This window comes from Muntiacus reevesi, chromosome 2 (assembly GCF_963930625.1).
Source record: "Muntiacus reevesi chromosome 2, mMunRee1.1, whole genome shotgun sequence".
NCBI classification, from domain to species: Eukaryota; Metazoa; Chordata; class Mammalia; order Artiodactyla; family Cervidae; genus Muntiacus; species Muntiacus reevesi.
Genome location: NC_089250.1, coordinates 177520947 through 177637264, shown reverse-complemented (window position 1 = coordinate 177637264; position 116318 = coordinate 177520947). Strand labels below are relative to the sequence as shown.

The following is a 116318-nucleotide window of genomic DNA, read 5'->3' as shown; positions in this document are numbered from 1 at the left end:
CCACCAGGCTCCTCCATCCATGTGATTTTCCAGGCAAGAATACTGGAATGGGTTGCCATTTCCTTCTCCAGATCTTCCCGATCCAAAAATGGAATCCAGGCCTCCCGCATTGCAGGTGGATTCTTTACCGTCTGAGTCACCAGAAAGATCTTTAACCCCCAAAGTGGGTCCTGAATTTTGGAGGCTTGAAATTCACCTTTTCCTTTCTTGTTTTCTCAGACTTCAGTGTTCAGATCCAAATGCACAGCTGATCACTTGAGTGACTTCTTTTTTAACAGTAAAATTAGAGCTACTTATAGGGGGAGCAGTAAGATTCTGATGGGGGGGGGGGGCGCTAATGGAAGAAGAGGCATGGAGTGGGATGTTTGTAGGCAGTATTGGCTGGGCCCTAAGAGGAAAGGGCACTGGAGGCCTTCCGTGCCAGGAAGAGCAGAGACTTTTCTGTGGGTCAAGAAAGTAGTTAAAGGCTCTTAGGAAGGGAGCGACATCTGACCTGTCTTTTTTTAAAAAGAAGATCATGGCCACAAGTGTGAAGATTGAAAGGGCAGCAGAGTGGAAGGCAGGCGAGCGACCAGGCTAGGAAGGGACGAGAGCCCCCCTGGGTAGGTTCAGGTGGGAGTGACTTGATGTAGTAGGGTCGGGAGAAGGAGAGACAGAGGAAGCACTCAGGTTAGTGCAGGAGAGGGCCGCGTCCGCTCATCAAAGCAGGGGACCACACGGGGAGGAGCAGGCTGGTGGTGGTGGAAGGGAGATGCCACAATCAATTCTGTTCGCTGCTCGGCCTCGCGGTGGAGACATCCAATAAGCGGCTGGATCTGGCCCTCGGGAACAAGAGCCGGTCTACCTGCCCCCAAAGAAGGCGCCCGGCTCGGATCTGAGATGATCCCATGGCGGGATGGGCCGGGCCGGGGTGGTGGTTGGGGGTCTGCCTCATCTGGAGCCCGGGTGGAAAATTCTCCGCTTGCAGGAACACGGCTGGCGAAGTCCGAAGGTCCCCCGCTGGCTCCGGCGTCCTTAAATGCCGGGTCGCTAGGCTGAGGAGAATCTCTCCTGGAGACCTGCCGTTTTAGGGTGGGGGGGAACCCAGGTGTCCCCGCGCGGTCGCGTGCCCCCGGCGCGGGCCAGACCGAGCGCACGCCGGGCAGAGGCGGGGGGCGCTCTCGGGCCTCCACTCGCGCCCCGCGGCCGCTGGGGAAGGACCTCAGCGCGCCCGCGCCGCCGCCAATCAGCGCGTCGCTCCCGCGGCCGCCCCGGCGCTCCAGTGACGCGCGCGCCAGCCCGCGCCCGCGGCGCTTTGGACGACGGCCCCTCCCGCGCCCGCCCGGCCCGTTAGCTGCGCGCCACGCCTCTTGTGCGACGGCCCCTGGGCGGCGGCGGCGGCGGCGGCGGCGCGCGCGGGGCGCGGCCTTGGCGCGCCCCCTGGCGGCCCGGCGGGGCGCTGCGGGCGCGGCGCTGACCCGGAGGCGGCGGCGGCGGTGCCCGGATGGAGGCACGTCATTGTCCCCCGCCGGGCGGCTGGGCTGTGTGCGGCGGCGGCGGCGGCCGAGGGGGATGGAGCGAGCGCCGAGCCGGGTCAGGTAAGCTCCCGCCTCCTCCCCGCCCGCCGCCGGCCGGCGTGGGCCCCGCGGATCGCTCGGCTCGCCCCGGCTGCCGCCGGCCGGGCCGCCCCTCAGCCGGCGCGGCCCGCCGGGGGGCTGGCGTGGCCCCTCGCCCGCCGGCCCCGCTCCGCAGCGGGCCGGGCCGCCAGGGACCCAGCCGCGCGGGTGGCAGCGCCGCCGCCTCCGGCCGGTCCGGGCCAGGCCCGCCGGGGAGGGGGGCGGCGGCCGCGGCGCCGCGGGAGCCGGGCTGCGCGGGGGAGGCCGGGCTGCCCCCGGGTTGCCATGGACACTGCCCTCCCGGCGCCCCCGCCCGGCCCAGTCCGCCCCCTCGGGCTGTGGACCGGGTCCGGGGTGGCCGGGCCGGCACCGGTCTGTCCTGGGTGGGCGTGTGCCGGCCGCCGGCCGCGGGCCCCCCCCACCCCGCGTGGCTGCCGCCCCCCGGAGCCCCGGGCTCGCCTCCCCGCCCCCCCCCCCCAAAGAGACAAACTTTCCCATCGGGTCAGCCCGCCGCGCCAGCGCCGGTCCGCTCCGCCCTCGCGGGGCCGGCCACCTGGCCGGGTCCCCGCCGGGCGTCCCGAGTCGCACATGCCGGCTGCCGGGCGGAGCGAGCACCCACTCGCCGGGAGAGGAGGGGGCCGGCGTGGCGTCGCGGTCCCCACCCCCCGCACTCCCTAGAAGCGCGTGTGCTGGGGTCCTAGTCTTTTATCTTGGGGGCAGGAAGAGCCAGCTTACCTGGAGAGGGGGTGGCGGGAGAAGGCGATCAGATGTTTGAGAAGATTTGGCGGAACCCGAAGTTTTTACGGTCTTAGGACTTTAACCTCGCTTTACGATGAATGCAGTCGGGATCCCTTTTGGTGAATAGCTCTTTTATGTTCCGGGAGGCCTTAAGGAGGGCTGACTTGTTGATGGGAAAAAACACGTTGGTTGTTTAAAGTAAACAACACTCAAATAACAGGAAAACTGGTTGAGAAACTACTTAGTTAGCACCTGTTTTTCAAAGTGAGCCCCACTGTTTTAGGTTCTTCCACGTGTTAGTGGAGTCTCAAATCTTAACTTGTATATTTGAAACATCATCCTCTTTTGACTATATTCATTCAAAATGGATTGGTGATAATGAATCATCTGTCTCACTTGTTTGTATTTAGAACCAGTTTCACTTTCTTTTCTGTGTCATTGAATTAAGTCTACAGAGTTTGGTTTGTAGAAGTTTAAAGGTAGTCGATGTGTTTACCTACAAGTAATTAAAATCCAGGTTGTGTCTTTTTAAAGCGTATGCGTTTGAAAATGGAAATACAGCCAGAAGGTGGATTACATTACGAATATATTAAAAAGCAGAGTGTAACAGTTTCTTTTTGCATGTATTGATATTATTACCACAATGTATGAGGAATGCCATAATGTTTAGAGAGATGTTTATTCTTCTAAAAATTAAAAACATATTCTAGCCTCTTGTCACCACAAGGGAGAAGAAATACCATAAGAGGGACAGCACTTTAAGACTTTCCAGTAAAACATTGTGCTTAGAGCAAGTTACACTTAAAGGAAACACTTGTGAAGTGAAGTCACTTTGTCTCATTCCTCCACACACCATCCAACCTTGATTCTTGTACCCAGTTTTTTTCAAACATGCTTTTGTAATTTTTTGTTTATCTGTCATCAGAAGATGTTGAGAAAAGTTTAAACTGTTCATTGAAGTAGTTGCTTAAAAGTCCTGAGATTTATAACAGTAATGTTTAAAAGCTTTACTGAGAGTAAAGAACATGTAACATCTGAATCCTACACAGCATACTTTGGCTTCCAGAAAGGTTTCTCCGTAGCAGATGGAGTTTAGTTTAATGCCTGATGGTTTCAGGGTAAGAGTTCCTTGGTTGAATACACATAATGAAGGAGAATGGACGGTTTTGGTTTTCCCAAGTTATAATGCTATTTGGTTGTCAGTGACTGAGTTGTATGTTTTACTTAATTTTTTTTTTAAGAGTTGTCCCCCCCCCCCCAAAAGGCAACTGTAGAAAGTAAAATAGTTTTATTAGGTCGTTAGTGAATGATTGTCCTGAAAGGTATGTTCACCCCAGAAAATTAAGCTTTTGGCTATTTAACATTATTGTAAATAAGGCTAGGTTAATTTGCTTCCTTTTCTTCCTCCTCTACTCCTTCCTCTCTTGTTTTCTTAGTCTTGCCTCTTGTTTTGTAGTTTCTTTTGAGTGTCAAATGAGGAAAGTGTAATTTTTATTTGGATAATATGGCTCCGGCTTTCTTCCTAAGTAAGGGTCCTGTACTATATTTTACTTAGATTGTCTTAGCACTTCAATTCAGGTTTTCTTTTTGTTAAGATCCAATTAACATCTTCTTTTCTATTTCTACGAAAAATTCCAAAATTTTTTCTTTAAGGTTGTACTTTTAAGGGAGGTGATAATCTTGCTCTCATGTAAAATCACAACAAAATCAAGGCTTAAAAAATTCCCTTGTTGTGAGTAGACAGTGCATCATAATATTTGTTAAGGTGTCATATACATGGGTATTTATTACACTGTTTTGAGTATTTTTTGAAATAAGTAGTTTTAATCCTACTTCAGAGTCCTTAAGGATTAAATGAGATACTTTATACAAATCAGTCACGCGCAGCCTGGTGCTAAGAGCAGGCACTGGTTCCATCCTCTCTCCACAGCTCATGCATCTGTTCAGCACGTGTGGGGCGTTTTCCCTGTGCTAGGTCAGGGCGTACAGACAGGGGCCTGGCAGGCAGGACAGCTCCCCGGGAAACCAGCTGAAGGGTGCCCTGGGTGCTGGGGAGCTTCCAGGAGGGGTTCTCAGCCCGCCTTGGGGGAGGGGGCTGTCCAGGCAGGGGTCTAAAGGGAGCCGGGGGAGTGTTCACTGGCTGGAGGTGGAAGGGTGGGAGAGACCTGGGGGAAGAAGACGAGCCTGCGCCCAGCCATGAGAGAGCGAGTAGGATGGGGAGACGGCCGAGCGTGCCTGGGGAGGTTTCCGGGGCTGGCAGGGCGGGTCCAGGTGTTGGGGAGCTGTGAGGGGTGGGCTCACCCGGAGGGGCACCTGCCGGACGGGGGCCTGCTTGAGCGTTCCTGGGGTGCTGTGCCCTGGGCCTTGGTGGAGCCCGAAGGAGGCCCGCCGGGAGTGTGGGGCGTGGCGCCTGTTCCCGGCGGAGACTAGTTTGGGTTGGGGTTGCCCCGTTTCGCAGGCCCGGTTGATTCTGTCCAGTCTCTCAGGTCCTTGTGAATATCAGGGTAGTGACTAACATAACGCCTAGGACGTAGAAAGTACTCAATTAGTGGTGGTCCCAAGATTTTAGAAGGGTTCAGAGAGAAAATTACAGTGAAGTACTTTTATAACGTGTTTGTTTTCCAGTTTGATGTCAGAAATGCCTTAACAGGCTTCATTTTAAAAAGTCATGTATACCAAATGAATGAGCCTTTTCAGAAAATGTGTTTCAAAAGTGAGACTTCCTATTTTTTTTCTAAAGTAGTATAGTTCAAACAATGTCATTTTGAACTTGAAGCTTAAAGCTCGGTTTTCTTTTCAGGTAGCTGAGACTTCCCTGGGGAATTACATATGAATTGAAAATTGAGCCAAAGGTATTAGTGCATTTCACATTCCAGGTTTAAGCACGAGAGAAAAAGAGATACTTCATGAATGTAGAGAATTGGAAACTGAGGTACTTGATTATAAATCAAAATATTAGATTTTCAGAGGGCATGAAATAGAATGACACAATCTAATCAAATACTTCACTGAAGATTTTATGATGAAAAATCATTGGCATGTTCAGATTAGCACAATGGTAAATATCCCAAGGAAATTATTACAGGGCTAAAAAAAATACTGTTGCTTTTATATTGGAGTGATTTATTGGAAAATTAGCCTAACTGCTTTTAATTATTTTCAAAGATTTAATGGTAGAATAAGTAGATTACTTTTCTTGACCTTAAGAAGCAAACATATGCTTTTCGTCTTTTACAGAGTTGAACAATGACCATAGTTGACAAAACTTCTGAATCTTCAGACCCATCGACCTATCAGAACCAGCCTGGCAGTTCTGAGGCCGTCTCACCTGGAGACATGGATGCAGGTTCTGCCAGCTGGGGTGCTGTGTCTTCGTTAAATGATGTTTCAAATCACACACTTTCTTTAGGACCAGTACCTGGTGCTGTAGTTTATTCAAGTTCATCTGTACCTGAAAAATCAAAACCATCACCACAAAAGGATCAAGGTATTACTTTTTAAAAGACGGAATCACTACAGGAAACTCCTGTATAAATGCTGTCCATAAGTTGGTAGTTTCAGAGAGGGGCTTATTTTGCAAGATAAATTATTGCCACCTGAGTGGCCAGCAGAGTTACGTTATTTGACGGGCTTCATTTTCCTCTGCTTCTGCTTCATGATTAACATACGAGTCATAACAGGGTTAGAGTATTTTTAGTTACTATGAGTTTCTTTAACTCCTAGTTTTTGAAGGACAAACTTTATTCTGGTGAGAACCGAGATGCACGAGCGTCTCATTAGCGTCATTAACTATCGTGCCCTGAGTAATCGTCTGCCTCCTAAAGATTTAAAAACTGGTGACTTTTGACAAATGAGCTCTGCCCAACTTTGTTTTCAATTGTTTGTTTGTTTTTGCCAAGTTAAAGTCATCTGTAGTCATAAAGCTCTTTGAAAGAGAGCAGATCACGTAAATATTACATTATGTATCCAACCATATAAATGTGGTTACCTGTGTTAAAAGTCATCCAGATAAGTAAGACGTGGACACTTTAACTGGCGCTCCTAAAACTTGGGGATTTGAAAGCTTTGAAATTGTGAGAAAAGATTGATTCCCACTCAGGACATTGTTCACGTAGGATGGCTTGGCCCTCGGATTGTTTGAGTCCTCTCAGCACAGGTGATGCTGTGATGTGGGGTGGGGAGTGCAATTTGCTGAAGGTATTTGGGGGAGTTTGTCTCACAGAACAGTTTTACGGAGAGGTTTGGAGACCTTTACAGGCAGGACTTTGCCCCAGGACGCCTTCCCGCACCGGCCTCTTCTCACCTTGCGGGGCTCCTCTGTGCCCCAAGGTGGAGTGGGTGTCACCCCCGGCCCTTTTTGGGGGCGCTTGTCACACGTTTTAAAGACTCACATCTCTGTTCCTGATTTGGCTCTGCCTTCTTCACAAGCTGAAGCCTGCCTTTTTGCCTACCGAAATGCTCAATATCGTTGTTGCAAGCCGAGAACCATCTAGCGGGCGTCTCAGTCTTTGGTGGCACTGAGGAACTGGCAGACTTCTGAAGAAACACTCTGGCTGCGGATGATTTTGGCCTCTCCTAAATAAGTTGTTTTTGAGCTTCACCTGAGTTTTATTAGCATAGTTGTCAATTAGCCATTTAAGTCTTAAAAATAGATAAATTCTTCGTGAATAGTGTCTTTCTGAGTATGTTACCGTGGCGCCTAAAATCCCATCTCCTTACTGGTAAAGCTGGGATGACGTCACTGCCCCCCTTCAGAACCGAGAGCGCCCGCCGGCCGTGAGGACCCGGCCGGCGGAGGGGGCAGCGGGCCGGGCTGTCCGCACCGGCGGGGCCCGGCCAAGGGTGCTGGTGTTGGCTAAGTAGGCAGGACGGCTATGGCGGAGCCCCAGGTGCCCTCCGGTCAGCCTTGCCTGTCGGCTCCTGGCCACTCGTACCTCCACCCACTAGCTCCTCGCCTCACTTCCCAACCGTTTAAAGCAAATCTCAGACTTTCTATTTCATCTGTAAATAGTTTAATGTGTCTATCTAAATCATTCTTTTCTGAAAATTAAAATGTTTTCCTATTAAAAATCCAGTCAATGTTCAGATGTCCCCGGTCGTCATAGAATGGTTTTTAACAGTTGGTCATTGAAACCAACTTCCAAACAAGGTGTACCCTTTGCGTTTGGTGAATGTCTCTTTTAAGTTTTTTTAAATCTGTTAAATACTGTCCCCCCTCCCACACACACACTTTTGTCCTTGAAATTTATTTATCAAAAAAACCAAATCATTTAGAATTTCCTGCATTCTGGACTCTTTTCTTTTAAAATGTCCTTTTCTCCCCTGTGTTTCTGGTTAACTGGTCATAAGAATCTTGGTCAAGTTCAGGTGTGATGTGTTGTTATTTATTTAGCTTCAGAAGTGTACAAAGCTTTCGTTTTAACTGTTTATTTTTCTAGCCCTAGGTGATGGCATTGCTCCTCCACAAAAAGTTCTCTTCCCATCTGAGAAGATTTGCCTTAAATGGCAACAAACTCATAGAGTAGGAGCCGGGCTCCAGAATTTGGGCAATACCTGTTTTGCAAACGCAGCACTGCAGTGTTTAACTTACACGCCACCTCTCGCCAACTACATGCTATCACATGAGCACTCCAAGACATGTAAGTGTCCTGACGCGTGTAGTGTTGTGGTATGCTAACCTACTTTCATTTTTTTCTCTGAAATGAAAGTGAAGAATTAAGTCAAGAATTTGGTCATCACTAAGTTGGTTTCTTTTAGAAACCACAGAGGAAGACTCAAAGGTTTGCATTCAGGTTGCATAAAAAACATTTTGCATGTAATTTAATCTGTGAAATTATTTAAAAAGAAATGTGTTTTTTCAGCATTTGGTGTTTCTGAATACACTGCTGACTTTCTATACTTGCTAAAAATCGTGCCATAAATATCTACTGCCAACAGCTTGGGACAAGCAGGGTCGAGTCCTGCCTCTCCTGTCGTCCATCCTGTGTCGAAGGCTTGATTCATTTACAGACTTTAAGCGTGAGAGGAGCCTCTGGTCACAGCTCCTAACCCCTGGAAATTTGTGTAGGACTTTCCCTTTGGTGTATGAGAGCTCAGTTTCCAACCTAGAGGGCAGGAAATTAGTTAAAACATGTTATGTCTTTAAAAACATGTTATGTCTTTCAAAGAGCATGTTTTACTTTAACTAGGGGAGAGCCCACTCAGTGGTCAACTAGTGAAATTCAGAATTTAGAATCTATCCATTTTTTTGTTGAAGTTTTGAACGTCTACATATGGTATTATAAATGCCCTTCACCTTTTATAAATGAAAACTCCCTGTTCTTTGATCTACATGAATGTGTATGTGGTTGTTCAGGTGCTAGTCCTTCATTATTAGGGTGGGGGGAAAAAAAAGCCCTTGATTTCTTTCTAAACAGTTCTTTACTTTTTTTTTTGGTGGCTTGTGGGGTCTTAGTCCTCCCACGAGGGATTGAACCCGGGCTCTCGGGAGTGAGAGTGCTGAGTCCTAACCACTGGACCATCAGGAAATTCCTGAATAGTCCTTTACTTGATGGAGAATTTAGACACATTCTTTTAAAACTTTTCCCCTCAAAGAGCAAAATTATGGCTGTGTAAAGAATTTGGAAAGTACAGAAAAATTTAAAGTAACCAAAGGAAAATCACTGAGACTGTCAACCACCAAGAGGTGTTTGCTATGCCAAGGGGTTCAGATCACAGAAAGAAGATTCTCTTTGCCCTCATTTCTTCCTTTTTCAAGTCCATAGTTGGTAATTATGTTAGTTTGTAATAATTGACATATTAACATGGACAGTTTGCTAATCATTTTTACACTTAATAAAACTGGGGTGTGAGAGTCCAGCCCTGGCACTTGGGCATCGAGAGAGAGGGGTGGAGACAAAGGTGCAGCTGCCTAGGGTTCCAGAGTCAGGTGCCCATCTTCTGCAGGCCGTTGCTAGTTTTCCCTCGTTATCAATAAACAGTAAACTGCGCATACTTAAAACACACAGTTTGATGCATCTTGACATTTGTGCGCACCCATGAAACCATCACAATGAACTCTTTCATCGCCCCGGAAAGTCTCAGTGTGGCTTTGAAATCAGCCCTTCCAGCCCTTCCTGCCCCACATCCCTTCCAGACCATGCAGCCACTGATGGGCTTTCTGTTTTACTGCAGATGAGTTTGTGTTTCCTAGAATGCCAACTATGGGGGATTACACAGTATTTATACTGCCTGTCTTTTTCACTCAGCACAGTTATTTCAGTATCACTCATTCCATGTTGCTGCCTGGATCAGCGGTTACTTTTTATTGCTGACTAGTACTCCATTGTATGGATGGATGTACCACAGTCTGTTTCTCCATTCACCTGTTGACGGACCTATGGGTTGTTTCCCTTTCGAGGCGGTCACAAGGGAAGCTGCTGTGAGGTTTTTGTAAGGACGTGTGTTCATTTCTTGTGGGTAAGCATCTAGGAGAGGAATGGTTTGGTCCTATAATATGGGTACACTTGACTTTAAGATACTTCCAAACTGGGAAGAGGAGTGTGAGATTTTACATTCCCACCAGCAATGAATGAAAGTTTCATTCGCCCCACATCTTCCCTTATCCTTGGTGTGGTCAGTCTTTCTAATTTTCGCAACTCTTAACAGTTGTGTAGTGTGACAGTATCTTACCGTGGTTTTAATTTGCATTTCTGTAGTGAATAACGGTGCTGAACATCCCTCCATATCGTTCTTCAGCAGCTGTATTTGCTTTGTCCAAGTGCTTGCTCCTATCTTTGGCCTGATTTAAAATTGGGTAATTCCCTTCTTGTTGAGTTTTGAGACTTTTTTTATGTATTCTGGATAGAAGTCCTTTATCTAGTACATGATTTGCAAACCTTATTTCTCAACCTGGAGAATGTAATCTCTTCACGCAGTCTTTCAAAGAGCATGTTTTATTTACATCAGTATTTTTCTTTCTTTGTCCGTTGTGCTCTCAGTATTTAAGAAATCTTTGCCTAACCAGAGGTCGCAAAGATTTCCTCTATTTTTTTTTTTTAAGCAGTCTTATAGTTTTAGTTTTTATGTTTAGGTCGGTGATCCATTTTGAGTTAATTTTTGTGTGTGGTGTAGAGTTCATGTTTTTCAGTATGAATATCCAATTGTTCCAGCACTGTTTATTCAAAAAATAGCCCTTTCTCCACTGAATTGTTTTTGTACCGTTGCAAAAATCAATCGATCCTATCCATATGGATCTGTTTCTGACCTGTTTTGTTACACTGATCCACTATCTGTCTTGACTCCATAACACAATGTCTTTTTAAAACATTATTTCTTTTATTTATTATTTGCCTCTTTGCACTGGGTCTTCATTGCTGCACCGGCTTTATTTGCAACAGGCGGGAACTGCTCTCTTGTTGGGGTGCTGGGGCTTCTTACGAGGTGGCTTCTTGTTGCAGAACACAGCTCTAGGGCACTGGCTTGGTTGCACCACAGCCTGATAACAGCAGTGTCTGGTTACTATGTATTTAAAAGTTTTGAAACTAGGTAGCATTTCCAACTTTGCTCTCCTTTTTCAAAGCTGTTTCCGCTGTTCTTGGTCTTCTGCATTTCCAAATTAACTTTGAAATCAGTTCGTCAATTTCTACAAAAAAAGCCTCCTGAGAGTTTGCCTAGGATTGTGTTGAATCTGTAAATCAGTTTGAGATGTATGACATCTAAACAGTATTGTCTTCTGACCCACAGGCAAGATGTATGTCTCCATTTATTTAGGTTCTCTTTAGTTTTTCTTAGTACTGTTGCATAGTTTTCAGTATACAAGTATAATGTGCACATTTTAAAATCCGATTTATTGCTAAGTATTTCATATTTTTGAAAGCTATTTTGACCTTCAAGTTTTGATTGTTTATTGCTAGACTGTAGAAATGCAGTTGACTCTTGTTTATTGATTTCATATCCTACAATTTTGCTAGCTCCTTAATTCTAGTATTTTTTTTTTTTTAATAGTTACCTGATTGGTTACCCATGTGATTGCTTAGAGGCATGTTATTCAGTTGCCAGATGTTTGGGGATTTTTCAGAAATTGTCCTGCTACTGATTACTAATTTAATTCCATTGTGGTCAGAGAAGATACTTTTATTGTTTGAATCCTTTGAAACTTGAGACTTGTTTTATGCACTAGAATGTGGTTTAGTTTGTTAAATATTCCATGTGTACTTAATAAGGATGTATATTCTGCATTGGTTGGAGTTTCTATAAATGCTGATTATGTTTAGTTAGTTGATAATGTTAAGATAGTCTTTTATGTTCTTACTGCTTTTCTGTCTACTTGTTCTATCAAATTTTGGGAGAGATACATTGAAATAAAATACACTGAATAAAATTCTTTTTTTTTTAAATAAAATTCTTATAAATAGCCTATAGTTCTTATTTTTTAATCCAGTCTTACAGTCTCTACCTTTTATTTTAGAGTGTAAATCATTTATATTTAATGAGAGTATTGATGTGATTGGGTTTTTTATTTACCATCTTGCTATTTGTCTTCTGTTTGTCCTGTATTCTTTTTCCCCTTTTTCATCTGTTTCTGCCTTCTTTTGGAATGAGTGATTATATATTTCCTCTACTTTATTGGCATATCTTCTGAACTTTGTTTTCTCTTTTTAGTGGTTGCTTTAGGGTTTAACATACATCTTTAACTTACTGTAGCTTCCTTTAAAATACTGTTCCGGGGGGTGGGGGAAAAAAATAAAATACTATTCCATTTCTTATGTGTTGTAAGGACTTTATGACAATATACTTTCATGACCTCTCCCTAGGCATTTGTGCTATTGTTGTCATACATTTTATTTTTACTTATTTTGTAACCACATAATACGTTGTGTAATTTTGCTTTAAATAAAATTGAAAATTTTAAGTGGTTTGTTAAGGTTTCTTTACAAATCTTTTCTATTTCTTACTCTTATCATTTCTACTGCTTTTAATTCCTCTGTGTAGATCCAGGTACCATCTGGTATTTTTCTTATGCCTGGAGGAATTCTCTTAACTATTTTTGCTGATTTTTGTTGTTTTTTTTCCTTGGTCTGAAATGTCTTTATTTTGCCTTTTTCGAAGTTAAACTTTTTATTTTGAGGTAAGTTTAGATTTCCGTGCAGTTGTAAGAAATCACACAGAGACATCCCGTGTACCCTTACCCAGTTTCCCCAAGTGGTGACTCCGCAGTTCCGTCTTGCAACCAGGATATTGATCCCGATACAGTCAAGGTATGGAACGTTTCCGTTCCTAAGGAAGTTTCCCTTTAAAGCCAAGCCCACTTCCCTCGTGCCCCTACATCCTCCTCAATCCCTGGCGAACCACCCTGGTTTTCAGTTATGTTATTTTGTTATTTCAAGAATGTTACATCTAGTGAATTATATAATAGGGAATTGGCTTCTTCACTTAAGCCTAAGTCTTTGGATATTTCTTCACTTTGTTGTACATATTAATAATTTGTTCCTTTTTGTTGCTGAGTCGTAGTCTGTGGTGTGGATGAACCACAACGTCTGGGTGGTTTCTAGTTTTGGATATTATGAATAGAGCCGCTGTAAACATTACTGTGTAGCTCCAGTACTCTGGCCACCTGATGCAGAGAGCTGACTCACTGGAAAAGACCCTGATGCTGGGAAAGATTGAGGGCAGGAGAAGGGGACGACAGAGGATGAGATGGTTGGATGGCATCACCGACTCAATGGACACGGGTTTGGGTGGACTCCGGGAGTTGATGATGGACAGGGAGGCCTGGCGTGCTGCGCTTCATGGGGCCACATAGAGTCGGACACGACTGAGCGACTGAACTGAACTGAACTGAACTGAGAACATATGTGTGATCACAAGTCTTTATTTCTCTGGAATAAGTGCCCAGGCTGCCGTTGCTGGGTCATGAGGTAGTTGCATATTTGGTTTTATAAGAAATTTCCTTAGTTTCTTGGCTGACCATTTTGCATTTCCACCATCAATGTATGAAGAGTTCCAATTGCTCTTCATTGTTGCCAACATTTGATGTTGTCACTGTTTTTCGTTTTAGCCATACTTTAATTATGCATATAATGATATCTCAGGTTTTAATTTGGATTTCCCTAATGCCTAAAGGTCTTGAACTTCTCTCCATGTGTTTGTTTATTATCTGTTTACCCTCTTTGGTAAAATGTCTCTTTATGTCTTCTGTTCATTTTCTATTGTGTTCTTTTGTTTTTATATTGTTTTGTTCTTTATGTATTAGATATTAGGTCTTTTGGATATATATTTCCAACATTTTATGCCGGTTTGAAGCTTGTCTTTTTATCCCCTTACCCTTAGCAGGATCTTTCACAGAACAAGAGTTTTCAATTTTGGTGAAGTTGAGGTTTTCCTTTTATGGATTATGTTTTTGCTGTTGAGTATTAGACCTCTTTGCATAGCCCTTGACCCTAAAGATTTTGTCCTGTTTTTTTTTTTCTGAAAAGTTTTATAGTTTTATATTTTACATTTAGATACATGATCCTTTTTATGTCAATTTTTATATAGCGTAAAGTTTGTTTTGTTTTTTTGTTTGTATGTTTGTGGTTGTTCAGTTGCTCTAGCACCATTTGTTGAAAAGGCTAGCTTTCCTTCACCGAATAGTTTTCATACTTTTGTAAAAAATCACTTGGGTATATTTGCGTGGGTCTGTCTCTGGGTCCCCTGTTCTGTTCTGTTAAGATATGTATCTGACCCTCAGCACAGTCTTTTGTTACTGGGGCTGTGCAGTAAATCTTGATATCAGATAGAGTGATTCCATCCACTTACTCTTTTTCAAAATTGTTTTTCTCTATTCTGGTTCCCTTGTTTTTCTATATAAATTGTAGAATAATCTTGTCTGTATTTACAAAGAAATCTTACTGGGATTTTGATAGGAGTTTTGTTAAACCTGTATCTCAGTTTGGGGAGAAGGGGCATCTTTACTGGGCTGACATTTCCAATCTGTGGATGTGGGGTGTCTCTGCATTTCCTTAGATCTCTGTGTTGTTTCACCAGTGTTGCATAGTTATCAGCATGTTTTGTTTTGTTAGTTAAACATCTAATTCTTTTATTTTTTGAGGAATCACAGGCATCATTATATTTTTAATTTTGGTGTTCATGAGTTTATTGCTGGTATATAAAATTACATTTCATTTTTGTGAATTTTTGTATATTGACCTTGCTGACTTCACTTAACAGTTCTGGGCTTTTTTTTTTTTTGGGTGGAGTCCTTGTATTTTTCTATCTAGAGAGTCATGCCATATGTAAATAGGGGCATTTTTGCTTACTTTTTACTTATCTGTATCCTTTTTTCCCTTTTCTTGCCTTATTTCACTGGCTAGAACTTCTAGCACTATGTTGAATCAGTGATCCTTGCCTCATTTCTGATCTTAGGGGAAAAGCATTCAGTTTGATATTAGCTGTAGGTTTTTGGTGTATCCTGTTTATCAAGTCAGGGAAGTTCTGCTCTGTTTCTTTTTTTCCCCCTGTTTACCAGTTCCTGCTTTTTATCATGAAATAGTGTTGATTTTTGTCAATAGCTTTTTCTATATCAAATTGATATGATCATGTTAATTTCTTCTTTAGCTTATTATGGTGGAATATTCTGGTAGATTTTCCAGTATTGAGTCAGCTTTGTATCTCAGGAATAAACTACATTTGGTCATGATGTTTAATTATTTTTGTATTTTGCTGAATTTTTATTAAGGGTTTTTACATCTGTTCATGAGATGTATCGGTCTGTAATCTTTTGTTTTTGTACCACCTTTGTTTGGTTTTGGTATTAGGATAATACTAGCTTTATAAAATGTGTTTGGGATATGTTAACTCCTATTTTTTGGAAGAGATTGTATAGAACATTGATGTAAATTCTTATATAAACATTCAGTGTAGAATCCATCAGTGAAAATATTTTGGCCCGGAGATTTCTCTTTTGGGGGGAGTTTTAAACTCACAAATTTAATTTCCTTAGTAGGTATAGGGCTATTCAGATTATTTTCGATGGGTTATGGCAGTCCACTTTTTTGAGGAGTTGGTCCGTTTCTAAGTGGTCAAATTTACATGTGTCAAGTTAATCACAGGATATATTTATGTATATTCTCTTGTTTTTCCTTTGATGTCTGCAGGGTCTGTGTTGATTTCCTTGTTTTTGTTTCTGATATTGTTATAACTGTGAACCCCCCTTTGGACGCCGCTTTAACTGTGTCTCCAAACTTCTGATATGTTGTCTTCTCAATGTTTATTTTAACCCTTTGAACCACGGGTTGTTCAGAAGTGTTACTCAGTTTCCAGGTATTTATAGACTTTCCTGTGTTCTCTCTCTCTCACTGATTTTTAGGAGTTTCCATTCTGTACTTTTAATGATTTCTGTTGTTTTATTTTTTGAGGTTTGTTTGTGGCCCAGGACATAGTCTATCTTGGTGTATGTTCTGTGAGCCCTTGAAACACATGTGTATTCTGTTGTTGGTGGGGTATTCTATAAATGTTGATGGAATCTCATTAGCTCTTGGTGATGTTGAGTTCTTCTATATCCTTGCTGGTTTTCTGATTAATTGTTCAGTTGTTGACAGAAGGATGTTGAAGTTTCCAGTTCTTTTTTTTTTTTTTTTTTTTTGAAGTTTCCAGTTCTAATTGTGGATTTCTATATATCCATTTTCAGTCCTGTCAGAGTTTGATTCATGTGTTTAACAGCTCTGTTGTTTGGTACAAACACATTTAGGATTGCTTTGTCTTTCTGATGGATTGATCCTTTATATAACGTCCTTTTCTCTGATAGCTTTCTTTGCTCTGAAGTCTGCTCAGTCTGCTATTAATATAGCCATTCCTGCTTTCTTTGGGTTAGTGTTTGCATGACATATTTTTCCATCTTTCTTCTTTGAGCCTGTTTGTATCATTACATTTGAAGTGAGTTTCTTACAGCATAGTAGTTGAATCATGTTTTTAAATCTGCTTTGTTAACTTAGATCTTTTCATTAGTGTATTTATTAATATTTAAGGTAGTCGTTTATACATTAGGACTCAAGTTTACCATTTTGTATTTTGTTTTCTGTTGAGTTATTCATTTGTCTTATCTCTGCCTACTTGTGGGTTACTTGAGTATTTTAAACTTTTGTTTAAAATTTATTTTTGTGCTTATGTTTTTGAGTATCTCTTTATATGGTCTTTTTAGAGGTTCCTCTAAGTTTACATTATTTATTGTAGCTTTTCATGGTTTACTAATGTCATTTTACCAATTCAAGGGAAATGTAGAAACTTTACCTTTTGTCTCCTTTATTCTTCCATAGTAACCATGTAATTAAATATTTCCTTTACGTACACTTAGTACCACATTTATAGACAGTGTGATAATTCTTATTTCAACTGTCACATAATTTAGAAAACCCAAGAGAAGGAAAATGTATTTGTCTATATTTTTGATTACCATGTTTTTATTCTTCCTTCTTGATGTTCCAGGGTTGCTTTAAAAAACAAAACAAAACAACCAAAAACCCAAATCACTTCCTTTTTGTTTAGAGAGCTTCTGACTTAAAGAAGTCACTCTTTAAGTCATTCCTTAAGTCATTCTTTTAGGGTAAGTCTACTGGTAACAGATTCTCCTAGTTTTGCTTCACTTGAAAGTGTCTTAATTTCATCTTATTCCTGAAGAACATTTCCACTGGGCATAGGATTCTGGGTTTATAGTCCCTTTTTTCCAGCACTTGATAATTTTTGTGCTACTTCCTCTGTCCTCCATGGTTTTTGGTGTGAAATCCATTTCTGTTCAAGTGTTCTCTCATAGGTAAGGTGGTGTTTTCCCATCACTACTTCCAAGGTGGTTTTCTGTGGCTTTAGATTTCACAGGTTTGACGTGATGTGTCTTGGTGTCTGTTTCTCTGTTCTTTTTCCTGTCTGGTGTTTGCAGTGAGTTACATCTTTTGCCAAATTTGGGGAAATTTCCGCCTCCGTTTCTTATACGTTGAACCCAGTCTTCTCTCCCCTCTCCTTCTGGGACTCTGATAACGTCTGTTAGACCTCCCGCTAGAGTCCCACGGGTCCCTCGGCTCTGCTCACCTTTCGTGCCCAGCCTGCTCGCTCTCTGTTGTTCAGAGGATGTAAGTTCTGTTCTTCTGTGTGCATGTTTACGGATTCTTTCCTCGGTCAGTTCCATTCTTCTACTTAGCTCATCCACAGAGCTGCTTGCTTCGGTTATTGTGTTTCTCATTTCTAAAATTTCCATTTGGTTCTTTATATCTTTTATTTCTTTGTTGAGTCTTTCTATATTGTTTTACTTGTTTCTAGTATATTCATAACTTCCTTATTCACTTCTCCAGCACTCAGAAATTCTTGGTTCTTAGTCTGATGAGTGATTTTCAGTTAAAACCTGAACATTTTTGTGTCACGCTATAAAATATTGGACCTTATCCGATCTGTGTTTTGACCGACTTTCTCTTGACACCATTCTGGCAAAGGAAGAAATAGGTGGAGATAGAAGTCCAGATTCCACACTCAGCCTCTGTTGACATCCAAGGTGGGGGTTGGGCTCCACGTTCTTGCTGGGTGAAAGTGGGGGTTTCCGCCCGCCCGCCCCCCCCCCCCCCCGCCCCCCAGTCTCCAGGGAGACTGCAGTGGCTTTTTACCACCGGGTGATGGCGAGAGTCCTGATTCTGACACTACTCAGTGGGGAGCTGGACAGACGCTTCTTTCTTTCTCTCTTTATTTCTTGAGGTATAATTCATTACAATATTATATGTTGTTGTTCTCTTTGCAGCCCCATGGACTGCAGCACATCAGACTTCTCTGTCCTTCCTATCTCCCGGAGCTTGCTCAAATTCATGTCCTCTGATTTGGTGATGCCACCCAGCCATCTCGTCCTCTGTCGTCCCCTTCTCCCACTGTCCTCATCTTTCCTAGCCTCAGGGTCTTTTCTAATGAGTCAGCTCTTAGGCCAAAGTAGTAGAGCTGCAGCTTCAGTTCAGTCGTTCCACTGAAGGTTCAGGGTTGATTTCCTTTAGGACTGGCTGGTTTGATGCTGTCCAAGGGACTCTCCAGAGTCTTCTGCAGCACCACTGTTGGAAAGCGTCAGTGCTTCAGTGCTCAGCCTTCTTTACCAGGCTCTTCTTTACAGTATAGTGATTCCCAGTTTTTAAAGGTTATGCTCCCTTTATAAGCACATTTATCATAAGACACTGGCTCTCTTTCCTGTGTTGTACACTGTCCTTGTAGCTTATTTTCTATACAATAGTCTGTACTTCTTACTCTCTTCCTGCTGTCACCTCCTCCCCTTCTTTCTCCCCGCAGGTAAACACTAACTTGTTCTCTGTATCTGAGCATGCTACTTTTTTGTTGTGTTCACTAGTGTGTTGTACTGTTTTGACTCGACACGTCAGTGTTACCATGACAGCATTTGTCTTTCTGTGTCTGACTTATTTAAATTAGCATAATATGGAGGGATGCTTCTTTACTGCTGGGTTTGGGGGTAGAAATCCAGGCTCCTCCTCTGATCTTCGCTGACGTTGTGACGTTGTGAGGTGGGGGTGTGGCTTGTTATCACTTAGCATGAATGGAAGTTCCCATTCCTTACCTCCCTTATTTTAACACCATGCCGGAAGCTTTCGCTGTGGCTCTGTTCCCTGGTTTTATTGGTATTTCCAGGTTGGTGGCGGCTGCTGCTCCAAGTCTGAAACACATGGAGCAGAAGGCAAACCAGAACACTCCCTGCTGCATCCTTCCTTGGGCTCTGAAACTGTTACTTTGTGTCTTTCTCCCTACCCTTCACAGCTTGCTTAGGTCTGTTTCATACCAGTGTCCAGAGGGCTTGTTGTTGTCGTTGTACTTAGTGGGAGGAATAGGGAAAAGAATCACTAGTCCATCTGAGAAGTGGACCGGCTCATCTTTGTTTCTGAAAGATGTTTTCACGGGGTATGGAAATCCTGGGCTGACATTTTTCTCTTCACACTTGAGAGTTGTGGCTCTACTGTCTTCTCTTGCCATTGTTTAAACAAGTCTTGTCAGTTTTACCTTTGTTCTTATATACATAATTTATTCCCACCTGCTTTAAATTTTTTATTCTTATCACTGTTATAAGTAGCCTTCTCTTTGGGTTTTGTTGAAGTTGTTAGATCTGTAAATTTACTCTTTACGTTTGTATGCTTTTTAGTCATTTAAAAAAAAATGTTTGTTATAGTTGTGCTAAGTCACTTCAGTTGTGACCAACTCTTTGCGACCCTGTGGCCTGTAGCCCACCAGGCTCCTCTGCCCATGGGATTCTTCAGGCAGGAATCCTGGAGTGGGCGGCCATGCCCTCCTCCAGGGGATTTCCCCAACCCAAGGATCGAGCCTGTGTGTCTTACATTTCCTGCATCGGCAGACAGGTTCTTTACCACTCGCATCACTCGGGAAGCCCCCAATGTTTATAAACGTTAATAAATTAATGTTTATAACAATTATTATAATTTTTATATGGTTAACTTTTTTTTAATTTTTTTTTTTTTGGTTAACTTCTTTACTGTACAGTTCTGTTAATTTGAGGGGGGTCAGTTTTGTGAATTTTAATACAGGTATAGGTTCATGTAGACCACCATCTCAGTCAGAATGCACAGCTATTCTGCCATTCTTAAAAAAAAACTTCCTCGTGCTGTCCCTTTGAAAACAGTCATTTAAAATATTTGTCCCCTCTCCTCCTTCGGACTCCAGTCACATGTACACTGGGGACACCTGGGCGTGCTCCCATAGCTCACTGGTAGACTTTTTTCTTGTTGTTTTTTGAGAGTTTTTTTTTAGGTTTGTGTTTCATAATAGATAACTTCTGTTGCTAAGTCTTGAAGTTTGCTAAACTTTCCTTCTTTTGTTTCTAATCTGTTATTAACTCTACTTGTTGTGTTTTTCATCTCAGAAATCCTACCTTTCATCTGTAAAGTAGATTTGGTTTTATTTCCTTGTCTCTCCTTAACATGCCTTTGCTTTTTTCTACATCCTTGAGCATAGAAATATATATACACACACATAAAATGTCTTTTTTTATCATCCTTGTTTTTGAGGACATTTCCAGGTCTATTTCAGTGTCATTTCCAGGTCTATTTCAGTGTCATTTCTGGATCTATTTCTGCTTATCTGCTCCCTATTATTGGTCTTTTGTGCATCTTTGCATGCCTTGTACTCTTCAGTTACAATTTTATGTTGCTGGGTGCCAGATTTTCTTTTTATTCCTGTAAATATTTTTTAGCTTTACTCTGGGACACAGTAATGTTAACTGGAAATAGTTTGGACCTTTTGAGACTTTAAAAGCTTTGTTAGGCAGGACTGAGCCACCTTTAGTTTTAGGTGTTTCTTGAATTCACTGTAATTGACTTTTGGGGCCACATAATTCTTTATTGTAGAGGCTGCTTACTGTAGGATGTTGACCAGCATTTGTGGTCTCTACCCACTGGATGCCATTAGCACCACTTAGTATGAGCTAAGGTGGTTTTCCTATTTTGTAAAAGCTGTTAAAAAAATACAACAGAGACCTTTGTATGTGAAAAAGCTAGAACACTTGAGATTTTGAACCCTTGCACGGGAGACATTCCTTTACTGTTTGAGACAAATGGTAGCATAAGAAAAAAAATTCTTATTTCTCCAGTATAGACAATAGTTAAGAGCACGGGCTTCGAAATTAGAAGGGTATGATTTGAGCCCAATTATGTGCCTGCCCTTTAATGACTATTTGGCATTGAGCAAATTTTTAACTCTCTGAGCCTCAGTTTCCTTTCTTGTAAAACAGAGCCAGTATATATTTATCTCTTAGGTTTGTTGGAGAATTAAGTGGAAATGAGTAAAAGTATATAGCTCAATAACAGGGCACATAGTTACTGTTATCCTTGTTTCAGGAGTGTGCTTGTGTTACTTATGATACCCCTTGATGTACATATAGTGTCATATTTTGCTAACTTGGAGGATTATCATCTGTTATCTTTCAGGTCATGCAGAAGGATTTTGCATGATGTGTACAATGCAAGCACATATCACCCAGGCACTCAGTAATCCTGGGGATGTTATTAAACCGATGTTTGTCATCAATGAGATGCGGCGTAAGTATCCTCTCTAGTAGTTTATATGAATATTTGTTAGCCATTTGGTCTTAATGATCTGACTGGTAAATGATGAGCTCCTTGGGTATTGCAGCAAATAGTTTATTGTATATAAATATGTCTTTAACGAATAACAGTTTTTTAGCAAACCAGTTACTATGTAAACACATTTTGAAACCTAAAGCAAAATATAACAATATAGTAAAGAAGATGGTATTCAGTTTGATATATAAGCAAATTAAAAATGATAAAACCCTCAAATTTGTTAATAAAATTGATAACTTTTGCAGCATTTTTCCTAGATATTTGGATTTTTATGCTGAGTAATACTAACTCTAAATATGGTCCCACCGGTTTCTTTAAATAGTTTCATTAGCTTTAATTCAATGAATGAGTATTACACTATACATAGTGACAAGAATTATAAAAGTAAAGTTAACTATATTCTTAAAGAACATTTTATACTCAGAACTTAGCAGATTTGTGGATAAATTTCACAAGTTTCTATATAATTTTTAATGACTTTAAGGAGATTTCTCTTGCATTATAATGATTCTGATAGGTTCCATGAAATTTTTTATGCCCTTTCTGCATGTTTTTTGCAGTAAGCTTTTGTATTATCTTAATTAACTGAGTTGGAATAAAAAATGCTTACAAATAAAACAAAAACCTGACTCTTAATCTGGTATCTAGCTGGGTAATTATAGGGGTGGATAATTACACAGTGACAATTTATAATCCTTTTGCCTAAAAAGCTGCTGAAGATAAAGAAGTGTTACCTTGGCCCTTGGTACTATTAATGGGCTGGAGGAGACCATGAAAATTTTTTTTTCAACATTGCTGAATCTTAACAAAATTTTAGCCAGGGGTGATTTTGTTTGTTGAATTACATGTGTATATTATATATACTGATATGCACATATATACATACGCACACATATATGGCAGACATAATTTTTTTAAACCTAGTTCTTTAAGAGAATGCTATTGGTGTGAATATGTACATACATCTACGGATGTACATGTATATATATGGTTAAATATATGGTTATATGGTTAAATAATGAAATTGTTAACATATATGGTTAAATGGTTATAGACATATATGGTTAAATAATGAAATTGTCATTTTTGTAGGTCAGAACTTGTGGAATGTGCTCAATTTCATATGATTCAAGTTAATATATATCTATATATTCATTTACATAAAATTATATGTGTATTTATACTTCTGTATTGTTTTTCATTGTCATTTTGGCTTGTGGCTACTTAGTCAATTAGAAATAGGACTGAGATGTTACTGTGCAGTGGAGAATATATGTTCTCTAGGCTATTGGGATAGAATTAGATAGGTTCACACTTGTCTTTTATATAGATTCTCTTAGAGAATTCTGGCGCCCAAGTTAAGAGGTGTGCACTAACATAACATTTGAGACAAAATTTTGGAACAATAACAGCTAAAGTTGAGTTTATTCAAGAATCATTTTATTGCTGAAGACAGAGTCTCTGGGCTCTCGGAAACTCCAGCCAATGTGGGCTTTTAGTGATCTGAAGGGCTCATCCTAGGTGTTCTCAGGGGAAACTTATTTTTTTTTTTTTAGGGGAAACTTATTAATGCTATTTCCTCATAAAATAGTTATCTAACCAGTATACTGTCATAAGATACAACCTCGGGGGGAGTACAGCCTGGGCCTATGATAGGGGATGGTAAGGCTTTGTCTTTCCTCAAACTCTACAGGTATAGCCAGGCACTTCCGCTTTGGAAACCAAGAAGACGCCCACGAATTCCTTCAGTACACCGTTGATGCTATGCAAAAAGCGTGCTTGAACGGCAGCAATAAGTGAGTCCACATGGCATCGGTCACCCCCGCCCCCAGCCCGGCTGCCCGCGGGCACTCTGCGCGGAGCTCCCTGTCCGCTGCACCTTTTGACTTTGTGCTGCCTCTTCCTCGAGTGGTTTGCATTATTTTTAAAGTGGTTGAAATTTTAAAAGGTGTGCTTCCTATCTCTAGTCTTTGAAATCTGTGTTTGTTCCCTTTGTCACTGGGGTCAGTTACCAATCCCTGCAGTCTCTTCTTTAAAATCTAAACATGGGCTCAGGGGAAGGTTGGAGAAAGACAAGTCGTCGCCTACTTGATGTTGCCTCGACACCCCCCGCAGGCCTGCATTCCCTTCCGCCGCCCCCGGCCCTGTGTCGGCCAGGCGCTCAGCATCTGGATGGTGCTGGGCTGCAGGGCAGAGTGCTCACACTGGTGTCCCAATCCTGCTGAGGGCGACTGCCTCTTGCTGCCTGCTTCGGGGCCAGAGTGCTGCCCCGATTTCCGGATCGCTTCTTAATGCTGTCCGACTGCTTCTCCTCCTTACCCCAGACGTGTCTTTGATTGGGCAAGGCTGCTCTCTGGCTGTCACCATACTGTGCGGCTCTCTTGCGTGAATTCTCATTCTTTTATGGATGTACATGGTTTTAGCATCAGTTACAGCACCTCTTATTTTTGCAGAATGCTTCTTTCATCTCACTCTTTGATTTTTTTTTTTCAGATTGGACAGACACACCCAGGCCACCACACTCGTCTGTCAGATATTTGGAGGCTACCTAAGATCTAGAGGTAAACTCGGTTTTAAAGGTTGATAATTGTGATCTGGCATGTGGTGTAAAAGGATGCAAGGGCTCGGAAGGGGTGAAGAAGGGCCCGTGTGTCTCCCTGCGCCCAGACTCCCATCCCCGTCAGCCCCTGGCCCAGCTTGTGGTTGTCCTCCCGGTAGCTTCCTGTGCCTGAACAGCTTGGGTTCTTTTCACACTGGAAACTTTCTAACATTTTCAGCACATATAGGTCTCACACAGCCTTTCACAGTTGCAGTAGTATTCCAATTATTTTAGTTCCCCACCAGTGAATTTTTAGGTTGTTTCTAATTTTTGTTGTTGTTATTACCACTAGCGCTTTATTGAGCATCCTTGTATACACTTACCTTTATGTCCATGTAAAAGTGTATATACATATGATAATTAGTTAGAATTTCTGTATCAAAGGATATGTGTTTTCAAATTCTGATTTTGCCATATTGTTCTTCCAAGAGGTTATACCAGTTTGCACTCCAGCCAGCAGTGTACATGGACCAAATTAGTGACTCCCACTGTGTCGTAACATGTTTTGCCTAGTCTTATAGACGAAAAAAGTACCTTATGGTTTTTGTTTTGTAAATGTATGTGTGTGTTCTGTCATTTCAGTAGTTGGTATTGCCATACTGATTATACTTTGCTTATCCTTTATGTTTTATTTTTATTTCAGTCAAATGTTTAAATTGCAAAGGTGTTTCAGATACTTTTGATCCATATCTCGATATAACTTTGGAGATAAAGGTAAGTTTGGTAGTTGTGGTAGTAGTCAAGTTAAACAAAAATTAGTCATACTTTATATAACTTTATAGTTTTCTTACAATTTAGACTACAATGAATTGAAAACTTTAATATGCTAAGACTTCATTAGAGGAGCTTATTGAAACTTTGTATTAGGCATCATAAAAAACTTAAAACATTTAATAATTTTATTACCCGTTGACCTTTAATCTTAATAAAACCAGATTATGATGCCTATATCAGCCGAATTTACGTGGTGGTTATTCTTTAGAAACTGTTTTTTGCTTCTTGGATTCTCTGAACTCTCCCATTTTTTGTTGTCTGTAGCTTTTGTTTTTCTCATCTCAAGTGTGATACATGATAACGATAAAAATGAGAAACACTGCAGAGACTGGGAGCCTGTCCCCAGAATGAATGAACACTTGCTAACAGTTTGATGTAGACTATTCCAGGGTGTCTGTGTACTGTTCACACTGACGGGTTTACACCTCAGTCTTTTGGGCCACTTGCTGTTTTCGTTCCATTTTGCTTGGGCCTGCTGTGGTTCATGCCTCAGCCGATCTACATGCCTGTTTCCTTCCTGGTAGATACTTTGATTTTGTTCCTGTTTTATGCTACTGTAAATAATGCTGCAGTGGGCAACCTCTATTTTTTTGCTTTGGCCACACTGTGCGGCTTGCGGGATCTTAGTTCCCCGACCGGGGATTGAACCCGGGCCCTTGGCAGCGAAAGCACAGAGTCCTAGTCACTGGACCACCAGGGAATCCCCTGCTTTTTTTTTTTCTTTTAACTGGGGGTGGGGAGGGCAATAGCTTGGTGTGTACATGTGTAAAACTGAACACCATAATGAAAAAGTTCCTTTTTACATAAAATTTGCACTTGGCTTTACACTTTGGGGCCAGCTTTCTTCTTTTTGCTGACAAGCGGCAGTGAGTGGTCACGTGCTATTGGTGCTCTTCTGTCCCCAGGCCGCTCAGAGTGTCAACAAGGCATTGGAGCAGTTTGTAAAGCCGGAACAGCTCGACGGGGAAAACTCATACAAGTGCAGCAAGTACGCTGGCGGTGCCGGTGGGCGGGGAGCGGGGAGGCTTGGGCTGAAAGGGTTTGGCGGTCTGCGTGACCAGCAAGGTTCCTGGTAGCTTCCGGGACCGCCTGGGAAGACCCTGGCTCTCTGTTCGCCGAGGGCCAGGGCATCCGAGTCTCGGTGTTAACACTCCTTAGACCCAGGGGAGGCGGGTCCTCACTCGGGGAGCTGGGTGGGGGCGAGGGGCGAGACCAGCCACACCTTAGCGCCCCTGCGTGTGGACGTGCTGGCTGGGCTGGGGCGTGTGTGTCCGGCAGCGTCTCCAGTGACCCCGGGGTGAAGGGTTGGGGCGGGTGGAGCATCGCCTTCTCCCAGAGCAGTCAGGGATCTCTCTTGTTCATGGTCGTTTCCCAGGATTTGGGGCAGTGCCTGCCAGAATCCTCAAGTTTGAATCATTCTGTAATGTTTCCCCATGAAGTCAAGAGGGCCTATTTTAAGAAAGCCCTGTTTCTTATGGTTTAAGGAGATGTTTGTTTTAAGTCAGGTAACATGGGTAAGAGTTGTTACTGAGTAGAGCTAGACCTTGGGGATAACCGTGGGTTTGGTTCCAGACCAGCACAATAAAGTGAATCTTGCAATAAAGCAAGTTGCATGAATTTTTTTGTTTCCCAGTTTATAGAAAAGTTACGTCTACATTATACCATAGTTTTTAAGTGCAATAGCATTATGTCTAAGAAACAGTGTACAAACCTTAATTTAAAAATACTTGTTTAAAAATGCCAAAATAACTACAAGAGTAACATCAAAGGTTACTGATCATCACAACAGATACAATAATACTGAAAAAGCTTGAAATATTGCAGGAATTACCAAAATGTGGCAGAGAGACCTGAAGTGAGCAAATGCTTTTAGAAGGATGGCCCAGTAAACTTGCTCCATTCAAGGTTGCCGCAAACCTTCAACTTGTGAAAAATACAGTATCTTCAAAGGGCAGTAAAATGCGGTGCCTGGGTTCAGTTTTTTGGGGAGAAGTCCCCTTTTCCTCCTAAGACCAGAGGGATGTTCCCTTTGTTTTAAACCTCATGGACATTTCTAGTCTTTACTTCCTTGCTTTTGTATCTGGGCTTTGTTTTCACAGGGTTCTTCTACCAGCCAATTTTTCAGTTTGTTTTGAACTGAGACTAACTTATATAAATCTAGTTTCTAAAGTATCAGTGATCTATATAGGACCTGACATTTCAGAGCTGTCCTGTGTTTTTCATTCATGTTAATTTAGCCATCTCCCTTACTTCAGATTTTCATATTTTCACTGTTGGATGAAAAGGGTGGTATTTCTCATCCAGTACCCTTCTTTTGGAAACTTAGACTGTTTCAGAGAAATAACAAGGGTAAGATGAAAAAACAAAAACCAACCCATATTAATCTTCTTAAACATCTGTTTTTGTTTTTTTTCCCAAGGTGTAAAAAGATGGTTCCAGCTTCAAAGAGATTCACTATACATAGATCTTCTAATGTTCTTACACTTTCTTTGAAACGTTTTGCAAATTTTACTGGTGGAAAAATTGCTAAGGTGGGTAGATAATATTATTAACAACTGTTTATGCTGAGCCTTTCAAGGCTTTGTCAGCAGCTACTTGGAAGTTTTATTACCTGATTTTCTAAGTTCTTCCAGCACTTGTTAGTGGAATAAAATGTCAAAGAACTGAGCTCCAAGTTTGATGTGTGTATTTACAGGGTGCGTGTTTTTGTCTGTATCCTGTAGCTGGCTAGACTTTCTGAAGGTCACGACCTGTGCTTGTTACCTGCGTTTGGGCATCCAAGTCAGTGAAGGTGCTGAGTGGGTTCAGGGAATGCTTATGGCATTTCAAGTCCAAAGATTTCCCAGCCACACCTTGCCATTCTTTCACCAGAACTTGTTTTCTTGTTTATTCATTTGTTTTCTGATTGATAGTATACTGACTTTTCCCATTTTCTTCTCACTTTCTGAAATTGAAAGTGGTCAGAAATCTAGTATCACACGGAAGAAATAACCTGCTCCCGAATTGTTAAAAATAAGCGATGACTTCAGGTCCAGACCTGTGATTGTTAACTGTCTGCTTTGATGGGTTTGCGTAAAGGAGGTGAAGAATACAGTGGGATTGCACTAAACGCACTTAGAGTCAGGCGTGCTCTGGGTTAGTTCTGTCTTCTGAAACAAGGCTCGTAAGGCTCCACACTCTGTGAGTCTCCTGCTCTGCCTCCTTCAGAAATGATGTTCCTTTTTTCTCTCTTCATTCTTGTGTAGGATGTGAAATATCCTGAGTATCTTGATATTCGACCGTACATGTCTCAACCAAACGGAGAGCCGATCATTTATGTTTTGTATGCAGTCCTGGTACACACCGGTTTTAATTGCCATGCTGGCCATTACTTCTGCTACATAAAAGTAAGTTGTGTGGATTTTGTTAATAACTCTTTCTACAGTACACTGTAAGATAACACTGGCATTCTTGGGAGGGAAGGGGGGCTTTTCCAGTTGACGTGTGGTAACCCCTTTTTCTGAATTGGGGTTCCCCGCATACCTGATCAAATCTGATATCGCTTTTGTTGGTTGTCTCACAGGCTAGCAACGGCCTCTGGTACCAAATGAACGACTCCATCGTGTCTACCAGTGATATCAGATCGGTACTCAGCCAGCAAGCTTATGTCCTCTTTTATATCAGGTATTGTCAGGAAAGCGCGTTTCCACCTTTTCTGTTAAGTTAGAAAGAGCGCTTCACTTCATCAGCATGCTTAAATTCCATTGTTTGTTTAAACAGCATCTCGACCGTGGGGGGAGTAAGGAAGGTGTACTTGAGGGTGGGCCATGTGTTTACTGTAGCTCCCAGCTCTTTGGCAGGTTAAAGAAACACACAGAAGAAGGGAAAGGAGTAGCCAGAGGGCTTCTGCTGCTGGCAGCAAACCAGGTGGACTGGTGGGCCAGGGAGGCAGTGAGTGGAGGCTCCATAAGGGGACTCCTGAGTACCCGGTGTGGTCACCTCTCAGCCCCTGGGCACCGGCAGCCAGCCACGTCCCCGGCCAGGCCCGGGCCAGCACCTGCCTGCTGCTGCATGCTACTGATTCGATAATTCCTTCTGGAGATGTAGGGCCTTGGAACAATCCAATGAGTGCTCCAAGGTATATCCATTGGTAGTAGCTGGAAATTCAGAACATCCTGAAACTGCCAACAATAGCAGATCACATAAATGGTAGCATGTGCATGTGACAAAATACAATGCAACTATTAAAAGTGGTTTTTATGTTTTTTAAAACGCTATGAGAAAGTGCTCTATATATGGAGGAAAAGCAGTTTGAAATTTTACACGCTGATGTTGAAGAGATCAGTCCAGGCTAAAACTACAAAATCTGGATGGCAGGTGCCTTGAAGGGGTGAGGGGGGGCACAGTGTCTTTGTTTCTTTCTAACTTTTCAGGACAGCACAGATCTTTCTACAGTGATATGTGTTTAGAATTAGAAAAATGGAAAACAAAAGAAAAATAGCTTTAAAAATTAAAAAAAAAAAAACCTTTCAGCTAGAATACACAGATATCAGATCAGAATACACAGTGACCCTCTTTGTCTGCTGACCTGAGCTCCCAGTGCCATCCTGGGCCGGACTGGGACTCTGTGCACTTCCCCAGGTCGCGTCTCCTGTTGCCTGAGGGTGGAGTGTACGTGAGCTCTTTGGGGAGGTGTCCCATGTTATCCTGAGCACTGTCACTCTCTGTCCTCAGGTCCCACGATGTGAAAAACGGAGGTGAACTTCCTCATTCCGCCCACAGCCCCGGCCAGTCCTCACCCCGACCGGTCATCAGTCAGCGGGTGGTCAGCAGCAAACAGGCAGCCTCGGGATTCATTGGCCCACAGCTCCCCTCACATATGATGAAGGTAACCCTCCCGAGCAGGGCGTCCAGCCCTCTGCTTACTGCTGCAGTGGTGGCCCAGACCTCATCCACACCTGAGTTTCGTGTCCACAAAAATGGATTCAGGACGTTTATTATACTTTAAGCACAGGGGAAATCTCTGAGGATGAACAGTGTGATCCAGAAGGAAGTCGGGGTGTGAGTCTGTCTAAACACTGGGAACTTGATCTCCCCCCGGACTCTGTTCACTTCACGGAGTAAATATGAGGGGTTCTCGATTCATGCTGGCCCCCAGGAGAGAGATGCTTGTACCGGAAGAACACTTCTGTTGCCTCCGTTTAGCCCTTTCTGGGGTGTGACGTTTTCTGCCTGCCGTCTGGGCCCGATCACACCCCTGAGGGCTGCTCAGAGCGAGCAGAGGGCATGCTCTCTGGTTCCTGTGACACCGGCGTCCTCGGTGGAGGCCTGGCTTTTGCTTGATGTAAATGTTGAGACTGCGGACGTGTTGGAATAGCCTGTACACACCGTGGAATAATCCTGTCACCTGTGCCATAGTGTCGTAACAGCCTTTCAGTCTGACAGGGAGTCACAGCCTCAGTGCTGCAGGGAGCTGGGCAGGCAGCAGGTCCTGTGCTGGGCTTGGCCTGAGGGACGTGGGACACACCAACTGTCCTGTGTGGAGGGGCCGCTGCTGTTGATTTGTCAGGAGGTGTTTTTAACTATGAAGCCTTCCCTTGTAGCTTAGTCGGTAAAGAATCTGCCTGCAGTGCAGGAGACCTGGGTTCAATCCTTGGGTCGGGAAGATCCCCCGGAGAAAGAAATGGCAACCCACTCTGGTATCCTTGCCTGGAAGATCTCATGGACAGAGGAGCGTGGTGGGCTGCAGTCCATGGGGTCGCAAAGAGTCGGGCACAACTGAGCGACTAAGACTTCCGGTGTGAAAGTGAAAGTCACTCAGTTGTGTCTGACACTTTGAGACCCCCATGGACTATACAGTCCATGGAATTCTCCAGGCCCAGAATACTGGAGTGGGTAGGCTTTCCCTTCTCCATGGGATCTTCCCAACCCAGGGATCGAACCCAGGTCTCCCACACTGTAAGCAGACGCTTTATCAGCTGAGCCATTATCCAGTGGTAAGTTAGCAACTAGTTCAGATACTTAAGAAAACATTTTGAAGGCCAGAGTTCCTCTATGAGGCAGAATTCACTCGTGACCACCAGGGTGCTGCTTCTGGGTTTTAGCAGCAAAAGCTGGGATGTGGAGCGAAATAACTACTCAAGTAAGAGCGGAGGTCACAGAGGCAGGGATGGCTAAGCGAGTGTGTCCGTCCATGTGACTGTCACCGCATTCCTGGGGCCCTGGGAAGTCCCTGTGGCTGGCCTCCTCCTGCCTGAACTGCCAGGGGCTCCCAGGAAACCACGAAGCAGAACCTGTGTGACTCCATGCCCAAGAGGACCTGCTGCTTTCTGCCAGACCGGAGCAGGAAGAGTTTGGCCTGGGGGTTGTTCTCTGACAAAAGCAGTTGTCCCTGTTTGTCAGAAATTAATTCCCAGAAAACTGGGACCTGTGAAAGGTCTGTGGGCGGGCAGACCCATGTGAGAGGGGGAGGTGTTTCTCATTCCTCATAGAAAGAGAAAAGATGGCCAAAGTGGAAAAGGCCCACCACCTCAGGTCTCTGAGTATGTGGCGGTTTCTGGAGCTCTCACCTGGCCGTGGTCTGCTTGTCTCCAGAACCCCCCTCACCTGAACGGGACGGGACCGCTGAAGGAAACGCCGAGCAGCCCCCTGTCAGGTCCCAGCGGGAATTCCAGTGTCAGCAGGACTGGTCCTGTGAACGCCTCCCCATCTGTTCAGAACTGGTCAGTTAACAGGCCCTCAGTTATTCCAGAACACCCCAAGAAACAGAAAATCACGATCAGTATTCACAACAAGTTACCTGTGCGCCAAGGTCAGTCTCAGTCTAACCTTCACAGCAATTCTTTGGAGCACCCCAACAAGCCCGCCCCCTCTTCTACCATTACCACTTCTTCTGCAATACAGTCTACCTCGAGTGCCCCCACGCCGCCCGCCTCTAGTAAGGTCCCAAAGCAGATGGCCCCGAGGGAGGCCTGCTCCAGGCCCATGATGAACGGCAGGTCCAGGCTGAGCGCTGGCGTGCTGGTCCCCTACGGCGCCGAGTCCTCCGAGGAGTCTGATGAGGAGGCCAAGGGCCTCAGCCAGGAGAATGGCCTCGGGCTGACCGAGAGCGTGTGCTCCCCTGCTCCAGACGCCGAAGACAGGGAGGCCTCCCCGCACGAGCTCCGAGAGCCCGTGGCTCTAAATGGTGCTACTGGTCCGGACAGCGACCCGATGGAAAACGGCCTGCCCTCGGACGGGGCCCCTTGCCCAGGCCAGCCTGCGCTGCACTCAGAACACCCCTTTCCCAAGGCAAACGGCCTCCCTGGGAAGGTGAGCGGCTGTGGGGTGGCGGGCAGGCGGGCTTCCCTTCTTCCCTCATGTCCAGTAGGTCGCGTGGCTGAGTTTCAGGAGGGATGGGCATGGCACTCGCAGCTGAAAATCATCCTTGTTTTTTTATCCTAGTTGATGCCTGCTCCTTTGCCACCTCTTCCAGAAGACAAAATCTTAGAGACCTTCAAACTCGGCAGCAAAGCCAAAGGCTTGGCAGAGGAGACGAGGTGAGACGGCTGTCCCAGGCAACAGGATGCGGGACCGGGCTGCGTCCGCTCGCGGAAGGCCTACAATGAGCCTTCTGGATCTTGAAATGACGTGAATAATCATCTGTAGAACTCGTTGATTTTCCTGGTGGGAAAGTCAAGTACACGGTTCGCAGGGCCTGTTGGCCTGGTGCCCTCCACCTCTCCGCAGCGCCTCCCCCTGTGCTGGGGCGTTGTCAGTACATGTCTGACCAGCCAGCACGCCCCTCAGCGCCCCAACAGGCACCCGAGGGTGTGCAGGGGGGCTGGGCAGGGAGTCCTCCCCTGTCCAGGAGCAAAGGCTTTGCTATGCTCTCTCTAGAGCGCTGAGATTAAATTAATGGTCAGTGTGGTGTCTCCATGCTTAAAAAACACACCTCAGTGTCCTGACCTCAGTGCACATGCCGCGATGGGAGTAAAGGCAGGGCCGGGAGGCGGCGGCCGCGGTCACCAGGTGAGCAGCCCGGGAGCCGACACCTCGCACAGGTCAGGTCGCGTCACCGCACGTCAGCACCGTGACGTCCTCCTGGAGGGCAGCTCTCGGCCAAGGTGTGACCGTGTTTAGATGGACACCTGGGGGTCTCCGTGAACCAGCCAGTAACAGAGCTGAGGTGTTCTCCACGTGGACCTCGGGCCGTGCGCACCTGGCTTGTTCTGCGGAACTGCCTGCCTCAGCCGCTCCCTACTGGTGCTCTGGTCTCCCCCATCACAGGGACAACCTCCAAATGCACCCCATGGCAGAAGGGCCCTTGCGGGGGACGTGCCCTCACCAAGAACCCCAGTCAGGAATGTTCCCAGGCGAGCCTAAAGAGGGGGCAGCTGAGTACTCAGGCCCTGGCGCTGCGGCTGTCCTCGTGTCTCCCCTCATCTGGCTCAGCTTATCTTCAGGTGGAACGTGCGTGAGCATCATGATAGATGGCCTGTGACGGCCACACCCCAGCCACGCGCACCCCAGCTGCACGTGCGACCTTGAGCCTCTGTAATGACCTCGCGTGTCTTCTCTCTCCCAGACCAAAAAGGGGGCCCCTTTTAGAGTTTTTCTTGTTTTCTGGCAGCTTTCCTTAACTTGAGGAGTCCGTCAAAAACATGGCAGAATTTGTTTACTGCAGCAGTGGTTCCTCACAGTTTGTTGGTAATTCAGGGAGCTCTTGGCTCTGTTGGGAGGTAACTACTCTGCCTCTGAGGCTTCAGGAAAATTCGGAGAAAAGGGATCCAGAGAAAAAGTAAGCGCCCTGTCATTATTTGACTTTTTCGATGGTCTGGACTTAGTTACTGAGAAGAATTAGAAAAATATCTTGAAAACCAGAGGCACCTAGAACTGCAGTTATTGCTGAAAAATGAAGTAGGCTTGATAGAAATTTTTACATTTGTGTATAATGAGAAAACTTGAAGTTTCCAAAAATGATAAGCCCAGCTTTAGGTTTCAGCCAGATACAGTAAAGCCATAAGATATTCAGTAAATGAATGAAGTGTTTGTCCATCCCTGTAGTCCATTGACAACCCAGAGAGAAAACAAGTAAATGACCCCTGTCCTTCTCTTTCTGCGGGACTGCAGGACACCTGGCTCAGAGGAGAGGCCTCTGGAGCATCCGGAGGCAGAGCTGGAGGCCAGCCACTCCCCTCCCGACGACGCCCGGGACAACCTGGAGTCTGCCTTGAGTCTCAGCGGCAAATTCAAGAAGGCTTTGCCGCCCTCGGACCCCAGCATCAAACCTACCAAAGAAGAAGTCTCTGAACGTGTTTTGGCAGAACCCGAGGAGGCCGTGCCGAGTGTCGACACCTTTTGTAACCCCGACAAGGATGCCCTCGGGGACGATCAGCTTCCAGCACCCTGTGACCCTGGGAACTTAACAGACGATCAGAGCAAAGCGTCCCCGGACGTGGGAGGGATGTTACCAGAGCGGCCCCAGGACCCGGTGGCCACGGAAGCCATGGGGAGGCTGAGCCCGGGTCCCTCTGTGCCTTCTGAGGGCGACCGTGAGCCCGAGCCCTTGGGTCACAGCGGTCGGGACAGAGGCTCAGATGCGGAGGGTCCCACTAAGAGCACAGGGGTGTCTACAGACGAGGTGCCCTCTCCGCAGCTAGACACGATCACAGAAAACCGTCCCGAGGGGCCCCCTCAGCGCAGCAGCAGTGAGAGAGGGGAAGACAGTAAGGCTGGGCAGAAGGCCCCGGAGCCGTGTCCCGTCCAGGAGAAGGTCAGCAGCCTCAGAAAGGTCGACCGAGGACATTACCGCAGCCGAAGAGACCGCTCGTCCAGCGGTGAGCGCGCTCGGGAGAGCCGGAGCAGGACTGAGGTGCAACATCGGCGGAAGCGGCCCCACCGGGAGCACGAGCGGCCCCGGCCCGAGCGGCCCCGGCTGGAGCCCTGCGCCCCAGCCCCACAGCCCCCCTGCCTCAGCTCCTTGGCCAGGTCGGGCCACCACCACTCCCGGAGCAGGGGCGCCCCTGACCAGGAGTGGGGCCGCTACCACCACGCTGAGGGCGAGCACGCCTGGACCCGGGAGAAGTACTACCCGGACAGGCTGCGCTGGGAGCACTGCCGGTACCACCACGACAGGTCCCCCCTGTACCCCAGCCGGGAGCCCCGGGACTGGCGGCCCTTCCACGCCGAGCGAGAGTACGAGCGGGCCGGGCCCTACGGTGGCCGGCCCTACAAGGACCACTACAGAGGCCGCAAGGGCTACGAGCTCGCAGCCAAAGAGAGGGACCGGCACCGCTTCAGCAGCCCCCGGGCAGGCATGGCCTATGCGCCCCCTCCACACCCCGCTGCCAAGTACGCCCACGACAGGCTCTGCTTCGGGGCTGAAGACGGCAGCTGCGACCTGGCCGGGCGGTTTCATGAACACAACGTTAAGTCACGGAAACGGAGATATGATAGCCTAGAGAATGACAGTCATGTAGAAAAGAAAGCCTGGAGAAGCTTAGAGAAGGACCCTTTAGAGGAGCCCAAAGTAAAGAAGCACAAAAAGTCAAAGAAAAAGAAGAAATCCAAAGACAAACACCGGGACCGAGACTCCAGGTGAGGGGGCGGCTGCATGTGGGGGGCGGCGCTCGCCCTCTGCACCCAGCCTGGGGACAGGTGAGGGCTGTGTCGTGGGTAGTTTTCATCTTGGTGGGTCTGGGACTTCCCTGTTTTTATCGATTCCTAAAACTTAACTATTTTAAGACGTTATCTTATTACGTAGTTTTATAAAACACCTGAAAACCTGGTCTTTCAAGATGTTGCCGTGTTCGGTTGGTGCTTTGTAACTTGAGTACACCTGCGGCATTCGGGAGGTAAAGCTTGGGATTTTCTGACTTCACAGTGGTGGTGGTGGTTAGTTGCTCAGTCATGTCCGACTCTCTGTGACCCCCATTGACTGCAGCCCTCCAGGCTTTCCTGTCCTTCACCAGCTCCCAGAGTTTGCTCAAACTCATGTCCATTGAGTCTGTGATGCCATCCAACCACCTCATCCTCTGTTGTCCCCTTCTCCTGCCCTCAATCTTTCCCAGCATCAGGGTCTTTTTCAATGAGTCTGCTCCTCACATCAGGTGGCCAAAGTATTGGAGCTATAGTTTTAGCCTTTCCAATGATTATTCAGGGTTGATTTTCTTTAGGATTGACTGCTAACGTGTTTATTCACAGATGTAGTTATAGTTCTACGTCTGTTAATAATCTCCAACAGATTGTTCAATGAGGTTTCAAACTGAGTTTCCATTTCTCATTTCTCAGTTTGAAATCTCATTGGGAAGTTTGTTCTTGTATTTTTTAAAAGCTAATTTGGTCAGCAGTTTTCTTGAAAATGACTTCTCCATGACAAGAGGACTGAGCACAGATACAGTTACTATACAGTGGTATCTCTTAAGATCGAAACCAAAAAAAAAAAAAAAAATCGAAACCCTGGGAAGAGGTTACCAGAAGCCACAGGTGAAGAGTGGTTACTTGAAGGAAAAAGAAATCAAATCTCCTTGCTTCTGTGTGCCCGAGACACCCAGCAAAGATATTTTTCCCTTCAGCCACTAGTTTCAGGAAAAGTTGGTGGAGTCCTTCCTTCCTCTGGTGTTTTGGCCAGAGCTCCTCTCCCCAAAGTTGAAGGCCACGGTGGGGACAGGTTGAAACTGGTGAGTTTATGACCCTGGACTTAAATTATTACAGTGAAAACTGCATGTTTAATTAGGAAAGAGTCTCACCTGTGTGTGCGTAGTGAGTGTCCACAGAAGTGGGTGTGAGTCAGAGAGAGGGCCAGCTCTCGGGGTGGTTTGCTTTCCTAGTGGTCCTACTCCTGGCTTTGTCTTCGGCAGGCATCAGCAGGATTCAGACCTTTCCGTAGCGCACTCTGACGCTGACCTCCATAGACACAAGAAGAAGAAGAAGAAAAAGAAGAGACATTCGAGGAAATCAGAGGACTTTGGGCGAGATTCAGAACCGCGCTTGCCCAAGGCAGCCAGCTGTGAGACTGTGGACCATTTCCGGAGAGCCGAGGGCACCTTCCCCCTTGCAGATGGCCTGCCGCTGGAGGGCACGGCACCTTTCTGTGAGAAAACCAAACACTTCAGGATGGAGAGCCGGGAGGTCAGGTGTCGTCCGTCCGAGTGCGGCCAGGGTAAGGGGGCGCGCTGGGTGTGGCGGCCCTAGGAGCCTTTCCCTTGGGTGGAGGCGGTCGCTCGGGGAAGGAGCCTCACTGGGCGGAGCAGCTGTCAGTCTCGCTGAGCCCCGCCCCGCGTCCTCACCCAGCTCCCGCGAGGCCTCCGCGCCGCGCCTCGAGGCTTGTGGGAGCGCTGAGTGAGGTAGAGCCAGGAACCGGTGCGGTGTGTGCCTCTGAGCGTCTGACTGCGGACAGAACTTCTGTTCTTACGCCATGTGTGGTACCTCCTTTCTCTCCCGGGTCCTGAACCTCTGCCCGTTGTGAGGAGACGCTGGAAGTCTGTGGTGACCGGTGCGCAGGCGTCACGCCTTGGGCCCGGGTCTCGGGCGCCGGCTCCTGGAGGGGGTCCCTGGTCACCGCAGGCTGCCGGGCGCAGGGATTCTTGTCTGCCCTGCGGGGCTTGGTCCATTTATAACTTCCTAGCCTCTCCTGCTCTGACGGCTCTGTACGCAGCCCTTCTGGCTTTCTCAGCTGTTCCCCTGACCTTCGATCCTAGGAGGAGTACCGAGTGTTGGAAGGGGCCGGCCGAGGGTGGGGCGCCACCTTCGGGTGGCCTGCCGGTTAGGAAGGATTTGACATTTTTAAATGGTTGGAAGAGTCCAAAGAAGACTCTCATTTCACATGAAAACTTTGTGAAATTGATGTGTCAGTAAAGCTGCGCTGCAGCCCAGTCCCCGTCCATAGCCCCGCGGAGCTGGCAGAGCCTGGCCTGGTCCTTCTATGGACCAGCTTGCTGACCCCCACCCCGACACCCGAGGTGCCGGCATGTGACCCTGCCTGCGTCCCAGAGCCCATAGGTTCTCTACCATGTCCTGGACCCACTGAGGTGTCATGGTGGTTGGGGGAGGACCCCCTCCCGTGGCCCACAGTCACGTGATGGTTAGTGGAGGAGGGACAGATGGCCGCCCAGCGCACTGGCGTTTGGGAGAAGCAGAGAACATGAGAGGTGGGGTGTCTGGGGAGGGGTGGATGCTGGGGGTGCTTGGAGTGAATGAGGACACTGTGGGGCCCTTAGGGAAGCTACGTGTCCTCTGTTCTATTTGTTAAGATGGCAACAATGTGCATTTCCACCTTGGTTTCCACTAACATTTCAGCCCTTCGGGGCAGGGGCTTGGTGAGATGAGTCCCTTCTGACCTCGTGGGGTGAAGTGGGCCAGGCAGGTCCTCGGGAATTCTGCGCGTCTGCCTGAATCTCCCCCTTCAGGCTGCAGGTCTAAGGTGAGGACCACAGCCAGAGGCCACCACCCCGCCACGGGCGCGGCTCACCCACAGAGCTGGCTCGGGGGACACTGGGTGGCAGGCGAAGCCCAGGAGTGGACATGTGGTGGCCCACACGCAGGTCTCCAAGGGCCGCAGGCGGGAGACCCTTTCCTGTCCTCAATCTGATGGCATCTGATGACGCTCGGACGCCCATCCTGTCCTGACCTCCTGGGAAGGGCCACCCCCAAAGGCCCAGCACCGCTGTCAGCTTTCAGAGGATGGACCTCTTTGCCTGCCTGTCTGTCCTGGCGCCTTGACCACTCTTTCCTCCAGACTCCTGTTCTCTGGCGCCATCAGGCTCTGGATTTTTTTGGCCCAATGTTGAAATGCTGTTGGGTTTGCTGGGATCAGATTGGACTGTTCCCACGGGGACATGGCCCTCAGTCACCGTGTAAATGTGTCTTTTCAGTGAAACCCTTGGAAGCACTGCTCGTGTAGGACTGATTTCAGGCAACAAACCTAAGTTTCTGAGAACTGCTTCTAAGTTAATGATGTGATACACACAGAGCACAGGCACTAAAATTTCTGCAAAAAACATCATTAAAATGTTTTCTAACCTTTGCTTTCTAGGTGATTGAAAACTTGGCCTCAAAAAAAAAAATTCACTAGTTACGGTAAGCTCTTTTCCTCTCTGCATGTTTTTCCTGACCATTTGTAGAGGCGCTGAGGGGCCCGAGGAGGGAGCTTGGGACTGCAGGGGAGCAGGTGGGGGAGTCAGCCCTTGATGGGGGTGAGGTAAGGCCCCTTAGACACGCCCTCCCTCACTGTAGAACACGAGGGCAGGTCAGAAGCTTAAGTCACTTGAAAGATGGAGAAGCCATTTCTTCACACAGCCCTACCTGAGGGCCTGAGGGAGGGGGCCCTTCCCAAGATCCCTGTCCTTGAGATTTGCCCACCCTGCACTTGTTTCAGACAAGTGCTTGACCTGAATGAGGTCTGGGTGCTTTTTTACAGCAAATCAAAGCCTCGAGCATCATCTCCAGGCCTGGTGCTCAGTGGCCCCGGTGGGGGTGGGGTGGGGGGAGTGGTCGCTCTCCAGAGGGACTTTTCGCCCAAATGTGTGACTTCTCATCAGCACGGTGAGGTTTGAGTGAACCGTCTACAGAAGACCACCATGCGGTCAGTTAACACTTAGCAGCAGGTCCTCAAGGGGAGTGCTGAGCCACCTTAAGGAATTCAGACTTTCTTCCTAGGGCGGCGGCTCTGAGTGCCCAGCAGAGGGCGCCCTCCCCACTGGCCTCCCACCTACTGCCCTGGGGGAGGCCAGGGGCCTTTCCCAGAGACCTGGGGCACCTGCGAAGGGGTGGGGGGAGTGAATGGAAAAGAGCCAGCCCACCTGGGGCTCACCAGCCCCTGGGCTCCACTTCCTGCCTCCAGACCACTGACGCCAGCTGCCTCTTGTCTTTCAGATTCACGTGTTCAACAGAAGCCATCCCCAACCCAGCTTAAATTATAAATAGAGAAAATAACTTTGTTCAAATCTGCGTGGTGCTTCTTTAGTAAATACTGTACAGATTTTACCATGGAGGACTTTTTTTTTTTAGTTTTTACCTTTTCTTAATTACCCTTATTCCAAACGGATGAACACTTTCTACAACTGCTGAACATTGTAAAATACTGTGTATATAAATCACATTGAGAATAACGCCCTGGACTAGAACATCTCAAATGCTGCTTAATCACAGACTCAGGTTGATCACTCGTATTCCATGCAATGCTCCTCCAAGTTAGATATCCGGTGCAAGACCAACCGGGAAACCATGGAATTAAAGTACAAACTGACAGCGTGTATATTTAATTTAAAGACTTATTTAAAGATTCACAAGCTCTCAACTAGACTTTTGAGAGCAGTCTGTTTTCTGTAATGTCTGATACTAGAAACTAATTTGCTTCATATTTTAGTTGTATTCAAGATTTGAAGATGTATTTTATAGACAAGTTCTGTTTTTGAACTTTGTGGAATTATTCCTATCAATTTACCAGTTATGATGAGTATTTACATTATGAATGTATAATCCAAACATTATTTGTAAGGCCTACAGTATGTTTTTATTACATAACACTTTTTTATACAGTGTCTCGTCTTGACTATGATATTGGAGTCTGAGTTGTCAGCTTGGTCCCTTAAAGTTTCTAGTTACAGACAAAATCATACTGTGATTTTATTTTTAATATGGATATGCTATCAAACTGTGATACACTTATAATTCACTGGTCCTGCATCAGGAGATGGAGTGGGGAAAACTGTATTTAATACAGTTTGTATCTGAATAATCTGTATGGTTTATACAGTTTGTGTTGTTCAGAGATGTCTAAAGTTTGATCTTTGTTTTTTTAAAGATTAAAAAAGCACTTGCCCCACTGTAAATATACAGCATGTAAAATTTATATAGTATATAAATGGCAGCAAATTAAACCTTTTGTGTCTTATTTTTTTTTTTACTGCTGTTTCTGCATTTGCTTGCAGACACTTCTCACAGACTGCTTTCTCTGCATTTACTTTCTTAAAACTTCTAAAGCTCCAGCCACGGGCTCTCGGCCCCACCAGTGAGAGAGTCAGGCATGGGCTACTTCACCCGACAGTCCCCCTATTTTAAAGAACCCAGCTGTAAGCAATCTCATTTTAACAATGTGTTTTTATTTAATGAACACAGTACTTGCCATTTGACAGCCATACACTCTCCAAGTTTACCATTCACTTTACAATAAAATTATCAATAGATAAAGGATATTTCTTCATGCACATTGTAGGAGTATATACATTGAATAACAAACACTCCAGAAGTCAACATATATGTACATTATTTACATATTAACTATTTACTGTAAATAGAAATGTTTTCTAAGAAAAAATAAAACAAGAAATCACAATGTGTGGTTTCTGGTCTACAACAGACCTAACTTCTCAGCAAAGCACATCTATGTAGATAAATGCATTTTAGCTTGAAAAATATGCATTGCTTTATATGCAGCATTAAATGCTGCTTCATCTATAAATAGCTCCTATTTGGACTTCGTTTGGTACCACATTAAACTGCTCAAGGATGTTCTGTGATCCTGAAGACACCTGCCTGTCTGGGCACAGGGCCATCCACTTAAACCCCACGTGTCAATGGCGGCGAGTGGGACTGTGGAAGCCACGCCTCCCACCCAGCGGACCTTCCCTGCCTCCTGCCCTCTTTCTCTGCAGGTAAGCTCTTTGGCCAGAGTTGGGACAAGACGAGTAATTCAAGCACTGAGCACAGATGGGAGGGTAGCAGGGGGGTGAACAGGATCACACTGAGGTCCAGGCAACCAGGCCCGCCAGCCACAGACCTGTCCCCGCACAGCCCTGACCCAGCGGGGCTTCTGGACCAGGCCATCTGAGGGCTTAGTGCGGGGAGGACACCTTAAGCCTGTCAGGTTAATACTGTCACACAAAACCTGGAATTCCATGACTTCATGTAACACTCCTAGAGCAAGGGACAGATCCTGAGCACCATGGCCTTCTGCATCATTCTGGGCAAACAGCCGTCTGGTAAGGCTCCTTCACAAGTGGTCAGAGAAAGATTTTACAGAGGTTTCCTTCTGCTCACTTCTCTCAACCCCACCCTGATGCAAACCCAAAAGACAGAAAGTCTTGTATCCCCAAGGTCCTACCTGGATCAGACAAAGGAGAGAGAGATCGGTTGTCCCACGCAAAATACTGATGGAGCCAGCGGCCCAGGCAACCCGGGAGTGGGGCCGGTCCGAGGGAAGGGCGCTGCCGGTCGTCATCAGCAGGGTTTGGTCGGGTGGTCTGGGCAGCGTCTTTTCACGGAAGACGGGCCAGAGTTGCATATATGCCAGTCAGGCGTTTCAAGAATGCTGACTTGCCTTTCTCAGAACTAGAGGTTTGAATCTGAGGTATTGGTACAGTAGCAAAGCCTAAACACTTGGGAATGAACCAAAAAAGTCAGTTTGATGCCTGGTGGAGAGTCCTGTGCGTGGCCCCCTTTGCAGTCTAGTGTGACTTTAAGCTGCACGAGGCTGAGGGCCCACAGCCATTCCGTCTCAGCCTCAAGACAACTCCTAGGAAACGTTTTCTCTGTTTTACCTCTCCACGCATAGATTGAGGTGGTCTTTCTTGAACCTGGCCTTTGCACAGGAGAGGTGATGACCTCTCAAATGTGCAAAATGAACAAGGTGGGTGCCTTTGCGGTGGGGCAGGGAAAGTAGGTCCCCCAGGGAAGGGACCCTCCACTGAAACAGCCCATATGGGCGAGGGAGTCCGTATAACGTGCGGAGGTCCTGGTGGTGGAAATGGAACTTAAAATAAAAAGCATGTCACTGGCCCCGCCCTGAATGTCCCACCTGTGCACCCTTGGGCCATCTCTGCTGCGTGATGGACCCAGCTCCTCACCGCACGCTTGAGCACCTCTTATTCAGTCAGCAGCACCTGACAACCTCCTGGTCAGGGATCTTCTCCAGGCCGACCACCAGTGCATGTTTGGGGTTTTAAGCTATTTACAGAAAAGCCTACGTGCTATATGCCTTCATCCGCCAGCCTGCTCTTTCCCTTCCTATAATAGATCAAATCTCTCGAAACATGGAGGAAGATTAATTATCTCCACTTCCTTACATGTCTACACATTACATTAATACATCTGATTGAATCATTATAATCATTTGTTTGGCCAACAGGCCTTAAGTAGTGAAGACAGTGGTCACAGCTGGCCTGAACCATGGGTTTGGTTGGACCACGTGACGCTACTATTTGTGGGTGTCAGAAACGGGTCAAATGTGAGCAGTTTCATGTGGTTCAATACATACACTGTCCGTCCTGGGATTCAGCAGTTACAGGATAAACACCCCAAACCAAAATTTAATGATTTGTGTCTTTAGAAAAGTTATCTGTGGGGCCATGAAGACTGAGTTGGATGACTCAGAAGACTGGACCCCTGGAGCCCTGGGGTCCAGGACCCACTGGACCCCTACCCAGTGCGTGTCCTCAAGGACACGGGCGTCTCCCTCCGCCAGGGGGCGCCCTCGGGTTCCCCTTGAGCACGGCCCCCAGCTCCCCATTGCTGCATATGTGTGTACGTAACTTGTTCTCAGTGCACAGTATATGTGTGTCCAGAAGTTAAATTTATAGCTGCCATTCTAAAAATACTACTGTTAGAAAGTATCTTTCATTATAATTTCAGAATATAAAAAGGCGTATAAAAGCTATAATCCTATATATCTGAGAAAAAAACTCAATAAAAAAGTGGTAGCTTTTCCTTTCCTGTTATGATACAAAACAGCGGCTTCCAGAACGGCCAACGCCGCCCCTGCCACCAAGGAGCACATGTGGCATCTCGTCTGCCCCGCGGATATCCAAGGCTGCACCACCAGGCGCAGATGCGGGCCGGGCCTTCGAGAAGGATGTCCTCGGAGCCGGGAGGGTGGCGGCGGAAAGGGGCGACAAGGCCTCTTGAGATCAGCAGGGGCTGCTGTCCCGGAAGAGACAGGGCAGGCCGTTGGGGTGGTCCAGGGTGTCGCGGGGAGCCCCCAGTCACTCTGCGGTGGGGTTTCAGTTTACTGTACCTGCTGTTCAGACCAGGAAAGCGCTATTTCTTATTGGCAATCCTCCTTTTCCTCGTGGCCAACATGTCATAGAAAGGATCCCTGCTGATACTCGCTCTGGGAGAGAGAGGATACAAAAACTGGATTAGGATGGGAGGGGCAGTCCCTACACACAAGAGCGACCCCCCACCCCAGGCCCCGCCCTTTGGGCCCGCCCACAGTCCCAGGCCCCGCCCCTGCCCCTCTGGCAGCCCCAGCTCAGGTCTCACCCGCCCGACCCCGCCCTGGCACGCCCACAAGCTAGAGCCCGCCCCTTGTGGCCTACCTAGCGCGCAGGCCCCGCCCCGACACGCCCACAGTCCAGGCCCCGCCTCGGCGGGCCCGGGCGCACCTGATGGACTTCATCCACTCCTCCTTCTCCTCCGGGCTGGGCGCCGAGATGCGGTACACCACGTGGTTGCCCTCCACTACCCGGCCGTCCGCCTCTGTCTTACAGGCTTTGATGACCTGCCCTTTGTGGCTGGGGTTGTACAGCTCGAAACAGTTCTGGTGGAGACAGACAGGGCTGTCACCAGGCGCTGGGGAAGCGGGAGAGAAAGGAGGGCGGCAGGGAAGCCAGCTTACGGGTTTCCGCGGGTCCTCCACCTCCCTGATGCTCAGGTTCTCCAGCGGGATGATTCCCCGGGGCTCCTTATCCTGCGGGACAAGAGTGCTCAGCCAGTCTCCCCCCAACCCACCGAGGGTCCCGCGACCTGGAGGACCCGCAGCCCCGCGCTTACCGTCGTGTATTCAAAGTAATAGAGGCAGTTGTCGGTGAGGATGAACCAGCGCCGCTTCCAGGTCTTCACGCGCCCCCCTAAGAGCAGAGGGACCCCGTGAGTCTGGGCAATGCAGGCCCTACACGAGCTACTGTGTTTTTCAGAAATGCCACTGGGGCAGAGCTGGGTTTTAGGCTTCCTCCTTAGTGAAAACGTTTCACATTCTGCCCCAGATCCTGGCCACGGTGTGCGGCCTGGCCCGCCCGTGGCTGCCGGAGCCCGCATGCACCCCGCCCGCCTGCAGGGCACCCAAATGACCCGAGCGTTTCCCAAGTCTGCTTCCTGCAAGAGTTAGTTGTGATGAATGGTCTTAATTTCCCCACATGGAAATGACAACAGGATGAAGTCAGCGCCGCTGCCGGTCTGTCCAGGACTTAATCCCGTTACGTCAGGGCTGTCATCGCATTACTGAGGACTTGGGGCAGCCCTGGGATGCATCAAAATCGATTATGGCCTTGGCCCAGGGAATTATTAGATTGAATTAATCTCTTAACAAGATCTGGGACACACATGCACATACACACACAGCTCATCTGCACCTACTCTCCTTATACTAGAGAAAAGAAAATCTTTTACCCTCAAATATTCAGCAGAAACCAACTGGCTTCCATTTCTATTTCTAGTCTCTGCTTCCGACGTGAAGTGTAAAAACAAAAGTTGAAAGAGAGAACATGCCCCTGGTGACAGACGTCTGCGATCCACCGGCAGCAGGCAAGCAGCGGCTGCCCCGCCCCCTGGCTCCCCTGGCGCAGGCAGGTGAGACCCTCATGGCTGAGGGTCACGGACCTGGTCCCTGCTGTGGGGAGCTTGAGGAGCGCAGACGGGGATGGGGGGACATGAAGGCTTCGGGAATCAAGGCACAAGGGCTGCCATTTGGGAGATCTGCGAGGAGGAGACACATGCGGACACCCAGCCGCAGGGAGGGAGCCCCGCCTGCGGTGTCAGTGCCACTGAGGGGTCCTCGGAGACTGGGACCCTCACCCTAGGGTCACTAATGAGACATCTGTCCTCATGATGGCCACAGGCTGGCTGGGCAGGCAGGGCCGGCATGTGGGGCAGCAGCCTCAGTCATGCTGTGAAGAGGGTCCCCAGGTTCCCCTGCTCCCCTAAATCTCACTTTCCATCCCTGTCAGAAGCATCTGTCCCAATTCCGCTGTCCTTGGGGGCCCTCAGACCCTGAGGCCCCTTCATGCCTCCAACCCCCAAGGCCTCCGCCTCCATCCCCTCGAGGTGTTGTTTTGAACCATAGGCAAGTCTCTCTGTTCTCCTGGAAGGCCTCTCAGCTCTTCTGCACCTAGACTCCTGCCCTGCTACACCCAAGTTCAGTGGCACGTCTGGAGGAGCCCAACCCCTGGTCCAGCTCTTGAGACCAGGTGAGCCTCTTGGGCCGGGGGCAGTGGGCATTGAGACAGAGGTGTGTGGTCAGGTGGACCCCTGAGCCTGGCCCAGCCCCAGGCCCCCTTTCAGGGTGGCGGCAGTGACACTCGTGGTCTCTCAACTCCAGCAGGTTTTGCTACAGGAGACGGAGCAGCCCTGCTCATGCATGTATTTGTGGCTGGGCTTCGGAACAAGGGGACACACACACAGAGACACACACACACCCCTGCAGGAAGCAGCCTGGCTGCTCCTGACTAGTATGGAGAGAAGCAGCCCTTTTCTCTTTGTAAACGCCTGCTGCCTGCACGGTTGTTAGCAGACACAGGCTCTCGTGCATACCACGCAAGCCTCTTCTCCATGCCATCTGCGCCAACCACACTCCTATCTGTATTAACACAACTGACTCACTCTCAAAACACAGTGACTACACGGTATTTACAGGACCATCATTAAGCACCATCACCAGGCTCTGCTCTGGTGGGGCACCTCTAAGCACCGTCTCCTCTAAGATTAACTTACGACAACAAACCCCCAAGCAAGGTTACGCTGAGACCGCCAGTTCCTAACCTAGCACATGCGTGGCCACAGTTCTGACTTCTCTGCCTGCATGTGCAGCCGTTCAGGGACCCAGGGATGTATGTCCTCACCAAGTACAGGTGTGCACCCAGGCCCAGCCTAACACTCCCTCAGCACCCACCTCCTGGGTCCCTAGGAGACCGATACCCAGGGACCCTTCGCGGGGTCAGAACCATAGGCAAGAATCTGGCGTGCTGACCAGTCGGCCGTGCGCTGGACACCCAGGGGGATGCTAACAGCTCAGAGCAGAGCAGCCCCGGGGGCTGAGGCTCCGGGCTGCGGGTGAGACCTGTGCCATCAACCAGCTCTGTGGCCCTCAGCCTTGGGCCTGAGGACACAGCAGGGGGCACGGGAATGGGGGGACAGCAGACCCCAGGCCCCTGGGCACCAACTGGCCCTGTGCCTCGTGTTGGGGCTCTCCCCCAATGCTGCAGTCCGGTTATCTGCATGACCAGATGACAGGCTGGAACACAAGCCCTGGTGTCAGACATCTGGTTCAGTCTTCAGAGCCACCCAGCTGGCACTGGGGGCACCGTGGATGCCAGGAGGGCCTGTGCTGTCACCATCCCGGGGGGCACTTGCTGGCAACGGAGAACAAGAAAGACCCAAGTGCAGCTGTTGCTCCTCTGGGCACTTCCCTGTGCTCTCATCCCGGCCCCCAGGCGGGACGGGATCTCAAAACCTGGTGCATCTGGAAGGTCACTCGGGCGTTACTCAGGGCCATTGCTACGGTTCTGGGTTTTTAGGCAAAGATCCAGAAGTCTTCCAAACCCTGGCACAGCCAGAGAAACATCAGAGCTGGATCCCAAATCAGGACAGCCGCTCCGTGCTACACACCCTTACACCGGCCACACTGTCACCAGACCCGTGTTCCCTCTCTCGGTTAAAGACTCAAACCACCAGCATTCCTGTAGGCCCCGGGGTCCAACACGCTGTCTGCAGAGTGCTGCGTCATCTGCCTCATCTCACAGGCTCTAATGTCACCAGGAGGAGGAATCTCAACCCCCACCAGAATGAAAGCTCCCTACCGATCCCTAAGATGGCCCAGAAAATATAAATGCTCTTCTGCTTGTTTGTCAATAGTCAAGAAGTTCTTAACATGCTTCTCCCATCCAAGTACTAACCAGACCTGGCCCTGCTTAGCTTCCGAGGTCAGACGAGAGCACCCGCGTTCTAACACACGCGCCTAGACTCTGCACAGGTGATGCAAACACGCACCGCCTGGTTAGCGGGATGGGCAGCGGGCGATGCGCTCAGGCCCAAGGACGCGGAGGGGCGAGCTGGTCTCTGCTCGGCCTCTCCACGCGCCTCGGTCCCTCACTCCTCGCCCAGCCGCGGAGGGGCGACGCGGCCGCGGCACCTGGCCCTGCGTGGAGGATGAAGTGAGCCCGGCACGCCGGAAGCCACGAGGGCCAGATGGATGGCAGGCAAGTCGGAGCTTCACACGAACCGACAGAGAGAGAGGAGAGGAGAGGGCAGCTGGCAAGGAGCAGCAAGCCGCTGGGTACGTACCTCCTAACGCAGGACAAGCAGGGACAGCCCGTCACAGAACAGAAAGGTGGGAGCCACAGGCAGAAGGAAAACAACAAGAAGGCACATTTAAACCACGCATCAAAAGTCAGCCACACCGAACCAAAGAGGCGGCGGGCGCCCGGGGGGGCGGCGCTGCCGCCGGAGCAGACCCCACGGCGGGCGCGCCTGGCCACTAGGGGGCGGTGTGCGGGGACCTCGGGGAGCCGCCGCCTCTGGCCGCGCGGGGAGGCGCTCCGGGCACCGCGGGGGCTGCGGCGCGGGCGGGCGCAGGCAGAGGGGCCACGGCGGGGTCCCGCCCCCGGCACCGCTGCTCACCCAGCTTCAGGAGCCAGCCCTCGCGGTCGGGGTTGAAGAACGTGTGCGTCAGGTCGTTGCCGTCGTCCTCGGGGATCTTGAACGGCTCGTTCTTGATGCTCTCATACAGGTTCTGCGCAGGGAGGGGGTGGTGAGGGCTCAGGCCGAGCGCGACCAGCCACCCCACGAAGACCCCAGGGGCGCGCCCGGGGACTCTCTAAAGGCCGTCGACTTGGGCGCAAGGGCAGAGCCTGATGCTCCTGAGCACAGAGGTGGGGACGGGACGAGGGGGACACAGGGGGCGGGGGGGGCTACCTGGGGGTACACGGGGAGGGGGCACGGGGAGGAGGGGGACACGGCGGGGCGGCTCACCCGCAGCAGCTCCTCGGGGAGGTCCCCGCCCTCGTTGATGCCACGGTTCATGGTGACAAAGCGCTCGGCGGTGGGCTTGTCGCGCACGTTGTGATTGTGGAGGCTGGTGTTGAGCATGATGATGGCGAAGGACAGCACGTAGCATGTGTCTGGGGGGTCAGCGCCGCGGGCCGTCAGCGCCGGCCCAGCCTGGGCAACCCCACACATCACCCACCCACCATGCTCCCACCGTGCGCACTCACCTGTGGACTGGAAGACGCCGGGGTTGCACAGGCAGTAGCGAGCAGCGAAGGCCTCCATCATGCGGTCGATCTTCTGCGCCTCGCCCGGCAGCCTGAAGCTCCAGAGGAACTGCCTGCAGGGGCGAGAACCCGGGGAGAGGGGTGGTGGGGGTGGTGGTGGGCATCTCCAAGACCAGAGGCCCCGTCCAGGCAGCAGAAGCCGCTGACCCCCTGGACACCGAGGCGCCCCCGCTGTCTGCACTCCCAACCCACCCGCGGGAGCCCCCGCGGCTGATGAAGAGAATAGGGTCCTCGTGGCCGCACCCCAGGCTCGCCAGGCCTGCCCCTCCCCGCGATACGGTTTTCAAAACACGGAATCTAAAACTGGACCCGGCAGAGACCTTCAGCCAAGGCCAGGGGCTGAGCCCACAGCAAGGCAGCGGCCACCGCGGTCCACGGCTGGGGGAGCAGCCACCAGGAGGGGGCGCTGCGGCAGAGGACACGGGAGACCGGCTGAGGGCAGCACCCGGCTGGGAACGCCGGCCAGAGCGGCCTCCCGGGCACACGCTGGGCCTCCACGGGTTAGTGGGTAGAGCCAAATGTGGCGTCGTGGGCCCAGGTCTGGTGGCATTGAGGCTGCACCCAGAAGTGGGAAGAGGGGGCACCCACAACTGCCAGAGACCAGGCAGAGAGCGAAGGTGGAGTGACCGGGAGCGGGGCCAGAACCTGGGCCACGAGGAGGCAGGGGAGGCCCGGCCCCCGTTCCTCCCTCCGGCAGCAGGACTTACCCGGAGGGTCACTGCCAGGCCACTCGCCCGCCCAGCCTCCCTTCACGTGCAGGGGGTTAAACGCTCACCTTAAGGCTTGTACGAGGTTGAGATCAGCAAACTCGTGGAGTTCCACAAAAGCCTGAAGAACTTTAATGTTAAATTCATCCCTAGAAAAGAAAATGGACTTTACAGCCTCACTGCATGTCATTTCAGTCGTTTTATTAGACATTTCCTAAAGCAAGTGTTCAAGAGATTAAATGTCATATGACTAAAGGACAAGTTATTTTTCACGGTGCGTTTGTTTTCAGGCTGAGCACAAAGGAGACCCAGTGGGATGTGGACTTTACGTCACAATCAGTACGAGTCAGGAGAAGACCCCAAATACGAGCCGACAGCCAAGGTTCAGAGTCCCCTGTGCGGAGCACTGAGGCACCCACCCAGGTGCGTGGTGCGTCTCAAGCTCGGGGCCACCACGAAGCAGGCGCTAGTCCCGTTCCCGCCTCCCAGGTGCGATTCTGAGGCTCAGAGCCAGGAAACGGCTCCTCCAGGGTCACGAGCCAGAAGGCGCGGTCCTGGGCTCAGAGAGGAAGACGGTTTGGAAGTGATGCCTGCCATTAATAACTAGCTCTTACAAACTAAACCAAGCAGAGTTTAGTAGAATATCAGTAGAGTTACTCAGTCACATGGTAAGTTCACTATTTGGAAGAACTGCCAATGACTTTCCAAAATGGTTGTACCGTTGTTTTTTTTATAGCCACATATGAGGGTTCCAATTTCTCCACATCCTCACCAACATTTATGATCTTCTGTAATGACAGCCATTCCTAGTGGATGTGAACGGCTACATCATGGTTTTGACTGCACTTCCCTGATGACTCATGATGTTGAGCATCTCCCCATGTGCTTACTGGCCACTGTGCTTGTGGCCCTGTCACACGCCTGTGCGCTCTGGCTGCGCGGGCGCTCTGCTACAGTGCTCGAGGAACAAGCTTAGTTGCCCCATGGCATGCGGGATTTCCATTCCCCAACGAGGGACTGGACCTGCGTCCCCTGCACTGGACCGCCAGAAGTTCCCATCATACACCTATGCATGTATATCCTCTCTGGATGAATGTTTATTCAGACCCTTTGCCCGTTGGACGACTTTTTATGACCGAGTTCTAAGAATTCTTTTTGTAACATACCGATACAAGTCCTGATCAGATTTATTTCTGATCTACAAATACTTCCTCCTATCCTGTGGGTTGTCTTCTCCCTTTCTTGATGATGTCCTACGAAGCAACCGATGTTTTGGAATTTAATGATTCTGTTTTTCTCTTTTGCTGTCATATCTAAGAGACCTTGGCCTAATCGGAGGTCACAGAGATTCATCACTAGGTTTTCTTCTTACAGTTTCAGTGCTTGTGTCTAGGTCTTTGGTGAGCGATCCAGTGCCGTTTTTCTGCATGTGGATATCCAGCAGTCTCAGCACCGTGTGCTTGAGGGACTATCTCCCCCACCCAAACAGACTTGGCACCTCCTTTGATGGTCTATGTGAGGATCTATTTCTGGATTCTCAACTCTGTTCCATGACCTATATGTCTGTTCTTACACCAGCACACCAGACTTTCTTCGTTAGTGGAGCTTTTAGTCTGTTTTCTAATTGGGAAGTGTACGTTTTCCAACTTTGTTCTTTTCCAAGATGGCTATGGCTATTCTGGGTTCCTTGAATTTCTGTATGAATTATGGGATGAGCTTGTCAACTTCTACAAAGAAATTAGCTTGGATTTTTGCTAGGGAGTATGTTAAATTTGTTTATCAAGGTGTAGGCAGTTGCCATTTTTGCAACATTGAGTCTTCCTCATACCCCCAGCTAACGGGGGAAGACGACCGCTGAGAGCGCCAAGGCTTCTGTGCCAAACATCCCAAGAAGGTCACGATGCTTTCTGGGTTGAGCAGCGGCCTCCTGAGTTCTGCCCTGGTCCCCGGGGTGAGCAGAGCGCCCCAGAGGAGCACAGACCCCACCTGGCCCCAGGACTGCCCCCTGCCCACAAGGACACGGGGAGCACGGGCACCCCCGGGGCCCACGTGACAGACCCTGATGCAAGGGTTGGCCTGGGCAGGCGGGTGGCCCTCTGCCCTTGAACTCACCTTTCACCCAGGTAGTCCCCGATGACGGTCTTATTCAGGCCTTCCCCTTTATACAGGAACTGGGCCACGTCCTCCGGGGAGCTCTGCAGCAGGTCGTTCTCTATTAGAAACTGGATTCCCTGGAGAGGAGCGTGAAGGAAGCAGCGCTGAGGAAGGTCCAGAGACCACTGGTTCGGACACAGCCGAACTGACATGAGAGCACAGGGGGGTGCTCCCATCGCCGAAGTCATCTCGGCCGTCACAGCAAAGTGCTTCCAGGCCTCCTGGCGAGCGGCTGGGCTAAGGACAGACAGGCTGCGGAGCAAGCCCTCCTAAGTGTCACCAGACATCATTAAGGCAGAAGGAGCCATGACACAGAACCTCCCCAGCTCAGGCAAAGGGTCTGTGCTGCGTGTGAGAGGAGCTCATTGTACGCGGCTGGCCAACCCAACGCCGGTCCCGAGCACACCTCCCTATCCTCCCCTCCAACTTGAAACAACCTTGTGAACAGATCGGGTCAGAGAGACAGATGAAGTCTGTGAGGAGGACCCGGGAGAGCTGCTCGTTTTCTGACACAAGGGGACGCCTGAGCAGCACGGCTCCTTCCTCCTCCTTCCCGCCGTGAATGCAGACGTGATGGCAGGGGCCCTGGCAGCCGGCACATAGGCAAATGCCAGGAAGAACACAGAACCCTGGGCCCTGCCACCCGGGAGCCACTCGATGCCGTGAGGCCACCTCTGCTGTGAGAAGACAGCCTGCAGTGTAAGCTGTCTTCATGGATGTCCTGCCACCTGTGGCTGAACACACAATCGGTCACCACGCCACTGAGCTCAGGCAGTCAAACCCACGCCCAGGGGGACCTACGGGGACCGGCCAGCAGCCTCTCAGAGCGCCTGCTGGGCCCAAGCTAGCAGTGCCCTGGCTCGCGGGAGGCCCAGTGAGAGCAAAAGGCTGCCTCCGACACAGCCTCTGAGCTGGTTTCAAAACACATATTAGAAAGCTTTTAAAGGAAGAGGGAATTCTGCTATTTGCCCCAGAGGTTGTTTCTACAAATGCAGAGATGGCCTTCCAGCTGAAAGACTAAAGGCCCAAGGCCAGGGCTCCCTGGCACGATCCATCTGAAAAGTCTATTAATTTTTTAAACCCATGAACGTCCCCAACAGCCTCATTTTGAATTTTTAAAAACTGGCAACAACCCAGCAGTCAGTCAGAGAACCATCAAGTTCATTCTAGCACATTCACACGACGGAAGACCACAGAACCCAATGGAGTGAACACGGGCACGGATAAAACCCCAGACGTGACGCGGGGCAAGAAGACTCAGTATACTGTAATTCCACCTATGTAAACTTTTAAAAAGCCAACACTCAGGTGCCCTGCGTCTTGGTCTGGGTTGTAGTTACACATGTATTTGCATTTGTTAAAATTCTTCAAGCTGTATGTTTAAAATCTGTGCACCATGTTATTCTTCAAAAGAAAAAAAAAGTTTACTTCAGAAACCCAGTAAGTCTGACAGTCCTAAATTAACTGCCCTATATTTCTGGTGGGAGCTTAAGTGGGTGCAGCCACCTGGGTATCATTTTCAGAGTGTGAAGACACACGCCGGGACAGAGCGTCCTGATGAGAGGTGAGCCCTGTCCTCACCCAGATTCCTGGAAAACAACGCCAGAGATGAGGGCGGTGCCTGGGTGAGGGACGGAGGGAGGCAGGGGAGGCGGGCTGGGCAGAGGCTGTCTGACCTCAAATCCATGCCACGGGGTCAGAGGCAGGGCCGCCCCCCACGGCCTCACTGGCTCCTCATCGTGAGGACTCGACGGGCTGTGGGTGAGACGGTAGACTCTGTGCTCCCCACACTGCAGGGAGCCGGGGAGAGGGCCCCCCGAGGTCCCGGACACAGCCCGGCGGGAGCTCCCTGGGGCGCAGGTCCCTGTGACCACCATGGCTATGATACCAGCGAGGGTGGTGCCCAGCGGCCACCCGTGCCAGCCCCCCAGGCAGCCCCCACAGCGGCTGCCTCCCTGCTGGGGGTGCTCGTGGCCGGGGGCCCATGGTGAGGCCGTGGATGCGACTTTACTGTGAGCGCTGGTTTCTTTGCTCTTTTTTTTTTTTTTTGGCTCTGCTGCTGGGCATGATCTTAGTTCCCTGACAGAGATTGAACCCTCGCGCCCCGCCACTACCCCCCCCCCAACAGTGAAAGCATGGAGTCTTAACCACTGGACCACCTGGGAAAAGGCCTTTTTAATCCAGCATCTTGCCCATGGGTTCTGGCTTAGACATGTACTATCCCAATGACTCCGTTTCTGAAGACCAGAGAAGGTCTTAGTGGTGAATGTAAATCACTTTTCCAGAGACTGTGGAAAACGTTATTTCATCCTTGATTCAGTGAGGCTGAGGACAAGGTGGCCATGATTTTCATTTCTTCTTAGAGAGGCTGGTCTCTCCCTGGAAATTTCATGAGCTTCTCTTTATACACAAGTTTCCTGATATTTCACTCGATACAGTGACGTGTGCAGGTCTTTTAAAACCGTATATCCCGCTTGGCATTTGGTGAGCCCTTTCGGTCTGAGGAGCTGATCTTCCTCCAGTTCTGAAATGTTCCAGTAGTTCTCTGGAACCAGAAGGGCGCTGGAGGGACTAAGTGCTTCCTCCACACAGCTCCTGACAGTTTCTTCTCAGTAAACCTTAGTCCTCGTTATTGCAGGCATGATGTGGAGTGCATCGGATTCCTAGGCCCTGACAGCAAGCATCTCGGGCCAAGCGGGGACACCACCCTCAGCTGTCTGTTCTAAGAGAAAACCTGACTCTCTCCATGAACTGGACGGCCTCCCCTGAGCTGCACCTAAACTTAAGGCCTGGTTTTTAAAACTTCCACCTGTTAGATCATCTCCCTCCCGTGCTTGTTACATCTACTCTGTAAACTCAACTTCCAAAGAGAAGAAAAAAAAAAAACCTCTTTTTACAAATCCCAAATATCAGATCATCACCAAGTTCACAAAACTGTTCCCCTGACGATCTGGAGTTGACTCACAGCTTGTCAGCAGGGAATCAGGAAGCAGCGGGCAAACTCTCGCGGCGGCCCGAGCACCCCGCTAAACGAGCCGCTCCGCGCCTACGGACGTGCTGTGTCTGAAGAAAACTCCCTATGGGAGCCCCGCGCCGGGACTCACGGCGTGGCTGTCTGTAAATAACCTGCACCCGGGCTCGTGCCTGCCCGCTTACCTTTTTGGGATCCATGTTGAACTTCTTCCTTCCCATGGCGATCTGCTTGTTCCTCTGAGTCGTTTTGCTGTGCGTGTGGAACAATGAAGAAGCTGTTACTGGGCGTCTGTACAGAGCACGGGGAGTCCGTGTCCCCTCCTGACAGGACAGCTCGGGATGGAACGGGCACAGCCCCCCAACGCCCCTGCCTGAGGGTCCCCCAGTCTCCCGGGTGGGCGCAGCTCAGGGCGGCCAAGAGGCTCTTTCCTTTCCCGGTGATGGACTGCCGAGCAGCAGCAGAGCTCCCGGTTAGAGAGCCGGCACGTCGGGGCAGGGTGCTCCTGAGGGGCGTGTGCCGCGTCCTCCGCGCCAAAGCCGGACAGTGAGGCCGGAGAAGGGCCAGCCCCCCACAGGCGACCCCCACCCCACTGCCGTCACCACGGCGGCCCGAGCTCGGCCGGACAGCGGGCTGGAGGGGCAGCCATGGCCGCTCACCTCTCCTCCACCGACGTGAGGTTGTCGATCTCCGTCATCACTTCTGCGATTTCATACTTCAGCCTCTGTCGAGACAGACAGCGAGCGCTGTGGGGCTGACAGAGGGGCCTCCGCCTCCTGGAGAACTTTCAGGACCCCAGGTTCGAGCCGCCCTCGGGTGCGTCCGGACAACACAAGTGTGGAGAAACCAAGACTGCTTCTCGACACAGAGAGCCTCCCAGTAAGCGCCACCCCGACTCAGGAGCAAACAAAATGACCGCCTGCCCACCTCCGTCAGAACGAGAGCAGAGGGGCCCAGCAGGCAGAGTCTAGAGGGTGTGTGTGTAAAACCACAGGGGTGAAAAAAGACACAGCAAAAGGAAGCAACAGGCCCCGCCACACGCCCACCTGCCATGGCTGGCACCCAGGTTCTCAGGATGGCCTGGGCCAGACAAACACAGGTCAGCACCAGGCCCCAACCACCGCCTCTGGATGATTTCTGTCACCCTGGGTGAGACGAGGCACCGTGGACAGAGCCCAGGAGGCGGCGAGGCTCTTCCTGTGGCCTCAGGCAAGCCCAGGCCTCACGGAGGGACGGGTCCTCCCCGCTGAGACAGCTCTGAGTTCCTGGGCCTTGGCGGCCTCAGCGCAGAAGTGAGGTCGTGAGAACCACACGAGGCCCCGTGGGCACTGTGATCACTAACGTCCACATCGGAATGCGAGCCTTAAAACATACTTTCAACCAAAGCACACATTCTGGGTTACCTGACTTTCCCAAGAATGACAGGTAACCACAGAAGAAAAAGTTTTACAAATTCTCTTCTCAACTACAAGGAAATTTTTATTGAGACCCTATGATCTCAGGCGCCAGCAAACTCCAGACTCACACCGTGAGCACCTAACAAAGGAGCCGCTGTCTGGACACGGCTCGGTCCCACGGCCAGTGGCCGGGGAGGTGGAGTGGGCTTGGGCTCGCCAGGGGTTAGGAAGCTGCTCAGAGAGCAGCCCATCTGCAACCTCAGTGGATGTCTACAGATTGTTCTCCAGAGTTGTCTAATTGCTTAATTTGATTTCTTAAAATTTCAGTGCCTGAAGACCTCTCACTAGAAGAAAGAGAAGAACTTTTAGACATCCAATCGGCTTCGAAGCCGATCCTCTGAATCATTCCTACAAATATCACAGGCGCACCAACTCGGAGACTGTGGCTGACCCCCCTACGCCTCCCATGGGAGCCCTCCCGTCCTCTGAGCTCACCAGGGTGGAAGCTGCAACGCCAGTCTATGTTTATCTGTCCTTCTACTCCCACCAGCTGGCAGGTGCTGGGTGCGTGGTCAGAACTCGATATAGGTTTAGCCCTTTATTCAAAAGATCCCTGAGTGCCAATAACCTGCTAGGCAGCATCCTAGGTGCTGAGGACGCTGGTCAACGAGACAGGGGCTCGTCCTACAATTTCCAAGGGCAGTACATGTGACGCCCTCTGTGACACTGGAGTCAGGCGTCACTCGCTCTAGACTCCAGTCCTGCCTTCTCCTCCACCCCGGCGAGCACCAGTTCTGTTCCACCAGCCAAGGTAAGTCCTACTCCCTGCCTCCCCGTGTGGTTCGAATATGCACACACTAAATACCCACTTTTTCATATTTTCATGAAGCTACTCGATTTACAATTTTACCTAAGAGCAAAAACGAAAAGACATTTTTTTTTTACCTCGATGTCATCAATAAGTTCCTTTTTTCTTCGACGGATGTCTAAAAGTTCTTCTCTTTCTTCTAGTGAGAGGTCTTCAGGCACTGAAATTTTAAGAAATCAAATTAAGCAATTAGACAACTCTGGAGAACAATCTGTAGACATCCACTGAGGTTGAAGATGGGCATACGTGCAAGCTAGCAATTCCGTGCCCAGGTATTTATGCAAAGGAACCAATGAACCTTCACTTACAGAACACATGTAGCACACTCGTAGCAGCACTGTTTTGATAGAAAAACAACCTGAGTCGCCACTAATAAGAAAACAAATTGCGGTGCAGTTATGAGACAGAATCCACATAACTGACAGTGGCTGAACTGAGTCAACACAGATGAAACTCACGATGAACGAAAAGAAGATAAAAGCAGCAGACAGACACTGCATGCGACACCCTCCAGAGGGCTGACGTACATGGACAGCAGAGCATCAGTAAATGCACCACACTCAGGATTCCGGTTCCTTCTGAGTAGGCTGGTGTGGGAGAAAGTACATTCCAGAAGGATAGTGTGTGTGTGTGTGTGTGTGTGTGTGTGTGTGTGAAAGTACATTCCAGAAGGATATTGTGTGTGTTGGTAGCTCAGTCATGTCCGACTCTGCGATCTCACTGTAACCTGCTAGGCTTCTCTGTCCATGGGACTCTCCAGGCAAGGATACTGGAGCGGATTGCCATTCCCTTCTCCAGAGGATCTTCCCCACCCAGGGGTTGAACCCAGGTCCCCAGCACTGCAGGCAGATTCTTTACCATCTGAGCTACAGGGAAGAATAATATTAGGAAGCGGCAACACAGTGGGTGAAGGTTGGCTGGTGCACGGATATTTGTTTAATTTTAACTGACAGAGTTCTTCCTAATATCCTGGTATTAATGATTAACCCCTGCAGCATTTTCCATTCTTATGTCTATATTCTAGTTTATGCTATAATTGACTTATTTCATAAAGCTTTTCAGAGAAACAGTCTTTGATTTTAATAATCCTCTACTGTGTGTTTAACTTCTATTTCATTAGTTTTTTTAATTAATTTTTTTAATTTTTTAATTAATTAAATTTGTATTCAATTAATTTGTTTGTTTAAAACAAACAAAATATTAAGAATCTAAGCAAACAGCAAGAGAACACATAGAGCTTCTACAAACAAATTAAGATAATGTGATCATGGCACAGGGGTAGACAGCTGGACCAATGAACTTGAAGACAGAAGCCAGAAAGATACACATGGACTTAGAGCAACTTGGTTTAGCACAGGGCTGACACTGCCGTTCAGAGACAGGGCGGACTCCGGTGTATGACATGTCAGTTATCTCCATGTGAAAGAACGAAACTGAACCCTGATGATCGTCTCACTTTTAATCAGTTCCAAATAGAATAAAGGCTTAAATTCACATAATTTCTTATAAAGAATGAATGTATTTATAAATTCAGAGTAGGAAATTGTTTCACACACCCTACACCCTCCTCCCCGCCACCAAATAACTTTGAGAGCAGCCATTATTATCCTAATTTTATAATTAGGGAAACAGACCAAGAGACATCTAATGATCTTCCCTGATAGAGAAAGAATATTTGAAAAAGTAATGGCTAAAATGTTCTGTATTTGATAAAAGACATGAATATACATATCCCAGGTGCTCAAGCTCCAAGCAGGATAAACCCAAAGATCCACAGGTCCCAGACTATGTTACACATGGGCCCGGCAGCTCAAGACTATCACCATGGACATGGTCTTTCCATCCTGGTGTCCAAAGTGTCAGGGTCATCCTAAAGCTGCTGCTAGCGGCTTCCAACAGTTTCTTATTTATGCATGGCGGGGGAGGAGGGAAGTACCCAGATCAAGAGAAAAAATGAGAACCAGCAGAAAATGCTGCTTCCAAAACCAAGACAGGAAAGATGTGCCAATCCTTGAACTTTCCAAGGAATTACTCTTAGCAGCAAGCATCTTAATGTAATTAAGAAGGAAGTCTGAAAGTAAACAACCAGTTGGTTGACACTATCCTGTTATGAAAAATTAAATATACCTACAGAGAACAGACAGGGCTCCCAAAAGAAACCTCAAAAGGAAAAAAAAAAAACCTGTTGTTCTGCTGAGTTCTGTGTAGATAGATGAGAACAAGAGTCTGAAAGGGTGGCACTCTAGTTCAATCATCAATAGACTTTTTGGTTTAAGAAAACCCACCTCCAGCTTCTCCCCCCCCAGCCCTGATGATGAGTAGGGATGGCTGATTACAGAATGAAGGTACATCCTAAGAGAATCTAAACACAGGGGTGATTCAACTCAAGATCCGGAAGCTCCGAGCCATGATCGTCAATGGATTTCCTTGACCGTCTCTCAGTAATGCCCATCGTGTCCTAGACCATTAAGGCCCTAAAGAGTTAAAGTACTGACCATTTACTTTACAGTTACTCTGACCAGAATTTGCACCTCTAAAAGAAAAGACAGATTCTGTAAGGTGGAATAATGACATTGTGACTGTTAAAAAAAAATGTCCTTATTCACACTGTTGAACGACGAGATGTGATGTTATTACATCCGTACTTCAAATAGTTCAGCCAAAAATTAATTAAGCAAAATAGTAACAACTGGTAAATCTACTGGTTTAATATATGGGTATGCATTATCTATTTTATACTCTAAGGGTTTAGAATTTTTCATAAGTTTTAAAAAAAAAGGTTTCAAGTACAAATGGCACCTTTTCAGGGTGTTTGGCTAAAGTATTAATGAGAAATAATGGGATGTTCCCTGGCACACTTGAAAGAATTAGTAAACAGAATAGAAGCAGGTAATGAAATACTCAGGGCCAGTCTCTTCAAGCCGTCACTGAAACATCTCACTGTCCTATTATTTCTATCACCACCCGAAATGCATGGTGAATACCAACATTCTGCTGGTGGTCAGGGAGAGTCCATCAGTATCTCTCAGTGTTCAAAAGAACTTGGCGATCACAGACTCTGCTCATGCACAGGTGACCTCACACGCAGGCGCAATGGGAAAAAAACGGGGAGATAAGTCACGTTCAGAGAAGGTGTTCTTGATTATCACCACCTCTCCCACAACTCAGCAGCCTTCTCCCAGTAAAGGCAAAAATTGGGTTCGGCTTGCTTATCATCCATATTTTGTCACTTTGACTTTGTTAGGTAAGATGAAAGTCTACAGCTGATCTATTTTTTCTCCTAAGAACCTAGTTTGCTTTTCTCTTTACTGAAAAAGTTATACATGGATACAATTACACACAGCCACATGCCCTCTGAACACATACAACAGGGCATGCAATGAGACATTTCGTTCCAACCTCAATAAAAGCTCTTTTTTTAAAAAAAGCAAGTTAACTGGAACTTGCTGGTAACAATTCTGTGCAATTCACTGCAGCTGAACGCTCCAATCATGATCACAGTCTTCCTGATTTTCCAGCAATAAGGGTCTTGCTCAAGTCTCAACACAGTGACGGGGGAGGCAGAGACACGGGCTTATTCTTCATGTCCCTTCAGGCCAGTTCCATTAGCCATGACCAGCAGGTGTGGTTATTACAAATACAAACGTTTTCACGGGGCAAAAGCAATGTGGAAAGGTGGCAAGAAATTCCCCATTTTAGTACAGAGGTGCTGCCAGTGAGGTTTCAGATTAAGCATCAGGAGCAATTTGGGTAATTCAGATCAGGCCCCCCGCCTTTCTTGAGAAGTCACTGGCTTCCCACAAATGGAGGCCCATGGGTGGGAGGGCTGTGTTTGGGGTTCGGGATGTGTGATTTAATTAAAGGACTAAAGTGAGAACTTCTGCTTTCAGCCCAGACGGAGTAATAGGGATAGACTTACCCTCCTGTCGGAAACAACAGCAACAACCAACACAGCTCTCCACCCTGCCAAGTAGCTTTCAACACAAAGGTGAAACAAAGCCATCTTCAGACATTAAAATCTTGAAGGAATTTATCACGAGTTGACCTGCGCTATGTGGTGGTGGTTCAGTTGCTCAGTCGTGTCCAACTCTTTGCGGTTTCATGGACTGTAGCCCGCCAGGCTCCTCTCCCCATGGGGTCTCCCAGGCAAGGATGCTGGAGTGGGCTGCCACCTCCTCCTCCAGGGGACCCTCCCGACAGGGATCGAACCTGCATCTCTTGCACTGCAGGTGATTCTTTACTGCTGAGCCACTAAGAAATGGTTTAAAGTCCTTCTGATGGGATGGGGATGGGGTGGGAACTGGACAGATACCAGAAGAAAAGCTGCATCTACATGAAGAGTGGAAAATACTGTAAATGATAAATATGGGAGTAAACCTTTTCCCCGAACGATATGAATCTCTTAAGAACATTTATAGCTACCGTTTAAGGCAAAAATAACAAAAAAGTGTGCCAGGCTGATAACACACGAGCACAAACGCTAGAAGGGGAGAAATGCAACTACACTGTTAGGAGCTTCCTACCCTGGATGTGAATGAAGTGGCATGACATTATTTGATAGTTGAGTCTGATAAATTAAAGGTATCTAATATCCAAGAAGATCTACCGATTAAAAACTAAAATAAACCACTAACATAAAGCATGCAAAAATAGCTTATTAATAAGAGTGGCTCAGTCAGTAAAGAATCTGCCTGCAATGCAGGAGACAACACAGGTTCAAGCCCTGGGTGGGGGAGATCCCCTGGAGAAGTGAATGGCAACCACTCCAGTATCCTTGCCTGGGAAATCCCATGGACAGAGGAGCCTGGTGGGCTATAGTCCATGGGGTCGCAAGCAACAGACACAACTTAGTGATTAAACCACCACTTTATGATGTTTAATAAAACCTCAGATCCCATTAAATATAACATCCATTTCAGTGATGTCAAGATTTGGAAAATTTTTGCAAATCAGAATCACTGGAAAAGGGAGATTATCATACATGTTGATCAAAGCATAAGCAGATGGTATCACAAAGTATGTTCTAATTTTCAAATTATATTAATAACCTATTTAGCTAACAGATTCCAATCCACCAAGAAGCTGCAATTTGGTTTATTGCTATAGTTATCTAAAGATGCCTTACAAATCTTAAACACACACACACAACCCTCTATAAGGTTAATCAGCAGCTCTCCTAGGAGATGATAATGCTCCAAAGATGTGAGCTACAGCTAGAAAGCCTCGCTGTTTTAGCCACTCAACATCAAACTGATAACTTAATAAATTTAACAAATTTGATAATAGGTGATAAAACAGAGCTCAAACAAGCGTGTGCAGATGCCTCACAACTGTGTATTTTTGGTACCTAGCCCTAATGGAAACTGGTGTCACCTAAACCTTAATTTTACCTTGACTACTAACTAATACCAACTTTTTTGTTATGATACGGTATTTTTCAGAGTTTTGGTCAATGCTGCAGGCACTAAGAATGCTGACCAAGCAAGGGTTTGGCCTCTGGTCCCGTTAATTCGCTAGAAGAGAACTCTGAGACTGTACGGGAGTGTGGTTTAACCCAAGCAAATCACACCTCCCTGGAACACTACGAAAACTGGCTACACGCAGTTAAAGCAGGAGTGGCCAGCTGCTCTGGCGGTGTGGCTGCCTCGGGGGACACTGTGGCCGGCGGCAGCCGGCCCTCCGGGTCTGGTCACCCTAAGGACTGGCTGCCCCTTGTGAGATGACGGAGCGGAGTCACATCAGGGGCCAGGTCAGCAGAAGCCACCGTTCTGCTTATCCATTCATCTACTGATGGATGCTTGGGCTGTTTCTACATTTTGGCTGTTGTCAACAATGCTGCTATGAACGTGAGAGTAAAATTTTCGAAATTTAAATCCACAAACATGGATTTGCTCCATAATCAAAGGTCATACTGTACATCACCCCTCTTAGGACATTATGGTACATGTTAACATGTTAGAGAAGCCATGAAATCTGTAACCAGAGAAGAAGCATCAGCAAAACCAACTGCATTAAACTAAGAGGGTTCTTTATTTTATACGTTTTTAAAGTGTATTTATTATTATTATTTCTGTCTGCGCTGGGTCTTCGTTGCTGTGTGAGGACTTTCTCCAGTTACAGTGAGCGGCTTCTCATTGCGGTGGCCTCCCTTGTTGGGACTTGCAGGCTCTTGAGTGCAGGCTCAGCAGGTACGGCGCACAGGCTTACTTGGCCTGCAGCATGTGGGATCTTCCCGGACCAGGGATGGAACCTGTGTCTCCTGCATTGGCAGGCGGATTCTTAACCACTGGACCACCAGGGATGTCCCTGAGAAGATTCTTTTGTTTTGTTTTATCCTGAGAAGATTCTTAACTGACTTGATCGTGGACTCATTTTTTTTTTTTTTTTTTTTACAAAATAGAACACCTCCACGCTCCATAGCCTGTTGAGTATAATTAGGTACAAACAGGCCTGGGTTTTTCTTCTTTTTAGATTAATTTCCGTTGGAGTATAGCTGCTTTACAACGCTGTCCTAGTCTCTGCAGTGTGGCAGAGTGAATCGCCTACACGTATACGTGTATCCCCTCTTTTTCAGATCCCCTTCCCATTTCGGTCACCGCAGAGCCCAGAGTCCCCTGTGCCACTCAGCAGGTTCTCATGAGTTGCGTTCTATGTATCGCGGTGCACACACGTCGATCCCAACCTCGAAACTCACCCACCTCCACCTTCCCCACCTTGGTGACCGCAAGTTTGCTTTCTACATCTGTGACTCTGCTTCTTCTTTGCAAATAAGTTCATCTCTACCATTTAGATACAAGAGGCTTATTTAAAACGTAAGAATACCTAACAATTGAAGGCAGAAGGGTAGGGAGTGACAGACCAAGGGAAAGTTGGTCCTGTGGCGTGAACGCAGGCAAAAGGGACCAAAGATCAAGTCACTGGACACTGACATTGTTCCATTAATCCCCAAATTAACAAGTCTGAAACCTACTCATCTAACACGACAGGTTCAAAACACAGACAGTAGAAACTGACAGGTGCACTTGTAAAAATGGACTCTTCCGAAAGGCGAAAGAAAGAGCTATAGATTTGACTAATTAACAAGCTGAACTAATAGGCATCCTCCGCTTCGTCAGCTTTAAGAGGCACATCTTCGCATCTCTGAAATCCAATGTGACACATACAGGTCACTGCCTTCACGTCTGGGAGTGAGCTTCCCACCGCCGGGGGCACTGCTGACGTGCCAGTCCTCAATGGTTCTGTGAAGAACACGATGGAGGAGCCATCTGAGGCAGAAACAGGAGCTGGTTACTGCTTCAGACTGCTCACGGGTACCCTCCAGTGAGATCCACCAAGGCTCAGCATGATAACCTGCAGAACTGGAGAACTCCCGAGACAGAACGGGAGGAGCCACTTTAAAAGGTCGTGTCAGCTGTGCCTTGATCAGCAGAGGACAGCACCTCTGCGTGAGCTGTGGGTGCCCGCAAACACCTGCTCTGCATGGAGTGCGGCTCTCATTCTGAATATGTTTTAGGACCACCTCATTCAACTTATTTTGGTTCTATTTTACTCTATGTATGCATGATAGTAAAGGTTATTAGTAAATAACCTAATCTACTACTAATAAAATAATTATTAGTAAATAATTAGTAAAGGCTATTAAAAAAATCAATGCTTCAAGTTCAAAGAACACTTTCAATTAGTATAAACTTAAAAAATCCTAAGGGAGAAGAAATCATTAAGTCTGGTTTGACAGTTTTCTCCTTAATGGAACATAAAATGATGATGCATCTTACAATGACTGGAGACAGGTTCAATCAGACCCCGGCCCCACTCAGCTGAGCGGTATGCAGCCTTGCCGGGGGATGTTTATGCAAATTGACTGTACGCTGTCCATCAACAAAAGTCTCATGAACTCTCACAGGACCACAGTAGTGGAAACAATGAGTTGGCTCCGCTCCACTGAAAGGTCAAAATTACACCCCTGGACACTCTCACGTTTAGACTTCCAAAGATGAACCAGGCTCTCTGCATGGGATGCACCACCCAGGAGTCCACAGAGCAAAGAGAAGCAGGGGTCCTCCTGCGTTAAAGAAGGCTTCCCGGCCGGCCAGCGAGGACGCGGAAGCAGAACGTCTCCGTCTATAGCCTCCTCGTGCTCCTTCTCCAAGGGCTGCTAGGAATCAAGGTGGGGCTGCAGCAGAGCTTTCGGATCCAGGCTTATGGGCCCACCCCCGGTGGACCTCAATTAGTGACTCAACTCTGGAAACCTGGCCAGAGCCCAGTCCTCTAGCCATTCCAGGGCAGTGAGCAGCACCCGATTCCCTATGACATTTTCTCTTCTTGCTCCAGACACTCGGCCGGCTTCACGCATTTCAGGTAGAACTCACTGCAACAATGCTGGCGTAGCGACCACGTTCCCCAAGCACGGAGCAATTGTATTAGAAATCAGTAAAACACAGGGACTAGAAAAATCCATTAAACAGACAGGAAGTTAAGGAACACAATTCTAAATAATTCCTTGGTCAAAGAAGATACTGTAAGACAGCATTTTCTCAGAATGAGAAAATTCTGAGAAGAGAATGATAATAAAAAAGCTATGTATCAATACTTGTGCGCTCCAGCTAAACCAGTCCTTAGAAACTCACAACCGAAAATGCTTCTTTAAGAATTAAGCTGAAAATGAAAATGAGGAGAAGGAAATGGCAACCCACTCCAGTATTCCTGCCTGGAAAAGTCTATGGACAGAAGGGCCCGGCAGGCTGCAGTCCATGGGGTCACATGACTGAGCACGTGTGCACGAGGGTGGAGGGAGATGGGTTGGTAGCAATAAAATGGTAGAACTAAAAAGAAAAAAAAAAAGAATTAAGCTGAAAATGAAAAGATAAGCATTCACCTTAAAGTAACAGTTTAAAACCCAAAGGAGAAAATAAAACAGAAAAGTTCATTTTAAAAAAAGGCAGCGAAGTGCAGCCACTCTGGCAAACAGTCCGGTAGTTCTTCAAAAGGCTCGACCCCGAGCCTGCGTGGGAGCCAGCAAGTCTCCTCACAGGTGCTCACCCCGGAGAACGGAACACGTGTCCACACAGACACGGCGCAGGGCTGTTCACAGCACCATCGCTCACAAGAGGGAAGAGGAGGAAACAACCTGAGGTCTGCCCAGCGGTGAGTGGATAAACAAAGTGCGACATACCCACAAGATGGAATATTATGCAGCCATTAAAAAGAGCGAAGTACTGATACTCAGACATGTTATGCTCAAGAGGAAAGACGCCAGCCACAGAATAGCACATACTGTAGAGGTCCACTGATAGGAAATGTCCAGAACAGGTTAAGAACAGACAGAATAAATTGGTGGTGACAGAGAGCAGAGGAGGGGTTCGTCTGGGGCGGGGGGAGGTGGTGAATGAAGAGTCAGACAGGAGAGCCTGCTGCGGGACCGCACACCTTCTGCGTTAGGATCTGGGGGGCAGACGCACAGCGCGTGCTGACACATGGGGAGCAGCTGCACTCTGCGGGCCCTGGACGCTGGGCAGCGCGTTCACTGCCCTGCAGGTCTGCTTCTTGGGTAAGTGGCCCCACCTAACCCTCAACAGAGAGAAGGAAGAATTTCCTTGAAAAGACACTGGACGAGCCCTCGCGCCTGCCGTGCCAACAGAAGCGGACACGCGCCCAGCGGGGGTGACGGCCGGGAGGCTGGCCTGAGGGGTAAACCTGAGTCAGTGGCCTGGCTGTGAAGTCTCCAAAGTTAGCCTATTTCAGAAAAATCGAAAATCTATCCTTTATTTTTTAAATTCTTTTTCTAAACTTTTAAAATTGGAATATAACTGCTTTACAGTGCTACATTAGTTTCTGCTATACAACGTGAATCAGCTATTTTATATATATATATATATATGTGTGTGTATATATATATATATATATGCATACATCCCCTCCTCTGGAGCCTCCCTCCCGCCCTTCCATCCCACCCCTCAAAGGTCATCACAGAGTCCACTGATTATTATTTTGTGTCCTGTGAAGAAAGAAAAAGCCCTAAGGCTACCAAGTTTAACTTGAAGATGCCCAACTGTAAGACGCATGCCAGTTTTAGAGAGGCTGAAATGTGTATCCTGGAATCAAGGACAGAAGAGCTATGAAGAATGCTTACTTTATAAAGGAATAGGATTTCTCAATTCTAAGTTGCTTTCAGAGCAGATAAAAACCACTGCTAACTGCTCTAGAAGTTAGAAAATGACGGCTGTGACTCCAAAGGCTCCCTCCCCTCAAGTGTAAGCATCGATCCTGGGGTGGGCCCATTAAGAATCACTGCTCAACAGAGACAACAGATCAAATCAGCAAGAAGCTAGGAACGAGAGCAGGCCCTGCGCGCTTTTTAAATACATGGGGCTGTGCTTCACCAAACAAGCCTCGACACTGATATAGCAACGTCCTCTGGATGAACCTGCCAACCCACAATGGGCGCTTTTCCCGGTGGGTGAAGGGCCAATCACCACCACGGGACGGGAGGACTTCCGCAGCAGTCTGTGTACCACTGAAGGCAGTGGCGAAGGGCAGTGACCCCCTGGCTCCGTTCAGCGAAAGTACATGGACAGCCAAGGACTCAGCCAGCTCTCTGGAAGCCTCATCAATTGCGTCTCATCTGAATCGGCAATCCCAGCCCATTATCTACAGCTGTTCTCACTCAACATGGTCCACAGGCCTTCTCATCAGCAACCCATGAAGGCAGTTGGCTAAAACAGGGTTCCAAGGCCCTAGCCCATGCTTATCAAATCAGAACCTCTAGATAGAAGGCCAGGGACTCTGAATTTTAATGAACTTCCCAAGTAATTCTGTTGAACATTGCTGAAATGTAGCTATGCACTGCTACGTCCTTAACACAAATCACGAATACAGTACATTAAATACAGACATAGTGGTTAGGAGCCTAGGTCCTGCAGCCAGACTGCCTGTCTCAAAGCTTGTCTCTGCCACTTACTAGCTGCGTGACCTTGAGCAACTTACCTAACCTCTCTGTGCCTCAGTTGCCTCACCTGTGATAGGATAGTCTCCACATTACTCATTGAAAAGCTAATCAAAATTTAATGCTCTTCTTGAATGTTGCTTGAAATTTCAAGATAAATATTGCATCTTGAAGCAAGAAGCATTTAAAGATTTTGAAAGAGACATTTTAACCTCAATCATGAATAACTAATAATAAACAATGAGACTTTCTATTTCTACCCTGGACAACTGAAAATGCAAACAACTTTTCACATCAAGCCTGCAACTGATTCTTTTTTTCCCCAGGCAGAAGCTGTGATCGGTGGTGGAGGACAGAGTGGGAATAGCTTCAAAAATACGCATGAATAAAAATCCTGTGAAAACAGTCCGGCAGTTCCTGACAAGGCCAAACACCACCTTACAATATGATCCAGCAATCACACTCCCAGGAATTCACCCAACTGAGCTGAAAAATCCCTGATCACATGAAAGCTTGCACACGAATGCTTGCAGCTCCTTTATTCAAAACTGCCCCAGGGGTTAGTTCCCCTGGAGATCCAGTGGTTAGGACTCTGCATTTCACTGCGGAGGGCGCAGGTTTGATCCCTGGTCAGGGAACTAGGGTCCCGCAAGCCAAGGGGCATGGCCAAAAAAAAACAAAACAACTGCCCCAAACTGGAAGCAACTAAGACATCCTTAAGTAGGTGAACAGATAAACTGTGGGACAACAGACAATGGAATGTTACTCCGTGTTAAGAAGAAATGAGGATCCAGGCATGAAAAGACACGGAAGAATCTGAAATGCAAGTTACTAAGTGACAGAAACCAGTCTGAAAGGGCCACACACTGTGGGATTCCAGCCACGTGACCTCTGGGACCACGGGGACAGCCAGAGCATGAACGGTCGCCAGGAGCGCAGGGGATGGGTGAACAGGTGAGCACTGGATGTCTGGGGCAGCGAATCTGCTCTGGATGATGCCCTGACGGTGGAGACATGTCATTATGCATTTGTCAAAACTCCCAGAACTGGACAGCACCAAGAGTGAACCCTACTGAAAACTACAGACTTCAGGTAACAATAATTTATTGGTTCATCAATTGTAACATGATCACACTAAAGTATTAATAGGATGTTGTGAACAGGGAAACCTGATATGAAGGGGACAGATGGGAACTCTGTACTATCTGCTCAGTTTTTTATTTTTAATGTAAATCTAAAACTCTTCAAAAAAAATCTATTAATAACGTTTCTAAAAAAAGATCATGACATCCAAAGCTTCCAAATAATATTCTTTAAACAATTTTATGTCAGCGCTGGCATTTTAATCAGCCCTGACTTCCAACAAGTTCCTCTAAAGATCAGACAGAAGATGAAAGCGGCGCCTCATCAGATTCCAAACAAGATTTTCAACCGTGATGTCAGAAGAACATCACCTAAAATTTAAGATGCCATTTTATTCTTTTCATTTAAATTATTTTCAAAAACTCTGCCTTTGAAAGCTTCATTAAGTTGGGAAGGTAAGAACATGTTTATAACCAGTTTGCTGAAGACAAAGGTGAGTTCTGGCTGAAAATGCATAAAATTTGCATCAAGTAAGCATGTCCCCAAACTAAATCTGCCTATGTCCATCTTCCTCCCACAATCCATCTGACTACTTATCTGATGAACACTGACACCACCTCAGACATCGCCTTGACCAGGGGCCCCCACACTTAAGGAAAGCCGCTTTTCTCCTTCCAACTTTACGGATCTTTCAGAAAGAAACGGATGAGACCAAGTGCTTTCACTGGTAGACTGCTGACTGGTAGATTCACCACACTTAAATATGCTTAAACAGAAACTTCCCTGGTGGTCCAGGGATTAAGAACCTGCCTGTCAACGCCGGGGACACGGGTTCAATCGCTGGTCTGGGAAGATCCCACATGCCGCAGAGCAACTAAGCCAGTGCTCGGTCAGCAGAGGAGCCATCGCAAAGAGAAGCCTGCCCAGCGCAATCAGAGAGTCCACCACTGGCTGCAACTAGAGAAAGCCCTGCGCAGCAAGGAAGACCCAGCGCAGCCGAAAGTAAATATACATATATTTTAAAGTAAACCACCCAATTGGAAAACAGGCGAAACACATGAAGAAACATTTCACTGAAGAGGATAAATACCAAATAAGCAGAGGTAAAGCCGATTAAAACAGCATTTAAAACAGGATGCAGGACTCTGGGTCTCTCTTACGTGGCTGGTGGGAATATAAATTATTACAGCCCCCTGGAAAAACAGTTTACCGATTTCTTAGAAATGACCCACGCTAAGCATACGACCCAGCAACATCACTCTTGGACATTTATCCCAAAGAAATGAAAACTTATGTTCACACAAAAACCTATACACAAATGTCCACAGCAGTTTTACTTATAACATTTAAAAGTGAGAAACAATCAGTGTCCTACAATAGGTCAGGAGATAAATTTGGTGCCTCTACACCATGCGATACGACTTGGCAATAAATATGAATGAACTAACTGCTAACACATGCAAGTCGGAGGGAACTCAAGAGCATTATGCCGAGTGGCGGAAAAAGGCAATCTCAAAAGGTTACATATTGTATGGTTCCATTTATATGATGCTTTTGACACAACAATATCATAGAGATGGAAAACAGATCAGTCCCTGCCTGGGGGTGACTATAAACAGGCAGCAGGAGAAAGATAAAGATCTCTGTGGTTTTGCATCTTGACTGCACTAGTGGTTACATCAACGGACACAAGGATTACAATGACACAGAGCTATACACGCATCACACCAATGCCCACGTCCTGATTTTAATATTGTATTAGTTACGTGAGACGTAACTAATACAGTGAGCAGGGATGGGTGAAAAGCCAGTAAGATCTGGCTCTGCAACTTTCTGTGAATTTATAATTAGTTCAAAACTAAATGGCAATCCACTCCAATACTCTCGCCTGGAAAATCCCATGGATGGCTACAGTCCACGGGGTCGCGAAGAGTCGGACACGACTGGGTGACTTCACTTTCCTTTTCCTTTCTTTCAAAATTCAAAGTTGTTTTTTATTTTTCCCCCCAAGTTACATCACCTAAGAGGGAAAAACAGGTGTTTCTATACCCGTGTGACAGGACAGAAGGAACTCATTATACCCTTGATCTCCAGTGACCCGGGTACCGCGAGCGACCTCAGGGAAAACTGGCAGGGGGTCCGAGAAGAGCCCTTGGCTCTAGAGCAGAAAACCGCAGGCCCCCCCGTCAGAGCTCATCCCAGTCTCAGAATGGGGTGGGATCGAGTGCTAAGGAAACCCCAGCCAGACTTTCAAGAGCAGAACTGTCAAGGTCATTGAGTAAGCAACAGGGCTTGCTTCTCTTAAACATACTCACTCCATCAGATGGGAACGCGCCACCCGTAACACAGAAGCCCCGACTCTACTAAGGGAGGCGGGAGCCTGGCTTTCCTCCCCGCCCACCTGGAGGATAGGTACCAAATTAACATCCAGGGAAGCAGCAGTCCAGACAGAAGCTACTACAAGTGCTCTTCACCTGAACTGATTCAGTTACTGCAAGTCCTCATAACAAAGAAATGCTGCGCGTTTGGGGGTGATGGTTGATTCTTATCTGACAACACAGCTAATATGACAAAGGAATATTTTATAAAGTAGTTCCACACAACACTTCACTTAGCCGGGTTCAAAATATTGATGAATTGCCAACGAATCAGTAATTAACAGGAACTGAACACCTGCTGGCAGACTTTACTGACAGGCAAGTAATTTTCTCCATTATCTGAAGCAGGTAAAAATGAGTAAGAATATTCACTTCTCCACTTGCATGGAGAGTAGGTACTTATACACAAATTAATTCTCCAAGATTTCAAGGACAATGTGTGTGACTTACAGCAGTCAAATCATCAAAACCTGTGAGTGGGGCAAATACGGTCTTCTGTTACCATGCCCAATTCTCACTGATTTCACAACTCTATCCCCCATTCACCCATCTTTTAAATCTTTTTACCTCCATCAAAGCAAAGACACATGCTCAGGCAGAAAAAGCAAATGAGAAGCAAAAGAAAAAGCAGTTACAACCCCCCATATAGAGATAACCACGGTTAGCATTCTAGAGTCATCCTTCTAGGATACAGATATACAAGTATACATAGACACAGAAAGAGAAATGGAAACCTTTAAGGATGTTTAATGGGCTGATACTAGGACTATAGACTTTGACGGCACAGGCAACCTGGGATCCAGGCTGCGCTGGGACGTCTTGCTCCATTTTCAGTGCCCCTTACTTTCTTATAATAACCTCACTGTATCACTTCTCCTGGCCACACAAACCAGCACTACACCGTTCCACACTTTTTAAGAAACTTTGTAAAGATACGACAAGCAATAAAAACAAAATTAAATCTCCTATCACAGGACCGAGACATGCGTTTTAGGTCAAAACTAAGTTTGGTAAGTCACAATTTATTTCAGTCCTTCTTAGTTTTATTTTAAATCGAAACTCATTCCCCATAGAGAAAGACTGCACTGTACTCATTAAAGGAAAAACTAATAGCAATTCTAACAGAGAAAAGAATGACTAGCTTTCACACATCCACTTAATTTCAAATACTTAAATTTAGCCCAATTTTCAAGCCACAACCCCACTCCCCCATCTAGATTCCAAAAACCGATGTGCGTTACTGTTTCACAATAGGATATCTCTCGCTTTCACAGGGAGTGAACAGCATCTTCCAGTACCTACAAGCCTATGCCTTTGGCTTTCTGCTTTTCTGGCTTCAGTATGGTTTGTGGGACCTTAGTTCCTACCCAGGGACTGAACCCAGGCTCCCGGCAGAGAGAGTCAGGTCCCAACCACTGGACAATCAGTGGAGCCCTTGCCTTTGACTTTAATTCCTTTCTTCCTCCAAAATCTTGCTCCCAAAGCCACACCCTCTTTCTCTTTTACCTTTAACCTTTATCTTTCCGATCCAGCGTCTTTGGATCTAATCTCTCCAACCCCAGCCCTCTGAACAACTATGGTCCTTCAGCGCTGTCACACAATCTCTTTTCTCCTCACATAAATTGTTAGAAAGACAATTTAGCCTGCACTTTCTCTCTGGTTCATAAAGACACAGATAATCTGGATATTATTAATAAGCTTTTATCAGTAGGTATATACTGAAGCCTGTATGCCTTCATTGAAGCTCTAATAACAACAGTGTGGTACTGGTACAAAAACAGACAGATCAATGAAACAGAATACAGAGCCGAACGACAGAATTGTGTATAAAAAGTATTCAAAAAAACAGTCTCTTCAACCAATGATTCTGGAACAAAAAATGATGTGGATGCAAAAGATAGCTGAATCCCTACCCCACACCATATACACAAGTCAGTTCAAAATGGATCATCGAGCCAAATGTAAGAGCTAAAACCAATGAACTCTTAAAAGAAAACAGGAAGGGGTAAATCTTTATGACCCCGGATTTGGCAAGGCATTATTTAAATATGATACCAAAAGCACCAGCAACAAAAGAAAGAAGATAAATTGGACTTTATCAAATAAAAACTTTTGTGCATCCAAGGAAATTATCAAGAAAGTGAAAAGCCAACCAACGGAATAATGGGAGAAAATATCTGGAAATCATGTATTTAATAAGGGTCTAGCATCAGAACACATAAAGAACTCTTATAACTCAAAGACAAACAACTCACGAAATACAAAGGACTTGAACAGACATCTCTCCAGAGAAGACATACAAACACCCAAGAAACACATGGAACGATGCTCAACGTCATTAGTCATTAGGAAATGCAAATGAAAACCACAATGAGGTGGTACTTCACACCAAGGAAGTACCTAACAAGGAACTATTCTAACAAGTGTTGGCAAGGATGTGGAGAAATTGGAACCTTCTTTATACATTGCTGGTGGGAATGTAAAATGGTTCAGTCACTCCGGAAAACATTTTAAAAGGTTTCTCGAAAAGTTGGACACACAATTACTATACGCCCCAGTAACTCCACTAGGAATACACCCAGAAGAACTGAAAACAGGTATTCAAAGAAATACTCGCACGTGAATATCCCTGGAGCGCCGCTTACAAGAGCTGGAAGGCAGCAACAACCCAGATGTCCAGCTACGAATGAACAGAAGAACAGGTTGTGATACAGCCACAAAATGGAGTACATTATTCAGCAAAAAAAAAAAAAAAAAAAAAACCACAAAAATCAACAAGCTAACAAAAAACCCCACTGTTGATTCCTGCTACTAGATACGCTAAGCAAAAGAAGCCAGCTGCAGAAGACCACATACTGTATGGTTCCACTGATGTTAAATGCTATGAGGCTTGCAGAAAAACTAAAGGCAGAGAAAATCTGTGCTGAAAATATCTTTTTAAAAAAGAAAAAGGGTAATTCTGTCTGTGAACAAAGAAAACCCCCTTTGCTTTTCCAAGTCCCTGAGATGAGGTCAAAGGGCAGCCCGAGGTCAAAGGGCAGTCTGGGCACAGGGGTGCGTGCTTCCCTATCCCCTAAACGAGTGAAATGACAGGAGAGGCTCCCGGAAAAGGAAGAATCACCAATAGCCTAGGAATGCAGGAATCACCTCAAAGTGGAAAGCAGACAGGTACAGAATGAAGGAGAAATCAAACTCGAGGAGAAACACATGCAGTAACCCGGCTGCAAAGTCAGTGCTTTAAAGGAGTCCTAAGGCTTGGGTGCAGAGAAGGCACTGGCACCCCACTCCAGTACTTTTGCCTGGAAAATCCCATGGATGGAGGAGCCTGGTAGGCTGCGGTCCATGGGGTCGCTAAGAGTCGGACACGACTGAGCGACTTCCCTTTCACTTTTCACTTTCATGCACTGGAGAAGGAAATGGCAACTCCAGTGTTCTTGCCTGGAGAATCCCAGGGACGGGGGAGTCTGGTGGGCTTCTGTCTATGGGGTCGCACAGAGTCGGACACGACTGGAGCGACTTAGCAGCAGCAGCAGCCTGGGGTGAGTGGATGTACAATGTGCAAATAGCTTTTTTTAGAAAGCTGAACGGTACAGAAAGGCGCCTAATGAAAAACACATGACTGTCTCAAACAGACGGAAAAACAGCATTTGATAAAATTCAACAGCCCTTCCTGATTAAAAAAAAAAAAAAAATGCAGTAAACTAAGAATAGAAGATTTCTTAACCTCGGCAAGGGATCTCTGGCAGAAACCCACAACACTCAGCAGACCTGGAAGCGCTCCCGACAAGGATGGGCCAAGACTCGGGCGCAGCCATCACGGACGCTACCTCCGACCCACACGGCTGCGCCGGGCTTCCAGAGGGAAGGAGCACTGACATCAACTAAGTTTCCAATAATTAGCAAATTTGTAGCTCTCCACCCAAACAGGCTGTCAGATTCTTTGTGCATCTTCCAAGACAACATCATCTCGTAAACTTTACTGCAAATGTTTCTGAGACTGATATTGTGACTCCTCCAGCAGAAAATTCCACCGTGCGTGTGAACAAGTAACCTTACAGGACCCCAGCTGAACCAGGGGATAAAAACTAACTTTCTGGAGAATGAGAGCCGCTGACTTGCTTCGGCTCTGTGTCTTTAATCAGGAGAACGTGGGAGGTGGGGCCAACTTAAAAAACCAGACCATGGCTCAGGCTCATTCTGACTCAGAGTCTCCTATTCTTAAAAAAAAAAAAAAAAAAAATCATTTAACAATGAATGTAAAAATGTGAAACTTTCCCTTATTTTACATCCCCATTTCAGGGCTAAACCAAGGCTCATTGAACAACAGTCTAAGGACCTATGTCCTTGGTTCTCCATCCCCCTTTACTATCTCACACCACCGCTGATCACCTTCTTTTCAGTTTCAGAGATAAACATTATATAGATCACACAGCTTGGCACATTCATAAAACCATGTGCCCCCGGCTTGAAGGGACATCTCCATGTTCATACACATTTGCTTTAAGGAGCTGACTTTTCCATGTCTATGGGACAGAAGAACATATACGTGTCCTCTGGCCGTGCTCTGGTTCAGAAGACTCCGCTCCAAATATGGAGTATTTTGAGGGGAGGAAACGGGTTGGAAAGAAGTCTTTGTGAACAAAGAATGGAGTTCTCAAGTTGTGTGGGAGGCTGGGACTCGGGGGTCAGGCCACACTGAAAGAGCCGGGCTGCGAGTGGAGAGACTGCCCCAAGATGACCTTAAAAATAAAAAATGAGGGTTGTAAAGCAAGTCGAGGAGGCAAAAGAACTTCTTATCTGCATCCAAGCCATGCTCAACTTTAACATTTTAGCTTCTGGAAGCCCGGGCCCCTCTCCCCCTTGGCCACCCCCTCCCGCAGCCCAGATCCACAGAGGATTCCCTCGTGTTGGAGAACACTGTGTTCAAGGATGTAAAATCCGCCCTTTTTTAGTGGGAGATTTCCTTCCACTTTTCTCATCTTTTCCTCTATTCCTGCAATGGGAGTAAGGCCCTTAACTTTGTCAGACATCTTTATGGGCGATGGCAGCGCCCGAGGCTGGGGTGACCAGGGGAACAGAAGACACGGCCCAGCGCCCGTGGAGACCCTTCGGCTCCCGGCGCCGATGCCAGCAGGATCAGAGCCGCTGTACACATCCGCCCGCCGCGTCCTCCGAGTAGAGGGAAACAGATGTCCAGCAGCTGTCCAGTGACAGCGCAGACCAGAGGGACGGACGGTAAAAGCGGCCCGAGCCAGAGAGAGCGAGCGGGGGGAATCTGAGGAGGAGACAAGCGGCAGGGCGCCGGACGGCCCTGCTCTCCCCGCCACCTCTGCAGTCAAACAAACAGAATCGGCCACACCTGGATTTTAAATATGCTTCCCGCAGATGTTAAAACACTTCTGCTTCTCTTTTTACAGACACAGGGTCTTTTTTACAGAGAAACTACCTCTCAGGGCCGCCAGGTGAGCTCATGTTCCTGAGAGGCACCGAGTGGGGTGCGTGGTCGCCAGGGCGGACCCCAGGAACACAGCTGCGGGGGCCACGGCTCTGCACCGCCCTCCCAAGCCGCAGGCAGGTCATCGCACCTGGTCAGGCCTCAGTTTCCTCATCTGTACGATGGGGCCGGTAGCCCCAATCTCAAGGACTGCTGTGAGAAGCCCCCGAGGAGCTCCTACTCAAAACACAAAGTGCCGCGTGCAACACAGGCATGTCGCAGACAATTAATAACCGACCAATAGAACCGTCACTGTGGTTACTGCAGTTCTACAGGTTAACTAGTAACATCCTTCACCTAGAGAGACTCACAAGGCGTTTCTCCTCCTTCAAGCAGAGCCTCAGGCACCTAAAGCTAAAATACCTGTTCCCCTTCTTCTCGGAAGGAGAGGGGAACTTTTGGGGGGATTTCTGGCTCTACAGAGGGCATCAAATGACTCACGCAAAGGAGACAGAACCAGTCAAAAAGAAATGCTTGGAGCCCAGTCTGCATTCTACTCCACCCGCCACCAGACTCAAGGAAGGTTCTGTCTTGGAGGACTGAAATGACAATCTGAAGACTGTTCATCACAGTGCAATTTACATGGCCAAAAAAAAAAAAACCCAAAACCAAACAAACCCAATGTAATCTACGCAATTGCAACAGGAGACAGGCTTGCATTCCAATGACCATACCACACAGCCAATCCAATGTGGATCTCGCTGACACGGAAGGATGTCTATGATGTAATTAAATGAGAAGAGCTGGGTAGGAAACCATAAGTATATGCAATTGTGCTCATGTTCTAAAAAATATATACACTCACTCACAGAGCAGTCAAGCTATACAAACCAAGATGGTGATAGCAGTAGAATTATAGATGGCTTTCCTTCTCCTCTTTGTAATTTTCTGGAATTTTTGGGGGGGACCTTATACTTTTACAATCAGAAAAAAGAGAATCGATAATGTTTTTGGTATCTGAAAACAAGACACGACCCTGTGGCGGAGCAGGTCAGGTGTGGAACTCCATGGTTCAGAGGCAGCTGCCCCCACGACCTTCAGCGGGGTTTTACATCACTCCCCGGGGTCCCCTCGAGGTCTCTGCCCTCCCACCTGCACGCCCCACACCCAGGGCTCCATTCGCTGAACAAATACCACTCAACTCAACGCCTGCCCAGAGCAGGGACCTGCTGCAGTAGGGGCCACGCACATGAACTAGACCACAGGGCCTCCGCCCAGCTCACACTTTCCGTCCAGTAAGGTAGTACTTCTCCCCTACACACACACACATTATTATTATTATCAGAACAGTAACAATAGTTCTACGAGGGAAAAGACAGAACAGCAGAACTTTAGACTAAGGGTTAGAGAGGGCTGGGAGGAGGCCTGTTTGTAACAGAGAACCACTGTGTGCCCTCAAGGCTGAACTGGGAGGGAGGCAGGTTAAGGGCCTCAGGACCTGCCCAAGTCTCTCGGAAGCTGAGCGGGATGGAGCCAGCATGAAGGGCGTTCCGGACGGGGGTCCTATGGAGCAGGGACTCAGGGCTCTTCAGGAAGCGGTAGCCCTGATCAGACTTCACGGGACCCGGTGACAGCGTTTTGCAGAGGGGCACCCTCCCACCAGCGGCCTCACCCAGGGGTGCTCGCCACCAGAGGGCCCCTGCAGCCAGAAGCTGGACCTGTTTATGTGCCAGGAGTGGGCCCACCTCTTGGGTCCTCCAACACAGGAGTCACACTCGAGCAGTTTATATTTCAAATCGGCATGCCCGATTATCCATTTACAGTAAGAAGGACGACTGCGCATTGCTTTCACGCTGACTGGTCAGTTCAGAGGTTAACTATGGACCTATCTCAGAGGACATGCAGATACTAGAATTAATGTGATCACCGCACCAGTTCCCAGGTGGAGAGACCATTTATAATGGAAAACCGCTGTGTGCTCATTGTCGACCCAGGAAGGGGGCAGTTTAAGGGCCAGATGCCCCGTCCCTCCACGGGGACTGCTGACGCCCACTGCCCACACCCTCACATTCAAATGGGGTCTCACCGAGCCGGACCCCAGAGGCCACCAAGCAGCTCCGCCTCTGCGCCCAAAGGACACAGCCCTCCTTGCCTGTTTTACCAGGAGGGGATGGACTGACCTCACAGTCTGTAGCCCCAAGACAGGAGCCAGCCTCCCCGTTCATGAACACCTTGAGGACACATCTCTGCTGTCCTGAGACGCCCCCAACAAGCCCTCTTCCCAATTCTCCCCTCTTTAATCCAACAAGCTGGGGGCTCCGCTCTCCTCTGCCACCTGCCTTTACTAAGCCCCTTGTCTCCTGATCTCTGCACACACTCTGGGTCTCGTGTGCCCCACTTGGCGCAAAGACGCACCTTTCTAATCCCTTCCTTACTTTCTGGCCCTTCCACCAGACCCACTGCCAAGCCCACTCCTGGATAAACTCAACCAGCCTTTAACCCAACCCAGAGACAAGTGCATTCCTGCGCTTGTACAAGTACCACAAACCAGAAGGCGAATCAGTTCTCTGACCTTGGGAAACCCACAGCCAGACGCAGGCAGGCCCCCGAGTCCAGGCTGCAAGGGCAGCCATAAGCCCCCAGGGGTCAAGCGCACTCCGGCCCTGATCGCCGGGCCCCGGGGCACAGGGGTCTCCTGCCTCCCACTGGCCGTTTACCCTCCCAGCTGCTGCTCCTGCCCGTTAAGCCCAGCAAGGGCGCGGAGCCCTCCTGGCCTGTTGTGAGGGGCCCCTGCCATCAGGGAACCCACGGAGCCTCCGCGAGCTGCCCCTGCGCAGGGCTCCGGCTCACAGAGCGTGCTCCAGAGGTGGAGAGACAGCTTGCCAGTGCTGGCAGCAGCCAGGACCCAGCGGGGGCTCTGCGGCAGCCTCCTCCAGCCGCCTTCCTGGAGGCGGCGGCCTTCCCTGTGGGGCTCTCTGGCTCCCTCCTCCAGCCGCCTTCCTGGAGGAGGCTGCCTTCCGCGCGGGGCTCTCTGGCTCCCGCAGGTTCCGTGTCCTCCCTGGCGTCTTCCCAACCGTTGCCTCTGGTCACTCAAACCCGCGGCGCTCGCTGCCTCTGCCCTCACTCCTGCCACCCCGGATTCTCCTCTCCCCAAGCTCTCCACGCAGGGCTGCTCCCCGCAACCTCAGCCTCGGGCACCCCCCGCCCCCGCGCCTCCTGACAGCTCAGCGCTGTCACCACGTCACACATCGTCGGCGGGGCGCGGGCTACTCCGGGATACTTAACTGCCTGCCAGACGTCCCGGCTGGGACGTCACAGAGACACACCACTGTGTCCAAAGCCACCCCGCCATCCCGATTGTCCACGCGTTCAGCTCACTCTGCTTGCCTGATTCAGGTCTTCCCTGGGCAGCACTCTAGTTATCTCCGACCTGCACCCCAGAGGTCAGCAGGTCCTGCCAACCCCACCTCGGTGTCATGGGCTGGTTCTGTTTAAGCTGGTAAGCCTGTCTCTTCATTTCTAGTCCCAGCGGGTACCCTATTTCAAGACCTCCTCACTGTTCTACATATAATACGCACAGTTATCTTCCTACATCACCCAGCTGGTCAGCGTGCCCACCCTCCCCCCCAACCACGTGTCCCGTCTGCAGAGCTGCCAGCGAGGAGAGCTTCGAGAGTCCCCAGGATGCAATTCCCAGACAGGACAGACGCCCACCGCCCTGGGAAAAGGACACAAGTGATTCCTGGGTCCTGACCAAGGTCTGCCTGTCCAGGAACTCAGATGCCACTGGTCCACTCTGCCTCTGGGCCAAGGAACCTCCTGGAGGCAAAGCAGAGAGGCCCTCGTCTCTCCTGTTGGACGTTCTCAGGGAGCCTGACTGCACAGGTCAGCCAGCAGGAGACACCTCAAGCCCCCACGAGGAGGACACCATGAAAGGGTCCCTCAGGCTCAACGCCACGGCTGGATGCTCAAGGAGGGGGCTGGATTCAGCACAACGTGTACTGAGGACCAGAGGCACGGGGACCCAGCGGCCCCGCCACGCAGCTGTGTGCAGGGAGGGGCAGCTGCGTCTTCCGTGCCCACGGACCGCACCCCCTCCGGCTCCCAGCCCGGCTGCGGGACAAGCCCGGGGCCCAGCAGGGCCATCCTGAAGGGGACGCGGGACTTCCTCGTGCTCGGGAGTGGGAGGGCTGGGGCGATCTGTGGGCAGGACAAGGGCGTGCCGTCACCGAAGGTCCGTCCCCACCGGCCTGGCACAGGAACCGGAGCCTCCCGGGAGCCATGCAGCGCCTCGCCTCTGGTCCTGTGATGGTTCCAGCCTCTCCCCAACCCGGCCCCTAGGCTCAGCGCGTTTCCCTGCTGTCGGGGGCACGTGTCCTCCTGGCAGGAGGACCACCCGCTCGTTCTCGCAGGCTCAGTCACTGCTCGTTCCACGAGGTCCACCCTGGTCCCTGTGGCCAGAACCGCTCCCCCCCAAGGCCAGGCACCCCGCGGCGGGGCCACCGGTGCTCGTCCTGGGCTCCGGGTGCCCCCACCGAGCCCCCCACTCTCCTCCTCACACGTGGTGGTCTCCTACCACATATGAAACCCCACGAAATCTGATGCCACACCACAGACGGCAGCGCTCTGTATACACACATCTTCATTTCGTCTACACAGTCTCCCAAGCCAGCCAACCTGCAGGGACGGCAAGAGTGAAAACCCAGAGAGAGCAGAAGACCTAGCCACGCGCATGGGTGTGTCTGTTCCACGTCTCTAGAACGCGGCCCGCACACCCGGCCGGCCGCGACGCTGAGCCACGAGGACGGCATCGGCCGTGGGCAGTCACCACGGCGTTCCCTCACTGTGACGTTCTGACAGGAGAAGATACATCTCAAACACCTCCGACAGCCTCCCGACCCTGCCAAGCCTCTCTGCCGACAGTTATCACTCAGACTACACAGCTTGTACCAACCGGAAGAATGCACTATTAACATTTTAGGAACCAGCTGTATTTTAAGTTGTTTTTAAAAGAATTGCTTTTTAAGTTCAGGTCCATGAAAATCAGGGAAAAAAACACTGTGAATCTTGAGTACCTATTTTATTGCTTCATCTGTCACCAAAAGCAAGCACCCTCGGGCTGCCGTTCAAGTGCAGTCCGCCCGCAGGTAACTGCTGGAACAATTCCCACTGAAGCAACTTCTTTACTTTGCTTTTAAAAAGAATAAAAGGGCTGAGGGGAAAATAGTGAAAGAGTAAAGAAACGACTGCTAATGAACAAGATGGAGTTCAACAAAGACTAGGGAGAGTCATGTGCTTAGTAAAGAAAACGCAAACCACGACGCAATGTCAACAGCCTACAGTGTGGGTAAGCCTACTGAGCAAGCAAGAGGCAATTCTAAAAGCAAGCCTTTGTGAGGCTATTGTGCCGGACGCTAGGGTGGGCACATGGCACTAGACTTCCGCCCAGACCCACAGGGTGTCCACGCCAGAGCGAGCTCCGAGGCGACCTGAGACCCCGCGTGCCACGCCAGCACGCCGTCTCAGGTGGCCACTCGCGGAGGCGCTGTCTGCCGCGGGGCGGGAGAGGCAGCAGGCAACGGGAAACCTCTGAAATTTCTGCTCAGTTTTGCTGTGAACCTAAAGCTGCTCTCAAAATAAAGTCTACTTAAGACGAGGGGAAGAGAAGAGAGCCAGCAGCCCTTCCTGCCTGGGCTCCGCCTGTCATCGCCCACAAGTCGCCACCGTTGTCTCCAGCTCTGTCCCCGTTCCCCACTGCACTTGCTCTCTGAGTCTTCAGCTAATGACTTGCAAATGTGATTCCCAGCTCTATTATCTGTCTCCTCAGCTTCAAACCCACGCCGCCTCCTCCTCCTTATGGAGGCCTCACTAGCATCTCAAAATGCACACTTTCAGAACAGGACTCCGGGCCAATGGAAATGGACAAGACTAAAATCACAGGAATAAAATCTGGAGAGCAGAAAAAATGATCACTTGCCAAAGAAATAACTGTAGAAGGAGAGAATCTAAGAGAACCAATCAAAACTCAGCATGTCTAGAAAACAGTAATTTGGTAAGCTAGTGAGACACAAAGTTAATACACAGAAAATCAACAGCTTACATAAATCCCAACAATAACTAGTTAGAAAATAAAATGGAAACAAATGGGAAAGAACACTTCAATTAGGGGAGCAATAAAACATCGAACATCCAGAAATAAATTTAATAAATGTGTAAAACTTGTAAGTGGAAGGAAAACTTTAACACATTCTTGCGTGACCTAACGGACTTAAGTGAGAAAACATATCATGTTTCTGGATATAAAGATGCAACATCAGAAACACGTCATACTCTCCAAGGTAATCTATAAATGTAAGGCCATCTCAAAGTGGCAGCTGTTTATTTTCTGCTGTAGACAAGCAAATTGTAAAGACCATAAGAAAAAAAAAAACAAGCGAAGAAAAAGGGCCAGGAAAACTCTGAAAAGAAAAACGAAAAGGGGGAAGAAACAACTCTAAACAATATTAAAACACCACAGCCAACGAGGAAGGAAAATTGGGCAGTACTGACATAACAGACAGACCAAGGAAACAGAACAGTTAAGTCTAGAAGGACTCAAATCAGATGGAAACTTAGTTTATGACAAGGCGGCAAGGTAAAGATGAACTTCTTAATAAATGGGGTCACAACAGTCCTCTGGGGGCAGGGGGAAACCTGTATGTACACATCATACACCAAAAGCAATGCCAAGTAGTTCAAAGACTTAAACGTAGAAAGGGAAACTATAGAATAAAACTCAGATACACTCTTTTATAATCTTGGAATGGGGAAGTCATTTCTAAGTATGACTCAATTAGCTGCAAAAGAAAAAAAAATACATTTGGCTACACTAAAAAATAAGATTTTCTTCATGACAGCAAAACAAGCCAACAAAATGTCATAAGCAGAGTCAAAAGAGAATCAGCAAACCGCAAGACATTTGCAGATCATGGGAATAAATGGCCCAAACAAAGACAGACCTTCTAGAAGTTGAAAATGAAAAGACCAATAACCCAGTGGACAAATAGGCACACAATGAGAGGTAAGCAAATAAAAACTAAACTAAGATTCCATTTCTGATCATCGGGTTGTCCAGACCCATAGGCTGGCCAGATAATTCTCTGTTGATGAGGCTTCGGGGGCTCCTGAGGTCTCCCACGTGGTTGGTGGGAGTTAAAAATAGCAAACGGGTGTGGAAGCAAGTCTGGTAGCCTCTACCAACCTCTCAGATCCATTTTCCCTTTGGATCCATAATCCCACTTGTGGAAATTTCTCTCTCAGATCAATCTGCAAAACTTGAGAACCCATAAGAGGAGGCTGAGCTGGGGACCCATGTGGTTCAGGTTCCCTGGGATACTTTAGGTGGCTCTCGGCCATGTCTGCGGATCACGTGACAGGACACGTGATCGGGGGGCTGACCGACAACTGAGCCCCCTTACCTGATGGAACAGTGGACGGTGGGCGCCAGACAGAGTGGTCTTTACCACAGTCAAGCCTCTCGGTGCCTGAGAGGGTGAGGGCGGTGGAGGAGAACGGAGGTGGGAACTGTACCGAGTCAGAAGGCAGTCTGGGAAATGGTTTCCATCACTGGATATGTAACTTTTTTTGGGGGGGAGGCCTTGCCACGCATCTTATGCGATTTTAGTTGCCGGACCAGGGACGGAACAAACCCCAGCCCTCAGCAGTGAGAGTGGGGGAGTCCTAACCACGGGACCGCTGGGGGCATCCCGAGGGCATTGTAGATAAAGCAGACTTGATTCTAACACTGAAGTCTAATCAAAATGGAAATGCTATCCTATTAGGAATACACTTGACGATTACCACAAGTCACAAGTCACATTTTTTTCTTCTTTGGTGTTTACTATGAAAAACTATTTGTGAGAATTCCAATGCGTACAAGGTTTCTACACCTGCGGTCCGGAACGAGCAGGTAAGCCTGTGTTGAACATGCACGTCTGACGCAGCCCAGTGAATCACAGTGAATCTGGTGCATTCTGTCCTGATTAAGTCTGGCGGTGTCAGACTCCACAGATAAAACAGCACACAGGCTGCCACCTCAGTGACAAAACAGCCTGAAGAAATAGTTTCAGGTGACAAAATTCTAAACCCGCTCATCTACATGATTCCACTACATAACTTAACAGAACTTAGCGGTAACGCTTCCATGCATTCCAATTACATGTGTTCCTACACTACCTTTAGAATAATTTGGTATGTTTTTCAGAACATTTCATCAATCAAAAACTCAAATATATGAAGAAGTATCCTGGTAAAATTCAAAACCAGAAACTGAAAGAAAGACTGGAAAAAGCTTCAAAATATTAAAAAAAAAAATTCTTGTATTACAATGAAAACTTAAAACTTTCAGTGGTCAAAATCTTGAATGAAACCTTCCTAAATTATCAGTAATTTAAATTTTTCATTCAATCATCCTAGAGGGAAAGACTGAATGATCTTTCTTTTTCTTTTTTCAGTAATATACCATATTATTATGTGCAGAGGTTATCAATTAGCTAGAGTAGGCAACCAAAAATGTAGGGAAACTTCTAAAGTTGTGGCAAGCACAGAAAAGAACTGGGGGATCTGTCTGAGTTTTGACTTGTTTGTGGTTTTCTAAGCTTTCTAAAATTTCTAAGTTATGACTTCTTTCTCATTGTACACAATTTCGCTTTGATACTCAATTCTGTGATATTTTTCTTGAAGAGGGTGTTCCAAATGACGAATTTCATGTCCCACAAAAGCCAGCTCCTCCCCAGCTGGCCAAGGACGTTAGGACTGGGCAGTTCACTGGGCTATCTCTACTTCGCCTGGTCCTCGCCACCCTCGGAAGGTGCACCTTTGGGAAACTGCGTCTAGAGGGAGCCGCTGCCACACCAGAGCCGCCTCACCACCTCCGATCACACCGCCCCCTTCCCCAATCCTTTCTGCCTCAAAGACCTTCCCAAAGATCTGTCCAAAAACATCTCAAAATAGCATGGGGATGAGTCACGGAGGATCTAAATTTCTAAACAAATACATTCCACAGAATGGATAATCTCCCACTACCCCTTACCCCGCACAAAAGGCATTTACTTCTTAAAGATTCTCCCATATGTGGGCAGAAGAAAAGCAGGTAATTCTCCTCCAAATAAATTTAAAAAGCCAATGACAAAAACAAAACTAGGCTGGGAATTCCTTGGCAGTCCAGTGGTTAAGACTGTACCCTCACTGCAGGGTGCAGAGGTTTGATCCCCCGTCAGGGAACTAAGATCCCACACGACCTGACCCTATCCCATGAATTAAATTTACCTGTAATTTTCTCCCTCTAGTGATGTGGAATGTACATATCCTACTTCAAATATTCTAGAGGTTACTTGAGGTTGTTTTTTATAAATCACACTACTAACTATATTTTTCTATTTTTCAAGATAAAAAATGAAACAGTTAAGAGGAAAAGGCAGGACGTTTACTTTGTCACAACCTTCCTGACTCCCCCATCACCTGCTTCTTGGCTTGTTAGAGCAGCTTCAATCCACCTTTATTATTGCTGCCATTATTACTGAATTACTGTGGGTTGTTTTTTTTTTTCATTACATTATCTTCTCTTGCAAGATTTATGACAATTGAATTTTGATTTGTAACCAAATCTATAATTACATAGACTTAAATTTTGTTTACATGATTTCAATTCCACCTCTATTTTATATCACAACTTTCTCCTTCCTAAGTTATTCTAAGTAATCTTTTAGTGGATTGGAATATATCTTTGAAAAAGTCCCCCCTACCCCCAAGAAAAATTCACAGGTGGTCTATCAGGAAGATATTCGGTCCAGGTAGCAGCAGGAAGAAAAAAAAAAAAAAAAAACTCCTTAAAGAATAAGGAAATGTGCTGGCCCTTATAATTCTTCAGTGCAAAGGCAGGGTCAGCTCCAGCAGAAGGCAGGGTGCTAGGACTGATTTCTGTACCTTCACAGAACATGTTTGTTGCCTTCACAAATGAACAGCAATTAGTGTAATTATTTAACTCTTGGTTACAATCTTTCAGCCACAAAACTCTTACCCTCCCCTCTACTATCTTCTGGCAATGCTACAGTAAAGCCTAAAGTCATCCTGATTCTTCCTTGTTAAGTAATCGCCACCCCCCCCGCCCCCATTCTGACCGGCTGTACTGTATTTTATCTTTGAGATCTAAAATTTTCACAAGCACAGTTGCTCTTTCCACTAATTTCATCTTAGCAGAATGAGCCCTTTCAATTCACAGAAGCAGCTGTTGTTTTTTCAGCTCAAAGATACGTTTTCCATTGTATCTCTGGATTACTGTTTCTGTTCTGCTGGTTTGGGTGCTTCCTCAGGAACAACTTATTTAGATCAGAGCACTGATTAACTTGCTACACTGGAATGATGTTCTTCCTGCAAATCCATTTAGTATCATTAAGGTTTCTTCCTCTCAGCTCATTCATTTCACTTTACCTGCCTTATCTCTCCTTTAATCACGTTATTTCAGAGTCTTCCTTGAATTTTATTAAATTGAATTTTATTTTTTTTAAAAAAGCACAAAGCAGATTCAACCTGAAATTGACTCACAGTTTCTATAATTAATCTTCCTCAAAAATTACACTTTTCCTCTGCGTCAAAAAGTCTATCCCTCTTGCTTACTTTATCCTGGCAACACGTTGCTTCTTTTGCTTTTTATCATGGAACAAGGACATTCAGGTGCGATTTGCCCTCAAAACGACGGCTGGCACTGCTTAGGAAGCTGAGTTTGGTGGGCTTGTTTTTCTTCCCTTCCAGATCTAAGTCTGTGAGCTGAAGGGTCGATGCACATCAAGTTGCATCACCCATTCGCCAGTGGTCCAGCTTCTCCCTGAATCCATCGTGTTGCTTTTGTGACCTAGTTTCTGTACATCACTCTCCATCTGGCACGGCTTCTGCTCCAGAGAGCTGGGGTGCTCCCACTGCACCAGGGGCGGCGGCTGTGGAGCCGGGGGACCCCCGCTAGTCTTGAGCACTGCAGCTGCCTGTGTCCTCTGGCCTCCAGCTGCTCCGAACACCGAGGCTGTGCGGGACCCCCAACCTGTGCCTGCAGCCCCGCAGCCTCTCTCCCCCTGTTGCTGCAATCGGCAGAGCCGAGAGCACGTCTAACCCTGCACCGAGCCCTCGAGCAGCAGTCAGGAGTCAGCCCCTGGGATCTCTTCACCCTGATTTCAACTCTCACCGTTCGGTTCTTCACCTACGTTTTTTTCTCCTCCATCACTTCCATCAGAACCTAGTGACCTGAGTGGGGAGGAGAGGCCGGAAGTCAAACACCAATGTTCAAGTCCCACCTTCCCTCACGTTTCCAGTGATCCTCTTCTCAAGGGTTCTAGCTTCTGAATCCTTCTCCTTAGGGGGGCAGTGACCCTCTCCATAAAGATTTTGTGTTGCATTTTCTCTTTCACGCTGTCAGTCTCCCCATCCGTCTGGACATGTTCACAATAAGACGCAGCGGTGCGGCTTCCTCCTGCACTGGGTCAGGCACCTTCCCTCCTCGACTTGCATCCTGAACAGGAATGTTCACCGTGTTCAGTCCCGCAGGCTTCACGTTGGGGTGAAAAGCCCCCATCACACAGCGGGGGAAACAGCTGCAGCTGAGTGCTGGCATCTACTCCGGGAGCCCCAGTTCTCCCCCAGAGAACTCCATCTCTACGAAGAAATATTCGCCTGATGCAAAGTGCTATCACCTGCCTGCCTCAAAAGAAGAAGGGAGAGGTGGGAATTCCCTGGTGGTCCAGCGGTGAGGCACTCCAACTGCTGTGGGCCCGGCTTTGATCCCTGGTCGAGATAACGGCCTGAGTCCTCAACCACAACCATGTCCACACTCGCTCTGCTCGGGGGCTGCCCGAGGGCCCTTCTGCTCACTCTCAACCTGCATCCGGTTTTCATCTTCTTGTTGAAAGGGTCCAACTTCTTATCTCTTTCAAAGGTCTGTAGAAAACTCTCCTCTGGTAAAAGGTCCCTTTCCCAGTCTCTGCTGCTCTGAGTCTCCTATTGCCTCCTTTTTGACTGTTTGCTGGGATCTCAGGGTGAACTGGTGTTTGCTGGGATCCCAGGTGGTGCTAATGGTAAAGCCTGCCTGCCAATGTGGGAGACTCAAGAGATGTGGGTTCAATCCTTGAGTTGGGGAGATACCGTGGAGGAGAGCACGGCAACCCGCTCCAGTACTCTTGCCTGGATAATCCAGGGATGGAGGGGCCTGGTGGGCCACGGTCCAGAGGGTGGCAAAGAGCCGGACACAACTGAAGTGAGTTAACACGCGTGCAGGGTGATCAGAGGACGAAGTCTGGTCTCAGGTGTCCGCCGCTGGGACTGCACTTGCAAAGTCTCACTGGATCCCCACGGGGAGATTCTCTGTGCTTCCGTTAACACATTTCAGTACAGCTCACTGGGAAAGTCGGCCTCTTGTAGCCGTATGTTGGTTTCCAGCGTAAAGATCTTCTACAGATGATGTGGTTCTGCTCTGAAGCAACCACGCAGAGCATTACAAACACTCTAAACCAAGGCATGACGACAGCAAGGCTTCAGCGTCGTCCTTCTTCAAATAAAAATGTCGAAAGTAAACTTCAGCTTTCTCAATGGGAAGAAAACACATGCCAACTTAAAAACCTTCAAGGCAGCACACAAACCACGCTCCAACCACGTGACAGAGGTGAGTAAAATCTCTCCAGCCAATCCAGGCCCCCTGCACCCAGGCAGAGCGCAGGCGTGCCAGGCTGAATCAATCATTCAGGGTGCGGAGGAGCTCGGAAAATGGAATCATGCTACAACACCAAGGGACTTGCTCAGAGAAGGGAACACAGATGGGCCATGTCCATGAAACGTCCAAAACAGGCAAATCCACGGCGACAGGAGGCAGAAGAGCGGGGATGAGTAGGGAGACTTGTGCTAACAGAGATGGTGCTCTCTTTCAGGTGACGAAAATGATCTAAAATTACGTGATGGCTGCATAACTTTGTGAATACTAAAAACCACAGAATTGTATAACTCTAAAAGGGTGACTCTTCAGACACAGAAAACAAAGTTGTTACCCAAGAGGGGGAGTGGGAGAGAGGGATAAATTAGGAGCTTGGGATTAGCTCATACAAACTAGCATCTATAAAATAAACAACAAAGTCCTACTGTATAGTATGAGAGCTATATTCAACATCCTGTGCTAAACCATACTGGAAAAGGACGAGAAAAAGAATGCATATTAATGTACTTATAACTGAATCGCACTGCTGTATGCCGGAGACACAACACTGGTCATCAACTATCCTTCAATTTTTTAAAAAAGGAAAAAAGTCAGGACACTTGAAAAAAATCAAGTTTGCTCTCATGCATTCCTTGGAAAATCTGAACAACATGAGTGAGAACTCACTACCGTCTCCTCATCGAAACTGAGGTCCAGCACGTTGAGAAAAAAAAGAAAAAAATAAAAGTTTGAAAAACTTTTAAAACCTAAACAGAATGAAAATAAGAAATAAACTTTTTTAAAAGGGTGACAAAATAGTATACAAATGATGGCTCAGTTTCTAAAAAAAGGGAGAAAAGAGGAGGAGGTTTCGCAACACCTTCATCAGACCCGCCGCGTCAGGAGAAGAGGGTCTCTGGTGCTCCACAGAGCAGCAGCCCCGAGACGCCACCAGGCTGTTCTTTCGTTTAGTCGCTGAGTCAGGCCCGACTCTCTGCGACCCCGTGGACTATCGCCCGCCAGGCTCCTCTGTCCATGGGATTCTCCAGGCAAGAATACTGGCGTGGGCTGCCATTTCCTTCTTCAGGGGATCTTCCCGATTCAGGGATCGAACCTGCATCTCTTATGTCTCCTGCATTGGCAGGCGGGTTCTTTACCACTAAGCCACCTGGAAGTTTAAAACAAAAAGCAAAAACTACGACTAAAATTGGGACAGGAGGGAAGTAGAGGAGACTGGGGGAAGTCTCTTGAAGGGTCATAAACTGCCCCCCCAGCTCATCTCAGCGGGAGGCAGAATATAGTAACTTGTGAGGACCCAGGAGACTGAACTGTCCAGCGTAAGGTAGGTGAGGATTCTTCAAACAGCGGTCCTGCGGGCAGACACAGCAGGGTCTCAGGGACAGAGCAGACTGCTCTTCCATTTGTTAAGCTGCACTCATTTCTTCATCCACTCAAGCGTCACGGGTTTATTTTCCTCACAGAGTTTACGCAGCCTTAAGACACTCGATGATATTTCTATGCTAAATAATAAACATATTTACTACTGATGCCCTGAACCTCAGAAACGTAGAGAGATCATCTAAAAATAGAGTGCAGAGTTTCAAGGAAACCTGCCCAGGAAGTCCAGTCCAGAACCCACAGCTTGGACGATCACCATGGAACCCCAGGACTTCTTCACAGGCCCTGCTGGTCTCGAATTGCCCCCAGACAAGAAGTCTGCTACAACTAGAAGAAACCCGAGAACCTCCTAACATTTAAAAAAAAAAAGAAAATGTTCAAGATGCACAAGCATGTGAAAATCACTAGTCTTATGATTACTACATTGATCACAAAAACTATTAGTTGGAAACCCATAATCCATTTTCCACTACCAGGTGAGGTTACGTGCCTCCTGCTTTTAAGGTAGCGGTGGCTCATATCATAAAGAATCCGCCTACGATGCAGGAGACCTGGGTTCGATCCCTGGGTTGGGAAGATCCCCTGGAGAAGGAAATGGCTGCCCACTCCAGTATTCTTGCCTAGAGAATCCCATGGACAGAGGAGCCTGGTGGGCTACAGCTCATGGGGTTGCAAGAGAGTCAGACACGACTGAGCGACTAACACTTGTAAGACACAGCTGATCAGAGACGAGGGCTTTTATGGGAACTACGTGGAAGCAGACAGGCAAATCTGAAATCTAACTTTACTGAACTGCTGATTCTATACTAACTTGCTCTCTGGCAAATGAGTTAAGTATGAGTTCTATGGAACAGATCTAAGGAAAGAGAACACCGCTCTTTCCCCACACTGCTGCCCCCTCCGTGGGAGCATGAACAGCACTTTGAGGGGTCCCTGCCCTGCTGAAAACACGTCAGCCTCGTGCATACACTCTGGTGACACGGTTGTTCACCTAACGTGATTAAAAGGGAGAAACCGAGACGCCTGCTCGACTTCTCGCAAACATAAGGAACACTTCAGGGTAGGTCTGGCAGGGAGACTCCGGGAACCAGTCACTGTTTCTCGAATACTTTTGTAGAGTGTCACTTTTTTTTTTTCCCCACCCTGCCCTTTCATTTATTGAATTTTCATACAATGAGTGTGCTATGATCATCACCGGATATACTAACAACAGAAAAAGCTACAGCTGGATCCTGTATTAGTCTCAGCTGCAGCTCAAGTCTACAAACATTTAAAGCCAAAGGAAGGCGCAGAGGGAAGGAGAGAGGAAGAAAGACTTGTTCCTGAGAGCTGGAAGGTCTGCTCTGCCTCCAAGGTTCTGGCAGCAAAGACATCTCTTCTGTGTTATGTAAATAGTTTGTCTTACTAAGTTTTCCAGTTCTAAAGCTCGTTTCTTTGTGAAACCAGGGCCAAATATTAAAACAAAATCCTCAGTATGTTAAGCCAGATAACTAATCACCTCCATATGGGGGTGGGCTAACCAACCACCGTGTGCGCTGGTTCCAAGTGCGCCCACGCGCACACTCCACTGACATCTGAGCTGGTTAGTAACTCCTTTTGGTCACCAATCTGATCCACATTTACCAAAGAACAAGAAAAATGAAGGTGGCTTTGACCTTGAATCCAGCAGATGACTTTAACATATAGTTCTTTAAATGACATTAAAGAAACCAAAGCATTCCTCTCTTCTGTTTATATATATATGTCATCTAGACTATAGGATACAAATAATGGTATTAGGCAACCAGCCTGAACTGTCTTAAAAAGTCATTGTAGGAAAAAAAAAGGTTTTTTTCTTTTTTAAGACAGAGGAGACAGAACTAAATACAAAGTGTAAACCCTGATGGGAATCTAGATAGGTGAGAAAAATAGTTATAAAAGGCACTGTGGGAACAAACTGGGGAAAGCAGAAATTGAATGACATGTGAAAGTCTAGTATGGGCGTACTGCTGGTTCCCTTAAGGACGGCAATGGCTGTGGTTAAGTAGGAGACTGTCCTCGGGAGATGAATGCTGTTTAATACTCGGGGACAAAGTGTTATGTTATACACAGCTTACTTTCAAATGGGTTAGCCAAAAAAAAAGTAGTATTAACAGTGTTAAGAGATAAGGCAAATGTGGCAAAATGCTAGCAATGAGGTTAACAATACATGGATATTGACAACACTATTTCAACTTTTCTGTAGACGCGAAGATTTTCAAAATACCAACTTGAGAGAGAAAAGAAACAATAATCAATCTGCCAATCACCGGTTATTCCTAAGTCCAAACCCACAGGATCCTCCCCTCTGCTCTGCTGTGAATGTAAATGGAGGCAAGGGGCTGGCCTCTCTGATGACTAATGGCTTTAAATGCCTACTGATTGGGATTTTTGATAAGTTTTTCAGGACATATTTTCACATGGGCTTTTTCATGTCCATTTTACATATCAGAAGACTGAGCATTAAGGAGATTACGTCATCGACACAAAGCCTCAAGGCTGGAGGTACCCACGGCTGCAGATATTTGCTTAAAAATATGTCAACAGCAAATAACTGGTTCAAATGTTTAAACAAACCTCCCTACTAGACTCAGATTCTCAGAACAAACCACTGACGCCATGGTTGACCATCTTCTGCCTTAAACTGGGAAAACTGTCAGAAACATCCTTCAGTAGCTGACCTGATGGGGCAAACGGGCAAACCCTGAACTCTTACTGCCCAGATTTCAGAAGGGAGAAGGGGGCTCTCCAATCCCCCGGGACTGAGGTTATCAGTGCAGGAGATGGTGCGTGGCTCATCCCAACACAGCCAGCCAGGAGGAAGCGAGGCAAGGACAAGGAAGGCCACCCGCCACAGCGCTGAGTCACCCCACAGCCCCCTGATTCCAATAAACGGATAAAAACAGTGGTCTCTGGATGGATGAGGGGTGAGGGGTGAGGGGGTGAAGGGGCATTAGGGAACAAGAGCTTCAATAAAACATGCAGAAACAGCCTCAAAATGAAGGGCTTATATTAAAAGACTCCCCTCTCCGGCACTTGGGGAAGGTGATCAGGTTAGCTTCGCCACCGGAGCTTGGCCTTTCATCTCTAACTAGTGAGCGCTGGGCGGGCCCTGGCTGTCAACTTACAGCTCTTTTAATTAAGGAAATGGTTCTCCTGTCAAATCTGTTCCTGAAATTCCCAGTCACCAATCTGTTTGATTGCTAAAACCAAGATAAAACTGCCCAGGCCAAGCTCATGGGATTAGAGAAGCTTCTAGGCGTTCCCTCTCCAAAGGGAGACAGCTGGGGCCAGCTACCGCCCGCCGGGGGGAGTGGGCCGGGGCGCACCCCTGACTCGGGGCTCCTGGGCAGGCCTGCCGCAGGTCTCCGGGGGCTAGAAGGACTAGGTGAAGCGGATTTTCCTCTCAAGGCTGCAACGCTTCTTACCCTACCCCCAAATCTTCACAAACCCCTGGAGAAGAGAATGGCAACCCACTCCAGTATTCTTGCCTGGAGAACTCCATGGACAGAGGAGCCTGAGAGTCGGACACAACTGAGCGACTAATAGGCACGCACACATTTTCACCAACAGAAAAGGGAGATAAAATTTCGAATGGAGAAGTAGTCAGACACTTCTGAAAGCCTTTCTCAGCTTCACACGCAGGCAAGTCTGCTCTGTGCAGAAAACGTGACACAAGCCTCAGATGGCCCCTCCGGGGGAGCAGGCGGGAGGGAGGCCCCCGAAGGTCCCAGAGGCTGAAACCCGAAAGCCAAGAGTCTCAGCACTGACAGCGGCACAGCCCCCGGGGAAGCATCTTGGCTCATGTTCTTTCCAGATTAAAAAAAAATAATAATCATCATGTTCTGCACGTCCGGCCAAATAACCGGGCATCTGGGAGGCAGAAGCACCACAGGGGCTGCCAGACGGGCGTGGGACATGCACGCGCTCCCGCGGGCTGCCCCGCCGGCAGGAACGTTCTCGCGAGCAAGATTCCACCAGTCTGACCCGAGGAAGGAGGGAAGAAGGCACGTGACTTTTTGTCAAAAACATCACGGTAACCGTCTGACTGGCACAGAGCTTAACCGCAATTTTCAACGAAAAGGCTAAAGCTCTGGAAACGTGCGTCTTGGGGGAACCCACGGCAGACACTCTGATTCCTGGGGAAACGCAACATTTCGGAAGAACACTCACCCGACATTAATATTCCTGTTGCATGGGCGATGAAAGGCATCATTTTATTCTCAAGACGGTCCTCGCCCTCTGAGTGCATCACACACTGCATCAAAGTCTGTGGCCACTTGTCCTCCCACACTCGGGAAATACGGCCTCATCGTGTGAACAAGCCAAACACTGAAAAGTCACTGAAATCCTCCCGTTTTCCCATACTCTAACACACACAGAAATGAACTCATCTGCCTGTCTCAATTCAAAAAAATTTTAATCTAATTACTGCAACTTGGAAAAGGACATTCTTGATCGCTTTATTTCCTCTCTGAAGAGCTCAAAGGAAGTCCTGTCTTCTAACAGAATATTAAATGGCCGATGCCTGCCGCTTCTGACTGCTGCGATTTTTTTTTTTAAATCCTTCTGTGTTAAAATAAATGTAGTCATAAGGATGTGCCAAATGAAACTGTTAATGAATTTACGAGCATGTGAAAATACATTTTGTTTTATTCAATGTAGGAGAAAGTGTTCATCTCAGAAAGAAAGTATAACCTAGCCTAGTTCTTAAAGGGATAAATATATACATCCAGTGAACATGCGTGGGAGAGAGATGAGGTTTCCTCCAGGCCATCAGTGGCCAAGACGAGATCCTTACTCTCATAAATAAGAGAATGAAACCCGCCTGCTGCTCCAGCCAGCAGCAGGCGACCCCACGGCCCCTGGCTCCAGCCACCTCTCCGTAGCCCCAAAACAAGACAGGTATTTGTGGCCCCACGAGACAGGACACGTGGAGACGGGAGGGGAGAGGGCCCTCCCGGGTAGATGGGACCCAGCAACTCCACCCAGCAGACTATCCTCAGCGTGGGGGCCTGGAACTGGACAGGTTTGAGGGGTACCATGAATACAGGCTGGCCGCCACCCGGGCCTGACAAAGGCCACGGTAAGAGGAGGAACTGTTTCTTCCTTGAGTATTTCTCCAAGAAGGAAAACACTCTCCCAAGAAGTCCTCCTGCAAACTGCCTCTTGCGGCTCATGCTGAACTTGGCTTCTACACCCTTCCTTCAATCAATAAGGAAAATGGGATTACCTTTACTTGTTTAGATGGCTTAAGCAAATCAGAGTTGTTAAGCAAGGAAGAAAGGGAGGATTTATTTGGGATATGGAGCAAAATGGGCTGATACAGACTCCAACTCAGCCCTACAGACGGCCAGCCTGCACGCAGTGGGCAGCAGAGAAATGACCCGGTTGACCTGCCCTTCTCCTGCTGCCCTAAAATGTCTAGGTCCTGTTTTCCGGTTTAAAATCAAGGGTTGTTATTTAAAAGTTACATGTTATAGAAAGCAAAAATTTTTTAAATACTTTCAAAGTCTATGCAGCCACCCTAGCACTAAATCAACTAGAGAAATAGCTAAATAGTGACTGCTTTAATGAAGCCTCATATTATCAAATTGTGGTTTTAAAGAACTTCCAGAATGTAAAACAAATGCAACCCAGATGTTCTCTTAAAAAAAAAAAAAAATGAAAACAAGATTGTTTTTACTTCATAGCAACCAAATAGGTCAACCCATTTCCTCCTTCAGAGAATTCTCAGAGGACCACAAACTCCACTTGAAGAGCATGTGTTTCATATGCATCTGTCCAGAGAAAAAGGAAACTTTGCCGTCCAAGATAAACGGAGGATATTATATGTTCCCATGAAAGTGAATTTGAAAACTGCAGTAAGACTGTGTCTACATGTTGCCAAACATCTGGATGAAAACCGGAAAAAAAAATCGCTATTACCCAGATATTGAGAAATACTTTCCAATTATCATTAAAATGCCCAATTTTATAGCAAACTGCCATGTTTTACAGCAAACTGCCATTTTTATTAATTACAGGAATAAGTTGCTCAAAAGAAAAGTACAATAATTTTTAAAAATTGCCCTGCTATGAGTTTAAGACAGGAACTTATTTCTCCCTATTTGAACAGTGATCCTGGTGACATTAAGTCAGTGAAAACAGTAAATTTGCTCTATCAAAGTAAATCACAAAATATTCTTAGCCAACTAAATTGACTCAGGTGAGTCTTTTCTAATATTTACAGAAAACTGAAAGATATTTACTTAAAATAAACACTTGCTGAATTGTTTCCAGTCACATTACAAAATATGACAGGGTCTCACGTCAGTTCTATCATGTCAACTGGGAGACTGACATTAGCTGTAAAAAGGTGACAAGCTTGAGTAACTTCAAAATCAGGATGGAGGGACTTCCATGGAGGCCCAGTGGTTAGGATTCCATGCTTCCACCTCAAGGGGTAAGAGTTCAATCCCCGGTCAGGGAACTAGGATCCCACGGGCCACATGGCCAAGAAAGACAAAAAAAAAAAAATCAGGCTGGAGAATCATGTATTTTTCTACTCTCATTTAAAAGATTTACTGTTTCCCCACAAGTCTGAAATATTTAATATGCTTCATGCAGCTTTTGGGATACTATAGTAAAACCTATTTTTTCATTTCATTTCATTTCAGAAGTTTTAACAATCCTCTATTACAAACTGATGAACCTGCTTCCTGAAGAATGTGCCAATAACTTTAAGAAAACAATTTCTCTCTCCCAAAGTTATTTATAATAAGAGTGGGAGTGTGCAAACAGCGCTGTTACTCTAACTCGCCTGATGGATCACTTCTGGTCCTCCACCCGCAGGATTTACTTCAGAAAAGCTTGCCTTTCTCATCCTAAGCTCCCCACCACTAGCTTTCCCTCTGTTCTCACACAGCAAACTTCTAGGAAGGGCCACGGCCCAGGCCACTCCTCCACAAGGTACAATCTCTCCTGTTCACTTTTAGCCCTCTCTGGTCTAAGGTCATCAAACCCTGTAGACACATGCCCACTCTCAGCTCAGTCCGCCTCTCATTCAGACCTGGGCTTCCCTGGTGGCTCAGACGGTAAAGCGTCTGCCTGCGATGTGGGAGCTCGATCCCTGGGTCAGGAAGATCCCCGGGAGAAGGAAACGGCAACCCACTCCAGTACTCTTGCCTGGAAAACACCATGGACAGAGAAACCAGGTAGACAACAGCCCATGGGGTCACAAAGAGTCGGACAAACGACTGGGCAACTTCACTGCACTTCGTTCAGCACAGCTGACCACTCACCTCCTCTTCTTCAAGTGTTCCTCCTGCAATTCCAGATAGCCTTCGAGATTTTCTTGACTTCGCTGGCTACTCTTTCTTGGTCTCCTTTATTGAGTTGTCTGCAGTCCTGGGATTTTCCTCCTCTCTCAACTCTCTCTCCAAGTGATCTCACTCATCCATTCCCATGAATTAAAATGAGTTTAAATCTTCCTAGCAGACTACACAGCTAAGCATCTTCCTACCATCTCTGGGTCATCTCACAAACAGGTCCGATTCTAAACACCAAAACTGAACTCCTGAGACTCTGTTTCCAGTAAAAGCTGACCAGTTTGTTGCAGACAACCCTTCTGCCAAAAAACAACTTAAAAAGCTGAGCATGTTGTAAGAACTAACTGTCTGAAGGTATCAGAGAGCTACCTAATGCAGTGAGGACCTAGGAGGCCAGGATCCCAGAGAGAAGGTGCAGAGGTGAGTCCAATCGTCTGAGCCAGTTTCCTCCTTGAGACACTTGCCAATTCAGGCAGACAGTGAAAGGCCAAGAAGCTAGGCAGAGTCAAGCAGTTGAGAATCTGAGGTCAGCAGAATCTCCAGCAGTCTGATGGGACTGGGAGACCAAATTAGAACTCAGGGGCTGCCAAGCAGAAGAGGCGCTGAAACACCCCGAGCTTGCAGCTGGAACCACTGAAGAACCACAGCCTAGGAGAGGGTAAGCCACAGGGGGACCAACCCTCACGGTTCTAAGGTGGGATTTCCCTATCCTAACTGCCTGCCAGAAGCCTCTCTCGAGGAAGAGAATCTCAAACTACCCCTACCATTTTTCATCCCCACCATCCAGAATTTAATTAAAGCTTAACAGGCAATCTAGAATCAAGACCACAGGCTGAAAACCAAGGGTGAAACAGACAACAGAATAAATTCACAGGATGCCCAAATGTTTATCAGACACCTATAACTGATTAATACAGAAAGTCACTGACAAGATGAAAATTTTTCACAGAAAACCCATATCTAAAAAAAAAAATCAAGAACACTGAAAAGGGCAATGACTGAAATTAAGAACTTAACAGACGAATTTAAAAACAGGTTAGACAGAGCCGAAGAAAGGATTAATGCACTGGAACGTAGGTCAGGAGAAAATTATGCAGAGTGGAGCAAGGAGAGATCAAAAGGATGAAGAACAGGAAACACGCCGAAGAGATACAAGGACAAAAGGAAGCGGTAATCAGTGTCCCAGAGGAGAGGAGACAGGACATGCAGCCGAAATAATACACGAGGAGACAGACGCTAAGACTTCTCCACATTTAACTGAAGAGTAAGTCGTGTCACTGCCCTGCCAAAAGAAGAACCACCACCGGTTCCAATGAGGACAAATTCAAAGAAAACCACCTCTGAACACTGTGCAATAACCGGACAGAACTAAGAACCAAAGGCAGAGAGAAAAATCTTAAAAAGCAGCCCAAGGGGAGAGGAAAGACACACCACCTTCAACAGAGCAAGCCTGATACAGCGACTTCTCAACACACACGATGGAAGGCAGAAAGCAATGACTCGACCCTCAAAGCTTGGCAAGGGATTAACCAGCTAACCCACAGCTTGCACACCCAGAGAAACTGTCCTTCACAAGTGAGAGCAAAACAATGACACCTTGGGCCAAAAAAAAAGAAACAGATGAACCCTCCAAACAGTCTTCTCTCAAGACTTGCCCTTCTCTTGAAGCCGCACACCACCTTCGGTCACAGGAGCCAGAAACCGAGGCGTCACCTTCGGCTTCTGCAGTTCCTTCTCCTTTAACCTCCAAGCTGTCAGTACATCGTTCTGATGCTCCAAAATACATCTAGCAAAGCCATGCAGATTAAAACAATACATTCTCTTCCCCAGGAGTCAGCAAGACCTTTAAAAGGTCTCACAAATGGCAAGGGTTGATTAGAATACTGATAACACGCCTAGTGAGAAAGGAACCTGCCAACATCTGGGGAAACAGAAAGCATACCTATAACCCACAACTGCGATTCTAGAGAGATACTTGCGAGAAACTTTCACACCTTTGTAAATGGAGATGAGCCCCCCCTTAGTGCTGTTTGTAACCATGTAAAACCAAGGGGAGAGTCCAAAGAAGGATGAGAGAAATAACACATAAACAGGGTCTCTATGGAACTGCGTGGATAACCTCGAACTTGAGCTGCAGAACACTACCCTTAGCACAATGTCATTTTTAACAGTTTTTAAACCACCCCCCCCAAAAAAGATCCATGCACTGCTCGTGGGCACACACACACACATGTTCAAGCATGAGAACCATGCCACGGAACCCACATCACACTCATCACGGGTGCCTCGAGGGAGCACAAAAGGCGGCAGAAGCCAGAACTGCTCGACGAAAGCAAGTTCCGCTCACTCGGTTTACGAACAAATATTTACTGATGGCCGGTTACACACAGCGGCCCTGGTCCTAGAGACACAGCGGTGGGTATGAGCAGACCACACTCCTGCTTTCACAGGACTCACATTCTGAGAAAGAAGACACAAACTGTGAACCGGACGGCAGCAGGTGAGGAGCGATAAAAGCCAAGCAGAAAAAAGGCGGCTGGGAAAGGGGACAGAGAGACGCTGTTTACCACAGGCTGGTCGAGGAAGACCTCTGCGGGAAAGGGACCCGTGAACAGAAGCCGGAAGGAAGGAAGCCAGGGCGTGCCCAGCCATCCAAGGGGAGACGGCCGCGGGAAGAGCAGGGGCTGGGAGCGCTCGGCAGGTTCACGGAACAGCAAGGAGACCGGCGGGGACACAAGTGAGGGGATGCATCCACGGTGGAGAGAGGGCAAGGACGGGCCGAGAAAAGAGTGGTCTTTATGTTTTAAAAGGGTTATCAGCACTTCCCAGGTGACTCAGTGGTAAAGAATCGCCGGCCAGGCAGAGATACAGGTTCGATCCCTGGGTCAGAAAGATCCCCTGGAGAAGGGAACGGCCAATCCGCGCCACTATTCCTGCCTGGGAAATCCCACGGACAGAGGAACCTGGTCGGCTACAGTCTATGGCATCATAGAGAGTCAGACAAGACAACCACCACCAGGGCTACCACGGAGAGTTCGCGAAAGCCCGTGTGTGGTGCACACAGCTGAAAACGCCTACTGTCGGGCCTCTTGGAGGAAAAGCGTGCAGCCCCCTGCCGAGGGCTCGGGGACCCCAGACCGCAGGTCCTGGATGCAGGCAGCAAAGGGCTCTGGGTGAACCGAGGTCAGCGCGGACGTGGAGAGGAGCGAGACAACCTCTGGCTGTCAGACGCCAAGGACAGCATCGGGGAGGGGGAAGGACTAAGGAAGCAGAAGGGGAGGCCGGCACTGCGACCCCGCCCGAGCCACAACGCTGCCGGGCGCAGAGGTGAGACACGCACCTGAAACGCCGTCCTTGTTTTTTGTAAAGACCTGAAATCAGGTGACAGAACACAGATCAGCTACTAAGGAATCCTGGGTAACGGGAACATGCGTTTCACTGCTTTCTGTACTCTGCCAGCACTTCTGCCGCCTGATGCCCTCGCCCTGGGGCCCGGCCCTGGTCCTCCCGCCCCTCCTCCCCTCGGGTACAGGGCAGGGTGTCCAGCGGTGAAGGGCAAGGCCTCTGGAGCCAGCACGCCAGGGGTCGAGGCCCGGCTCCACCACTTACTGGCTGTGGGGCCTGAACCGGGTTACCTGGCTTCCCCGGGCGCCCAGGGTTTCCTTTTTCATCCATAAACGGTGCTGACGTTAAGTCCCTGCCAGGTTCATTGCGCAAAGTAAATAGGTTAAGATCCGTAAGGCAGGTGGGACAGAACCGGACAGAGAGGCCATTCTGTAAACATTAGCTACAATTATTTAAACATAAATCAAATGTCATTTCCCAGGTTGAAACCCTTCCCCTTCATTGGCTTCATGCACCTCGAATAAAATGTGAATTCCTTACCTACTCAAACTGCCGGACACGCCCCAGTTCCCTCTCTGCTCAGACCACACAGAGCAGCTTTGGGCCCTCTGCTGGCCAGGCCCTGGACCCCTTCAGACCACCCCTGAAGGAGTTTGCTCTCCTCGAGGCCACCTGCCCCCACGCCACCGACCTGCTCCAGCCCCCACCACCGCCCCCACCCCGCTCACCCCCCAACCTCTCACCCGTCTTCCACCTCCCTTCACACATCAGCATAATCTGCAAGGACTTGATACATCTGTTTACATTTTTTCATCAGTCTCCCATCTAAACAAAAGTCCCAGGAATGCAGGAAATTCAGCTGCTTTATTCACCATATTCACCCTTTCGCACAGGACCGGGCCTTTGGCAGGGACAATATCGATGTCTGCAGAATAACTGTCCTAGAAAAGAGTGCTCTGAAAGCACCCATCGAGCCACCTTTTAAGCATTCAAAAGAAAGCAGTTAATTTCTTATGCACAGGCTGAAAAAATACGTAATGTATCCCACAACTTTCTACATACCATCCTGACACTTTAAACATATAAAAACTCTCCAAAGTATCGAAGCACTATGTGCTACCAACATAACATTGTAAGTCAACTATGTTTCAACTTCAAAATTTCTCTCAACAAGGGTGTTTCCTTACCAGTGTGCTATTTTTCTGGGAAACTGGTTCCCAGTTTGGGAAACAATGGAGATGGACAAGCTTTTTTTTTGAACCGCGAAAACTAAAAAGGCACAGAGAGAAGTTTCGGTTTCCCTGCCTCCATCAGCCTCCCCACCAGGTAACCACTGTTATGAGTTCCTTGCTGAGCCTTCCTGAGAATTTTCATGCAAGCACTTCCTTTTTGCCCCCTTTTTGAAAACGGAAATGGTAACAAACAATGCACATTTGCTTACACTTTGCTTTTCTAACTTAGAAAAACCTTTGGAAGTCTTTGCCCATCAGTCCCTAACGAGTCTCCTCATTCCTTTCTACAAGCGCACATCTTCACTCGCCATCTGGGTATATAACCTGCAACACAAACTCAGGTTATTCCCCATCTTTTGCTATTACAAACCACACAGTGAATAATCCTGTATCTCACACATGTAAAAATACATGTTAAATGCCTGAACCAGTATTGCTGCCTCAAAGGATATGTGTGTGTGCATGCTCAGTGGCTCAGCCTTGTCTGACTCTGCGACCCCATGGACTGCAGCCCGCCAGGCTCCTCTGGTCCATGGGATTCTCCAGGCAAAAATACTGGAGTGGGTTGCCATTTCCTCCTCCAGGGGATCTTCCCAACCCAGGAATCGAAATTGCATCTGCAGGCAGATTTTTCACCACAGTGCCAAAATGCTGCATCTCTTTTGGGCCCACCCAGAGAAAACCTCTAATGAGCTGAAGGAGAGGGAATTTAAAACAGGGGGTTGGTTACACGTGTGATATAAAAGCCAAGAATCATACAGGAAATAGTGAGACGATGCAGAAATTAGCTAGAGGAACAAGCAGCCACCATCTCTACACTGGAGGGTCAGAGGAAGGATGGCTTTCCAGAGCTCAGGGCCTCGGTCAACAGGCAGGAGCTGGAGCCAAAGCAGACCAGCCGCTAGACACGCGGCCAGAGGCGGAACGAGAGGGCGGATGGTAACCGGGAGCCTCCCTGAGCTCCTGCCATCCAGTCACCCACCGGCGCCTCCCACCGGCCAAACCGCCCCGAGGAGGTGAGGAGGTGAGCCCGTGGCAGGCGCAGGGCAAGCGATGGATCCACACCCACCAAACTCTGGTGGGCGCTGCCCCCTTAAGAGCGGTAACTGATGGATACTCTGGCCCACAGATGGTTTCAGGTGTGGGGGTTATCGCTCGTCTGACAGGCGGAATCCGGGATCTCAACCTGGTCTTAATTTATGTGAGTTTTATTGAGGGAGGTGGAGCAGCTGCTCACGGAAAGCACAGATTTCACTCGCGTGTACACGGGCTGCGGCTCGGGGTGGGCGTGGGGGGCTGGAAGAGGGAGGGGGCAGCCCAGGAGAGCTATTCACTTCATCTGCCACAGATGCTCCATGCAGGAAGTTCAATCAGACGGGCTCCCAAACAGCCTTAGGAGGGTGGCAACAAGCCAGACAGCTTCCAAACACAGACACGTCTCAAGAACTGTTCCAGAAGAACTGAGAGGGGCCAGGGCCCCCAAAGGAATCAAAAATACCTGAACTGCACTCAACTACCGTTACAAGTAACAATGTGGTTACAAGTAACAATGTGCGCTTGTCTTTCAGCACCCTCCACCTGTTCCTCCTCAGAATGGCCTTCCACCCATTCCTACCACCATCCTCTCTCCTTATCCTGCATTTAAAGAACAAATAACGCCCTGGAGAAAAACTTCAATGATCAAGCAAGCAGGAGTCTCCTGTGAAGTCTCCTAACCTGACCAACATATTAGCAAAGACGATATTTTAAATTATTTTGCCTCTGGCATGACTACTGTTTGAATAGATTATTTACCCTCTCTTGTAAACAAGCTGAAACTGACTTCCCCATATACAGTTCAAAGTTCTGTACTACAGTCTTAAAAATATGCCCAAAAAAAGTTACGTTGTGCAAATAACTGGCACACGAAATTATTCTCTTCCAAACAGCTGAACTTCAGTTTTAAAAACAAGAATTTTAAAGTAAAGCGATTTTTTTTAGAAATCTAAATGGTGATAAAAACTAGCGAACTGTAGTGTGTTAACTTCAAAACCCCCATCAGTACAATTAAATATAAGCACACCAAATTTATATAATAATCACTGTATGATGACTCTTACTTCAAAATTCTTAAGATTTCCACTGACTCAAAATATTCATTCTAAGAATGTCGAACATATTTTAAAGTGCCTTTCATAAAGCAAGGAAGAAAGATTTTATAAACTGTATCAATACCTGTTATAGGGACATTTAGCAGATAATAAGTATCCGTTCACTGTTGACTGTTCCAGTGAAGTGAATCAAATAACACATACATTAAAAACAATCATATCCCTTTTCCCATTGCAGGGTAAATTTTTAATAAGTTTTTTCCCCAAATTTGAAAGTAATATATACCATTCCATAAACTTGGAGAACAAAATCTGGGAAATTAAAACATCTGTGTGTCAGTTTTTACAGTTTAAATCATAATATATAAGACTGCTTATTTTTTTACACTTGTGAAATATTTCATCCAAAAATGTCCCATAATTTACTTCACCAATCTATTAGGCACTGCAATTTCCAATTCTGTATTATGAATAGTGTTAATGCAAGCCTCCTGTGTGAGCTATTTTTCTGACATCTCAAGACTGGATCCCCACAAAGAGCTATGTTAGTAGCCCAAAGTCTGGAGACTTTTGAGATGTAATACTATCCTTTGCTCTAGTCCTCAAGATCTACACTGGCTTCCGTTTTCATAAACATGTATACCTGCTTTGACCTTCAAGTTTTCTTCATTTCTTGATTCACAGAATCTGAAACACCTTCGAATGAAACCGCCAAGCCAGCGTGCTCCCTGGACGCAAGGGTCAAACGTTTAAGTATTATAGTGGCTCAGTCTTCATTTTCTGAGGAGGAGCTGCTTGTCTGCCCGAACCGCTACCCCAGCTGTGACAGGCAGGAAGCAGGGCGTCCAGGGAGAATCCATCACTTGGACGCTTTAGACAGCAGTCTGGCTGGAGGAGGGTGCGCACCTGGGCTCCTTCTTCCCAAAGAACTTTCCATCATAAACAAAGCCACTCGGTGCCACGGTGCTACCCCTAGCTTCAACTAGGAGAAGTGAACTCCTCAAATGCCAGGGCTCGGGCCAACTTCCCACCCTCCCAGCCCCACCGGCTCACTGCCAGGCAAACATCTCCCCCTGGAGCATCACTTAAATTCTAGAAAGCACCTTGATTAACTACTTCATCCCGAAGCGTTCAATACTGCTGATTCTTACAGGCAGCTGCTCCAGCAGCCTGTAATTAAGGTTTTTGTTTTTTTTTTTCTTTTCCCCAAACGCTCCCTTATTACAAGAGATTCTGATGATTCCGTCTGTCAGCATTTAGGAGATGTTTAGCAAAAACACATACAGAGAGATCCTTAACTTCCAGTGTTCCTGTAAAAAACAGGGATATTAACCCTTTGCGTCCAAGCCAACGACTCACTCCATCCACCAACATTATGCAGACGCCTTACTCGGTTTGAAAGGTAATTCGCAGCATGACACGACAGTAATCTGTATTCCACTAAATAATTTACAGCCAACGCGAATCTTCCAGCAAGAGGTGACTGAGCGTCGGACTGGCAGCCCGGTTCTCTGGTCCCACCTGCGGGCGGGCAGCAGCTCCCACCTCCGACCCTCGTCTTCTCTGACTTTTTACTTATTATTTTCGGCGGACTCCGTCACGTTCCCTTACTTCCTAACACGCGTGTGCCCTCGCTGCCCCCTCCTCACTTAAACGAACCCCGTGACCACTTGGGACCTAAAGCCAAGAAAACTGTCACGATGCTCAACCCTCTCTCCGCGGCCGCCCTTCCTGGACCCAGGGGATCCCCAATTCCAAACTTTGCCCTCCCGGTTTCCCGGGGTCCCCCCCTCGCAATCCGCACCACCTGGGGAAGACGCCAGGAGGGTGGTCAGCGGCGGTTGGGCTCCGGAGGGCGTGGACGCCCTTGGCAACAGGAGGCGGGGAAGGTCGCCCCCAAGGTCCCCCGCCCCGGGGACAGCGACCCCCGAGTCCCGGCCCGAGCCTCCTGGCGACTCCGGCCGTTCCAGACGCTCGCCCAGACCCCGCGACGACCCCGCCGGCCCCCACCTCGGGGGCCCCCTGGACCCCCGCCTCGGGCTCCGGGGCCCGGCGCGCCGCGGGGCCTCGGCGGTCGCCAGTCGGCAGCGCTGTTGCCCAGACGCGGTCTCCTCGGGCGGACCCGAACCCCCAACCCCCCGAGCTGGGACCGGCCGTCCCCGCTCCCAGTCGGTCCGGCGCGTCCGCGACGCCCCCCCCCCCCCCGCCCCGGTCCCAGGCCGCCGGGCGGGTCGGCCACACCTCCGACACTCACCGCCGCCGCCCTCGCCGCCGCCGCCGCCTTCGTCCATCTTGAGGCCGCTGCCGCAGCCGGCGAGCCCGGGGCCGGCGGGCGAGGGGCCGCGGGTGCGGAGCGCGCGGGCGGCCGGGCGGCTCCAGCAGCGCGCGGGCCGGGTCGCGGCCCGGGCCTCCTCCCGCGGGGCGGGGCGCTCGGCGCGCGGCGCCGCCGTCACGTGGCGCGCAGGCCCCGCCCCGGGCGCGGTGGGCGGGAACCCGCCGGTCCCCCTCGGGAGCGCGCGCGGCCCCGCCCGGAGCCCCCGGTGCGCCTGAGGTGGGACCCTCGCAGGCTGTGGGGACCGGGCGCGGACGCCCCGCCCAGCCCGCTTTCCAGCAGCCTCTGGACCGACGTGGGGTCCGGAGCACAAAACCCGGCGGCGAGAGGCTGGGGGCGGTGGGGGTCCTCCTCGCACGTGCGCTCAGCGAAAAAGCTCGAGAAACGTATTTAAAAGTCAAGCCTTCCCCCTTCGTCCGGAAGCATTTCAGAGTCATTCCAGCTTTTCATCCCTTTCTGGGCTGTCATGGAGGCTCTCCTTACCTGGCGATGAGTGCGCTTTGACATTCATAAAGTGTAAAGCTCGTGGATGAACGTTATCTTAAGGCTGGAACCGAATCCCCAGCCGGCACACCTGGGGCCCACCCTCAGAGGGGTCGGCCAGACGCAGACGCTCCTGCGCTTTCGCGCCAGCTGCCCTGGGCAAGCTGCCAGCTGCCCTGGATTTACGATTCAGAAGGAGCTCTGAATTCAATTTCCCGTGGGCACAGCCAGGGTCCTCGGCACAGGCCTCCTGGGCAGCTGACCTCCGCTGGCCCATGCTCCCGACCTCCCTTCCCATTCCACATCTTGCTTCCAGTAAGTTCTCTGCCTCCCCCCGCCGCCGCCCCCAACCATTGAATGTGACCCCTCCCAAGCTTTTCTGTTCAATTTGCTTGGACTAAATTGCATTAAGGAAAAGGAAACATTGTAATGGAGGAGATAATTCATCTCTAATACAGTTTACCAGCAACTGTTTTATATCTACAGATGGCCCATTGAGTTGAAGGAACTTTGGGCTGTCGTTTATCAAAATGGGCCGTTTTCACTTTCTTTGTTCGAGGTTGTGGGATGATTCCAAAGAATTCAATCTCCTAATAATCTCAAGAGTTATACAACCAGCATTTGGGTGCTGCTCAAGGCTCCCCACATACTTCTGGGTGCAGATAAGATGTGTGGCAGCTTACGTGACAAGGGCACAGCAGAAAAAGGGTCTGGGCATGAGGTCTCAGCCCTCAGATTTGGCTTCCTGATCTTGTTCCTGTAGCCTTGGTTATCTTGGAGATAACAGCGTAGGTAGTTACTGAGAAAGAATGACAATATACTTTGAACTTGATAATGTGATGCGTGGAGCTTTGAACTCATGATATTATCAATTTTAAACACTTTTCAGCGTCAGTTCCGAATTCTTTAGGTGTCTTAGAGTGTGATCTGTAGATGCTTCTCCCAAGTTTGAGTCTGAAAATTGCTTCTCCAATCGCCACCTAAGCTCATGTCCATCAGAATCAACCATAGCCCAGTTATTTGTAAGCAGAGTTAGATCCATATTATCCCCACAGCTTAGGCAGGGCCTCCATTTCCACAAAGCCTGCAAAAAGTGTTAGGAGAATAAAGGCTTGAGGTATACACCTTTATTTCTGCACTTGCATGGGGTAATTGGAAGACTTAAAAACCTGCAGTATGCAAAGGGATGAATATATAATTGAAAAATTAGAATTTTTTTTTTTTTTTTTTTTTTTTTTTACAAAAAGGAGCTGCTTTCCAGTGCCTCTTAAATCCCATCAAGATGTGCTGTGCTATACTCAGTCACTAAGTCATGTCTGACTCTTTGTCCGACTGTTTGTGCACTATGGACTGTAGCCTGCTAGGCTCCGTTGTCCATAGGATTCTCCAGGCAAGAATACTGGAGTGGCTTGCCATTTCCTCCCCCAGGGGATCTTGCTGACCCAGGGATTTAACCCGCTTCTCCTGTGTCTCCTGCATTGCAGGTGGATTTTTTACCACTGAGCCACCGGGGAAGCCCCTCCCACCAAGGTAATAGGCTTTTAAATCTGTTCACATGCAGGTTGCTCCTACAAAGGAATATTAAGTATCCTAGTTATCCGCTGAGATGGGCACTCACTTTATGCCCATCTATGTTCCTTCGATGTTGAAAGCTTTATAAGTCAACCTGTAAGGAAAACAATTCATGTAGCAGACACCACTCTAAGATAGCAAGTGTTAAACCCAAAACCTTGTTGCAATCTCATTCCATAAGACAATACATATTTAGGGACTTGCTTTGTTTCAAGCACTGCCCAGCTGCTGGGAATACGATGATGAAAAGGATAGATTCCTTTCGTGCCTTTAAGGTCCTTCTGTCCTAGGAGGAATGTAGCCATTAAGCAAATAATTACTCAAATAATTATTTAATTGAAAATTTGATATCCTACTCTGTTTATGGCATCGTCAACTCAATGAACATGAGTCTGAACAAACTCCTGGAGAGAGTGAGGGACAAGGAAGCCTGGCATGCTGCAGTCCGTGGGGTCGCAAAGAGTGGGACACGACTGAGCGATTAAACAACAACCCTATTTGTAGACTTTCTCTTACTGTTTTCCTGTCTACTGGCTTTGCAGCCTTGAAACTCCTTCAGACCAAGACTGTAGTCTGTATTTATTATGCTTCTGTGATCCACTGCAGCACCTGGCTGTATCAGAGAAGAGGAGAAAGCAACAGTATTTGCTTGAATTGGACCTATCTGGTTTTGCTGCTGGACGACCATGGCAATCAGAAGTGGGAGACATCTTGAAAACATGTTGAAACCCATTTATCAGCCCTTTGACCATTACAGAAAGAGCTTAAGAAATCAAAAAAATGTGCACACATTCCGGAAAGGTCAGAGGACTTCTCCTTTGTACATTCATCTCAGTCCTCCAAGAGAAAGTCTGTGCAGTTGGACAGAAGGGTCCTCGCGCAGCACTGAGGTCACAATAGCCCAAACTCTGCCAAGGCCAGTTTCTTCACCCTCAGCCAGAAAGAGGCAGCCCACGCTGCCTGCACAAAGCAGTTCCCGTGTCCTCTGATAACCAGTCAGGAGGTGCAGAGATAGCAGTGACCGTCAGCAGATGGAAACTTCAGCTAATCCCTTACATCTGCTCAGGGGTCCGGTCCAGCCTGGGGAAGGCGCACACAGTGGCCCGCTCACTGCCAGATCACAGTCACAAAAGGAAAACAGTGCTTTCGGAAATCTAATTTCATCTAGGAAAGAAAATGTCTCGTTGGAGTGGAGATGACTTTGTGCAGACTGGCGTTCTCCACTCTGCCTAGGTGAACAACAGGGGTTCAAGTGTCAAGTCACATCCTCATTAAATTTTCAAAGGCCCAGACATCACATCCTTCAGAGTCCATCTCCCTTTCCAATCATTCAGGGCAGTCTACCTGGGTCGTGTTCTCTTCCTCCTTGGAATCCACACAACTGACTTGAGTTCCGTGGCCTCACGTTACCAAGGGCAGCTTAATTCCTTTCAGATTGATTAGTCACTTGCATTTTTGCAAGAACAAAGGCGGGTCAGATTTCTCAGTAATGGTAAACTTGGGGGGGAAAAATAACTTGGCCACCATTTTGAGCTATTTCTTTGGAGGAAAGGCATTTCACATACCCACTCGAGGCAACGTGGATATTGAGTTCTCAAACACAAAGTCTTCTGTTGTAATAAAAAGCTGTCTTATTTTTATCTTGCTCCTCATTTTAATAGGACGTCCCTGACCTACTAAAAACCAAAACAAAAAAAAATTTTCTAATTTTAAAAGGTCCCCTTCAGAAGTTGGTCAGTCTGCTGTGTGCAGCTTAAACTCATCCCCAGGTGCAGAGTGGACTGTTGGACAGGCAACTAAAAAGGAAAAAAATGTGAAAATGACAAACATCAGGCCACAGGACCTCTGTGATCCCTGTCCTCTGAATAGAAACCGCTCTTAGCCAGCAGTTGAGTGGCAGAACAACACCCCTGTGACCCAGAGAGCCTCACTGTGCCCGAGCAAGTGTGAGTCTGCAGTTTGACTTGTCGGATGGCGAAAGCCAGCCACGAGTTCCCGTCATTCACTGACTCTGCCCAGTCAGGTCATTAGGTCTCAGCCATGAGGCATCACAGCACGTCACCTGTGCTAAGTGGACATTTCAGGCTCTAAAGTGAGACGGAGCAGGCACTTTGAGTTCTTGGCTGTGTGACCTTGGGCAAGTGATGAAACTTCAGCTCTCCTAGCTCCCTAGTTTCTGCGGCTGGAATGGAACCGACAGTGACTCTGCCCCATACAGCTGCTCTGGGAACTGGAGCTAGATGCTCTCATACCCCGAGAGTGCATGGCACACAGTAAGCGCTCAATCGATGCTCATCCTTGTCGAGCACAGAAAGCCTCTCTGCTGCCTCTTCCACAAGCCCGCCAGGATGTAGGCGACAGGACTGGGAGGCAAGGGGGGGTCTCAGTAAGGGCTCTCTGCCTTCACTGCCACCTTCTAGCTGCTCTGCTTCCAGGTCTGTCCGGGAACACAGCTTGCCGTGCTCCACACCCTCTGCTTGTGGATCGTCCCACACGTGATACCTCCCCAGTCGTATAAAGAACTGGGGCGACTTCCATGGAGGTCGACTTAAGACTGCACTCCCGCTGCAAGGGACACTGATCCCTCGTCTGCACGTGCCACGCAGGGCAGCTGCCCCCCCAAATCTACAAAAAGCCTAGAGCTACCATCGTACTTATTCTTGAAAGACTGACAGATTTTCCCCTGAGATTGGGAACGGAGCCAGGATTTCACTCTCAGCACCGCCGCTCCTCATGGTCCTAGAAGTTCAAGCCGGAAAGAACTTGCAAGAAATGCAAGAAAAGGCACACGAATGACAAAGGAAAACACAAAAGTGCTCCTATTTACAGATGACATGCTTGTCTACACAGAAAATTCCAAGGGATCCATTTAAAAAGTCTCCTGGGACTTACATGTGAATTCAGAAGGTCACAGGATGCAACAGCCACATATAAAAACTAAGTGTATTTCTGTATACTAGCACCAAACACGTGCAAGTTCCCTCAGAGCGCTGCCCCCAGAGAACCCCTGGTACCTCTAATTGCTCCCCGAAGGCCCCAGCTGCTTGGCGGTTACCTGGGGCCGGGTGGTGTTGCCTGGGGCATGAAGGAGCAACAGAAGCTTAACCTAAAACACAAAACAAACAAAAAGAAAAACGATGAAATGATGTTGACTTAAAAGGAGGTGGTCTGGCTTCGAATCTGTGTTTCTGTGTGCCAGGTTTGCGTGTTTGGAATTTTGGGGATCCTTGCTGCCATTTATAGTTTTTGTTCATGTACCAAGCTGAATCATGTCCCCCCCCCAAAATTCACATCCACCCAGGACCTCAGAATATGACCGTATTTGGAAGTAGAGTCTGTGCAGATGTAGTCAGTTAAGGGGAAGCCATACCGGATTAGGGTGAGCCGTAAATCCAGGGACTGGTGTCCTTATACAAGGAGAGGATGCATGTGGGGGAGATGGCCATGTGATGGAGGCGAAGCCTGAGGGAAGCAGCTAGCATCTAAGAAACACCAGGGACTGCTGCGGACCACCCACAGCCAGGAGCGGGGCTCTGGCCGGCCCTACTGACACCTTGACTTCAGACATCTGGCCTCCAGGACTGGAAGAGAATTCATTTCTGTTTGTTTAAAAACTTTTAAAAAAACTTTTGGTCGAATGAGTGGCATGCTGGATCTTATTTCTCCGACCAGGGATTGAACCCACACCCCGTGCATTGGAAGCGGGAAGTCTTAACCACCAAGGAAGTCCCACATTTCTGTTGATTTTAAGCACCCAATTGGTGATCGTTTGTCACTAGGAAACAAATACGGTCTGATTCTGCCTTTCTGACAATCTAGAATAAGTAGCATCTTGCTAAAGATGCCTTGGGGGGGGAGGGGAAATGGCAGGGTGGGGGTCCCTGGCCAATCTCCTCACCAGGAGAGTGGATCCCAGATCCTATTTGGGAATTAAAGAAGTATCTTCTATGCCAGAAAAAAACGGGGCACACCCTTAAGCATGCAGCATTTTTCTGTGTGCAAAGGAAGAGTTGGAAACGAGGCAAACAAAAAAATCACATTCTTGCTCAGCCACATGAATGCACTGCCCGGGGCGCGTTCACCCGGCGCCTGCTTGCTCAGCAGAAGGCCGAGAGGGTCAGCTGGCTGGGAGCTTAGTCACGGCCTTTGGAACCCTCCTCCACAGCTTCCAAGTTCAAAGGAGAGGAGGAGCAAGGCTCCTGGACCATCCCAGAGAGACACCCTACAGATATAGGTGAGTCAGGCTGTGACGGTGTCCTCGTTTCTTCAAAGGTTTTCAAGTTCTCTCGCCTCCTCCTGAGTGGAGGCAAGTTCCTCCTAGGTCTCTGCCCTGGTCTTCACCTTTCCACCTCCTTTGAATTCTCTAGACTTCCCTGGTGGCTCAGATGGTAAAGAATCTGCCTGCAACGCAGGAGACCCAGATTTGATCCCTGGGTCGCAAACATCCCCTGGAGAAGAGAACAGCAACTCACTCCAGTGTTCTTGTCTAGAGCATCCCGTGGACAGAGGAGCCCAGTGGGCTACATCCACGGGGTAGTAAAGAGTCAGACCAGACTGAGCAACTATCACTTTCACTGTCAGGACTAGAACAGGCAACGTTGGTGCGCGGCTTTCCCCCGCACCTCCACTGACAACAGCAGTCAGTCTCTGCAACATCCCCGACATCATCCCATGTTCATTGTGAAATTCGTACACTATTCTGATAACGATTTCTAAGCACCTGCTGCGTGCCAGCCTCTGCACGAAGTCCCCTCCTAGCTGCCCTCCAGAGAGGTATTGTTAAGCCCCTCCAGAGGCCAGGAGGCTGAGTCCCAGTGACATCAATTAAAATTGTGGGATGGGACTCCCCTGGTAGTCCAGTGGTTAAGACTGTGCTTCCGCTGCAGGGAGCAGGTGTTCCATCCCTGGTCAGGGAACTAGCATCCTGCATGCCATGAGGTGCGTCCGATAAAAAAGGAAAGAAAAAAAAAAGTATAAATAAACTCTGTGCCTGACACCACCCAAGTAGAAAGTGGAGACCCTGCCAATAATCTTGCCTCCACTGCCCTGACTCTTTTAAGACACTGTCCAGCCTCTGAAACACGGGAGAAAGCAAACATTCCAGTTACCCCTGAAATAGCACACGTCCAGGGAGTGTCCAGCCTGCTGCCTGGACATGACTGATGTCCTCATCTGCACCCTTCCTTCTTTTCCCACCTTCTGTCACATCTTTAAAGTTCCTACCATGTGGCATGGACATCCATCAAGAGGCCCAGCTTCACATGTAGGGCTGAACTTTCAAATGACTGGCCAGAGGGTTCGGGTCGGGGAGCAAGTACTCAGGGGGTACGAGGGCTCCTTTGGGGGGAGGCACGTACTTTGGAACTAGATGGAGGGGGTGGTGGCACGACATTGTGAAGGTGCTGAATGGTGCGCTTTAAAATGGCCAATGTGGGGACTTCCCTGGCGGTCCAGTGGTTAGGACTCCAAGCTTCCAGTGAAGCAGGGTGCAGGGGTCGATCCCTGGTTGGGGAACTAAGATCCCACATGTTTCAAGGCTGATCTAGAGGACTGGGAGGGAGGCACAGGACAGAGGGGGTGTGTGTACACGCATAGCTGATTCTCGTCCTTATGTAGCAGAAACTAACATGACACTGTAAACAATTATACTTCAATTAAATAAATAAATGATCCGGCTCTAAAAATAAGTAGGACAATTAATTAATTAATTAAATGGTTTATTTTTAGGTAATAAATAAGGACCTATCATGTAGCACAGGGACCTCTACTCAATACTCTGTTACAACCTATATGGGGAAAGAAGCTGAAAAAGAGTAGCTATATGTAAGTACATACATATATATATGTGTGTGTGTGTGTGTGTATTTATTTATATATATATATATATGTATAACCTAGACAGCATATTAAAAAACAGAGATACTACTTTGCCAACAAAGGTCTAGTCAAAGCTATGGTTTTTCCAGTGGTCATGTGTGGATGTGAGAGTTGGACTATAAAGAAAGCTGAGTGCCGAAGAATGGATGCTTTTGAACTGTGGTGTTGGAGAAGACTCTTGAGAGTCCCTTGGACTGCAAGGAGATTAAAGCAGTCCATTCTAAAGGAAATCAGTCCTGAATATTTATTGGAGGGACTGATCCTGAAGCTGAAACTTCAATACTTTGCCCACCTGATGTGAAGAACTGATTCATTGGAAAAGACCCTGATGCTGAAAAAGGTTGAAGGCAGGAGAAGGGGATGACAGAGGATGAGATGGTTGGATGGCATCACCAACTCGATGGACATGAGTTTGAGCAAGCTCCAGGAGTTGGTGAAGGACAGGGAGGCCTGGCATGGTACAGTCCATGGGGTTGCAGAGTTGGGCACGACTGAGCAACTGAACTGAACTGATATGTACATATATAACTAACCACTTTGCTATAGACCTGAAACTAACACAACGTTGTAAATCCACTACACTCAAATATAAAATAAAAATTTAAATATATAGGGGCTTCCCAGGTGGCTCAGTGGTGACGGATCCACCTGCCAATGCAGGAGACTTGGGCTCGACCCCTGGGTCAGGAAGATCCCCTGGAGGAAGAAATGGAAACCCACTCCAGTATTCTTGCCTTGGAAACCCCATGGAATGGAGGAGCCTGGGGGCTACAGTCTGTGGGGTTGCAGAAAGTCAGGCATGACTTAGCAACTAAACACACACACACACACATGAAAATAAAATGGTTGATTTTATGTGTGGTGAGTTTATAATAAATTAAAAGGGTTTGGGAAACAAAGACGAAGCAGCTCCACGGCTGATGACTCTATGTGGTCACATCCTAAAAGCCCATCACGCGTCTTTGCTGGGTCCACAATCAGGCAGCAGCCGACTCCCCAGGACAGCCCTGATGTT

The 116318-nt window shown here is 48.0% G+C and overlaps 2 protein-coding genes and 1 pseudogene across 7 annotated transcripts; 2 read left to right on the top strand and 1 right to left on the bottom strand.

Moving 5' to 3' along the window:
* Positions 1-1472: 1472 nt before the first annotated feature.
* On the top strand, positions 1473-40617 carry USP42 (ubiquitin specific peptidase 42). Of its 3 annotated transcripts, none has more exons than XM_065923771.1 (18): positions 1473-1577; positions 5571-5820; positions 7772-7972; positions 21257-21367; positions 23106-23208; positions 23906-23973; positions 24655-24725; positions 25691-25773; positions 27205-27316; positions 28031-28171; positions 28348-28448; positions 29499-29652; positions 31359-32075; positions 32208-32302; positions 33876-35342; positions 36605-36906; positions 38779-38822; positions 39618-40617. In XM_065923771.1, exons 2-17 carry the CDS (start codon positions 5580-5582, stop codon positions 38784-38786), a joined length of 3975 nt encoding a protein of 1324 aa, XP_065779843.1. In that variant the 5' UTR covers positions 1473-1577; positions 5571-5579; the 3' UTR covers positions 38787-38822; positions 39618-40617. The 3 variants fall into 3 exon arrangements, with proteins under 3 accessions (XP_065779843.1, XP_065779844.1, XP_065779846.1); XM_065923772.1 differs by lacking the exon at positions 1473-1577 and adding an exon at positions 5134-5185; XM_065923774.1 differs by lacking the exon at positions 1473-1577 and adding an exon at positions 5153-5265.
* A 209-nt stretch (positions 40618-40826) lies between these two features.
* On the bottom strand, positions 40827-107447 carry CYTH3 (cytohesin 3). Of its 4 annotated transcripts, none has more exons than XM_065923768.1 (14): positions 95236-95354; positions 57181-57263; positions 55498-55562; positions 55024-55090; positions 51826-51944; positions 49782-49862; positions 48947-49059; positions 48705-48853; positions 48354-48465; positions 44514-44590; positions 44359-44430; positions 44126-44280; positions 43756-43851; positions 40827-43658 (listed from the first exon to the last, which is right to left on the bottom strand). In XM_065923768.1, the coding sequence occupies exons 1-13, from the start codon at positions 95324-95326 to the stop codon at positions 43779-43781; spliced, it is 1257 nt and encodes a 418-aa protein (XP_065779840.1). In that variant the 5' UTR covers positions 95327-95354; the 3' UTR covers positions 40827-43658; positions 43756-43778. The 4 variants fall into 4 exon arrangements, with proteins under 4 accessions (XP_065779840.1, XP_065779839.1, XP_065779841.1 ...); XM_065923767.1 differs by having other exon boundaries at positions 40827-43661; positions 95236-95353; XM_065923769.1 differs by lacking the exon at positions 95236-95354 and adding an exon at positions 107294-107447 and having other exon boundaries at positions 40827-43851.
* Positions 90261-90361, top strand: LOC136162209 (small nucleolar RNA SNORD116; annotated as a pseudogene).
* Positions 107448-116318: the final 8871 nt, after the last annotated feature.

Bases quoted from the DNA above. Each gene is read 5' to 3' on its own strand.
- USP42 (XM_065923771.1), top strand. From the start codon at position 5,580: ATGACCATAGTTGACAAAACTTCTGAATCTTCAGACCCATCGACCTAT. The intron at 7,973-21,256 runs GTAAGTGTCCTG...GTTATCTTTCAG, and splicing joins ACATGAGCACTCCAAGACAT to GTCATGCAGAAGGATTTTGC. The intron at 28,172-28,347 runs GTAAGTTGTGTG...GTTGTCTCACAG, and splicing joins ATTACTTCTGCTACATAAAA to GCTAGCAACGGCCTCTGGTA.
- CYTH3 (XM_065923768.1), bottom strand. From the start codon at position 95,326: ATGCAGTGTGTGATGCACTCAGAGGGCGAGGACCGTCTTGAGAATAAA. The intron at 55,091-55,497 runs GTGAGCGGCCAT...CCACACGCACAG, and splicing joins CTCACGTCGGTGGAGGAGAG to CAAAACGACTCAGAGGAACA. The intron at 48,854-48,946 runs GTGAGTGCGCAC...CTGACCCCCCAG, and splicing joins CGGCGTCTTCCAGTCCACAG to ACACATGCTACGTGCTGTCC.